Source organism: Perca fluviatilis, chromosome 5, assembly GCF_010015445.1.
Source record: "Perca fluviatilis chromosome 5, GENO_Pfluv_1.0, whole genome shotgun sequence".
NCBI classification, from domain to species: Eukaryota; Metazoa; Chordata; class Actinopteri; order Perciformes; family Percidae; genus Perca; species Perca fluviatilis.
This window is the reverse complement of record NC_053116.1, coordinates 27,682,601-27,825,284: the sequence shown is the minus strand read 5'-3', so window position 1 is coordinate 27,825,284 and position 142,684 is coordinate 27,682,601. Positions and strand designations below refer to the sequence as shown.

The 142,684-nt window shown below is 40.4% G+C and overlaps 4 protein-coding genes and 2 non-coding genes across 12 annotated transcripts in view; 3 read left to right on the top strand and 3 right to left on the bottom strand.

The window, feature by feature from the left end:
• Window positions 1-11,136, top strand: part of rhoab (ras homolog gene family, member Ab) — a 15,402-nt gene extending 4,266 nt beyond the window's left edge. Inside the window, exons 2-5 of the mRNA XM_039800791.1 lie at window positions 7,541-7,698; window positions 9,290-9,410; window positions 10,516-10,646; window positions 10,847-11,136. Of these exons, the coding sequence (XP_039656725.1) occupies window positions 7,543-7,698; window positions 9,290-9,410; window positions 10,516-10,646; window positions 10,847-11,020 (582 nt within the window). The 5' untranslated portion in view covers window positions 7,541-7,542 and the 3' untranslated portion in view covers window positions 11,021-11,136. The remainder of the gene's footprint in view (window positions 1-7,540; window positions 7,699-9,289; window positions 9,411-10,515; window positions 10,647-10,846) is intronic.
• A 10,022-nt stretch (window positions 11,137-21,158) lies between these two features.
• sema3h (sema domain, immunoglobulin domain (Ig), short basic domain, secreted, (semaphorin) 3H) lies at window positions 21,159-83,446 on the top strand. Of its 3 annotated transcripts, none has more exons than XM_039801752.1 (21): window positions 21,159-21,364; window positions 22,399-22,490; window positions 27,170-27,381; window positions 27,757-27,863; window positions 48,070-48,224; window positions 53,721-53,783; window positions 54,574-54,693; window positions 56,092-56,185; window positions 58,819-58,938; window positions 59,539-59,684; window positions 60,341-60,455; window positions 71,943-72,012; window positions 75,517-75,661; window positions 75,802-75,891; window positions 76,166-76,295; window positions 76,373-76,461; window positions 77,418-77,459; window positions 78,168-78,322; window positions 78,844-78,905; window positions 81,315-81,457; window positions 81,862-83,446. In XM_039801752.1, exons 3-21 carry the CDS (start codon window positions 27,317-27,319, stop codon window positions 82,333-82,335), a joined length of 2,385 nt encoding a protein of 794 aa, XP_039657686.1. In that variant the 5' UTR covers window positions 21,159-21,364; window positions 22,399-22,490; window positions 27,170-27,316; the 3' UTR covers window positions 82,336-83,446. The 3 variants fall into 3 exon arrangements, with proteins under 3 accessions (XP_039657686.1, XP_039657685.1, XP_039657684.1); XM_039801751.1 differs by having other exon boundaries at window positions 78,165-78,322; XM_039801750.1 differs by lacking the exon at window positions 22,399-22,490 and having other exon boundaries at window positions 78,165-78,322; window positions 81,862-82,335.
• On the bottom strand, window positions 32,721-32,793 carry trnar-ccu. Its single transcript has one exon. It is a non-coding gene; the product is annotated as a tRNA-Arg (tRNA).
• On the bottom strand, window positions 61,848-61,920 carry trnar-ccu. The gene has a single exon. It is a non-coding gene; the product is annotated as a tRNA-Arg (tRNA).
• An 8,312-nt stretch (window positions 83,447-91,758) lies between the features above and the next one.
• borcs6 (BLOC-1 related complex subunit 6) lies at window positions 91,759-100,773 on the top strand. Of its 3 annotated transcripts, none has more exons than XM_039800523.1 (7): window positions 91,759-91,838; window positions 92,892-93,517; window positions 93,952-94,138; window positions 94,374-94,556; window positions 97,376-97,539; window positions 97,679-97,762; window positions 98,092-100,773. In XM_039800523.1, the coding sequence occupies exons 2-7, from the start codon at window positions 92,903-92,905 to the stop codon at window positions 98,215-98,217; spliced, it is 1,359 nt and encodes a 452-aa protein (XP_039656457.1). In that variant the 5' UTR covers window positions 91,759-91,838; window positions 92,892-92,902; the 3' UTR covers window positions 98,218-100,773. The 3 variants fall into 3 exon arrangements, with proteins under 3 accessions (XP_039656457.1, XP_039656456.1, XP_039656458.1); XM_039800522.1 differs by having other exon boundaries at window positions 91,782-91,838; window positions 92,889-93,517; XM_039800524.1 differs by lacking the exon at window positions 91,759-91,838 and adding an exon at window positions 91,861-91,999.
• Window positions 100,774-100,821: 48 nt separating this feature from the next.
• si:dkey-72l14.3 (Glyco_hydro_56 domain-containing protein) lies at window positions 100,822-118,789 on the bottom strand. 3 transcript variants are annotated; one of them, XM_039800520.1, is made up of 8 exons: window positions 118,743-118,789; window positions 118,319-118,521; window positions 111,273-111,715; window positions 109,263-109,511; window positions 108,723-108,869; window positions 108,318-108,404; window positions 105,881-106,075; window positions 100,822-102,658 (listed from the first exon to the last, which is right to left on the bottom strand). In XM_039800520.1, the coding sequence occupies exons 2-8, from the start codon at window positions 118,497-118,499 to the stop codon at window positions 102,251-102,253; spliced, it is 1,710 nt and encodes a 569-aa protein (XP_039656454.1). In that variant the 5' UTR covers window positions 118,500-118,521; window positions 118,743-118,789; the 3' UTR covers window positions 100,822-102,250. The 3 variants fall into 3 exon arrangements, with proteins under 3 accessions (XP_039656454.1, XP_039656453.1, XP_039656455.1); XM_039800519.1 differs by having other exon boundaries at window positions 118,319-118,780; XM_039800521.1 differs by having other exon boundaries at window positions 100,830-102,658; window positions 111,273-111,932; window positions 118,319-118,779.
• Between the last annotated feature and the right edge of the window lie 23,895 nt (window positions 118,790-142,684).

Below are 142,684 nucleotides of genomic sequence, written 5' to 3'. Positions count from 1 at the left end.
TCCCCGTCTCTCCTTATCCGTTGTTTGTCTCTCTTAATTTCATCTCATGCAGTGTGTTTACATGCACAGCAGTAACCCCGGTTAGTGAAGAACCGGGTTATGTCAGTTCTCCCTGTATACATGAGCAGGGAAGAATAGGAAGAATGACAATAGGTGGCGCTCTGCCAACGCACAACTGGCCCTTCCTTCCGGTTGACCAATGTCAACATTACACGATCGGCCTTTTCAATTAGTAAAATTGAACAACTTAATGTTTCACTCACACATTCTTGTCACAGCGTAGGAACGCACGCCAGGCTACTGACAACTTTTTCGGCTGATTATAACCTCTGTAACCAGTGTCGGGTGGAATTAGCAAGCTAACTTTGTTAGTGAACTAACGTTAGCCAGCAGCTGCAGCGGGGGCCACTCTGCCCCTCCACTTTTTTGCAGAGACATTGTATGTTGTCATAGCAATGACAACAACAGATCATTTCTGGTTTCCGGGTTATGAGAACTCCAATTTTTAACCAGGGTACGGTGTTTATATGACGTTTGAGAAATCAGTGGTATTGCCGTAACCCGAATATAATCTGTTTTTTAAACTGCATGTAAACGCTCTGGTTAGCCAATGTGGAGGGGCGGAGCTTTGCACATGTAGCCTGGTCCTTATTACTTACCAAGATTATGTTGATAACATGCACTCAGTTTTTTGTTACTAATCCCATCAGCAAAGTCTGCATAACCAACCTTTTCTTTTATTGGCATTTCTCAAAATGTTTAATTTATTCACCCAAAGAAGACAGCTGTAGGACCTCAGCTGTAAAGTGGTTGTCTGCAGGCTGTAGTTGGTGTTCCAACTACTTTCACCACTTCACATACAAACCCCTTCTAAGCATGACAAGCCTGTTAAATGTTTTGGGCTAGCTATTTGCCAAAGTGCTTTGTAGATATCATTAACATGTTAGCAACAGCCCGAGATGATGTTGTGTTGGTGGTAGTTTCACATTGTTTGGCGCCATTTAGCTGCAGGCTCCAGCTCCAAGGAATAGTTAAGATTGTCACCCAGATTTTATATTCCCATGCATCAAAACATAAGTGTAATCCAACCCATTTTCATCCATTTTTGTATTATCTGATTTGTGATGTAATTTACATGTTCAGCTCATAGAACAGGTATGGGGTGATTCGGCCAAAAAAAATCCTTTTCCTGAAAGCCCATTTAAAGCAATACGACTAAATAAACCATGAAGGTAATTTGTGGCATGAAAGCAAGAGTATGTGTTTCCTCCATTATTTTTAACTAACTATGAATGACTGACATAGGTGGAGACAGTGGAGCAAGAATAATTCTAGACCCGGTGGACATGAAAGTGAACTGGCGTTATCCTCTCAAGCTAAAGACATTGTTAATAAAAAAAAAGTTACACAATGTCAGTTGTGTGGAAATGGTTCAAATCTTTCAAAAGCAGAACGGGAAAAACAACAAATCTTTTCAATCACCTCACGAGGTACCATCCCAGCGACCAAACGGAGACTATGAAAATGCGGACTCATGCTGGCCCGAGTCCACACGCGGCATGCAAGTTTGGTCCAAAGTAGTAACGTTAGTTTGTCCGCTGTTAACAGCGCTGGCATTAGCTGTACCAAAACAACAATCAATCGTATCATCTTTTGCGGCCATTGGCCCATATAAAAACATTCAAAGAAGAGCTTGTAAGTGTAGTCAGTTAGCTACCCACAAGCAGAGAATCGGTGTCAGATTATCCTGTCTCAGTTTTGCTCAGTCTAAAATTATGGACCTACCTGGCCTCTTTAATCAGAATCAGCTTTATTGGCCAGGTTTGCGTAGACAAACGAGGAATTTGACTCCGGGAATCTTTGCTCTCAAAGTACATCACTTAACATATTAATAATAAAACAGACCGTCTGGCCACTCTCCATTGACAAGTGTTAACTTCCTTGAAGGTGGGTACTCTGAAGTTTAAATCCATTGGATCTGCTCAGAGCCACTCTGGATCTGCCATAACCAATCGCTAACATTTGGTCGTGACGTATGTCATGCGCATGTGCAACAAGACGACACTATCGGCTTATATTTAGCATAAGCATCGCTAGTGCTAGCGTTAGCCTTTGCCAACTCCTTCACTACTAACGGAGCAAGCTGGAAAATCAAACTTTTCCCGAACCCCGTGGGGAGGAGGGCCACAACATCATGGCCACCAACACAACTCGGCAAAGATTGATCTTGCTCGGGCTTTAACTTCTGGATATTAGGCAGCGTTGCTACAACGGACCGCATCCGACCGTATCTTTCTCCGCCGCCAATACGGTACTACAACTTTTTTTTTTTTTTTTAAACTTTATTTCAAAAGATAATTTACAGAAATCAATGCAATATGTAAACAAATACAATACAGACATATGTGTAAATAATATATGAAAGTGAAAAAAGGAAGTAGTCTAAGCATAGGAAAATAAAGGAAACAAAAGGAGAGACTTTCAAGAATGTTAAAAATAAAAACAGGGTCATTTAAACAGAGGTCTGAGTAGATATCAGATATTAATATAGTTTTCTTATTGGATACCAACTTAAGAGACTCAAAGTACATGTCAAATTCAACTTGAAATAGTTTGAAGCACGGTGTTGAACTAGAAAATTTTGCCTTGTGGATATGGAACTTAAAACCTAATAAAATAAAGAGATTTACAATATTACACAACTTTCTATATTTACATTCAAAATAGGTAATGTTTCCTTTCAAGTGTGATTGTATGATTTGTTTTAGATACCATATAATCTTCAAAACTTTTCCAGAATGCAATACAGAATGAGCAACCATAAAAAAGAGGAGTTAACGACTCTTCTTCTGTTTTACAAAAACTACAATAGTTATCAACAGGCATGAATTTCGAGACAAATACATTTGTAGGGTATATATTATGTAATATTTTCAAATGTAATTCCCTAACTTTGTTCGTGATACAATATCTAAAGGGAACAAGCCACGCCCTGTGCCAGTTAACATTAGTAAAATGAGAATTCCAGAAAAATTTCCCACAGGGTCATACTTTCTTTCAGAAAGCATTTTCTAATGTGCTTATTAGTACAATTACTGCTCATAATATCCATAGCGTTTATATAAAGAGTAAAATTTAAAACCAGTAACTTAATTTTGTTTTTTATAACTTTTTATTAATTCTAATATGCCATTAGGTATAGATTTGAAAACTGTATTATATTCTTTGAACACGGTACTACAACTCAAACTAGCGCACATCATGACCTCAACGTCACCGTTCTCAGCCACTCCCTCTGTTCGCTGATTGGACCGCCAAATATTTGGCCGGAGAATATACCGCAAACCCAGACGGAGTACTGAAGGAAAATGAAAATTGAGCGGAAGTACGTAGGAGGGCAGAGACAGGCTAATGTCACCCTGCTCTTTTGAAACGAGAGTTCAGGCAGTTCAGACACAGCAGTCTACACTGCTAATGGAGATTTTGCTGTTGTCTTGTCTTTATAATTCCCCTGTTAAGTGTTTTCCAGCATCTTTTTGTTTGTTTTTTTGAGCTAAGAAAAAGGTTTTTTTTTTTTTATTTACTTATTTATTTTTATGAAAATGTATTGTCTGCTACTGTCATTGAAAGCCCAGCGGCTGCTTTGTATTACCGATTTCAAGACTCTGGTTGTCTGAGTTGCTCTTAAGGAATCATTTGTGGCGTTATTGACTTGCTTATAGGCACCTAGCCAGCATTTGTTAAAAGGAGGGCACATTGTCATTTACCCGGTTTACCCTCTGGTCAAACGTTTCAAGCATTGACCACACACGTAGCTCGAGGCTACAGCTGCCCCCATTTTTGTCTTTTCCTTTTTTCCAAGTCATGGAGGAAATGGTCTGATCTTATTTGACACTGCTGTCCTACTTGGAGATTCATTTACCAATTATAGACTGTTTGCAGCACCTCACAGTGCGTTAGTGCATTTTAGGGTCAGAATCTAATGGGACTGAGGGCAACAAAGGCTGTGATCCTGAAAATTCTATATTATTAGTAGGGATCAACCAATACCGTTTTTTTTTTTTTTTTTCAGTTACCGATACAGAGTATTGGTAGTTAATGAAACTGATAACCGATATTTGGAACCGATATGCATTTACAGAAAAACTAAATTATTATAATACATTATAAATGAAAACCGTAACCTTCTACAGTCCATGTAGCCTGTTAACCATTAGTACAAGTACTCTGATTAAAAAAAAATAAAAAGTAGCAATGACTCATAGTAAAAATACACATACAAGTATATGTCTTGCATTACAAATCTTGAGTTATTGTAACAAACAAAATTCTAAATTTGAACAAAATCTAAATAACTATTTCTGCCTTATTGCATTCAAAACTTAAATTTTGAAGCTGGTGTAGCTCATTTTAATTGACTTTAAGTCATAGTTTTAAGTGCAAGCAATATCATAATAAGCCTACCCCTTCAGGGTTTTTTTCTTAGTCATCTGGCTATAGGCCTAATGAACCAGCAAATGAAGTTATGGATGTTTGCTAAGGCTTATAAATTAGCTGTGAGACTCAACGTTCTTGCTGGCTACCGTTGCATATAACGTGCATCGCATGTAATGTGCAAACATTGTCTCATAAGTCCCTGTTGCACTGGAACCAATGTTTAAAGATTAAACTTTTAACTATCGCTCCACATAAACTTCTTTTAATGCTAATGATCTCGTTAACACTGCAAGCTAACATTGTCGCCACAGAAAAGTTCATTATTCAGGCTTTTTAAGTGATATAACTGGACAGACTTGTCATTATAGAAATAGATCAAAGGATTGGTCTGTTTTTGCAACTTCAGTGTGGAAATTATGTTTTTAACTTGGAAATTCCTGCAGCCTTACTTTTTTTTTTGAAGCTTAGCGCAACCAGCTCCACCGGAGCCTGAGACGCTTCTGCTCGAGGCTGCTGCATGTCAGCCTCAGATTTGATTGGCTAGATGGTATATGAGTAATAGCCAATCAGTGTTGTGGGCGGAACATTAAGTGAGACTCAGTGGTGAGTGAAACCGGAGCGAGAGACACAGAGCTGTAGCGGAGCCAAAGTAGCTCACTTTTTATTAATTAACTCTGTTATCTGTAAAATAAAACACTGATACTGATAATCTGCAAATTGCCAAATTTCGGCCACGATAATAATAATAATAATAATAATAATAATAATAATCGGCCAGGCCTACAATTGGACAATTGGTTGATCGCTACTAGAGAGCAATAATAGACAAGAAGCATACGAGTACTTGCGTTAGCTGAAAATGCCATTTGCATACAAACTGCTGATTGAACAAAAAATAAAACGAAGGCTAACGGCAAAAGTGACACAGGGAATTGAACCTCTAACCTGGACTGTGGTAGCGCCATGTTACAGCTCCAGAAATGCTGCATATCAAAACTGCAGCTCAGCTGATGAATTGAGAAAGAAGAGCAGAGGTGTCGGGGAGTTTGCTCTCTATCACGCCTCCAGCTGACTCACTGCTGGAGATAGCAGGGTAGAGAAAGGCGATTACACAGCACAGGGCTGCACTTTCTCGGATCAAGGAGGAAATGACCCAACAGTGATGTGATTAATTTACCCTCTTTACGCCGGGTCCAGTTGTCCTTGTGCCGTTAGTAAGCACACAGTAAATGTGCTTGTAAGCTGTCTGCAGCAGTGCCACCATGACAAATGAGGTGCGTTTGATACTTGGTGAATAAAATGTTTTGGATACAGTTCCTGTTCAAGTATGAAGGGAAATTGCCGTTTCCTGTTTTTTGTTGCGATCACATTCTGTTGTTTGTAAAATGTCACCATGAATCTTGTTATTATACACCAGCAAGAATTGAATAATTCTAAAGATGTTGATAGAAAATCAACATTTAAACCTAATTCCTGTGTTTGAGGCTAAGCTTGGATCACTCCATATTGAGAACTGTCATTTTACAGAAAGTCGCAGACTATAAAACACTCCTTTGCCCCAACTTCCCTTAACTCTGTTGGGCAAGCTCGTTCTCTCACACCCACACCGACACATGTGTTGGGTCTTCTACTGTCATGAATTACTGGTAGAGATGCACCGATAGACTGGTATTGGCCGGTTTTCACGAGCTCGGCCATGACCGGCGACCGGCAGGTCAGTCTGACATATGCCGATTTCATGCCGGTCAACGCTAATAAGTTGTACGAGTTACAGTTCTCAAGGACGCACGGACGCGACAGCACAGTCTCTTTTATGCTCAACTTTTCTGCCGTGTGTCGCGCGTACCCACGCTATTCTCGCACATTTAGGGAACCTCGTGAATTAACTTGCAACATGTCAGCGGTTTGGAAATTCTTCAGCGCGTGTGCAGAAGATAACAAGTTTGCAATATGCAACACCTGCAAAGAAAAAGTAGGGCGTGGAGGGACGACCGTAGTAATTTATATAGTTCTATTTTATAGTGATCCATTATCTGTTCAAAACATTTTCTATGTTCTGTGCAAAATGCTCTATTAAGGAAAAGATAGAAAATAAATATTTGCGTGTGCTGTAAAGTGGTTAGAAAAAATGAAATCGGTATCGGCTGGCCTAACTCAAAGAAAATCGGAATCGGCCTAGAAAGTTGTAATCGGTGCATCTCTAATTACTGGAACCTCGGCTACATTTTACTTCTTTGTAGCTGTTGTTGCGCTGTGCCGCATTTGACACCTTTCATGTTGACACCTGTATGTTGTGTAAGAACGGGACCGGAACGTAACAGGGACATACACAAAAACGTGCAGGGGCGCTGGTGCAATCTTAACACAGCACTATCTTCTGGCTGATACTGGCATACTTTATCATTATAAACCATGATAAGACAATTGATGATAGAACAGGGACAACAGCTCTGTCTCGACAAAATGGACGTGCTGTCACTCCCACCGGTCAGTCTATAGCCTAAAATGCAGCTAGCTTGCAGGATGTTTGTGTGATTTCAGTTTTTGATTTACACCTACTGTCCTCTGCCTTTTTGGCCAACAAGCCACTAAATATTAGGGGATTCCTGCTCTTGTCAGGCCACTTGTGCGATATTAAATAAGCCTGAAGGGTGGCAAGCCTTCCTTACTTTAACCAAAATCACAAATATGAAGACCATTACATGTCCGGCTTGGGTTTTCTTGTTTTCCATTAATCGTCTCACAACCCCCTGAGAGAACCTTGAACTGCTTTTTTTCTCCAGCCCTGTGGTTAAATGTGTCAAGTATAGTGTTGCATGGTGCACCTGCATGATGCAACACTACTCAACACATAGTCTTGCTTTCATGCCACATATATTGAACACAATTTTCATGTTTTCTTTAGTCTTAATCTATAAAATGGGCTGTCCTGGCATTTTTACACGGGATAGTTTGTTGTGTATTTCCCCCTAAGATCACAAATATTGATGGTTCTGAATAGTCAAATGCTCTGCTGTTAACAGTTGTACTTTTGATTCTTCTTAATGCTTTTCCCGTGGCTCCTTGATCATAACCTCCTCCTCCTCCCGGTGTGTTCCTCCAGGGATGGCAGCCATCCGTAAGAAGCTGGTGATAGTGGGGGATGGAGCTTGTGGAAAGACCTGCCTTCTGATTGTCTTCAGCAAGGACCAGTTCCCTGAGGTCTACGTCCCCACCGTGTTCGAGAACTACGTTGCTGACATAGAGGTGGATGGCAAACAGGTGAGACCATTGCAGTGAAACTGTCACTACTATCAGTCTTTCCCATTCCGTGTCATGTCAGAATGGCGCCTCGGGGTAAATGGATTGATCCACACCGCGGACGGCGAGAACTGTACTCCACCTCTTCAAGTGGGCTTGGGCACGGATCGTGTTCACGCTAATCAAACGAACTGGACTTTGAGGTTAAATAAATGTACTCTGATCTGGGCCCAGGTCCCTGATGTGAAACTGCGCTGTTCAATTTTCACATCTTCCCTCACATTGCAGCAGTCATCTGCTAAATCTGGTGTGTTTTTTACAGACTGCTTTCGTTTTGGGCTTAGTCACAGGCCTTCAAATCAATCAACAAAATATGTGTAGGTGTTTCTGTGTCTGTTTTATCTAAAATGCCGTCAATTGCTATGCTAACTCACGCTAACCAGGTGTTTTTGTAATTGATTTTATTTTATTTCATTTCTATGTGGATACAGATAGACGCATGATGATAGTGTTCATGCCTGATTTAGGTAGTGTTTTACCCCGAGGAACCAGGACATTGTAGGGTTAGGGCTCTGTTTAATACTTAAACATTTAATCAAAGTCCACTGTAACTCAGAAATTAGGAGGGATTCTCATCTGGGGGGGAGACTCCTCGTGACTTTCAAGTTCATGATGTATGTGTGCCACTGTGGATAACTGCAGCACCCGGCCCAACTCATCAGTCAAAACCCCACACGTCCTGACCTCATTTTTGGGTTAATGGGATTCTGGGACGTTGAGTCTTTGTTGGCTTGGTTTGGTTTGATTTCTAACCCTCTGTGCTGCCGAGGAAGACTCAGGCTACTTCTTGTCAAGTGTCGCACTTTTCCAAATGTCTCGATCTGGTTTCCTTTCCAGATTTTAGCTTTGCAGTCTGCTCGCGTAGAGAGGTTTTTACACGTCACGGTCACATTTTGTAGTGGCAGGGCTTACGGGCCGTGTCCCAGAGCGTTTAGTGATGAACAAATACAGAATTGGACTATTGCTAATTTGAACCTTGTATTAAATCACTCACACTTAGAAAAAGGGTCACGTGTGTCAGTTGATTTAAAAATATATCCTATATTTAATTTATAGAATAGGACTACAATTTATTTTTATTTTTTTGACAATTTTCCCAGCATTGCAGAGATCCTCCACCTAAAATGTAAAATTGTATTCTTTGCTTTCCTTCTTATATTCCTTTTTGATATTATGATGCACTGACTTCCTCTCGTGGAATAAGACAATAAATCTGTCCTTTTCTAGTTCCTGGTCAGGACGAGGTCGATTAGTTTTTTTTTTTTATCTCATTTATTTGCTGCCTTCACTGTGAAAGTTGTGCTGATCAGGATGGACATGGTGTATTAACTTTTCTCCCTCCCTTTTGTTCTTCCTCTTCTCTTTCTTGTTCCCCTTTACTCCACATTCCTTTGTCCTTCTTGTTTCCCGTTTTTTTTTTTTTTTTTTTTTTTTTTTTTTTTTTTTTTTTTTTTTTTTTTTTTTTTTTTTTTTTTTTTTTTTTTTTTTTGTGTGTGTGTGTGTGTGTGTGTGTGTGTGTGTGTGTGTGTGTGTGTGTGTGTGTGTGTGTCAGGTGGAGTTGGCTCTCTGGGATACTGCGGGTCAGGAAGACTATGACAGGCTTAGACCTCTCTCTTATCCAGACACTGACGTCATCCTCATGTGCTTCTCCATAGACAGCCCTGACAGCTTGGGTGAGTACAAATCTCTCTCTCTCTTATAAACACACACAGAGTGCTGTATTGTTTGGTTTATAACTGTCAAGGCATTATTTATGTGTGCAGCTTGGAGTCCAAAACATATTTCTCTAAAGGCACAATAAAGTATATTGTATTGTACACAGACGCACACCTACAAACAAATCATTTGCCATGCAGCCATGCTGTAAAACAACAAGTCATGCCTTTTCTGTCATCATGATTATGAGCAGCACTTCTGTGATCACATGGAAATGGATTTGCATAAAATAAGGTGATGAAAGTTACAGATAATGTAAGTGCTATACATGAATTGAATAGGATTAAATCAGAGGAAGTTACAATTATAATAAAACAAAGGCCTATCGTACTAAAGCTCGTAATTCCACATTGGTTTACATGACCATTCTTCAGACAACACCTCTCCATTTAAAGCAGTGTTTTTGCTGACCAAGTGGGAAAGATTTTTTTTTTTTTTTTTCCAACACTTGATGCTCAGTTGAGATATGGAGGCTTTTCTTTGTTTCTTCTCGTCTTCAGAAGCAGCATTATCTTTGCAGTGGCTCGCATTTTAAATTAAATTACTTAGTAAATGTCGGTCTAATCAAAATGCTGACGTCCTGTGATTTAACTCTGTTAAACTAATTTAAAGATAAGGGTATTTGCTGAGACATCAAATAGCTTTTATGCAAGGCTTTCCATTATCTGCTTTTTCAAAGTGTCAGTTTCAGTTGTAGCGAGAAGAAATGGTACCAGCCTTTCCTTTGAGTTTATTTTTGACAGTTTTTAGAATTTCCTGTTTTCTTAAGTGAGACCGACAACAAGAGTAATCACTTGACTATCACAGTGCAAGAATGGGTTTGGTGCCGTTTTTATAGTTCTGTCACTTTTTCCTTTTTTATTGAGCTGTGGTGGCCTCCCATTGTAGAACGTTTATCTCACAGCTGGAAAATGTTTAAATATAGTAAAGATTCATCACCTCTATTGTAATGGGCTCTGCATTCAATTTTAGTCTAACAACCAAAATTACCTCAGACACATAAACACATAAAATAAAATAGCCAATGATTATTGATCTATCCTGTCTTTTTTTCCTTCACAGAAAACATTCCAGAGAAGTGGACCCCAGAGGTCAAACACTTCTGTCCCAACGTTCCCATCATCCTGGTAGGAAACAAAAAAGACCTACGCAACGATGAGCACACGCGCCGAGAGCTGGCCAAGATGAAACAGGTACCCTAATTCTTCTTTTGGCTGGCTCAAATAGCTACTTAGACTTTTTTTCTTCTTTTTTGTAACAGATCTCTATTATTCTCTAGTATTTATAGAAGTACTTTATCTTTATTAGCTAGTATTTTCTAGACTTGTGAATATTCATGGTTACTGTGAATGTGTTCCTAATCCAAATTCTTGGTTTTCTCTTCATCCAATAGGAGCCAGTGAAGTCAGAGGAGGGCCGGGACATGGCTGGCCGGATTGCAGCTTTCGGTTACATGGAGTGCTCCGCTAAGACCAAGGACGGCGTGCGGGAGGTGTTTGAGATGGCCACCAGGGCGGCTCTGCAGGCCCGCCGCGGAAAGAAGAGCAATAAATGTGTAGTGCTGTAAAATGGCCGACATATTTGGACTGTTTTCACCCTGGGCTACAGTGCCCAGGAGCTAGGGCTCGGGAGGGACGGTGGGATTACTAGATGGGAGAGGGAGGGGGGGCGAAGAAAAGAGTGCAGTAAATGACTACTGCTGTAAAATGGCCGTTTGTTGGACTGAATTTACCCTGGGACTTGGGTTTGGGATGCTTTGTTGGGGGGGGGGTGACTACCGCTGTAAACCATTGGGCTCTTTTCCTGTGGGTTTTCTATAAATTTGGGAAATTTACACCAGCCAAACGCTGGTACATTTTGTCTTTTCAACAAGCCACTTACACTGATAAAGATCATTAGGAGATCCTGGTCCTTTATACAAATCTAGCTGACTGGTAACACTGATTAAGTTGCTGGTGAATTATTGGATGTTCCAGGCTGTTCAGTATGGACAACAAAAAAGGTTTAGTTTCCTGCCTAAATGACTTGACAGATGGATGGAGTGGTGGGGGGACAGACAGCACAGTCAATGAGTACCACTGTAAATGGCCACCAGTGGACTATTTATCCCCAGTAATATTTATCCCCTAGAAGTAGGAATGGGGCGGTGGGGAGTTGGACAGGTGGAGGGATGTGAAGCCTGAAGCCTGGGTGTGACCATGATGAGACTGTATACCAAACCAGTGCAAATTGTGCGGTGTTTATAGTTTTGCACATTCAGCCTACTTATGTGCTGTAGTTACCTGGGCCCCCAAGTAGACCAATCACCAGTAAACTATTATTCTCATGCTGCTCAAAATGGTGCTCGAAACAGGTTTAAGGTTGATTTAGCTTGCAGTTCAATTCAATAACAAAAACCAGACATTTTTGTTGTAAAATGAGGCATTCAGAAAAGTTGATCCTGATTGGGTTGTTGCAGCCACAGTATTCAACAAGTGGTCACATGCTCGGGTCTTATGTGTGGTATTATCAGAGCGGCATGGAGCTACATGCTCACATGTCCAGCTCCGTGTCGGTTAGTCTCACTGTGGCTAATCCTGTGCTCAAAGATTCCCGGAGACAAACACGTTGAGCTGTACTCTTACTGAGATGATCTGTTACAGCCATCTAATAGTGAGCGCTCTATTTTTTGAAGATAAGCTGCAGCTAAGTGCAGAGTTTGAATTGAAAGAAAATGCCCACAGCACTGGTTTTTAAATGTAAAAAACTATCATTGCCACCTGTATTCCAGTTGCTGCTCTAAATGTTGGTCATCTTACTATAGCAGTGTTGTAGCGGACAGCGTGAAGTTTACTTCCTTCCAGAGGAGCAGCATTGTGATACCGTCGGCATCAGGGCTGGACTAAAAGTACCCACGTGCTGGTGAATCTTTACTGAGGTTGGTCCGTCTACTCCGGGAGGCGATCAGCTGAAGGTTCTGAAACGTCAAGCGTTCGTCGGACTGACTCGGTGGAAGGGGGCAGGTGAATTGTGGTCCCACTGGATGACAAAGTTAGCGTCCTGCCCTGCATAGATACAACCAGAGTAAACTCTTGCCAATGCTCAGCTCCCATCCCTTCCTGCTCCACATAGCTGACTGCTGGTGCTCAACTTCCCCTGGTTTTAGACCAGGACAAAGAACAAGGAGAGGAGAGTATTGTGTTTACATGCACACCACTGACATCCTTATTTGGGATGAACAACTATTCGTTTTTTTTGTGTAGGCATGTATAAAAGTCAGATGTACAATAACCAGAACTAGTTAATGTTTGAGGGGGAAGGTGCCTGTGATATACCACATTATCCACCATATACATGTCTGCCTTTTACTGGTTAACTGTTGGTTTAACAGTTCATCTTAAAAAGACAAACATCACACACGTGACATGACCTTTTTGTACTGTGCATGGAAATGCCAGAATTGTCAGGTTGGCTAGCTTGATATATTTTGGGGGTAAAACATGCTGGTAATCAGTAGCTATCACGAGTGAGAATCAACTGCCTGCTGTCTGTTGGACATTTTTTCATTTTGGGGTATTTTTCATTTTTTGGAGGACTTTCCATTCTAACTAGGGTAAGGGTGGCCAGTCATATTTGGGATTTATCAGCCACCAGCCTCCCCTGACTCTTCTGTGTTTTTTTTTTTGTTTTTTTTTACTGGCAGATTCAGGCTCTCTTGACAAAGTTGAACCCTCCTGTTCTTCTTCCTGGCCTACAGGGAGCAGCCTGTTCCAGAAACTTGGTCTTGTGTTGTTGTTTTTATACTTAATGTTCTGCTTTAAAAAAAGAGAAAAAAAATCATAAATATGTTGTCTATCAGTATTTAAAATAGGAGGTGTAAGACTATGGGACTGCTTATGTGTCGTCGCTTTAGTTCATTCTTCTTTTGTGCTTTAACTGAATTTTTCTGATGATTAACAATTGGTTGTAACGACCCGTCAATCATCCCTGCCAAATGCTGTTGTTAGGCAGTCAGGAGAAAGGCTGGCCCCTCGGCTGCCTGTCTAGAGCATCGCCAGCTCTTTTTCTGTTCTTTGTTTTGAACACAAACTTGGCTTAAAAGACAAAAGGAAAAACAATGCAAGTTTCCTTATGTACACATTTTTATTTCTACTTTTTATTGTATTTTTAAATCCTAATTTTGGATGCTGAAGCAGTGACGTAAACAAAAGAACCGGAAAACCAAGCTGTATGCAAAGTCTGTAAATATAAAATGTGGGTTTGTTCATACTAGACTATACACGCGCACAGGACTGGAAACTATTTGTAAACTAGCTTTGGTTTGTGTAATAAATTACTTTCTATAACACCCAGCTCCTATTTATTGTGGTCTCGGGATTTGTGTATCCAGACTGAATGTGACACACAAGTCACATATAAACTGACAAATTATGGTAAAATGTAAATTATTTATGAAACAGTTGAGAGGAAGGAAAGAAACTTTTGGAACCACAAATGAAATACTTTTAAGTTTTCCATCAAGAATAATTAGTTGACTCAAGATGTTCAATTTGGATGAACTAAAATCCATATCTTGCTCTTGACCGTTGACTTGTCTGTGCAACAGACTGAAAAGTCCGACCACCTTAACACATCCATGCTGGACCCCTTCAATTATAATTTATTGTTATATAATAATTGTTAGTTATTTACTTTTTGGTATGAAGTTGGTGAGATTTGCGTGAACCAGCCACTATTAAAATGTGGATTTTTAGTCAAGCAACTGCATTTGAATTAGTGCTCTTCCCCAAACCTGAAAGCTACACCCCCAAATTTTTATCCCACCTCATTACTGAATAGTCACAGCGGAGTTTCAAAACAATGCATTAGTGATCATGGGTTCTGTTGGACACTATATACTAGTTGATCTGTGTTGCATGCAGTAGTGGTTTTTAAATCTTTGTGGTGCAGAGCCACAGATCATTGCAACAATAAAATCCCACCGCAGCCCCTTCTGATTGGACAAGACTCCCACGCAGAGCTTCAGCTGATCATAAACCAGGGTCGGCACACACAATGACACACTGAATGTCATCCCAACCCCTAACATCACTGAGTTTAAGAGCAAGTTTTTAAGATTTCAGCTACTAAGCATCACACCAACAGGCTTCTTTTAAGACTACTACTCCACAGTGTGGAGCTCCTCTCCACTTGTGCTAATGTAACTCTGTTTAAGTGTGCCAAATATACTATTAGTCTTTTCACAAAATTAAAATGAGGTAAACATATTGTACCTTGCCACAAATAAATGAAAATACAATGTGTATTCCAGTCATTGCAATATATGTAGTCTGATTTTATAAAAAAAAAAAAAAAAAAAACGGTACAATATAGGTAATTAGGATGATTGCTGGTTGAGGAGCAGAAAGAAACACCACATCACTCCGAGATGTGCCAGCAGCCTCACTCTGAGGCCCGTGCTGCAGAGAGAACGGAGTGTGTGGGATGCCGAGGTGAGGCAGTTTCAGCCTGTGTGGGATGAAGCTGGATGTTGTGGAGTGATAACGAGAAGGTGCGAGCGTGTGCACAGTGTGGAACCGCTCTGTGTAAGGCAGCGCTGAGGAGGAGTGGAAATCATATATATAAAATGGATGTACGAGCAGGATGGCGCTCACAAGGAGCATGCACTTACAGTAACCTCTTCATATAGAAACATATATATTTAGCCTCACATGCAGCATACATCGCGTTACATTTTTACAATTAATGTGGACCAAATAGTGTCAGCGATCTCTCCATGTCTGATTCTGTTTTGAGCTGGATGTGAACACTGAAATCATCGTTTGTTTAATGCTGCCAGAGCAATAAATGATCAGAGGCAACTGTCAATATGTTGGTGCTACTGTTAGCATGAAGGACAAGAGAACACAACAAGAGAGGAAGTAAAACAGCCAATTTCATAGGTATTCAGGGACATATATAACACCAAACCTCAAGACACTATGGCAAGGGTATTTCAAAGAGGGGAAAGCATATAGACACAAAAACACGTCTCTTACATTGTCACTGTGCAAGCATCAGCTGGTAGCAGCTAGTAATTTAGAACTGAATTTAAAAACTTAGTAGTAGCAGTAGTCTCTATAAAAGATCCAAGGATGAGGGTTGTGAGCCTTAGAACCTACATTTCCTACATTCCTGGCTTTCCTACTGTCATTCCTTCCATTGCATGCCGCTCAGATCACAGGTCGAACTCTAGTCTCGCTCCACATTATTACATCATAAAGATGCCCAGAGTGAACTACGGTTATACAGGAGACTTGTGTGCTATGGTTGGAGGAGGTGGAGGGATAAACCAGTATAGAAAATAGGAGGAAGGATAGTAGGAGGAGGCCTCCAATGATGGATTACAAGAGGTGTAGTAGGTGGATGAGAGAGGAGAGAGTCAGCTTGTCCCACTCTGAGTGAAAATGACTCCCTGCAAATGAGAAGAGAGCACTTTTTTACCCTTACTGTAAAACACTAGACCATCTGAGCCAGAGCACTGTTAGTCGCTAGTGGCCACTAAGCTGCATTTTACTGTATATTATTATAACCCTCAAGTGGATTCACAAGGAAATCTGCTGGATTGCTCTGCAGCACAAAACAGGGCATTGGCTCTCCAGAGCAAACACTTTTTTTCCCCCAATGGCAGATGAGTGTTGATGGAAAAGCAACTTTCACGTTCCAAAATATTTTTCTTCTTCAGTAAAGCCAAAGAGATAACAGCAAGCATGGTGGGAGAAGTATTCAGATCCTTTACTTAAGTAAAAGTAGCAATTCCACTACAAGTGCTGCATTCAGTACTCATTCTGTAAAAAAATGATTTTAACTCATTTACATACAAACTGTGTAGTTTAATCCACAGCAATGCATCACATTCTATATGATTATAATAACAGTATCTCACAAAAGTGAGTACACCCCTCACATTTTAGTAAATATTTCATTATATCTTTTAATGGGACAACACTGAATAAATGACACTTTGCTACAATGTAAAGTATTAAGTGTACAGCTTGTATAACAGTGTAAATGTGCTGTCCCCTCAAAATAACTCAACACACAGCCATTAATGTCTAAACCGCTGGCAACAAAAGTCAGTACACCCCTATGTTAAATTCCCATAGAGGCAGGCAGATTTTTATTTTTAAAGGCAAGTTATTTCATGGATCCAGGATACTATGCATCCTGATAAAGTTCCCTTGGCCTTTGGAATTAAAATAGCCCCACATCATCACATACCCTTCACCATACCTAGAGATTGGCATGGTTTTATGTCAGTTAGCCTAATAGCTGGTTTGATTTGCATTGAGAGATGATTTTATGGAAAGTACCCCATGCCAATCTCTAGGTTCCAAAGGCCAAGGGAACTTTATCAGGATGCATAGTATCCTGGATCCATGAAATAACTTGCCTTTAAAAATAAAAATCCGCCTGCCTCTATGGGAATTTAACATAGGGGTGTACTGACTTTTGTTGCCAGCGGTTTAGACATTAATGGCTGTATGTTGAGTTATTTTGAGGGGACAGCACATTTACACTGTTATACAAGCTGTACACTTAATACTTTACATTGTAGCAAAGTGTCATTTCTTCAGTGTTGTCCCATTAAAAGATATAATGAAATATTACTAAAATGTGAGGGGTGTACTCACTTTTTGAGATACTGTATGTAATGTCACTGTACTGTAAGAACCACTTTTCTCTAAGAAGTATTTTTTCCCCTGCTTGGTGATGATGCATTTTCAAGCTAATCCAAGTTTCTTTCTTTTTTTTAATAATTTATTTAGCTTCAGAAGTACAGTATGAGAACCCATAAAGGAACACATAATCCTTCAGTCTATCAGAAAAATGTTAATTCAAAATCACCATATATGGAGATACATGGTTTTCACTAGACAGGAAGGGTATGAAAATTGTAATCTGAAAAAGAAGTCTGATAAATGTAGTGGAGTAAACGTACAACAGACCTAATTGCCTCTGAGATGTAACTGAGTGGAATAATTGTATAGAGTTGCATAAAATAAAAGGAAGTAGGCTACCTTAAATTTGTACTCAGTACCAGCCTACATGAGAAAACGTAGTTACATGATACTGCTGGTGATGGGTGCGTTTCAGTGTTTTCATCTGATGAATGCTAGGCATGCTAGCTGAAACTGCCTTTATCCACGTGGCTACACTCTGACAAGGCTACACCCAAATGGTGTCACAACACGTCATAAATATGCTTCATACTAGCTACCTCTCTTTGTAGTTAATAGCACAAAGAATGTGCAGCCATGTTGGACACACAAACTCACCACTGGATTTGAATATGAGACTTTTAACATAAGAGGCAACTTGTTGAAACAAGTGGGTCAGTCTCAATCACAGCTATGGTTTTATGGTTATTCATGACTTATTAACAACGCCTAGTCTCTACTCTGTTAAGGGAAATGAAGGTGGCTCTTTAGAGAGAAATTCAGAACGAAACCAGAGTCAAAAGGGAAGGAAGGAAGTTCGTCACTGCCTACTCCACCCAAAACTGGTGGCCCGGCGACGCTGCCCCTGCTGCAACACTTGTAGAGGAATGAGCTGGAGAGAGACTGTTCCCTGTTTCTTTCTTTCTTTCTTTCTGTTTCTTTCTTTCTGTGTCTCCCTGCTTACTCGTCTGCCGGTCGGAGAGGAGTAGCACACATTGGAGCTGAACCGCCGGCTTTATATACCGGTCTATTTTTAGCCCCTCGCCGAGCCCAACTATTTTTAACCAATATGAGCTCATCGCCCGCCCGACTTGTCCAATGGGATAACAAGCAGAAGAAGGGGACCGTCCAATGGGTGGGAAGGAGATAGGAGAGGGGGCGGGTTACACAAGAGCCTATCATCTGCAGTGAAACAGGCAGCGAGCGAGGGAGGAAAACCATGAGGAAAACAGGAATGACCTCTCACTCTGCCGCTTTTACAGGGCACCACAAACCTAAGGAGTAAGGAGAGCCAGACTCCTTGCGATGTTCATACTAACTGAGGCTCCACTCACCTCAGCCATACACCACCTCAGCAATACAATGTTTTTTCTCATAGAGAGTTTGACTCTAAAAAGCTATGACGGGATACTAGGGCTTTCTGGTCATATTAAGAGAAATGAACATGTTCATGTTCTGGCTAGTAAATAATCACTTGTCATTTCAATAATAATACATAATTATTTTGTTAGCTTTCAACAACAGCAAACTGGCCTATCATATTCTGCCAAAGCTAAATCGAAGTCATTCCCTCTGTGTGTCTGTGCTTCACAGCTTACCTGCTCCCATTTCAGGGCTCTCCCATGGGTGACAAGTCTAGAGGCTCCTACAAATATGGCTATATTTGGCCTGAATTTGTAGGACATAATAATCATATGTTTGTGTTCTTCAATTTCCCCAAAAAAGTTTATACAAGTTGTTTAGATGATGCTAAAAAAAAAAAAATATTTCCTGGGGAGGCAAAGGTTCAGCCTTGCCTTTAAGGTGGATTAAGTCCAGAATTAATTTCCTATTTGTTTCAATCAAGGTCAAGCAAAATACATTCAACTTCCTGTCATGAAGAGATCTTCTTTCATGTAGGATTCAACCTCATTGAACTTTGACCTGTGGCATTGTGAGACCCAATAATGTCCAGCCAATTTCAGCGAGAGTTATGGATGACCCCTCAAACTGGAAGTAGTATAGTCCACACAGATCTGCTGTGTTTTAAACACAGTGTTTATTGTCATTTTCTTAGAACAACCCAACAGTAAAACATACAGTAACAATACAATTTAAGACAACACATATTCACATTACCCAGACACACATAGCCTACTCACACACACATACCCTCATCACCTTGCACCAATCTAAAGTAAAATATAAATAAAATAAAATAAATATTTTCCATCATCATCATCTACAATTTTCTTTCAGGTAGAGCCCACCTTTCCATCTTTAATTCTATTCATATATGGTTCCCAAAGTTTAGCAAAGTCTTTCCGCTTGCCCTTCTTTCAACCACAGTTATCCATCTTTCAAATAGACGATCTTTGGTGATGACTTTGGACTGACTGGTAGGACTGGCTACTCTGTCTGAGGTGTATTTTTTTTGTTATGACTTTGGAGTGGCTATGACAAGGATTGCCCCATGGTTGTGAGTCATGCATACACCCACCTATTCTGTTGTTTCCCAAAGTTTTATTTTTAGGTTGTCCGCACCGAAACACTACGCCCAGTGACCCATCTGTCTCTGTTCCTCTGGTGGGACAAGAGTTTATAGGCCAAACATTAAACCATAACACCGGCTTGCGTTTCCCACAGTTGACCGCAAGAATCACCTATTATTTAACTTCTCAGCCTTACTAAGATTACTCAACCGCAGTGCTAATGTTCATATTTCACTGTAGGTTCACTGCTGGCTACTGTTTTAGCACCAAGCGCGCTCCCGTGCAGCCGCGCCCCCACACAAAGGTTCCAACACATCATGACGGGAGCGCGCAAGACGGTCAGACCCACTCCCTCCAAACCCACTCCACCCTGTCATAAACTCCATCCCATCTGTTAAAGAATTTAAATCCAAACGACTCCCTGGAATTCAGTTTGATCGGCCAATATTAGAAATAATAATAATTAAAAAAAAAGTACTGAAATCAAACATCACAGCAAAAGGCATAAATTAAACGTGTCTAATTTATGGGGATGCTGCATCTCTATGTTATGTTATTGTAATACTTACCATATGAGATAAAAACATATCACAAAGTAAGATTAACTTGACTTCACTACTAAAACCTATAAACACATAGGCCTACATATCGAGTGTGGATTAAGGTGATTTGTCACTTAAGATAATTTCTTTCTTTTGAAACATCTGTGACAAGAAAATCATCTGTGTGCTGGGGCCCTAGCAAATCTTTATAACAAATTGAATATCATATAATGTCATATGTCATACATTATATTGTTTGGAATATTAGATGATGATAATACTGTACAAAAATCTAGCCTCTAAATGTCTTCCCCAACACCCATAATGGCTCAACGTCTGTCTTAAAATCTCAGTTTTGGCCTGTGTGATTCACAGCAGGTAGGAAGCCAAAAGAGCACATTAGGGCCAATAATGAATCCAAAGAAAAGCTGGTATCCAAAGTTTCATTTCAACAGGCCCTGTGATGTTAGTTTGATATTCTTTCCTCCGTTTCACCAGGGAAAAAAAGGAAAATAACCCCTTCTGGTCTCATGACAACTAAAAAGCATGTCCACAATCAACTGCTATTATTTTCTGAAGGCTTATATATTATTTTAAATGTCTTAAACATATTCAGGACCGTATGTATTGCATGTTTCCCCTCTTTTAGGTACAGTATACTGAATTTACACAATCATACACTGACCTCTAGTGATGCAATGCTGTCATTACATCGTAAGTGTATTTATAACAGTTGCTTCTCTTCTTCTGTGATGCTGCAACAGTTTTAGTTTTAGAGGTTTGATGTCTTGTTCACTTTTGGCGTGCAGAAAGACTTCTAACTTGAGCAAAAAGGACACATTTATACGGCTCATTTCATGTACGAACCAAGTCTCGTTAGAGGTTTAATTCTCCCAAAGATTCTCGCGGGAATTTGGTGTTCCTGAAACGCAAGATTCCCCAATCAGATCAAGCCGGTACGCGGCGGGAAGAAACGTAAGATGGCAGCACAGTCCTTACCTTACCCTCCTTCTTATATAGTGTCTATGGTCTTACCTATGTGGTGCTTTAATATAATACATCCATGGTGTGGTGTGAAGGAATCTATAATATTATGGGCGACCTGTAGCTTACCCAGTAGAGTGTGTGCCCCATGTACGCTGAGTCCTTAGCAGCGGCTGGGGGTTCGAGTCCGATCCACGGCCCTTTGCTCTCCCTCCCTTCATGTCTTCACATTTGGGTAAGCCTTTGTTAGATTTAGGCTATTTTTGGTAACCTAAATCTCTCTCACTGTGCACTTGTCTCACTATGACATTGAACAAACATGTTAAACAGAGGCCTGACGTCGTTACCACCTAATGTTACCCCAATAATGACTATTTCATATTTTATTTTAAAGTAATTGTTATTTATGTGGTGTAAGCTTGTAGTGTGTCTGTTAACTATGTATTAAAAAGGATAAACATGTTTAAGAACAAATAACGTTAATACTAGGCATACTTCAGCTGTTTCTTCATTGCTATCTGTCTGCAAAGGAGGCAAGTATGAAACAAGACCGGTCTAGTGTATTTTGAAGCCCTTACAGTAATATGACATTTTAAGTTGACCCAAGTTCACTTATAAATCCCATTGTAATGAGTGCCTGTTGTATAAAACTTACAAACCAGCCACCAGTAAAAAGCCACCAGTAAAAAAACCCTCACTTGTGTTTTGAGAAACGGCTGAATCCAGCTTTCATACCACTGACATAAACCATGACTATCATATACACTGTGAATTAGTGACATTAGGGTTCATATCAGCCTCAAAAAGGGGAAAAAAACTCATGTAACTAAAGATACAAAACAAGAGGATGACAAGAGCACTCTTTAGATGATGCATTCTCACTCAACCAACGAAGCGGGGAATGTGCATGAGTAAATGGATGTGTGTGTGTGTCTGTGGTTTGTAGAGAATAGCAGCGGTAAGATCTGAGACCAGTAATGATCCCAGCAGCCAGAGCTCACACGCTAATTGCCTAATTGACATCACTTGTCAGAGAGACATCAGAGGCTTTTTGTTCACCCTAGCTGGGAGGTTTTTAGTTGTATTAACAAGCTGACTGATCAGGTAAGGTTGGTGAAGAAGAACTTGTAATTATATTGTCTTCATGACCTGAGAATTTAAGAGGTCCTTGTAAGTCAGTTTTATGGCGAGAGCTTAAGGTGACATTGAGAGTGGTTAAACTGACAGCACTGTGCCTTTATGCCTGTCCTTTCCATCTTTTCTCCTCAGAGATGTGATGCACATGGTGACTTGAGCAACAGGAGCCCCTTTTGTTTTGTTGGCCATAGATCCAACTGCCTGAAAAAAATCTGCATGCAGAGGTAGTACTCTTGAGTGGCTGGTGATCTTTTCTAGGGATGTCACGAGAATCGATACTAACGATACCTTCCGGTTTAAATTACAAAACACAGACGATGCCCATTTTTTTGAAGCACCGTTAGCGACGATGCCAGTGTTAGCAGCATTGGTGCTGCGCCTCTTCCGGAACTGATGGGGGCAGTATACGCTTCAGAGTGTTCTAGTTGATACGTTCAGAAGAAGGAGGTCACAAAGAAGTGGCCAAAGTCTTTCTACTATACACGTTGTAAACAGCCGTGGCTCGCTTGCCTGCTCCTCCGGTAATGTTAGCCGTTAGCAGGGTTAGCATGGCGCCGTTAGCCGCGTTTAGCCAGGACCAGTCGGGATCACTTTACTGGCCGTGTCTCAATTGTTTTTGCGAGTAACCAACTCAGGTACTCTAGCTATATAATTCAACGTGAGTACACAAATGTTGAAATGACATAAAATGCCCGTCCCTCGTATCCTTGATAAATGAGCCTGAAGCTAATGCTTAGCTACCTGTTCAGGAGGAAATTAGCCAACTTGGCGTCCTTTTGGACTCTAAGCTGCTAATATTTACCCGGGGTTTGTAACGTCTCTGGTCACGCAACTGTTAGAAACACTGTTGTTGTTTTTGCACAGTACCTTTTGAAAAGATGCCTGGAAGTCTAGAAATGTGTCTGTGTTTTTACCGTGGAACCGAAATCGGCATCGAGAATCGTGTGATTTTGCTGGTATTGGCACCGACTACTGAATTTTTGGTATCGTGACACCCCTAATCTTTTCTGAAGTGAAAGTATCAAAGTAAAGAGCGCCACCTACAGGAACGTCATCAACAGAAAATAAGTAAACAAAGTCAGTAATATCTACACTGTTTGACTGAGAGGTGTTGCTGAGTAGCCTAGGTAGCTATTGGCAGGGCTCAATCCAAGGGGCGGGATAAACGGTTGACTTTCAAATTCCCTCTGCACGCAATAGGATAGCGCAACAACCAACCAGAGCAACGAAGAAGGTAGCGGAGCTAGTTGATAGATTAAACTTTTGCCCTATCCGGTTGGCAAAACTCCAAACACATCTTCCTTTTTTAAGAATGACTTCAGTGCCGTTCTTTGTTCTTTTCTCAAGGAAAGCTTCACTCCAAGTCTTCCAGAGTCGCGGCCAAAGCCGATTTCAAAGACCGCTCTTCGCCAGCAGCAGCAGCCATCTTCTTTGTTTTCAAGTAGCAGGGAATTCACCTGGAACCGTCGTAACTCTGCCGTCATTATGTTAAGCCCGCCCACCGACTGTATACACGATGTGATTGGCCTGACTAGAGTTTGGTTTTTCCAGCTCGCAAGCCAACAGAGAGTTACTAGACGACCTGGCTGCAAATTACATTTGCTGCTGCTAGGGTGCGTCTAGATTTCTAGGCTAGTTGCTGAGATCAGATCAGGCCACAATAGAAACCCCACAGCAATGAGAGTGGTAAGCAGTAACAATAATAAGAGTAATATTACCACTAATGGTAAATGGACTGCATTTATAAAATGCTTTTCTAGTCTTAGCAACCGCTCAAAGTGCTTTACACAACAGGCACCACTCACACACTATTGGACATACAAGGTGCCACCTGCTCACTAGATTAACTCACAGCCATAATAAAGTTCATGAAACTGAGCAAAAACTTGTCGTCTTTAGAGAATGATGGAGCCGTACTGAGCTGCAGAGAACAGTACTTTGCCCAATGATATGAACAACATAAACATTTAATGGTCATTATTAAAACATCATCACTGAAGGCGGGTTAGTCAGTCTGTAAACTACGAGGCGAGTTTTTCGTCTTCTTCTGTTGATTAATTAGATAACTTTAATTAACAGGCGGGTTTGACCCGATTTGCCCTCATCCAACTAAAAGCTGTATGAGGTTGTGTAAACACCAGGTAACAAGACTTCTGATCATGTAATTAAACTGCTGGGTCATATTTGAAAAAAAAAAATCTCTTCTAATTATACAGTAGCAAACAAGTGTGGAGAATAAATCATTTATTTACGAAACAGAAATCATTGGAGAGAGTATATACTTACTCATATACTTACTCATTTGCACTCAGCCTGAATTCATTATTCATCCCGGAGAATGAATAAATTGTCCCTGTTAGCCTGTGATTGAACTTGAAGCTGGTGAAAAATTCAGCCAGCGCTGCTGTACCCCAGTGAGCAGCTATCTAATGAAAATAACACAGCAAGAAGGAAGACACAGACTTTAATGATTGCATTTGGGTTGGGAGTGGAAACTGAGAAAATAATGAGAAAGAGGAAAGAGACTCAGGAAGAGACTTTGGTGCAGAGAAAGTGAAGAGGAAGGTTTGTTTTTGAATGGATTTTATGATCTTACTCATTACAAATACAAAAATAACACTAAACCCGGGTAACAAAAATGAAACCCCCCTTTTGGTTTAATTTATGACCCAATATAAATGTAAATATGGCACCGTTGCTGGGTCAAAATAACCACATGTTGGTATGGCTGAATAACCCGATGGAAACAATATAAACATTTGTTTTAAAAATGGGTCAAAATAAGACATTCTTTGCGCGTGATTGGTGATCCAGTGTTTTTTATGTTCATGGGTTGGTCGGGGCTATATTCATCCAGTACTGGGTACCACGATGTACCCAAATTGGGTTGAAAATCATCTTTATTTAGTGTTTACTTTCAATGCACTCCATTTAAACCTTTTAAAGCTCCTGCACACAGTCTGAGGTCCCGAGGTAGGAGCCTATTGGCAATACGAATGAATAAAGGGTGCTTAAAGGTCCAATGTGTGGGAATTTCTCCCATCTAGCGTTGAGATCATATATCGCAATCAACTCTCTCGCACTATGCAGTTCAAAGTACGTATTACTGCTACGGTAGCATTCACGCTTCAAAAAGCCGGTCTCTTGCTCTTTTCAATATCTTCAATATCTTTTTTCTGGGCGAAGAAGAAGACTCCTGTTGCTGAAATTTGGATTATGAATACGTGTGGTCCTCCATGTTTCCTTCTTCAAACTTGCCGGGCCGTGAAGCTACGATACCCATTAGCAGCATTAGCAGCACCTGTGAGTTTATCATGTGACAGCGAAAACACGAAAGGCGGAGCAGTATGTCCTGTATGTCCTTTACCGGCTAACGTATTAAAAGATGGCGTATGAATATGGAGCATCTACCCCAGTTCATGCGAATGCAAATGTAAAATTTCAAGCCAAAAGGAATACTTCATGAAAAAGGACAAATTTGTGAACGGGCAACACAGATTTTGATAATGAACAACTAAACACGTTACACACTGGACCTTTAAAATGTGATAATGGACACCTCAACTCTGATGTGCATATCTGAATATCTTATTTTAAACTGCTTCTGAAAACCCGCTTTCATTGAAAGCCTTTTTTATAATTAAATTTTAATTGGCTAATACGGCTAATCCTAATATGTGTGTATGCATATTCAGATTACTTTTCTTATTCTTGGATTTGCACTTTGTTTACTTTTCAATCATTTTTGCTAACTGATCATAATTTGTGCTATTCAGTTAGTTTATTGTGTCATTTTGCGCCTTTTGTAAAGCTCGGAGTAGTCACTGGTGTTGATAAGTGTTATACACTCAACTAAAGGATTATTAGGAACACCTGTTAAATTTCACGTTAATGAAATGATCTAATCAACCAATCACATGGCAGCTGCTTCAATGAATGTAGGGGTGTGGTCCAGGTCTAGACAATCTCCTGAACTCCAAACTGAATGTCAGAATGGGAAAGAAAGGTGATCTAAGCAACTTTGAGCGTGGCGTGGTTGTTGGTGCCAGACGGGCTGGTCTGAGTATTTGACAATCTGCTCAGTTACTGGGATTCTCACCCACAACCATTTCTAGGGTTTACAAAGAATGGTCTGAAACAGGAAAAACATCCAGGATGCTACAGTCCTGGGGGGCAAAAATGCCTTGTTGATGCTAGAGGTCAGAGGAGAATGGGCCGACTGATTCAAGCTGATAGAAGATCAACTTTGACTCAAATAACCACTCGTTACAACCGAGGTATGCAGCAAAGCATTTGTGAAGCCACAACACGCACAACCTTGAGGCGGATGGGCTACACCAGCAGAAGAGCCCACCGGGTACCACTCATCTCCACTAAAAATAGGAAAATGAGGCTACAATTTGCACGAGCGCACCAAAATTGGACAGCTGAAGACTGGAAAAATGTTGAATGGTCTGATGAGTCTCGATTTCTGTTGAGACATTCAGATGGTAGAGTCAGAATTTGGCGTAAACAGAATGAGAACAGGGATCTGTCATGCCTTGTTACCACTGGGCAGGCTGGTGGTGGTGGTGGTGTAATGGTGTGGGGGGGGGGGGATCCCTTTCAACTTCAGAACTACCTTAATTCTTTGTGTCACTGATTCAACAAGGTGCTGGAAGCATTCTTTAGAAATGTTGGCCCATATTGATAGGATAGAGTCAAACATGGTATTAGTATGGTGTTCCTAATAATCCTTTAGGTGAGTGTATATTATGAACAAAGTAAAGAAAGTAGGGGAGAGAAAAGGAGTAAGTGAGAGACTAAGTGCAAAAAAGGAAGTGAGAGACTGAGAAAATAAGAGTGAGAAAAATCAGAATAAAGATGAAAGCTGATTTGTCTCTCTCATTTCCACTCTAACTAGGTTTTCCCGGAGCAGTGAATGGGCGTGCATGCCTGCATTTGTGTGTGTGCAGGCTGGCCACAATGATCTGGGATCTTGATCCCTCCCAGAGAGAGAGAGAGAGGAGAGAGAGAGAGAGAGAGAGAGAGAGAGAGAGAGAGCAGTCACATGCGGAGAGGAGCTGGGACGAGAGACAGAACAGAAGAGAGTTGTCAAGCTGCGAGGAGGCAGCGGTGAGATGACTTAGTTTTTTCTTGGAATACATTTTCCCCTCCATCTCCGAAGCCCACACACACACTCAATCAAAAAATATAAACACACAAACACTCAGATGGTAAAGTGTGAGTGCTGCTGTTAGGAACAGTGAATAATTTTCAGGATCTGGACTTGCTCAAGACTGTTTGGATTCAGCATCTATGTGACTTGGACTTGTGTTTTTCACAGTACAACACTTTGGACTGAGAGTGTGTATCCCTGTGTGTGTTAGTGTGTGTTTAATGCAACACTGAGATTTTGACTGACACTGTGTTGGCACTTGTTACTGTAGTTGCCTGAATCTGTAGGCTTGGACTCGCACTTGGACTCAGTGTGTGTGTTGTGTGTGTAAGGAGGAGGATGTGTTCGTTTGTGACAGCGGTCCTGCTAGCCCACCTCGGGGCTACCTTAACGGGGGCATGGAGAGCATCTCAGCCAAGACTGCAGTTCACACACTCCGGTAAGAGGCTTTTTTTGTTTTCAGTGGTTCAAGTCTTTTTTTTTTTTTTTTGCTCTTACTGTCTAAGACATCTGTCTCGCTCTCATTCTCCACAAACAAATACACACATGCAGGTGACAGGAATTACACGCTTCTTCTCATTTTTCACTTTTCTGTCTTTCCTGTTCTATTACTGCCCACACACTGTTACGCGATATGTGGAGCTCAAATTATAGACTACCTTTCTGTCCCTCTTCGCGTTTTGTTTCTTTCCCACACTGTCTCACTTCCTCCATCTCCGTATTCACCTGCATCGATTTATCTTCCTCAAGTAGTCAAGTTTGGCTGTGAAAGCCTTGTCTTTAGCCCCCACCCACCTCACTTTCTCACACCATGAGGTCCGTTCAGAAGTGGCGTACTTTAAGTGCTCATTTTGTCTCTCCAACACACTCGCAATGTTAGAAATAGAGTTTCCCCCCTCTAGATTACATATTCAGCGTTTAGAAATGGTTACAGCATATAACAGTAGGGACAGCTAATGTAAGACACCTTACAGGGACACCTAACATTGTACTCAGCAAAGAAATCTTTGAGATCTGAAGACATGGTGGTGACACTGCTACATCAAAGTCAGATGGCATTAGAAACACAAGTCAGACAATCAGACAGGTTGTAAACAAGCTAATACTTGCAAGCCAAGCCAGATTATCTAAACTACTTTATTTGTAAGTAAACTGAATTGTGGCTCCCAAAAATGTTTTTTAATACACTGGAAAACTGTACAAACAAAAGTAGAGTGAGTCAAATTTGAAGTCCATCTATAATCTGTGGTGGATATTTACAAAGGACTGTTTGGATTATAGTTTTACCATCCACCTATCTTTTCTCTTCCAAAGTTTGCCTAAACTGGGAGTTTGTTTAAAACCTGTCTGATTGCCTTACTTGTCATGTTCCTTGCCCCATTGAACTTTTTTTTTTGCGATTTAGCATTTTTCCAGATCTCAGGAACTTGGTGAGTACAAGTCATCTTTAAAGACCTTTATTTACTGCGTTTTTGAAATATTGCCATTTTATTGCCTTTAGATTTATGTCCTGCAGAAATCCAGTCTTACGCCAACATCTTTGTAACAATTTACACCCAAAGACATCATTCCTGTCATTCTTGACAGGACAGGACCCCCCCGCAGGATTTTAAATCAAGTGTCTATGTCTGTTAGTTTTAATCATAGCTAAGAAATAATCATCTGATGGCAGAAGTCCAAGATCCAGATGACCAAATTAATGATTTCTCGGCCCTAGGCCGATCTGTCCTCCACAGTCAAATCCATGCAGAGGTTGCTGAAAACCCCCCGCAGAAAGACCGAACAGATCCTCCACAAAAATGGGAAAGGAAAGCCATTATTAAATGTTACTAAAATATGAAATTTCAGCTATGTTTTTAGCATATACAGTGGTGGAGAACTGAATTGTGCATTGGTATTCTGATGTATTTCATCCTCTTTTTCTCAGTGTGTCAGTCTTTTTCATCATGCACTTGTTAGTTGCCACTGTGCAGCACGTTGCATAAACACATGTTGAATCAACATGCCAGTGTTAAACAAGAGCACAGGCTCTCCTTTTAGTAGGTTTATGCATGGTTGAATTGGAGTCGACGGCTCCTTTTTAAATGGTGCACAATCTTCTAATAGTTGTTGCCATTAGTTTTAACCTTGCGGAAGCAGCCGTTGCGGGGTGGGGGGCGGGGGGTGGGGGGTTGCCTCACTGGAGAGTAGAAGACAATGTATATGAAGCTCTCTGAGATGTATGTAGTATCAGTCTGCTCCTCCAAACAGGATGGGATTTTGACCCATGTTGGGTGTTTTGTTGTTTAGGTATAACCAACATGATGTTTAAAAGTAATGAGAAAGCAAAGACCTGCATCTTCTAATTAAAAAAAAAAAGGATTTGGTGTTCAATCTTTTGCCCTCTCAGCCAATATTTACAGTGAAGCGTTTTTTTCAAATTAAAAGCTTCTTTGAGCTATCAAGGCCTTTAGTTACAGTGACATAAACTCCTCCCTTTGATCGTGTTTACCAGAGACACCGTAGAGTAAGAAACCAACTGATTACACATGCTTACATAAGCCGAAACACAAAGGGTCTGTGAAGAAGGCTAGATGTGATACGGCTGAAGTCGACAAATCATGACCTACAAAGTACAGACAGAGGGAAAAGGGAAACCTTGTTGGATTCTCCCAGGTGGGAATTTAGCTCTAATGAAATCTGAATGTGAAAATGTGAAAAGCTGTGTGTGTGTGTGTGTGTGTGTGTGTGTGTGTGTGTGTGTGTGTGTGTGTGTGTGTGCTTAAATAGAACCGTTTCAGTTCCAGGATATCTGCCCACTTCAGTCTTTGTTGTGTATTCTGCTCATGAATTATAACAACAGAGATTGTTTGACTGTGTCTTTTATAGCTACAGGGGCCAGTATGTTCATCTTTGGGAAGAGAACAAAAAGAAATATGTGATGTGTGTAGTAGGGATTGTGATGTCCCCCATCATGCCTGTGTGTGTGTGTGTCTCTCTCTCTCTCTCTCTCTCTCTTTGAGAGCTCCATGCTGTGGTCATTTCCCTTACCATAACCACTGAGGTTTTTTTAAAAGGGAGGAGTTTTTTTGGCGGGGAATCGCTGTAATTGAAAAAGATTTCAGCTCCACTTAAACACGTTGACTCTGAGGTTGTTTAACAGTTAAGAGACACTGTACATGTTGACTTTATTTCATCTGTTGAACTCATAGCTGACAACCACTGTAGAAAACAGCCGAAACAGACCAAAAAAACAGCAGCAAAATAATGATAGAATTATGCAAGAAAAACACATGACAAGGAGAGAACAGCTTCACAAGATGATAAAAAGAAAAAAAAACAGTATGAGAATCTACTAACCGAATGATATGGAGTATGTGCAGATTGAGATCAGTAATTCAATTAACCTGTTAACACACATTGTAATGTACAACATAAGACACATTATATGAAAAGAAAAAAGAAAGGAATATAAAGAAAAACAAAATGTGAAACTGCAGAGAAATGGCCGTTTAATACACAGTCAACACATCAATTTAGCAATCAAGGGTGTTAATCTGAAACAAAACTGTAGTAGTGGTTTTTCAAAGAGTGTGACCCTTTTTTAATGCGTGGTTTTGAAAGAAAACTTTGCACTGTACACCTCTGCAGACTAAAAACCTAATCATTTTGCTGATTTTCACATTTTAATTTCCTCTGCTGGTGGAGAGACTGCCCATCCACTGAGCTTTTGAAATATGTTCAAAACCACACTGGCGAAACTCTGAAAGCCATCAAGCTGAAAATGAGAGAAAGGTTTCACCTGCCAGCAGCAGGAAACTATTTTATTCAGCCTACCAGTCCCTGTCATACTAAAGCTGTGCCCCAAAAATGAGCAACATTCTGATTGTAATGGGGCTTGAAGTATGTATGTACTGCATATACTCTGGACAAAAATACAAAACTGTATATGTCTCACTCAGTAAGATGTGTGTGTGAAGTCAGTGAGCAGACTATATTCACTCAGTATTTCTTATTGATTGTACTAATGTCCAAGAATACAATGCACAACAGAAATGAAGGAGCTGCTTACAGCTGAAAAAAACTCAAAGAAACTTAATGGTGGTGTGAAAAATAGATGAGAAAACAGAAGGATCCCTGAAAACAGTTTTATACCTTTAGTAGCACTATAGAGCTGTTTTTCTATAAGTACATCCCTGTTTTGTTTATCTCAAGCACACGCACAACTACACATATACATGCGAGCGTTGCGTGACGTGACGCGATACACAGTCCTACCAATGGTGTCCACTGTGCCAGCAAAGGAGACTGCAGTATACATAGAATGTCTTCACAGTTGCCCCTGTTGCCAGTAAAATGCCATTAGCAGAGGATGGTTTTGATCCATCGACCTCTAGGTTATGGGTACAGCAGGCTTCCGCTGCGCCACTCTGCTGACAAGCACTCTAGATGGGACTTTCCACAATTGCTGGTTTAGGAGGCCAGTACCTTATCCATTAGGTCAGTGGGGCTTTGACCAGTTCTATTGACGAACAGTGAGTTCCACTACAATGCCAAACACTGGCTTTAGTCAACAATGGCCCCTGAGGTCACCGTGGCAGAAGTGGCAATAAAGAGATAAAGTAACACATAGTGGATGGTTACATTACAAACTATGAATATGTTTTAAGATATGTTTGAAAGACTTGGCCGTTTACCAGGCAGGGGGAGTCTAACAACGAGACTAGGTTGAAACCTAATATATGGCTGGACCATATGGTCAATGTGCTAAATTGTGGAAAAATCTTTACAAGCATAGTCTATAAAACCTCGGTTTACCTTAATACTGAGATGAGCTGAAGCAGGCATGCATGTCCTTAACTTCCTTCATGTCTTATCTGTAGTATGTTGTTGCAATCCTTGTGAGGCCGTCAAGATGTGGATTGGTGGGCCGGTTTCTCTGTCTCCTCTTGATAGTGTTCATGGTTGAGAATGTTGGCTCATGTGTATGTGTTCACAAAGAAGGACATCACTTTTTGTACAAAAGGTTTCAAAGTTGGAAAATCTGCTTCAGACACCAAAGTCTAAAAGTCAACACCTCTGACCACTCCTTAAACTTTGCTTCAAGGATATTGTGTTTCAGCAACTCTACGATTTCTCTTTACAGAGCAGGTGCAGGAACAATTATTCTAAATGCAGTATATAGTAGTTATTGTCGTCATTAAAATGGAGGTTAAAGTACATTGAACTTCTCTAAAGACTAGATTGTAGTTTCATTTTGTTGACCACTAGGTTACACACCCCCAGCATGCTTCCAATGAACTACTCCACTGTCAATCACCCCAGATGGGACTCGAACCCACAATCCCTGGCTTAGGAGGCCAGTGCCTTATCCATTAGGCCACTGGGGCTTAAATGCACATGAATTGACCAGTTCTCTTAACACGCAGTGAGTTCCACTCTACGACAACAATATGACAGGCACAAACATTGGCTTTCAATAACACAACAATGGCCCCCGATGCTACTGTGGCAGTAACAGAGACAACAAAAAATAGAGAAACCGAAAGAGGAGGAGACTGTAAAGCTGCAAAAGGTCGTGCTAAAGTGTTCATTTTGCACCAGTTAGGTTTTATTTATATTAATTCATAGCCGTATAAACTTACTTTCATTATTTATAAGTTATTTATAGTACAGCTTCTTATTCTATTCTAGTTATATGATAACATTGTTGCATTCATAATATCACTTTTGCCAGCAAGTATGTCCTTGTTTCATCTCATGTCATATTTAAGTACTTCATTCATGGTTCTGATGATGTTGCTTGTAGTAAATGTAGCTTCTTTCACATGAACATTCTCATAGCTGGATTGGAAAACTAAAGTTTAATAATTTCTTCTATACTAACTGTATAAACACAGTACATTTTGAGTAATTTTAGTATGTTGTATGTTGAGTATAGAATGGGACACAGCATGCATTTTTTTCCTTTCAGCTTTTGTGAACTTAAGTCTGGACAGGTGTTACAGTGGAGATGATACTGACATTCAGAGCTGTTAGTCTGACAGAGAGAGAGAGGTCCTTTCACTGTCTGAGAGATTTGTTCTGATTGGTGAAGTGTAATCAGACTGACTGACCAGACAGGTTCATGTGTCTGAAAAAAAATAAACAGCTTTAAATACTTAAATACATGCCTGATTACCTCTAAAACCCCCATCTCTCTCTTAATGACTAAATTATCCCAGTTATTCACTCAAACTTCATGTCGCCCTTATGCAGGAGTGGGCACACACACACACACACACACACACACACACACACACACACACACACACACACACACACACACACACACACACACACACACACACACACACACACACACACACACACACACACACACACACACACACACACACACGTAATGAGTCCATTATCCTAGCCATTCAGTGGATGGTAGTGTTATTTTCTTGATGGCAGTTAGAGATACCATCTCAGTACCACACACACACACACACACACACACACACACACACACACACACACACACACACACACACACACACATTTCACACATTAGCTGAAACATGTACACAACTATTGAACTAATCATATTAGTCTAATCACCTACTACTTTCCAGCACAAAGCTACTTTCAAAATTATAACACACACACACATGAGAATATATATACAGTAGATTCATGGTCACAATCACAGAATAAAGCTCCATAAATGCCTCAAAGGGAGTTTGAATGGTTTATGATTAAGTCAGTGTGAATCTATTTTCCCACATGGAGAATGTTTAATTCATACAGCATTCACTTAGTGAATTGGTTTACCGTAGACATTTAGTAATGTTAGTCAGTCACTGGAGAATTGAATCATATGAGTTTCTTTGGTATGAGTGGAGACATTGGCTTTGACCTTTGACCTCTATACTGCTGATTACTCGTGATGGTTGTGATTCAGGCGTTTAAACTTGTCCTGCTGTTTCCCAGTGTCTTTCTGGAGAAATGCCCAACTTATAATGTAAATGCAAATGAGTCCTTTTCAATTTCACGCTATTATCATGCAAATTGATTGGTTTTACTAAACACTAGATTAGTTCATCATTGTCCAGATGCATGTTTGCCCATGTGCATGTTTGTAAAATTCAATTTAGTTACTTTTTTAATTTTTATCTGTATGTTGTGACTTTATGAAGGACAAAGCCCATCATCCCCAGCGGCAGAGTCATAAACAGCTGCGTTCATACAAAACTAGACGAGCTGTCTGTTTTTAATAAAGTAGAAGGACGTTGTGTAGCTGTGTTGTCTGTGACAGAAACAAGCCTACAGAAACACGAAACAGCAGCTGTCCGCTGTCATGGCCACCATTAGACTCTATACACGCTAAGCCACATTCAAATGATTGCAGTTACAACTTTGATCCCCTTCACCGTACAGGGGATTGATCATTTATTCACTCATAGTTTTTCCGTGAATACATTTCAGCTGTTTTGATGAAATTTTAAAGGCTACGTAACAAATATCAACCTCATCGCAATGTTTTATTGCTTGTAAATCGTCAAAAGTATTTCCTTCTCTCCCCACTCACCCTTCGGCTCAGTGTGGAATTCCTTTGAATCTAAAGACGTTATCACTGTTCTGACTCATCATAGCCTCTCGGTTAGCTAGCCACGTGGTAGTAAACGGAACTTGCAAACTCTTAAACCTTGAAATATATCTTAGTGTATTTTTGAAGATCTATCTCAGAGAAACAGTAAATACAAATACAAAGCCTGTCTGGTTTTATTTTCCCACTGGACTGATTCAAAGAGCTTCTTATTTTCTTATTGTCTTGGCATCCTGCGCTTAGATGAAACTATAATCTTAGGTAAAAGCTCGAATTTTATTTGATCTGTTGTGTGTTTGTAAGTTTCTTCGTGGTGTTGAGGTTGTAAGTCAAGATGTAAGACCTGGTTCTCTGTGTATGTTGTACATCTTCCTCCACTTTCCACCAACCTCACCTTTCTCTTCTTTCTGTGTATTACTGTAATAAAGCACAAAAGCCTTCGGAGTGATATTAAAAATCAAGAGATATTTCATTATGCATTTATTCTTTCAGATCTGTTTCTATCTAGGCCAGTGCTTTCCGGGCTCAGGGCTGGGGATGTTGTTGAGATGTGGATTTCACTGGGACGGTTATCTGGCACAGAATCAGGCTATTCTCTATTATTAATTTTAATGGAGGCAGTCCCCAACGGTGGCGCTACATTGCTTGTCACTATTGGAGTCAAACGGCAGCTGTTTGCCCATCCCACACTTAAGAAAAAACACAAGTAGGGCAGCTATTTGCTCTTGAAGAAGACCTTATTTTGCAGGTTTTCTTGAATACTACAGTAATTTGACAAAATATAAAGTATTCTGTTAGCCAGGTTATGGAAAAGTATTTAGCCTCATCTGCTGATTTTTTTCTTCTGCTTTCCAGAATATTTGGAGGGCCTGATAAAATGTTCTCGTAACAAAACTTTAACTAAACTTATTAAGACAATAAAAAAAAACATGATTAAGGGGCTTGGTGCTTGAGGGTTTCCTCTTCTCTCTAGTCTGGACAGAGACAGTGAAGGGAGTCTAATTACACCCTTGCTTTGGCAACAACAGCCCCTGACAACAGTGGACATGCTGTAAATTTACCCTCGAGAGGTTTCTGGTGTTAATATCAGAGGTTATCTTTAGCCTGAAGCCTGTAATTAAGCAGTAAAAAACCCCACAAGCTTCATATTTCTTCTATTTCCCTTAAGTATTAATTTGCTCTAATCTGCCCTGCTCTCAATAAGCTAGAGCTGAGTTTCTCACCTCTATTACTGTGTGTCAGCATTTCTTTCCTATGTAACATTCAAGAGACATTTGAAAAGTTGTTACTCCTATTACTCAAGTGCTGTGCACAAGTGGCCAGGGGATAAACCTTTTTTTGTGAGCTAAGGCAAAACAAAATGTCATATTGGCTAGAAAAAGTTTCAGTAACCCTCACCTGGACGTTTTGGGTTGCTACTCTTTTCAGCTTTGTGCAGATGTATATTTCAAACTGCATTCCTTTCACTTTAGCTCCATTAGGGAACTTAATCCACAAAGACATACTTGACTGGTTGGCAAGCTGGAATCCAGAAGTAGATGGGATCAACAGTGCTAAGACCAACTCTAACCAGCAGTTTACCCCATTAGCTGTAGATTAGGATGGACTGGAGACGCAGGATATGAGGGCGTGTAGACTTGAAGTGGATACTCATAGGTTTATTCCCAAAGGAAATATCAAGCTCAGTTTTTCTACAATTGTGAAAGATTGTGAAGAATCTGACTGATTGAGTATAAGATAACTTTTATAAGAAAAAAGGCAGCTAGTAGACGTCACTCAAGCCTCGGCTTAGTGCTACATGTACACCAGCACTAAACATCTGATCTTTAACCCTCGGCGTTAGCGATTTGGCATTCCCAAGGTTGCGTAAACAAGAAGAAACCACAAGAATTGAGAATCAAATTCTTGTGGTTCCTGTCCGTTTTGTCAGTGATGGAAACATTAGACAAGTGCCACAAAAGGTTGGAAGTCAGACTTCCTTTTCCTGTTTAAATAGATGCAGGACTTATCAGAAAATAGTGAGGATGTACAGCAACAGATAGTGGTTGTTATCGTCTGCTGGCGGGGCTTTAAAGTAGGCATTCGTCATAAATTTGACCCTAAATATAAATCTGAAGTCACTGCAGAATCATGTCCATACATAACCTTCAGAGGAAGGCTACTTTATTTATAGGCGCCCATTTTTAAGATGTAGCGATATCATTATTGCCCATTTGCTGAAGCAAATGTCCGCGAAGTATACCGTCTAGCATGCTTTGATGTTGAGCCAAGAAGTAGAAAGCACAGACAATTTATAGACTGCAGTGCTTTTTCACTCTGATGGGTCATGCTGATGATTTTGTTCCACAGAGTACTCACTAGTCTGTGAGTGAACACAGTAGTGATTTTCTTGAGTATCTGTCACTAGGCCACTAAGGGTGCTTGTTCCTCTTGGGATAAGTCATCTTACGTACGGAGCATATATGAGTCCATTGGTAAGATGAACTAACACACCACTCTACTTTAAGGTTAAGGTTAGAGAAAGATTCATGGTTTAAGGAAATTGGCATTGACTGCTGGAAGGAGACAAGACGGTACCTGAGGCCGGTCTTTTCTCTTCATCTTTGTCATATGAGGAATAAGTACTGTGTGTTCAAAAACCCAAACCAAATAGACATTTTAGTATGAGAAAAAAAAGACTTGTTATAGCTGCTCATCAAAAACCTGAGCAAAGCATTTAGCCACCAACATTGTTCTGCACTGAGAATGAGACTGGGTGTAACTGTGTGAATGTGAAGCAGAGAAAACAATGAGTGTTCTCAGTGAACCTTCTCTTGGATAAATAAAGATGGAAAAAGAAAAAAGCAAACAGTGAATGGACTCTAATGTCTGTATGCAGCAACACGGCTACCCAGGCCGACAGTCTGATGATGATGAATAATCATAAGCGCAGAGATCGAAGGTCAAGCTGTCCACGTGGGTCTGGTCTGTCGGTGACACAGTCCAGACGTACTGCGTCTGTGTGTTTGGCTATAGTGTGTGTGTGTGTGTGTGTGTGTGTGTGTGTGTGTGTGTGTGTGTGTGTGTGTGTGTGTGTGTGTGTGTGTGTGTGTGTGTGTGTGTGTGTGCATGCGTGTGAATGTGTGAGATTTAAATCCATGTGGAACAGATAGAAGCAATGAGTAGAGAATTAGTTAATGTGCATGTAAATGATGATTAATTAATTTACATTTATGTTTTTATTTTTTTCCTAACCTAAGGACACGATGCCCAAAGGGATTAGAGAATAAATCTGGCAAATTGCAAGATGTATAAGACTACAAGATGTCAGCCTAATGTCTGAAGACGTGGGAAAATGAGCACTGTGAAATGCCAACTTCAACTTCATCTTTATTTGTGTCCCCGAAGGGCGATTAGGTGTGCAGCAATTGTAAACACATACAAGACACATAAATACATACAAGTTCTACACACAGTTCAACTGGAACACAACCGTAACAGTACGAGGACAAATAAATACTAGTTCAAGGTGCATGGATAGCAGCGTCAAAGTAACCTACATAGATTAGGAAAAGTGCATATCAGCCTACAAAGTTGAAACAATATAATCAACAATGTTCATCATCAACAACAACCTCAGCATCCATTACATTACATAACCAACCCCTTTTATCAACGTTTTTAACATCCTCAACACATAATCAACAGACTAGAATATACTGTATAACCAACCAAGGAATGAAGAAAGAAAGAAAAGAAAGTCATAGTGGTGGACAACTGATTCTGCATCCAGGACACTGCCACAGGTTTTGGATGCCATTGATTTTGACATTACTGATTCTTGAAATTAGTCTCTCTTGCCCGATCACCTTTACACATTATGAGAGTTGTGAGGGGCCACAATATCTGATTGATTCTGATGTGACAAGTCACGGCAGGCACCAAGAACATCTGATCTGGCATAGTGACCATCTCAAAAGACATGAATGTGGTGTCATCTTTGCATAAGAGAGGAAGACAGAGTGAGATTTAAAAACAGCTGCATGCATGTGTGTTAGAAATTATTTTGTGTGTGTGCACGTACTTCATGTCTCCACATGAGTGCCCATCTGTGTGCCTATAGGCTTTGTTCCCAGGCTTGTGCAGGCCTCCCGCTGTAATTGCACCAGTAATTGTAAGTGATAACCCCATTTCCACAGGAAACGTGCCCCGGTTTCCTCGCCCCCCCGCCACCATCATCCCCCCCTGGTGGCACAGCCAACAAAGTCCTCCCCCTGGGAACGTTGCACCAGACAGCTAATGTTCCCTGGAGCTTGGCGAGTAGATGAACAGACGGACAAAGACAGACACACAAACAGACACAGAAACAAATCTACACACGTGTGTAGCTTACTAACACACTCACATGGACGATGCTGTAGGCTGTGCGGGAATAATTGGATAAATCAATGATAAGTGTAGCATGCGTGTGCGTGTGTGTGCGTCAAAACGTTGTGTGTCTGGATGTAAAAACAAGGAGAACATGCAGTGATACACCAGGAAAATAACAAAGTTGGACTCCCATGAGTGAGAAAACGATTGAAAGACAGACTTGATTATTTCATCATCCTTTCTTTCATTTATTTCTTATATGTCACTCATATTTTACTGTGCCAGTGCAAACTCCTGCAAGGCTTATAGAACTATTCTTATATTTTACTTTATATGTGTTGCAAGTCTTGCACTCAGTTGGGAAGGTTTCCTCTAAAATGTGGTATTGCTCATAAACTGTGGAATGATCCAGCACTGCCGGCGTGCTAACCAAATTAACAAACATCCTACCTGTCAGCAGTATGCAGTTGTCATCTCAGCCCTGATGTGTTGCGATGCCAGCATGGAAACGGGTGCAGAAGTTCACTGTTTGCTTAATGGATACTTTCCTCCATTGTTTCTGTTGCTGTGACATCCCTGCACCTTTGGACAGCCTCATCTTGACAGTCACACCTGAGCTCAAAGCTGGTCATGCCCACCCACAAGCATATATCTCAAACATCACTGAAAAAGGTCTTTGCGGTGGAGCTCGGAGAGGGACACACAGGAACCTTTACCGACCACTAGTTATAATTCTCTTCTGAGATTGTTATTTCTGAGTAACAAACCTCTGGTTCATGTCACCTGTCAAGAATGTTTTTGAAAGTAGTTTGTTGATTTCTTATCGAAAAACAACCAACACTTCCCAACACATCTGAAATTGGCATAAACTCTTATTTCCAAAAGACAAATACTGTGACAAATTCTTAAAACAAGCACAAAAGCTTTGACAGTGACAGTTCTGTTAACGATAGGTACAGACAGAGCGTGGTGCTGCCATCTTTACCGTCCCGCCTGGCTGTCATGGGCTGTAACTTACGGAAGAAGTACGGACCTCATTGTATAAAAGAGTACACATTCGTTCAGTGACTATTTTATATTTGTGGCATCCCACAGCCAATAACTGTGTGAGAATCTCTGGCTTTACCTCTTTAGTACTGTTGCTATGGTTACCTGCAACCTAATATAGGTTGAACACTGACTGTTGACCAGAACCTGTGTACGTTTGAGGCATATGGCATCCAGTAGTATTTACCTGCATGTTGTATGAAGTCTTTAGCTGTCTTTCTGCATGTGTGGTGTGTTTGTTCATGAGAAACTCACCACACAAATGCATTGCTTTGTGTGTGTGTGTGTGTGTGTGTGTGTGTGTGTTTTTTGCAGGAATGTTCTTAGCTGTATCACACGCCACACATTTGCTCTAATCACATCGAAGTCCATCAGAGCTCCCATGACTAACAGCCTTTAATCTAATGTTCACCATGGATAAAAAATACCCACAACTAACACACGCAGACATACACACAAACACACACACACATACACACATACATATATATATATATATATATAAATGCAAAAACAATAAATAAACCAAAACAGACACTCACGGAGGCAAATAGGGACAAGCAGACACTTATACTACTACTATAAAGAAACAATTCACGCACAGACATTTCAATGTGTGTCTGTGTGTGTGCGTGCGTGCACGCACCAGTAGGATTATGTCTTAGCGTTTCTGTTCTTTTACGTCTTAACCTTTTACGTCTTTGATTCCCAGTGACAGGAGTCAAAGGCCAATTGGCTCAGATCAGAGGTCACGACCCTCGTTGACCCCCCTGTCAACTTGATGCTGATAAGAATGGCTGCACTCAGCAGGCGCGTGTGTGTGTGCACGCAAGTTTGTGTATGCGTTTGCAGAATGAGCAGATTGTGCTGCTTTTATTGAACATGCAACTCTTTTTGATAATATGTGTGTGGTACTTGGTGCTTGCAGATCACTGTGGTTCCAGAAAAAACATGGTTGTGAAATAGTTTTTTTACATTTTAACCACATCACTTCCTGTGCAGAGCTACAATTTAGCCCCATACTAACTAGTACCCAAAGTACTACTATCACCATATAAGATAATTGGCATTTCTAAACAGTCTAATAAGTAAAAGTTAAAACTCAATATTTTGCTATGAACTCATCATAAAGAGCTTTCAGAAGAAATTTAGAATTTAAGCTTTCAAGTTACATCTGTATCATGTATACTGGCAGGAACATGAAAGTCAGTAAATATTGTATTATTATGTTATTATATGGTCTCTGCCAAACTCAGTAAAATAACAAGCTACAGGATAGTTTAAGGATGCAACAATCAGTTCTGAAGAAATATTGCACAGAGAAGTAACTATATATTACCTAGCCTCTTCATAGAATGTAATTATAGTCAGTCACTCTTTACTTTGAAACCAGTTTTTCCCATAATATAAAGTGGCTTCTGATACTTTTCTGATATTCTTCTCTTTGTGCCACATGACAACTCACTATTTTGCTACTTTCAATGCAATTTGAAGGCATTTGGGTGGCTGAGAGTCATTTAAAAAAAAAAATCTATTTTAATTTAGAGTTTCTGAAAAGGCTGCAGAGTGGAGAACAGATTGCCTCTGGGTCGATGAAATCATCACAAACCGACACTGACGAATGCTGAACATTTCACTTACACTTTCACTGCGGCTTATAAAAGCATTTATTCAGAAGTAATTGTAGACTGTGAGGTGAATTAATTGGCCTTTACTGACTGTGTTTGGTTAGTAATGGCCGAAGATCTCATTTAGGTCTTCTTGACAGGTGTGTGTGTGTGTGTGTGTGTGTGTGTGTGTGTGTGTGTTAATATCCTGTTGAATGTTGGTACTGACAGATAGCCAGGCTGCGTGACACAGATGATGCTTGTTTTGCTTGATGTGTGTATGTGTGTGTGTATGTGTGTGTGTGTGTGTGTGTGTGTGTGTGTGCCCTTCCATTTACTAAATAGCTTTGATGTCTCGGAAAAACACTCCATTATTCCAAACTGCCCTCTGTGTTTTAGCCAAAGTGTTGATGAGTGGCGTTGGCCAAATCATTCATCTGTGTGAGTGTGTGTGTGTGTGTGTGTTTGTGTATGTGTGTGTGAGACATGGGAGGTGGGGGGTGTGGGGTGAGGAGGCAAGGCCAAGAGACACCCCTCGACACACCACACACATCCCGTCACAAATAATGTCGGCATGGTTGCTGTTTCCAAGGCAACTGTCCCAAGAGTATGGGTGGGGTGGGTGCAGCTGGCGTTTCTCGACTGAGTCAGGGGTGTGTGTGTGTGTGTGTGTGTGTGTGTGTGTGTGTGTGTGTGTGTGTGTGTGTGTGTGTGTGTGTGTGTGTGTGTGTGTGTGTGTGTGTGTGTGTGTGTGTGTGTGTGTGTGTGTGTGTGTGGTGGAGAAAAGAATGTGTGTTTTTTCATACTGAATAAGAGCCATTCATCATTGTGAGGTCAATATGGTAGACAAAAAATGTCCAAAAATGCTGTGTGTAAGATGGTGTGTGCAGGATAAAGAAGTTGTATCCAAACCGAAAGATTGTGTTGTGTGTTTGTGGAATCACCCCACACCCTCCATTTAAATTTGTTTCAGTCTTGAAATGAACATGTGCTGCTGACTAACCAATTGCACACACTATATATCTCTGCATATGTATCTATGTGTGTATGTGTGTGTGTGTGTGTGTGTGTTTACAAAGCCACTCTCAGTTCCCTCTTGCAGATCTGAGTGTCATCGTCTTTGCCATAATGCTGATTTAATGCACTCTAAAGTGAGGATGCGAGCTGGATTTCAGCCTGTCTGACCCAATAGGATCTTGTGATGGTAACAGAGGCTGAATGTCGCTGGTGTTTCCACTGCAGAGGTGGTTTCACATTCAATTAAGCTGAGCTGTTCCCTTTATATTGAATTAAGCAAGGTCACGTCGTTCTTGTGGCACACAGACTGTAATTCAGATAGATACCCTGTGAAGAGGGTGGCAGAAACGTCTCATATGGGCTTTTGAATTTCAGTAGTTTAACCCATGAAAACATTGTCGACTGACAATAAAAAAGGACATTGCCTTGCTCAGTTTTTTTAAAGTTGAAATGAATTATTTAGTCTTTTTTTGCAATTCAACATAATGTTTAGAAACAAGTAAAGGGTAGGCTGAGGGGGAAGAGGGTGCCGACATCTTGAGCAAACAAAGAAATCTTGAACAAAACAAACAGAAAAGTCACGATTCTATTGAATTAATTGTGCTGCACCCACTGGAATTATTGAAGCCAAAGTCAGTGTGAAGCAAAACAATATACCTCTCTGACTGTTTCTTGAATATTAACAAAGTACCCAGTGGCTAATAAGCCGAGATTTCCCACTGAGCTAAGGTATGGGTTTCTACTATCTGCCTTTATAGTGCAGAGCTTTCCTCTCCTACTGTGACTGTTTCTCTGTTTCACATTATCTCTCCATTTCCATTTCCATTTCCATTGAGTCATGCCTTCCTCTCTCTTTTTTCTCTCATTTCCTCTCTGCTCATCCATCTCTTGTGTTTTCTCCTGACTGTCAGCATGTTGTGGTTCCTCTCATTGCTGTCTCCAGCGTCAGTCTTTTTCTTCCTCCTTCTCTTCTTCCTCTTCGTCCTAATTTGACAGCCTTTTTTACTGCTTCCCTGAGTATCATTTTTTTTTGCCTCCCTCTCTGACGTTTTTCCTACTCCTCTGTTCTCTCACAGACGCTCTGTCTTCCCAGCTCTTTCCCTCACCCGTCATCCATCCAATCATCATTTCTCACCTTGTCATCATATCATTTTTCCTCTCACTTCTGCCTCTTTTTTCGTCTGCCTCTCTCATCCTTCTCCTCCTCCTCCTACTCAATCCACCTATCCATCCATCATTCCTCACTCTGTTATTACACTACAATTTTCCCTCACGCTTTCAGCTACTCTTCCCCTTCATCCTCCTTTCTCACTTGGTTCCACTTCCTCTTCAATCCACCCATATGTCCATCATTCCCCCCCAGCCCTGTCATCGCAACATGGTTTTTACAGGAGCTCTCTTTTCTACCCTCATCGAGCTTTCCTGCCCATTCCCAACCTGTCTTTTCCTATTCCTCCTCCTCCTGCTCATCCTTATCATCGTCCATCAATATTTATTAATTTCTTGCATCAACATTTCTTTCACACCGCTTTCTCCTTGTGCTCTCCTCCTCCCCCTCCTCTTCCCTTTTCTCCTCATCTGTCTGTCATCTTGTCATGTTTTGACATTTTTCCTATTCTCATCTCGTAACTGTCTTCACCCATCAGACTGTTTTCATTTTGTTGTCACTGTGCTGTCATTCCTACCATCCTCTATTCCACCTCCTCCTCTTTTTGACTTTATCCACCTTTGCTATTTTGCTATCTCACAATTACGTTGTGGTTTATGTGCAGAGTGAAAAATACAGATACAAAGTGTTCCGAAAACAAATCAGCAATACAGTACAATGATAGAGATTCAGCAGTTTTCTTTAGTCCAAAAGAATGGTGGACTTGCAATATTCGCTTCTGTCGGATCACATAATAATATAGCAGCCAGGAACCGTAAACAAAAGTCACATGGGCTCACAGCATGTTGCTTGTTAATTGGGGAGAGTTGTGAAAACCTGTCACCCGACCGTGTTAGACATTTTGAAGAATTTGGATCTGGTCCTAACAAATATAGACTCAAGTTCTTGTAAATGTTGTTAAGCATGATGGACTTTTCCACACTCTCTTTGTCTGGTGCTCATACCAGTTAAAAGTGCATGAGGAAATGGCCGAATATGAAGCCTGGAGTTTACAACTCGGTGGCATCTTTAGTTACCAGAGTGAGAAAATCCATATTTGTGGGACTGCGTGAAGCTGAAATGAGACGAACAAGCGGCACCTGCATTGCCTGTGTGTTAATAGCTTAAGATAGTCTTCATCAATCCTTGTATTTTATATCCAGTCTGTATTCATTTCATGGTCCTTGACAGCGGTCTTGTCTCATTTATTTCTTATTTCTATGTCTTTCGGATCGATCTCCAGCACCTCAGCAGTGTAACACTTCTCACCACGTATGCCAATCTCTCCTTTTTTCTGTTTTCCTTTTCTTCCTCTCAGTTTTCACTCCTCAACACATTTCATTCACCCTAGAAGTCTCTTCATCTTTTCATAACACTTCTCAAACCATTTTCTTTTTTCTAATACTATACCCGTGTGCCAACTAACGTGATATGTAGCGTATAAAGAACAGATATTGCAGAGTGTTGAAGGAATTCAGAGTCATTAATTACTTTTTTTCTTAGATCCCACATCTGCTTCAGTCAGCTGTAGTTTGGATAATCACCATGTGTTTGAGGCAAGGCTGTTTGGGCCAAATGTAGAGAAAAAGGGGCAGCCACAGGGATGTGTCAGCAGATTTATATTTTGATGGATAGCTTTGTGTTTGTTGGGTTGTAAATGTGGTGGGAAAAGCAGAGGTACTATGAGAAGAAGTTTTATCTTTGTTTTGTAAGCCTACAAGAGGATAGCGTTGGCTAATTACAATGTATTTTTCATTTCATCAGCTCAGAAGAAGTTGAACAGGTTTTAACTTGATCAGATTGCATTGAAATCTGACGGAGACAGATACATCAACAGCCATGTACAAACACAAAGCTACGAGTTAGCTTTCTATCGCAGGTTTACATTTCCTGTTGAGCCTTACAGAAATTGGTTGACACTGGTAGAAAATAAGGGAATTTCTGATACACACTATATATATATATATATATATATATATATATATATATATATATATAATTCATTGAGCTAGAGCTGCTAGGTTTGAATGAATGATTCTCAGTAAAGGTGCCCATGCTGGAAGATAACGCTGCCGTGCCCGTGATAATGTAAGGTATATTGACCAGATTATATTCTGTATGATCTTTGTGTCAGTACAGATTTAGCGGTTTGAGGAAACACGCTGTATGTTTGAGTGGTGTTAGCCATCACTGCAAAAGGAAGAAGCGAAGCACCACTTTAACGATACAAAACCATACACGATCTCGCTTTTAATAAGAGCAAGCTGAGTTTGCTGCCGCAGTGAAAGATGATTAATCATTAATAACTCCTTTAAATCTTCCCCTGAGTGAACCGATATTGTGTGCTAAAGCTACACTGAGCAATAATTTATGTTAATTACAAGCTGTATTATATTATCCCATATATGCCATTTCTCCTTAGGGTCTGGTTGGAAAATGCACTCCTCTCCCTCTTGTCCCTTTGCTATCATTTGGTATAAAGCATCGCAGAGTGGCCAGCTTGCTAGACAAGACTATGCTGTGTGCATTTTACTAACATTATGGGCCCAGCTTTCTGGGTTTTGAAGTTCAAACTGTGTTTCATAAGCTCTTTCTGCCTCTCACTGCTATTTAGAGCTGCCAATGTGTGAAGCCATGCCTGGTGCTGCTTTAAAGCCTATATGTTTATGCTTTTAGTTTTTATGAGCCGACGCCAAGTCCAATCCACTGAACACTTGGCAGTTAAAATATGAAAGTTAACACAAGACAGACGGACGTGCGGTGTTCTCATAGTTCTCATAGTTTACATGGCGCAACAGTGTAATCATTCAAAAAACATTTAAGGTGCACGCTCGTTATCTGTGCTTTCAGAATCGTTTAGTTATCGTGAAATCTGTCTGGAGATGTAGTTCAGGTACAGTGTGTCTGTGGGTAAGTGTGCATGTCTATGTTTGTTTATTCACAAAGATACATTCCTTCTAAGTTTTTTTGTTTTACCTGAGGTGTCCAGTGTGATAAGATTGACAATTGTGTATGTATGTGCATGTGATAGATACTGCAGGTGTGGGAAAGTGTGTCTTTGACCAACATGTCAGTTTATCTGATTGTTTGTCTGTTGAAAAAATAGTCCTCAAAAACTCTGACCATCGTGTCTGGGTTAGCTCAGTTGGTAGACCAGGTGCATATATGTAGAGTTGTATGCCTCGATGCAGAAGGTCCAGGGTTTGAATCTGACCTGTGATGGTTTTCCTGCATGTCTTCCCTCTCTCTCTCCCCTTTCATATCTAGCTGTCCTTTCCATTAAAGGCTGAAATGCCCAAAAATAAATCTTAAAAAAAAACTCTGATCATCTGAACTTACAAAAACAGAAATTTGCATTGGGTGTTGTGTGTATTTTAAATTTGTATCTTTATGTGTTTATTGTTGTTCTTCATACCCATGCCTGTGTGTAAACCAAATATCCCATTAGGAACATTAAAAACTTGACTCTACTCCCCCCTATAGAGCTTAAGTCAGGAGTCAATAAGCTTACTTTTACATAGCATAAAGAATAAAGAAGCCGCTAGCCTGGCTCTCATTACTCACAGTAAAACCACAACTTGTCATTTTAACATTCCGGTTTGCGTACGGATTAAAACCAACAAGATAGAAGATTTCATGAGCTTTAGAGGTGCTGGAAGGTGTTTTTTTGTAGAAAGCCAGGTTAGTTGTTTCATCCACTTCCTGTCTTTATGCTAAGCTAAGCTAATCAACTCCTGGCTTGAGTTACATAATGCACAGGTGGAATCCAGCTTCTCATCTTACTCTCTGCATGAAAGTGTATTACATGTTAATTTCTTCCCATGTACATTTACAAAACTGAACAAGCCGCGAGCCAATTTCTGCTGATTGTAATTCTTCATTTTGTCTTCCTCTTCTCTGCCAGAGCTGATCCAGAATGGCCGCCTGCTGACGCTGCCCCTGGTTGCTGGAGACCTGCACTCCCTGCAGCCTGACGAAGACAGGAGGCGTCTGTATGTGGCCATGAAAGATAACCTGCTGTCTACCAGTCTGGACGACATAACTCAGAACCCACGCAAGGTTAGAACCGGAAGAACACACACACACACACACACACACACACACACACACACACACACACACACACACACACACACACACGCACACACACACATTAACAGCTTAGCCCCTGTTTTCTGGTTTTTACCTTTAGTAACTCATATTAAAATGAATTAACTTCACACAGACCGTAACAGTTTTTTACCAGTAGAATTACAGTATCTCCCCCTGGCTCACCTTTCCACCTTGTTCTAACTCGGCCACTCCATTAAAGCTGCAGTGTTGTCATTGGAAATATGCACTTAATTTTGGTCTCATCACCATGTATTGTTTAGTTTATCCACTTATATTTGGAACTAAAGTATGTCAAAGGCCTAACAAGCCTGTGTTAGTTGTAGAACTTAAAGGGGCCCTTTTGAGTTTTCTTGTAAACAAACAAAAGTTATGTCAACGGTCCTTTATGTAATATATTTACTGTAATAAATCCAAAAGTGACCTCAATGCGTCATTAAGGAAACATGCTAAGTTAGGTAAGCATTATCTTCAGGCTAATTTATCACGGCTACAAGGGACAGGCATTTGATTGTCATTCCAAACCTTGTGTACTCACATTGAATTATATAGCTAGAGTACCCGAGTTGGTTACTCACAAAAACAATTGAGACACAGCCAGTAAAGTGATCCCGACTGGTCCTGGCTAACGCCGCCATGCTAACCCTGCTAAATGCTAGCTAACGTTACCAGAGGACCAGGCAAGCTGTTTACAACGTGTAGCCTGTTCAGCGGTCGGAGCCGACAACGGTGAGTTATTTTAAGCCAAGAGAGGGGGGCTGTAAATCGGGAAGAGAGAACCGTGAGTTTGCAGTGTGTTTGTTGCTGTAATTCTAAGCCAATAAAGTGTGTTCAGTCGGGTGGAGAGGACGGCAAGGTAGTGTTATTTTAGCGGTTCTCACCATAATTTAATAATTCAAGGACCCCCTTGAAAACGAGATGCTACATCTCAAGGGGTAATTCCTAATAAAAATGAATTTCATTAAATTCTAAGCAGTAAGTGTGTCTGTCCGTCGGGTGGAGAGGACAGCGAGGTTGTTGTGGTTTTAGCGGTTACTACCATAATTCTAAGCTGAAAAAGTGTGCCTGTCAGTTGGGTACAGAGCATCGCATGAACACAGGCTTTTATGACTGTCAATATAGTCAGCATCTAACGTTAGCGACTCCGCTGTGCTGTGAAGTAATGTCTGGCTGTGTGAGACAAGCGTCTAGCAACATTATTGTGGATGCTGCGGTCTCTTCGAGTCTGGGGAGAAGGGGAGGCGACTCTCTCCAGTATTTAGAATTTGTACAGCAGTAACTAATTTAAACACTTGCTGTCAGTATTATATATTGCACCTTTTACATTCAGTGTTACCAAAACATATTGGGTGTATCCTAGAGGTCTAACGAACATGTCGAGTGCATTTCCTTAGTGATATAACATTTGCAAAGCCGATTTTTAAGTATTTTAAATCCAGCTTAGTTTACATCATTAATAGCTTGCAGTCTTATTCTTCTCTGCTTTTGCATCTGCATCAGTGTGACACCATTGGCAGGACTGTGCAACACGTCATCTGTGCATGTGTGCGTGTGCATTGTGCGTGTGTAAGAGGTAAACAAAATGGAGACCCACTCAATGAAAAACAGCTCCATAGCACTACTAGAGGTCTAAAAAATATGTATATACAGTATGATATGTACTCTAAACTACTATTCGGACACCCTCAGTGAGGGAGAAAACTCCTTTGTTGCCTTATTTTTGTAACTTTCCAAATGGACAGATAGCAAGATAATGGGTTTCAGTCAGGCCACAAATTATTTTCTGCACATTTCTCACATTCCTACCTCCACCACTGTCCACGTTCATTGCCAAAAAGCAGAACTCTTGTTGGCGCTGGATAGCTATTATTTTTTTTAGCCTATTTATTTATTTATTTATTTATTATACCAGTGAGCGTCATGTTTTTGTGCAATTTCTGATGTAGTTGAATAATCAAGTCCTTTTTATATGTATATCAACATTTTAAATACGAGGATTTTCGCATAATATGGATAATATGAAGCTTACTGATATGAATCTTAAAACCCTGATGCAGACTCCTCTGCGCTGCCCTGTCTTGATTCTGCTGGTCAAGTTCCTGCCCGGACACATGTCACTCATGCTAATGGGGCTGTGGGATGCTTCACGTATCTAACATCAGTGCTATTCTTACACAAAGAAGCGCAAAGCAAGATTTGCAGCAGGCAACACACCAACTTTTAGGTGCACAGGAACATAGAAATCTGGGTTGAAAGAAAAACATTGACTATTAGATATAAATTACAGGGTTGCTAAAGTATATACAGTATAAAGTGGGTTTTCTTCGGCAGCTGTACTTTTTTAAATTGAGACAGACATAGTGACAGTTTGCCAACCAGTCTGTTTAAGTTCAGGGTCACAGCAAGGACAGCGACAATGTTGCCTTTTCATAACTCTGCCCTGCTGGATGAAATCAATACCTTCATCTGTCAGACGTACACGCACGCTATCAGGTAGGCAAGCAGACAAACAGACAGCAGTCAAGCTGGCCAGCCACCCACTCAGCCATGCAGTGAGCCAACAAAAGGATAGATAGTCATAGTCGACTCATAACTCAGCTCCGTGCTGGCAGTAAAGTAATATATTTGTACATACAGTATTTATAGTCTGTTATACGGTTCTAGCTCATGTGCAGTTCCTTCCCTTGTGGTGTTAAAACCACTCACAGTGCCATCTTCTCCACATTTCTGTTTATTTTCTCTGCTACTGACATCCAGAGCTTCTTATCAGTGCAGCTTGAGACCAAGTTATTCCTATTTTTTCTTTTCATGAGTTTAAACCTAACACATATGCGCAGTCTTACTGGCTCAGTGAAACTGATTTTGGCACAGAGAGATGGACACGTAAACAGTTCCTCCAGTCCATCACAGTTCAGGGCAGGGTGCCAAACGTGACACTGTTGCCTTCAGTCACATTTTCTTTGATCAGGCCAAAAAAACCTCAAGGCATTCCTTCTGTGTGAGTCCACAGCTGGCAACCCACATTACACAGAGGGTCACCAAGGGTTTGAGTGTGTTTGTGGCTTTCTGTTGCATATTTGTTCCTTACTCATTCTCACTACTTCTTTTGTTTCTATTTTGTTTCTTTCCTTTTCAGCACTGGTATTATCTGCCAAAGTACAGAAATGTGTAATTTCTCAACATAAATTTTTCCTTGTTTGATTTGTATTTTTTTTCCTTCCAGTGAATTCTATATTTTGCGTAAACCCAGTATGTTCCTGTATGTTTTTTAAACTGCCAGAGGTAAATTTACTTACCTGGTGAGAATCCTTTAGTGGTGGTCCATGTTCCTGTCAGTGTGTGGTATTTGGAGATAAGAGGGAACGTGGTCTCTAATCTAATCTGATCGTCTCGGCTCCGCACCAGGCTCTGCGGGAAGGACTACATCAGGGAACGATTACTGGACATCCAGAAGAAATTGTTTCCTGAAAGCACCATCATTTGTCATTAATCACTTTCGAAGAGTTGGTGTCACATTTTATAGATTGAAGCAAATTCAGACTCGTAGAGCCATAAAAAAAGAAAAGAAATCAGCAGCTGGAGAGTTTTCTGTTAGGGCCAACATCCATGCACGGATCATGTCTTATTTCTTTCACTACTAATGATGACACTTGGTCGATCAGAATTTTCATTTGGGTGATATTTTAGCACTTTTCATTTGAAAGGGATGTGAACTAAAACAAAAGTTAAATTCCTGCATTTTTCTTTTCACTCATCGTATCAATTCAATCTCTGCTTCACTGCTCTGAGGGAATGAGTCAGGGAAATATTTAGTTCAGTCATGTAGCTGCTAAATGACACAAAGCCGCACTTCTCTCTCTCGTTATCTTTGCCTTTATTATTTTGACATAAAAGCAGTGGAATAATCCCCATTTTGGAGTGTTTTTATTGTTATATACTGATTACGTTAAAAATAATCCGCTGGTGAAGTCATACATTTTCTGATTAGATAATTAGTCTTTTCTTGGGTGAACCCAGGTGAACCCTCTTACTGAAACTCAGGATGAACTAATCCATTTAAAAACACACACACACACACACACACACACACACACACACACACACACACACACACACACACACACACACACACACACACACACACACACACACACACACACACACACACACTCTCACTCACAACAAAACCTAAACAGACCCAAGCAAATACGACCTGATTCTTAAACAATCTAGGGATTTTATTCAGACATAGTGATGTACACAGTTTGGAAAAAAAAAGGTGGATAAAGACTTTCTCACGCCTTAACTAAATACTTATATCAGTTAACGTCTTCATATCGGACCCTGAGCCATACATTTGACAGGTTTCATTGCTTGCCCTTATTTCTGCATAGCAGGGGTTTTACTTACTTTTTCCTTTGCCATTAATTTTCTTATTTGGCAGTGATGCACATGGCAAAGAGCCGAAATACATTATAAAATATAAAGTATAATGAACTGGCCTGTGTGCTGGTTGACGATCAGAATAAGACATGAGGCGAGTATGTTGGCTTCTGTGTGGGCGAACTGTCTAACCAAAACAAATCGGACAACATTTTTGCTTTCTAGCCAGCCTGCTGTTCTTTTAACGTACTAGGCACACAATCTGATTCTTATTGTCCTGTCGTAGCCTATAAAACCCTTAACGTACATCAGACAGTCTAGAAACTTGTTGCAAACAAAAACAAATCTGTCATGACAGAAAACCAAGTTAGAAGAGCTGGAAGCTTGATGGGTCCTTAGATTTCCGTTTGGTTCTCTCAAACACGTTTAACTAGGATTTAAATAGCATCCTAACCATGGAGTCTTCAATACCGACACACTCACCATAGTTTACTGCTGTAACGAAACAATTGGCACAACTGGAACTGGTGTAATCACACAAATAATTATATTTGAAACAAATGTTTATGAATGACAAAATGAGTATTGTTTACATTAACAGGACATTTAGCCAGAGTTCACACCATTCATACCAACAGAGTTCACAATTCACACAACTAGAAAATAAACTGTTTGCTTTATCCAAACTAATGACAACAGTTGCATTACTGTGCACATGTGACTGTAGCTAAAGACACGGCAGTCACAGTTAAACGGTAAGACGGTCATCACTGCTGCTTTGACAGCTTGACTCATCATCAGGACCCAGCTGCGCTGCCAGTTGGTTTTTATTTTTCCTCCCTGAAGCTGACTCACAAGAGGTATTACAATCTCCCTCTTCTCCTCCTGCCTTTTTTCATGTATATTAGTCATGTTTTGTCGACTCTCCCTGCCTCTCTTCCTCGTCAAGCACCTGTCAGTGCCAAAAGCCTTTTATCTGGGATTTAGAGTGAGTAATAGAAGCAGTTTTTTAAATATTTTTCTCTTCCTCTTTGTTTTCTTTATCTCTCTCGCTCTCTGTAGCTGTACTGGCCAGCTAGTCCAGACCGTGTCCAAGAATGTCTCATGGCTGGGAAGGATCCAGAGGTGATTTTACACACACACACACATACACACACACTACTGTGTGTTACCATGAATGCAGGTGATTGGTTTTAAAGACACACAGGTAAGACAAATTTATTTACACAGAATTCTACACAGATATGGATCAGTGGCCTACAGGTCAGGTCATATCAGGTTTGATATCCTTTCTTCACTTCACACGCTGCAATGTTATACTGCCGCTGCACAACTGTCTAAAGAGTTCTGCAGCAATAAAGCAAGGCAGTTGCATGATAGATTACAATCTAGTGCGGAACTAAAGTTGACTGGATCTGATTCATTTGGGAACAATGAACAAACAACAGAGCTCTGATGCTGGCGAGGATATCAAGATGCAGGTTGGCTAGATTTATTAGGCAACAAAACGACATGTACAGGACAAAATGGACTGACTTTGACAGGGAAGAAAAGAAAAACAGGTGATGTTCATCTAGCAAACATATCTTACTTTCAAGTTCAGTGTAGCCAGAGCCTTCATGTCTTTTGTGCGTAAATACTCTGGCAGTTTGGGCAAAGTTTGCATTTTTAACATGCACAACAGATCCAAATGAGAAACATAAAGTTCATGTTTTTGATGATGTTATTTCAATAAAATTAAACTTGACTCCTTTTGTTATTACTTTTCCAATATTGTTACCTTGTGATAGAAATTCAACAGTTTGTGTTTGTGTGTGTGTGTGTGTGTGTGTGTGTGTATGTGTCTCCCTTCTCTCTCTCTCTCTCTCTCTCTCTCTCTCTCTCTCTCTCTCTCTCTCTCTCTCTCTCTGTCCAGTTGGAGTGTGCTAACTTCCTGCGAGTTCTGCAGCCTTTTAATCAGACTCACCTGTACGTTTGTGGCACTGGAGCCTTCAACCCCCGATGTGCTTTCATAGCTACCAGCGTCTTCCAACAGGTATTGCTGCAAGCACACATACACACACAAAAATCATTTTCTGTAACCAGCTAGAAAGTGGTCCCTTTGTCACAATGCCTGGAAGGGGAATAATAATCAAAGCTTATAAACTTAAATCATTTTTTATCAGGACATGCAGTATTTATGTCAAGTAGTTGGCATATTTAGAAGGCTACAACAATTAATTTCAGTGTGTCAGATACATATTTACAGTAATAAGCATTTAGGTAAATATAAATAAGTATCAGATCGGTATCAGCAGATATTCAATATTAAAGGACTCGGATCCGGATCAGGGCCACTGCAACTTCAAATATAATCATTATTGCAGGATTTTGCAGTGGATGTAATTTTCTTTTGTTAAAAACATGTAACCCCCATAATCCCCATCGCATCTGATGGTTGCTGTAACTCCTTAGTTAGCTAGCATGCAGGCTAATGTAAAGTTTTGCAGACATATGATCATACAATATAATATATATAAACAAAATTTAAATAACATAAAAAATATATAAGAAATTTACACTTTTCTTTTATAATGAAGGAACGCTGTTCTTGCCACCCACTTTCCTGTGTGTGTGTTCCAACTCCCTGTCCCAGCCCCTATACACAGGCCTATCAGCAGCTGAAATATCATATGTGTGGTGTCTGCCCCTATGCCCATATATATCTACCAGGGTTCATCCTGTGCCATCTGTCTATAATATATACAGTGTACCTTTTTTATTGACTCTAGGGGCTACCGGACACTGTCGATGTTTTAGTTGACATTTTTATGTCAAATATAATGTCAGTGTAATTCTAGACCCCACGAGTTCTTCATTCCACACTGATTCGTTGGTAATTTCTCATAATTTAGACACATGTGGGTTATCATTTTGTCAGAAATAGGTTAATGGTTTTACATTCCCTCAGTGTGTGTATATGTGTGTGTGTGTGTGTGTGAATGTGCGTGCGCGTGATTGTGCGTGTGTGAGAGGTTTTAACTGAATGTGGGATCTGAGACTGTGTGATTTTATGTGTGTGTGGATATATGCATTCCTGCATTCATATTTGTGTAAATTGTAATCCCATGAAAGGCTGTGTGAGATCAGAGAGGTTCAGACATGGTGCTTAGAGGAGCTGGTGGTGCTGACTAGTTTAAGACCGGACTTCACACATTTTAAAATCCCTCCACTTAGCCTGATTACCCTCAATTAGCCGCTCACTCTGTGCGTATGTGTGGTAGGCTGAAATAGTCTATCTGCTTATTTGTGCAGATGAATGATAGTATTTATGAATTATAGCATGAATCAAAGAGTCACAGCCTGTCAGTCTGCCCAAACTCTTGTATTCTTCTGTCTAGCTGATTTTCTCCCCCTCTCTCTGAGTTACTGCTGTCTCTGTTTTCTTTGCCAGTCGGAGCACCAGACTCTCTCCTACAGCCAGACAGAGTGTGGGAAAGGGAAATGTCCCTACGATCCGTTCCAGAAAACAGCCTCCGCTGTCGTTGGTAAGTTGAATTATAAGTTCTCATAGGAACAGCTATCACTTGTCTGTGAGGTTTTAGGTTGGTGTGGATGACCAGTTTTACCTGAGCAAAAGACAAATGAAACAAACAACTAAACAAAAAACATGGGTTTGTTGTTGCCACACACCTTCTGCAGAAACATCAGCACACTACTGACATTGTATATAATATTATGATTCATAATGGTTTATTTTGAAGCTGCCAGAGATTTTAGTTTTTTATAATATGGGTGCAGTAAAACATACTTACAGCGTGTCTACACACGAGATGTGTGTGAGCAGCATGCTAGCAAAGAGCAGCAGCTTTAAAGCGCCCATATTATGCTCATTTTCAGGTTCATAACTGTATTTTAAGATTGTACCAGAATAGGTTTACATGGTTTAATTTTCAAAAAACACCATATTTTTGTTGTACTGCACAGCTCTCTCTCACTGCTGCAGATGCTCTTTTCACCTGGTTTCTGTTTTAGCTACAGAGTGAGACCTCTTTTCATCTTCTTCTTCTGTACTATCTTTGATTGCACTCGCACATGCTCAGTAGCTCAGATGTAGATCATGTCAGCTAGCTAACTCTAGAGACAGTAAAAGAAAGCCTGTTTCTCCAACTTTGGTCAGTTACAAGGCAGGATTAGCTGGGAGACTTCTAAATGAGGGCACACATGTAAGTAGTTCTTTTGTAGATTATGGTGAACTTGTGTGTGTTGTAGCAGTGCTTTGCTATTGAGAACGACGTAGCATGCTAGCGTTAGCATTAGCGTTAGCATTAGCGTTAGCATTAGCGTTAGCATGCTAATGCTAACGGTTAGCATGCTAAAGAGCTAACGGTTGTGGTTAGCCAGCTCATTTCGGACTGTGACGTCACAGTCCGAGCCGATTTTGAACAGCTCACTAGGAGACTGAAGGCAGGACACATTCAGAAACCGTATCTCACTCAAAACAGCATGGATGGATTTTTTTCAAAGTTTGTATGTGTGTGGAAGCACCAGAGACACAAAAGAACACCCCAAATCACCAGAAAAAGTGTTTTTTTCATAATATGGGCACTTTAATGCTCCGTCTGTGTTTTCACAGGATGCGTTCAAACACAGTATTGAGTGTAGGAGTTTTGGCTGCATAAATTAGTTATAGTATGTTCTTCTTGTTCTCGATCCACTCTGCTTTCAATCACCTTCTTCTAATCACATTCAAGTATGATGTCTCTCTCTGTACTGCTCTGTACTACAAGGACACCTTTGTTTCCAGCACGGTTATCATCGTCAGTAAACTTTCGTAAGGAACAGTTAGCAGAGGATGGTTTCAATCCTTTGACTTCTGGGTTATGGGCCCCTGATGCATCTGCTGCGCCACTCTGCTGTGGGACCCAAAGTCCCTGGCTTTGGAGGCCAGTGCCTTATCCTTTAGGTCAGAGGTCTTCAACGTTTTTTAAGCCCAGGACCCCTTAACTGAAATAGAGACGGATCAGGGACCCCCTACTATTGTATAAAATGAAGTTGCATATTAATCTGGTCCTACAATAACTTTTAGGGCAGCCTAAAGCGTTTATAGATACCTTTTTTTGTTGTTGCATAGAATACTAAGCTATTCAAATAGCCTTAAAATTGTTGCCATGATTTTATAAATCATGTTTTAATGTTAAACACACATGTGGAACAGTCAATCCTTTGGGATGAACTGAATCTGTGGATGGCTACCTTAGTGACTAATAACATTATCGTCCAGTAAGTGGGGATTTATATTTGCTAATAATATGGAATCACGTTAAGACTTTTTAATCTTTGAAAAAACTTTCAAAAATTAACAATAATTTGGAGGCCCCCCTGCAGTGACTCTGAGAACCCCCTAGGGGTCCCGGAGCCCCTGTTGAAGATCCCTTAATAATACACATAAACATACAGGGAGCAAACATGGCGAAGCAAAGCACTGAAAACATGGGGAACATGGGACAAAAGCAGGGTTGTCGTGAATAGTGATAGTGCTCAGCAGTCATCTGCAGTACGCACTGTTTTCCTGAAATGTACAGTTTGTTTCTGAAATCCCCATTTTATGACAACAAATGGCTTTATTCTCCCTCTGTGCAGTATGTACTACAAGGACACCTTTGTTACCAGCAGGTTATTGTCCTAAGGAAAGTGGAGGTTATTTGAACTTCCTTAAAGAATAGAACGAAGAGGATGGTTTCAATACCTCCTCTGCTATCACTATGCCACTTTGTTGTAAATCACCCCTGATGGGACTTGAACCCCAAATCCCTGGCTTAGGAGGCCAATGCCTTATACATTAGGCCACTGGGGCCCCAAGCAGACAAGGAGACCAGTTTGGTTGGTGTGCAGTGAGTTCCACTACAAAGCAACAATATGTATGTGTGATATAATAACACAACAATGGCCCCATAAGTTCACCGTGGTACTGGGGGCCACCACCATGAGATGTCTTTAGAGTTGGCTTGGGCTGGAGACTACAAATATTTAACAGAAAGCCTGCATTACAGACTGGGGGCATGGCGTTTGCAAGACATGACAGGGTGATGTAACAAAAAGACGCCATCTGGTTGCATGAACTATTGTGAGAATATGTTGGAATAAATTAAATACCTAAACCTTTTGTTATTCTGTGTAGACGGAGAGCTGTATGCTGGGATCACCTCAGACTTCATGAGCCGGGACTCAGCCTTCTTCCGTAGTCTCGGCAGCCGTCATGTTATCCGCACTGAGCAGTACGACTCCACCTGGCTGCAGGGTAAGTGCAAAAAAATGTCAAAGAGAACCAGAACAAAAGTAAAAAAACGTCCACCATGGCAAATGACCTTGCAGTTAGTTAGTATGCTACCCAGGATGTCTATTGGTTGTCTTCTTTGTAAAGTGTGAGTCAGGGTGTGTTAGAACTAAAACACACTGGCACACTGCTAACACGCTAACAGTTCAGGTTTCGCTGGCTCTTTTCAAGCAAAGAACAGTCAGATTATCCAGTAATGATATATTATCAGCAACATTTAAATTCTTTATCAAACAACTACTCCTTCAATGCATATATGTGTATGTTTCTACATCTTTTTTTCTTTTTTTTAGTAAAGTGTTCTCTTTGGTGTCAAGTCATTAGATTGATATAAACCAATACATTTAACAATCATCGTTCTCTTAACTTCTTACTTTGTGAACTGAATGTCTTTTGCTCTCTAAAACCATGTCCTGCACGCCCGGTTGGTGTTTTATCAGGCCGGTGTGTCCACGTCTGCTGCTGATAACAACAAGATACATGTTGATTCTCTCTGCTGTTTGTAAACTCAGTTGTACCTGTCTGTCTGTCTGTCTCTCTCTCTCTCTCTCTCTCTCTCTCCAGATGCCCAGTTTGTGCGGGTAGCGCCACTGTCTGAAACTGATAACTCAGAGGACGATAAGGTCTACGTGTTCTTCACTGAGCGAGCTCAGGAGGCAGAAGGGGCTGCTGGGAAGGTGCTCTACTCCAGAGTGGCACGCGTGTGCAAGGTATGGAGTGTGTTTGTTGGAGAAAGATAGAGACCAGGTTTGTGTGTTTGTGTGCTTATATCAGAAACTGTCTGCATGTAGTTTATGTAAACATGTGTTTGCCTGAACAGGTAGAGTACGTACATGCTGATCAGTGCGTGTGTCTGCGCCTGCTCAGGTGTGTGTTTACGTAAAAAGCAGCTATGTGTGATTGAATGTTTCTGCCAGCTCGTATAGATATGCCTTCTGAAGTCTGTGTATAGGGCACTGTTTATGTTTGTTCCTATCACTGTGTATTCACTGTGTCTTCACTGTGTCTTCACTGTGATACACTGTGATACACTGTGATACACTGTGAAAGTTTGTGTTGTTTCCCTTGTTATGTCAATAAACATGCTTGACTGTGTTCGTGTGTTTGCATGAAGGTTTTTTTCTGCTTATGTTTGCTTTAAAATAAAATCATTTAAGTCATAGTCATTAAAAAATGTATATTCTTTAATCTTTATTTGGATCCCCATTAGCTTCCACAAGGTTCACATTGAATATTCTTAAAAATACAAATAAACCATTGTCATCTATGTTTTTGCATTCTTTGAATTTGAAGTAGATTGTGTTTATGAGGATAAGAGGGAATGATGAGTGATGATTAGAAATATTTTACTCTATTTTGTGTGTAGAATGACATTGGAGGCCAGAGGAGTTTAGTCAATAAGTGGAGTACCTTCCAGAAGGCTCGTATGGTGTGTTCAGTCCCAGGACCAGACGGCCTACAGACACACTTCGACCAGCTGCGTGAGTACACACAGGCATCGAATGGCAAAAGCATATTACATGCACAGTAAAACTAATCACATGAGACAGGCGTCAATCAATGGTCACATCAACAGCTGGAGCTTTGCCACTTAATGCTTCATAAAAGTGAGTTCAGATACTCAGCCAGTATGTGGGTGTTTGTGTTTATGAGCGTGATACACAAAGAGTTGGAAACTTTGGCTCAAATATTTTGAAATGACGAAGGAGATTTTGCAGAAATTTAGAAGTGCTCAACCACAGCTTCAGTGTGTGTGTGTGTGTGTGTGTGTGGGGCTCCACCGTTACCACGGTGATCAACAGCCCTGTCGGTCACCTTGGGTTCGTCTTCGTGCCTCAGCCTTGGTAACCACGGAAACTGGCCTCAACATTTAGTTCCTGTGGGTTTATTCATTATCAAGGACTCACTCCAGTGTCCTCTGGCTGGTTGTGTGTGTGTGTGTGTGTGTGTCTCCATAGGAGCAGGTCTATGTAGGTATGAGTCTTTCATGTGTATTTTGAGTGAATTAGGATGTTAGCCCTTTAGCTCTTTGTCTAAACTTGTAGCTGCAGATGGACAAGTCTGCAGCTACAGACACTGATTATCCGTGGTGATGAACACAATACTATTAATGTATGAAGGGCAATCACCTACCTTCAGAGTTGTGTAACATTTGAAAGGCCCTGCACACCCACACAGGCGTCTTCAGTTGCTGAGTGCTAGAGATTAAATGAGTTCACCAAGCTTCCGGTACACAGTAATAAAAAAAATGACTCTGCTCTGCCCTCTGAAAACCCCATTACTACACACATTGGAAGAGCAGTTAAAGACATGCAGGTGCACATGCTTGTTCACAAATAAATTGTGCTTTGTCTTTGGCATGATCTTTTTCTCTCGATTTAGGTTCAACCTATGTCACTGTGTCACGTTTTAAACGGGCCAACAACTGGGTGGACAGCGAATGCGCCTATGGTTCTTTTTATACTACATTATATATATATATATATATATATATATATATATATATATATATATATATATATATATATATATATATATATATATATATATATATATGTGTATATGTATATATATATATATATATATATATGTGTATATGTATACTACTTTGCTAGTGGACATATTCACATGTGTGGTTGGAGCACATGCGCATATTACGACTTTGCAGCTAAACTGATGTGGAAATAAGTTTACTTTATTAGAATTTTAAGATCCAATTGTTTTGGGAGCTTACAGGAGACTAAAACTAATTATGTATTTGTCTTCCCACTTTCAGTCAATGAAATTGTAAAACAAAGTAAGCAGCAGAGGGTTTTACATCATTGATCTCTAGGTTATCCATCCAGCACACTTTAACCACACCACTCTGCTGTCACCCCAGATGGGACTTGAACCCACAATCCCTGGCTTAGGAGGCCAGTGCCTTATCCATTAGGCCACTGGGGCTTTGGAATCAGTGCTTTACAATGCATTAGGTATGAATGCTTACAACTCTCCAGGACCTCATAGAGTAAAGCATAAATGTCACTTTTGCAGCAGTGCCATGAAAGCTTTAGCAGAGAATGATTTCAATCCATTGACCTCTGGGTTATTATAATAATAATAATGTATACTTTAGTTCCAATGTTTAACCTAACACGCTTCTGCTGCGCCACTCTGAAGATTCTCAGAGTAAACGACATGACATCCACGCACAGAATTACCATTTACGTGAACATATACAGTACATTAACACATACAGTAAATCATCTTTTTCTTTTTATATAGTCAACCCCTTATGCAGACACACATGCAACATTTGAATGCCCACACACAAATACAGCTTTTGAGCTGTTAGACACATACTTGAGCCTCAGTCTATGTACACAAGACAGTTCTGACTTGTCAGGAGCATAAACATTTCTACCAGGCATGCCTGCGGTCACGTTTTACACATCTGATAAGGGTGCATACAAAGTTGTTTGTGAATACACTTCAGCAGGACACACACACACAAAACCACAAACCCATATACAAGAGATTAACCCATCAGGTCAAGAATGCTGTCAGTGTTGTGTTTTGCCACGCTCCGCCACACAGAAACACTACAAATCCCATAACCCCTTGGCAGTCTGCGGGTCCCTCATAGCAGCAGAGCAGTAGATTCCACCTGGCTCTGTGTGTGTGTGTGTGTGTGTGTGTGTGTGTGTGTGTGTGTGTGTGTGTGTGTGTGTGTGTAAGTTAAAATTTGCTGAACATGTTGAGGGTGCTGAGTTAGCTGCATACAAATGACACAAATGTGAGTGTTTTTTTTATGTGTGTGTATTTGTGTAAAACACACAAAAAAGCAGCACTATTTAGGTTCAGCTCCTGTCTTAACAGCAGACAGGAGCTGAACCCAAATAGTGCTGTTTTTACAGGTGAAACGTATTCGATACCATGTGGGTCAAATCCATCCTAAAACTTTGTTTTTCTGTTCACACAATGGGTAGTGCAGTTGCTTCACAACTTGAAGGCCCTTGGTTCAAATCCTCTGGTTGGCTAGAGTCTTTCTATGTTGATATATATTTGGGTCTTACTGTAATACTTTACCCATGAGCCTTGGGCGCCGTTGCTAGAAGCCAGACAAATTCCAAATGATGTTGTGCTGTTGATAGTGAAGTCAGATCAGAAAGCATTGTCTTTTTCTAATGGGAATTTACAAACAGTGTATTGTGTGGTTAGATTTGGAGGACTTGTAATATTCTTTTAGTGTCTTTGTGTAGTTGTTGACTCACATATTTAAGATCTTTAACGCCCTCACGGTTGGCTTTGTTTTGAACAGAGCTTTTGGTCCGTGATCACCACATGGACTGACTCATGGCGGGTTTGCTTTGAGTTTATTGTTCAGTTGTTTTTTTGTCTAGAATTGTAGAGGTTCACTTTCATGAGGCTCACTGCAAATGTTGATTTCACTTATTGTGTGAAATGATACGTGAAGCCTTATTGAACCATAATTTTAAAAAACAACAACAGTAGATTGGAAGTGGTTCATGTTTAGTGTTTTCTTTCTAATGGAGGACAGACGTTCCTCCTGCTGCCCATTCAAGCTGAAAGAACTCAGGAGTCCAGCTTACAAGGAAGCAGATGCTCTGCTGTTTACTGCTATTGTCCCGGTTGTGGTTGTAGCTGTTGAAGAGGACAGTCATCCAATAAGTTTTTTTTCGAGCTCGAGACAGACAGCCCTCTGTGGCCGGACACACTGAGGTATTTTCATCTATTTTTGTCTGTGTGTGAGAGATTCAATGTTCCAGACATTTAACAGCACCCATATTCTTGTCACTACATCACCCGCTAATGCTGGAAGGGAATTGAAGGAGGGAGAGGAGCAAACAGGAAAGTATAGAGAATAGAGAGTATTTCTGTTTGGAAAGACTTTACTGGGGCAGTCTGGGACTTCACTGAGGGATAAGTGTTACACCAAGAGGTGGGGAGAAAGAAGAGGAAGAAAATGAAGTATGTTTTATAGCTTAAAGGATAAATATGACAAATGGAGGGAGGGAAGATGGAGCAAATGTGGACTGTCATCTTCACAACGCCTATGATAAGGTGAAGTCTGCCAAGGCCAGAAAGAAAGATTTTGGTGGATAAATTGAAAGACGTAGAAAGAAAAGAGGGAGCGGTGGGGATGAAGGAAGGCTGAAGAGACCGATAGACAGTAGCTATATTTACTCTTAGGCTGCTTGGATGCAAATATAGCCATGAATGAGTTTGTAAATACAGATGCAAATCTAATGAAAAATTTGTTTGAAATGCTACAACAAATAAACCAACCACAGTGTGCTTCAACATAGAAATTAAATTGTCTCAAAATGTCAGTTGGCATATTTTGAGTCAGAAAATTATATGAAGATTAGAAGTACAAATAAATTTTGCCGGTGAGTTGAGATAATTTCACCTGGCGCCAGTGCAAATTACTTTACTTTAAGCCTTTTGTGGAGTTTTATAGACACCATTCACTCATCCAAAGCAACGTTTGAACAGTTTTACTCTGCAATTAAAGCTTTTTTTGGGTTGCTTGTATCTTCTTGGGGTCAGTTTGTCTTTATTGGATAATAGAGAAATAAAACTTAAAAAGAGAGTGGAGGGGGAGATAATATCTCAGTCCATTTATGAACTGAGGAAAGTACAGTTACATGTATTACTGATCCACCAGGACGCCCAGTCCTGTCAGATTAACCTGACAAATGCATTTTCGCTATTTACTGCCTAATTACCTCATCAACAAAAACACTTTCTGTTGAAAGTGGGTATGAAACCATGTTTTGTGATATTGAAGAAAATTAATCATGTTTTGACACCTCCATTCAGCCTTTTTACTCCATCATAGCTTGTGTGAAAATACTTGAATGGAAGCCCAGTTTATCAGGAGGAGAAACAGAGGAGAAAGATAGAGAGGGAGAGGAGGGAGCAGGGGAGCTGCTGGCCAGAAGAAGAGGAGGGCTTAGAAAGAGGGTGAGAGAGAAAAGATGAAGTAGGACAAGTAAGAAGAGGGTAGAGGTTATAGCACAAGGTGTTGACCAGAGAGAAGGAGGAGGAGACGAGAAAAATAGAGGCAGAGGAAAGAAGATGAGGAGTAGAAACTGTTAACAAAACGTTATTGCTCTAACACTGTGAAAAAGAAGGTGGAGGGTGCGAGAGAGAGAGAGAGAGAGAGAGAGAGAGAGAGAGAGAGAGAGAGAGAGAGAGAGAGAGAGAGAGAGAGAGAGAGAGAGAGAGAGAGAGAGAATAGCTGATTAGGAAGAGGGTTGAAATACATTTGGCTTCAGGGTAGGAAAATTAAAGAAAGTGGATGATGAAGAAAGGACGGAAGGGAGGAGCTCTGTTCTAAAGAAGGATAAAAGATATTAAAGATATTGATCCTCGGGAAGAAACAAAAAAGGAAAAATGAAGAGAACATTTCAGATGTGGCTGTGTTTAAAGGTTATTTAAGACTTCTAAAGTGGATATTGCAGTAGCATTGGCAGATCTTGCCTCCATTCTGGTACAGCCTTCCCTCTGCCACCAGTTTCCTATTCCCCTTGAGCTACGGTGGCTTGAAAGTGACACAAGGGAAGTCACATTTTAACTATATAGAGAGGAATCGGATGGCTAATAAGTGCAGAAATCCAGATGAGAGGCCATGACCAAAGTACGTTTTGAATGTAAGAAAGTGTCCTCACTGATCGTTGGCAGATCTTATTTCTTACATCTCTCTAAAGTGTCCAGAAGAGGAGGAGAAGGACAAAACAGAGGGAAGAATCAGAGAGAAGGGAAGGTGATATTTATGTAGCAGGACATACTACAGCCCAGACAAAAGGCATTTTTCCTGAAAGGACATGGAAGGGTGAATGAGGTGAAGTGAAGCTAAAAGGGTGTTAGGGGCCAGTGGGAGGAAGACGGGAGGGAAGGAGTGGAATGGGGTTAATAGGGAAGGATGGAGCAGATCATGAGGAGAGGAGGGAGGGGAGAGAGGAGAAAACAACAAGGAGGAGATGTAGGGTTTCTTTAGGAGATGCAGTTGGCATGAGTTATTGATTTTGACACACTTTACAATGTCATAGTCATAGCCTACTTAATGTAAATGATTGGTTTAGCCAAGAGCCATATTAATGCTTTTTCTAATGGACTTAGTGAGCAAATTGATACATGATATGGTGATTATCTCATTTTTTTATTTTTTTTTTTTTTTTTTTTTTTTTTTGATTTGCTGGTCAATAACTCTGAACAATACTATCAATTGTATCCTGAGACAAAAGGTATCCAGACAATGACATTTGCCACCAAGTGAAAATGTCCTTCATTGCCACATTGGAAGAGTAGGCATCTTCCAAATGGATATCTCAGTCTGGACATAAATGTTAAAATTGAGAGATACATCAGGATAGGGATAACAGCAGTGGCTGGAGGGGGAGAAATGTGTCACAGAGAAAAAGGGTGCAGTGGCAGAAGGAATCGGGCCAATAGCCGAGGGGGTTAAAGAACCAGACAAGATGGAGGCAGGGCTATTATTGGCAAATTACTATAAGATGGCGTGGAGGAAATAAAGACAGGGAGTGTGGTCAGAAAGATGACAAAGGGAGGAGGTGGATGTTGGCATTCAGGGTGGCTGGGCAGAGAGGGAGGGAAAGAGGGAACAGCAGAGAAATGAGGAGGATAGGGGTGTGCGCCTGGGGGGCTATGGCCAGACAATTAGGAGGAGGAAGATAGAGGCAGAGGCTGCAGGTCTACAGGCTAGACAAGACTATCTTCCCTCAGGGGAACACAGCCGCTTTTTGTTTAGAGAAAAGACTCAAGAACAATCCTCCGGAGAAAATAGGCCAGACAGACAGATGGACGGGGAGATGGAGGGACGGAGAGATAGCGGGAGGGAGGGATGGAGACTGGGAGGGGCGGCGAAAGTGAGAAAAAAAGGGAATGAGAGACACCCAGAGGCATCCTGGGAAGTCCAGGTGGATTTGAGCGGAAAGTGACGAGGGATGATCACCTGATGAAAAGACAAAGAGACAGAAAGAAAAGACGAGAAGAAGATTCAGAGAAAAGAAGCACAGAACGATGTTGGAGAGAAACGAGATGTGGTTAAAAAGATCAGAGGAGAGAGAGAAAAAAGAAGGCATGAATATGTTTCCTGAAACCGTGACATGATTCAGATGAATTGTTTCACATATTTTAGAACTTAGAGTCTGCACACCTTCCTGCTTCAACTTGAAAAATGATCTGAAGTTCACCTAGACTCACATGGTCAGATAACTTTGCAGACAGAAGCAGATTGGCCTCATATATCCTGCACTCAGTGTTTGTGATGAATGTGTGCATGCTTTGCTTTCCCTCCCCCCATTAAAGATTAATGACATTAATGTCCCCACAGCTTAATAAATCAAACTTACGGTAGATGTAAGAAGCAAGGTGAAACGGCACTAAATCAGGTGTGATTTAAACTGTTGTCACGGAGAGATAAGAGTGAATTTGATGCCGAGCTGAGCTGTAAATAACTGAGACGTCTTCTTCAAAGTCTGAAAAAGAAAAATGTTGTTCTGGCTGCCTCTGACAAAGTTTAACTTTGTTTTCATTTGAAGCTCAATGCACAGGTGAGTGAGGTGCTGAGAAGAAAGAGACACTGACTAACTTTCAAGCACAAGTCAGGGATTCAGAGTTTTTCCCTCCAGGCTTTACCGAAGTTCGTGTTAAGTTTAAGCAGCACTTCAAATATTGAAATGAGCATGTTTACATTTACACGCTGTGTGGCCTCCTTTCTACCTGGCTTTAAAACATCTCGTTATACACAGTAAATTGAGATTTCTCTTTCCCTTGCCAGCGAATGATTACAGGTTTTTACTTTTGTTTTTGGAGTATTTTTAGCCAAGCTGGAGGCATGCATGTCAGTGTTGGTCCACTTTGTTCCAGAATGAAATTTCTCAACAATTATTAAATGGATTGGCATGACATTTGGTGCAAACATTAATGTCCCCCTCAGGATGATATGCAGTCACGTTGGTGATCCCTTAACTCTTTGCCTAGCACTACTAACAGGTCAAAATGTCACTTTGTCCATGACAAAAAAACGAATGATGTTCCTGTCAGCTTCAGTTTGTTTTTGGTGCAAATTAGCAAATGTTAGCATGCTAACACGCTGAACTAAGATGGAGGACGACAATGTACCTGCTGAACATCAGCATTGTCAGTGTGAGCAGGTAAGCATGCCGACATTAGCATTTAGCTCAAAGCACCACTGTGCCTAGTACATGCGTGTATTATTATACTATATTCTGGTGTTGGTTCAATATTTTATTCTTTCATGTTTTTGTGCTTCATGCTTTTTCTCATCTATAGATATCTTTTGGTTTTTATAAACATTATCACTGGGAGAGAGTAGAGGAAGTCGTACACATCAGGTTCAAAAGTAGTTTAGCAGACTTCAGTAACAGTCAGCACAAGAGCAGCAAACAGAAACCAGTCACTGTATTCTGTTTTCCACTGCTCTGTTTCCACCTCTCTCTGGTTTTAATTAGTTAAGTAGTTTTGAAATAAGACTTGGTTTGTAAAGGTTTATAGCCTGCCATTTTGTTATTCCTGCATTGTTCTGTTTACAATTGTGCAGCTAAAAAAAAAAAAAAAAAGGCTTCTCAACTCAACCTGTCAACCATTTAGGGAAAATATAAATTTCTGTATACTGTGTACTTAAAAAAAAAGGCCTGTTCTGGAGAATCCATTAAAGGGTCTTATTTATGCTAAAGTTACTTTAGCAATTACTGGAATGGTTTTATTTGATAGTTTTGTCTTGTTGTACGTTGCTCTGCATAAGGGCATCTGCTAAACATGTAACCTAGACATTTAACAAAACAAAAAAAACTCACTTCACTTTTCAACCACATCTAGCCCAACCTAACCTACGTGTCATCAGGACTCACATGGCTGTAATGCACTTCTGGGATATTAGTGTTCTTATGCTTTGAAAGTAAACACATCTGTCATACTTATGGGAGCTTAGGTCCCTGTTTACTGTATCTCTCTAAACTTGGCTGCATCTTTTTTTCTTGTTTCCTTGATCTTCACCTCTGCACATGAAGGTTTATTGACCATACCACAACTCAAACGTGTCCTGCAGACAAACTGCATCACCACTTTATCGGAAATGTGGCCAAATATGGCTCTGACCACCTCTGTAGATGTGATTTGGATAATTAGAGTTTGAGTGCATATTTGGGTGCACTTACAAATGGATTTTATTGGTTTCTTTTGCTCTATCAGAACCCATTCAGATCACCCGATAAACATGTTCCCACCAGGTTTAAAGGGAGACAGAAATGGCTTCCACCAGACTGGCTGTGTGACTTTAAAACTCAGCTCTGCAGGTTTAGATGTATATCTTCCGATGCGCTCCCTTTGAGTCTGGCTCATCCCTTCCTTGGAGAAAACGTTGAGGTGCTTTGGATGAAAGCATTCACCAAAGAGCATATATATCATCTGGAGTAATAAAGCAAAACTGCCATAAAAAAAACTTTAAGACAAGTAGAAGGCGAGAAAAAAGAAAATAGTTGAAGAGAGAGAGATTTTGAAGAGAGTTGAAGAGAGAGAGATGTGAGCATGAAAGAAAACTAGCTAGAAATGTAAAAAGAGGAGGAGAAGAGGAGGTTGGGGAAAAAAATGAGGAATGATTTACAGTATGAGTAAAATATGGTAAGGAGTGATAGAGGACAGGAACGAAAGTAAAGAGAGATAACGGCACACATAAGCTAAAGAAAACTTAAGAGTAAAGGAGTGATACATCAAATAAGGGATGGAGTGAGCAATGTGTACGCTGCAGGCTGCAGACTACCCATATTCCTCTCTGCTCTGCCCTAAGGGGGGGGTATGCGTGTCTATGCGTACAGTATCAGCGTGTGTTCGACTGTGGTCCCTGCAGTTTGGTGTGTGTGGGTGCATGCATGTGGCCACACATGCTTTCATTTCTCTTTGTTTGATGTGTATATGCTCCCCACTCCTTTACTGTGTGTGGCAGGTGTATGTGTGTGTGTGTGTGTGTGTGTGTGTGTGTGTGTGTGTGATGAGATTAGGCTTCCTGCAGGGCTGTAGTTCCATGGAGGCCATCTGAAGCAGCAGTAACGTCAGGAATGTGGGAACAGTGATACGCTTCGCTGTCTCCGTCACCACAACAACATCTCTGTCTCATCCAAACCTTGTTTTGAACATCCCTTTTCATCCTTTATTGCTGCAAAGGTTGCCACACTTTTTGTATCTCAACATCACCCTGACTACTCTATAAAAACCTTTTTATAGAGTTGCTAAGACTTTTAGTTAATAGTCCCACTGTAACTTCAGAGCCGAGTCATGTATTTATAGACTATCACAGTATGCCACCCAGAAAACAAAGGCTCTGTTCTCCATCGTTGTGATATGATAAAAACATTCCCAACTCTTATTGTTAGACAAAAGTGCAAAACAAAACAAAACCTGCGAAACAGTGAAAATCAAGGCCTCGTCTGTGCTGTGACAGCAGACAACTGAATAATACGTTGAGCAACACCAGAAATATGAGGACAAAAATGTTGAACATTTCAAGACCATGCATCAGTGTAAGGTTTTTTAAACACAAGAACGCACATCCAAAATTCATCACAATTTGTCAAAGTTGGACGAGTAGTGTCTGTGCTAAGGTTAAATGGCCTCAATTTGACCACTCAGGGTGTATTGTGAGGATGGCTGGATTTATGGACTGGTTTTGTGTTCACTGAACTGGAAGGAAAGGAGTTCGGCCTTTTCAAATTCAGAAACACTGCACACACCCCGTGGAGTTTTCTTGTAAAACAAATGCAGTTACATATACATGCTTGTTAGCGAGTTTGTAAATCAGAGACTTTTAAAAGGTATTTTTTTGATTTCTTGTTTTTTTTTTTAACCACAGGATATGGATTTTATGGAACAACAGTTTGCTTTATTTGTTACACATTATTGTGTTGTCAGGCACCTCTTTTTATCGTTTTAAATTTTTTTTTTTTTATGCAGATGTTTACAAGATACAAACAAAATGGGGACACACTCAGCAAAGCATTATTCCACAGTGCCACTCGTGGTCAAAAACTCAATTAAACTGTATGTGATTAATCTTTTATAGTGAATTAATTTTTTTCCAGTGTTGTAGCTAATTGATAGTGAATTATTTGTTTTCCAGAGTGTTGCTATTGTGTCACGTTAGTACATAGAGCTTTAATTAGTGTCACTCATCAAAGTTGCAACACAAAGATTTATTTTCTCTTTAAACTTTGTCAAGATTAGACATTTGGTATATGATATATCTTGTTATATATAAATATAAACATTGCCAAGGATCCAATCAGTGTAATTTCTCAAATGCCAGAACACCATTTAATAATCGATAATGCCAATGGTGTCTGAGACATCAGGTTCTAAAGACAGACAGATGGAGAGAGCAAAAAATCCTCACTCCACCTGATTGCGCTGTGTGAGGGGCCGCAGTCCGAGTGAGAAAAAATGTATGAAATGCTGTGATTGGCTGTGTTTCAAATGGAGAGTGAAGGCGTGGTGAACTGAGGCGTGGTGATAGTGTGTGTGTGTGTATGACAGCAGGTTTCGTTCTCCTGTGGCGGACTCTGCGTTCAGCTCTCCCACTGTGGCTGGTTATTAATGGCTACAGATTCATTACAAACAGCCAGTCAGCCATGCTGCCAGCACGCCCGACGATATTAGTCACACAGTCAGACTGATAGATGCGCGCACACACACACACACACACACACACACACACACACACACACACACACACACACACACACACACACACGCACACACACACACTCACACTCATTCACATGCAGGTGCAACATTAATCAAAATTTCTTCAGTAGTTCAGACACTGTTATGATTTTACTCTGGCTTAACTAATGTTTTGCTTCTTTTTATCCTTATGCTCCTTTTCCTGAACTCTCCCTCCTTTCCTTGTTCCCTCAATCCAGAAGACATCTTTATCCTCCAGGCGAAAGACAAAAAGAACCCTCTCATCTACGGCGTGTTTACCACCTCTAGGTATGTACTTCTGTAAGGCGGAACACAAGGGAATATACTACACTGACTTTAAATGGTATTTAGTAATCTGTGCACGCTTGTTTAAGAGTTGAAAGTGCCAGTATGATGGTGGGTGGGAGGCACTATGAGTGTTTTCAAATTCCACTGGGTGGAGAGTTTTCATTCCTACAGAGATTGTTTATAGTGAAAGAAAAATGCATTGAGTCATTGGTATTGATTAACAACCCCTGCAGATATATTTAGGCTCAGCTGATATGTGCTACAGTGCAGGACAGCAGAACCCTTATTTGTGTGTGAAATAAAGAACTCCAGAGTTCAGAAGAGTGGAAGAGAAGACAAGAGAAAGCATTTAACCCCCAACAGCTCCAGTTGAGCCTCAGGTGTAAATGGGATAAATGTATACTATATGATATCACTCATTGTTAAAAATCTTAAATTAAAATCAAACATTGATCGTGGTGGATGAAATTCTAGCTTCTTGGTTAAAGCTATATTACGCAACTTTGCACTTTGTTGGGCCCCAAGTGGCAGCATTAGCCTCCGTAGCTGTGTAAATGAAGTTTAAAGGAACTTTATTAGCTAAAAACCAATGCTTTGAATTAAACTGCAGCTGACAGTGGAGTTGATTGTGACGTTTTAGTTAATGATGATTCATGCTGAGAAGATTTCCCACCACTGACCTGACACCTATTCAATAATCCACAACAGACAGATGGAATTTATTTTAGGATAAATATTACTGCTCTATGAAAGGACTATTTAAAACATGCCATTTTGTATACAAAATAGTGAACCTGTTTTTTTTTTTTAATTTTACATGAAACTGGTGTATGTTACCATATGAAGAATTACAGTAGCTATAAAAGTTAGTAGTTAGAAAAAAAACCTTCTCGATAAGATAATAACGCAGTCGAGAGAGAATCTGTGACATGTGACGACACACTGTAACGTGTGACCCAGAGATGATGTCACATACTGTGAGATACAACGTGTTATTGTTGTGCACATGAACAATAAGGAGCCTTGAACTTGAACCTTGATAGACACAGGTCGCAGTGTCTTCCGTCACACTGTGACTCATTAATGAAACACATTCATTTGTGTTAACGAAATGGAGCTCATTTGAGCCTTCATCATCATATCAACATCATCATCAGTGCTCTGACTGTTTAACAGCAAGTTATTCATTTATTTTCCTTTCAATCAGAGTTTCTCACTGAGATCTCTTCTTGAGGAGGCTGCAGGAAACTTCAAGAACGAAAGATTTTGAAAAAAAACATGAAGACAAATTGCAAAATACAATTTGCATGGTCAAACCAGAACAACAAAACCCTGTGCAACTACAGACTTTATTAAAAACCATGTCAAAACATGGAAACTATGAAGCAGCACTGAAAATGGTTTGATTGGAGTCCATATGCTTTCTGTTACTATCTCCAAAATGGTAATTTGCCCGCATCTTGTTAAGAGACAGTCATAACAGTGTCTCCTTTGGAGACAGAGCAATGACACAAACATATAGAACTGCAAGACAGAAGACAGACAGACAGATGGATTGAAATAAAGTCTGGTACTCAAAAAAAGAGGCTCTCATTAAGACTGAAAGACAGGTAACAGGTGAATAGATACAATTATACTAAAAAATAGGCACCGGCTGAAATAAAGTAGCAGGGAATATAAAATGAGGAAAAGCCAGAACAAATGAATGAGTGAGCAAAGTAAAAATGCCTGCAGTTTCTCATTTCCTCCAAATTTACTGACGGCACCACATGCTCTGAGAATAACCCAGTTTCTGAGGCGGACGCCAGAGCTTTACAGCAGGGAGTTGCTCTGTTTCTGGGTTTTGGAAAGTGTCTGGAATCTCAGCGGGGAATGGACAGAAATCCAAAGCATCACCCAGGGTGGGGTCCCGACCACAGAACTGCAGTCTGCAGAAACGTCATTCATTGAATGGAAACTTCTCTTTCTGGTTCACTGATGATTGCACACACAGAGGTTTTTGTCCCCTGTGATGAAGTCAAGTGAGTGTAGGCTGTAGTGTAGGATCTGTCCTCTGTTATTTGCTTGTATCATTTAGTTTTTCACTGGATCATTACTTACTTTAATTGACAATCTACATGTATTACATGTAATATATATATATACTGTATATATATATTTATTTATTTTTTGTACATTGCTGTTTTGGAGAAGCGTGTGTTTATTTAATTTTTTTCATTCACTGATTTATATGTATGCTCATTTATTAACTTATTCATTCATACCATTCCTTTGTTTGTTTGGGAATTTCATCTGAGATACTATACATAACTGGTCCATTAATTACAAAATGTGAGGAATTGAAATTACACTGATTAGTAAGAATTTAGCAGCTATGCTTGAGCTCCTTCTGTCCACATGTTTGGATTCTCGCCCATCACACATGCTATCTAAGACCAGTGATAATATTTCTACAGAAAATGAAGCTGCTCGCTGCGAGGTTTCGTCGTTTTTTGATTAGTTTTCAGATTAGTTGAAGGGAACGGATAGGTTGTTTGTTTGTAAGTTTCTCCATATTGTTAGAAAAGTACATATATACTAGAAAACGTGGGAGAAATAGGCATCTCAATGTTGTTTGGCATCTTTAAATAAGCATATTCGAACATTGTTATGTGGGTTTCCTCTGTTAAGTCACTTTACATACAAATTCACCAAAAGTGGCAGGGTTTTAAGGTCATGTTAGACTCGCTTTGCCAGACCTTCCTGCTCGCGGTGCTGCAGAGGATTTCCAACACAAAGGAAGCCCAAGGCAACGGATATCCGGCCTAAATGAGCGAAATCGGAATTTCTATCGGCAACGGAGCAATCCCGAAAGTGGAAGGTCATGGATATAGACAAAGGTCATGTTGAAAGACTTTATCCTTTCTGAAGTGCCATTGAGCAACTAAAATCCATACCAGCTACAGAGACCTCTGACCTTTCTGAGAAGGGGCGAAAAGAAGCTTCCCTCCAGAGAAAATTAGACTAAACATACTGCGATGTGTCAGCCATCTGAGCTGAAGGAAACCATCCTAAAATATCACAACACTGTCTTTCTATCTGTTCTGTTTCTGGGCGGCTCTGCTTGTCAAACTCAACTGGAATCTGTAATTCAGATACACTTAGCCAAAATCTTAACCATGATCTTAACCACAGTGGATGGGATGTGTTGGGGTGGGGACTGATGTGCTGAAAGCAGCACATTCATCCAAGCTGGACTTTGGGTTGGACCACATTCAGTGAATTGATGCGTTCAAGCTGAAAAGCCACAATGACTCACAGCTCTTCATACAGTACATACAGTATATCACTTCATTATTTAATTTGCTGCTTTAAGACCATTGCAACTCGCTGAGTGAATTCATCAAAGACATACTCAGTGTATGTGTTTATTCATGTACGCTGGAGGAATAACAAATGGAAAGATTATATATGAGTTTGACTGTGATGAATGACAGTTCTCCTTTCTTTCTTGTCTATCCGCAGCGATATCCTGAATGGTTCAGCAGTGTGCGTTTACCGAATGGAGGATGTGGTTCGGGCTTTCAAGGGAAACTTCCTTCATAAGGAGGGGCCTCAGTATAAGTGGGCAGAGTTTACAGGCAAGGTGCCCTACCCGCGACCAGGAACTGTAAGTTACTCAAAACTCATTCAGGCAATTGTTTTTAAGTTGAACTACATCACACGTATTGAACAAATATTTCTCATTGTCTTCCAAACATTCTTATCCTTTTCTTTTTCTCTGTTTCTTTATTTATCTCTCTCTCTCAGTGTCCCAGCAGCACATATGGAAGTTACAGCTCGACCAGAGAGTATCCTGACGACGTCATCTTTTTCAGCAGGACTCACCCGCTGCTGCAGGTTCGGCTGATATTTCACCTTTTTTTTTAATTACACCAATCTGATTTAATTAGACAGTGGAATATTTTACAGAGGGGTCAAGCACACTCTATTTATTCCAATTCTAAAGCAAAATTAAGATATTAAATCAGCCGTCAGTCCTCACCAAAGGGACACCAGTCGCAACGCTTACGAAAATGATTTAACAAAAACACAATCAAATAAATGGCATTGTTCATTCACATGTAAAATCTAAATCTGAAAATGAAAACCCTAAACTGTCACAATGTTTTAGGAAAACGTGCTGCCGCTGGGAGAGCGCCCCCTCCTGGTCAGAGTGGGTGTTCACTACAAGTTCAGCAAACTGCTGGTGGACAGAGTGGAGGCCGTGGACGGCACCTACGACGTCCTGTTTATCGGCACAGGTAGAGTGTGTGCAGTGGATCTTTACTCCCAATGTGTATGTTGTATGTTGTTTCACAATAATGGTTTATTTCTGCAGACTCAGGCCTGGTGCTGAAGGCCATCCATCTGCCCAGAGAACACGGTCAGAGTCAGGAGGTCACTCTGGAGCAGCTGCAGGTCTTTCAGGTATTTTATTTATTATACACTTGAGTACTGTGCACTTTGCATACCAGCTAATTATTCTGCAAATGTATTAGTTGTTGTGTTTCAGATTTTTTTTAATGTATTTTATGCTGCCCTTCATGCAGCCTTTGGTGTCCACTGTCCATCCATTTCCTTTATTGTACGAAAATCAAACATCAGACTCTTCAAACCTGATCTGATCTTTTCTCATGATGTTCACTACTACAAAATACAAACCTACTGTTCATAAAATATGAAAATAATAGCTTGGAAACCAATAGCTACACATGAAATGTAGCAAATGCTTTTATCCAAGACTTGTTACTTACCAAGACTCAAAAATGTAGCATAAAATTCTACAGCTGCACATAGTTATCGTGTTAGACTGTAAAAAAAATATATTTTCCTGCAACCACAGTTCACAATATTCCCAGTTCAGCTCAATATTAATTCCACTGGAGGCTCAAATTCATGAAAAACTCTGTATTGACTCTTAAACTCTCTGATGTGGTTTAGATTTCTTTGTCTGAGGTCTGAGTTTGTTTTTTTCTGCTCTCTATTGTAAAGTATGTGCATTGTGAAACCCATTTGAAATGATATGGATGATTACCAGATTGAGATTAGCTCTCCTAATTATTTTAAAATGTTTAAAATAATTGTGGTTTGCAGCTGCTCCCAAAGCTGTTTAGACAAATGCCTTATTTTGTCAGTAGAAATAGTGTAAGTTGACCCTCTCTTTTATCTATCTATCTATCTATCTATCTATCTATTTATCTATCTATCTGTCTGTCTATCTGTCTATCTATCTATCTATCTATCTATCTATCTATCTATCTATCTATCTATCTATCTATTTATCTATCTATCTGTCTGTCTATCTGTCTGTGTATCTGAGTGCGACAGTTTCTTTTCTTGTTTGTCTCAATTTGAACTGGATTTCTTTTCTCTCTTCCTCACAGCACAAATCACCTGTGACAGCCATGACACTCTCAAAGAAAAAGGTAACAAATGAGAGACAGACAGAAACTCACTTTCAAACTTCCAAACTCCCCTACACACACACACGAACATGCACAACATCACACTTATCACTCATCTCTCCACCTTGTATCTCCAAAGACTTCATCACCAGTTGCTATGGTTACTCTACTTCAGTGGGTGCAGTAATGAAGAGATGCCACACATACATACACACACACACACATACACACACACACACACGCACACACACACACACAGAAATACACTTTGCATTATTAAAATAGTCTGGGTTTCATAAAATAAAAATAAAAGCTGGTGAACACACACATACACACGTCAAGATTATTAAAAGCAAGCATCACCATGTTTCTCCCTCTCTCTCACAGACACACACACATACACACACACACTCCCTGTGGTCACACAGTGACATTGTTACAGTGCGAGTTGGATGTATGACTCAGAGAGTGAAGATGTATCTGGTTTAGCTGTTGATTGTCAATGTATCACTGTTGTATGGGAGCAAACTAAATGTCCTCTTTCTCTCTTGGCTCTCCTTCATTTTTTACTCTCCTCCTTTCCTACTTCCATTCCTCCTTCCCTCTTCACCGACCATCCTTTACTCTGTCTCCTCCTTCCCCCTGTTGCCCATTGTTTTCTCCTCTATCTCTATATTTCATGCCCCTCTTCCTTTCCTCCTCCTCCTCCTCCTCCTCCTCCTCTAGCAGTGGTTGTTTGTGGGCTCCAGGGAGGGTGTGTCCCAGCTGGCCCTGTACCAGTGTGAGCTGTACGGCCAGGCCTGTGCTGAGTGCTGCCTGGCCAGGGACCCATACTGCACCTGGGACGGACACGCCTGCAGCCCCTTCATGCCCACCGTACGCAGGTAGAGACGACAAATTTGATCTGTTCATCCAAACAACATTTTTCTGGCTATGTAGCATATCTCACAAGTTAAAAAGATTCACTAAAGTCTGAATAGGAAAGGACAAACACATGGAATTGATCTTCTCAAATCAGATTTTAACCACATTTGTTGATAGTTTGAAATGTGGCTCAAATTACATTTGAACTAAAATGTTACTGATCGAATTGTAAGCATTCTTTCCACTTGACCAACACTTTTCCATTACAAAGTATGACAGATGGACATATTTACATGAAACTTGCAAATGAGGATGTTTTTGGTGACGCCCTGACCTCTCCTCTAGTGCCACCATCAGCCAACATTTCTACTGTGCACACATACAAATCCAATAATGTTAAGTGGATTAAACCTTATTATTACTATGTCTGTGTATTGTTCGTTAAGTCAAACACTTCCACACTACAGGGTGTAATAAACATTGCAACCTCTTGAGCGACTAGCAGGTTGTAAGTCTTTGTTTACTGTCTTTTTCTCTACAGAAGGAATGCTCGTCACTTAGGGGAGGATGAGGATCCGCTAACTCAGTGTGTCAGACAGGGAGGTGAGAAGCTAATTTACTGTAAAGTATTGGTTCATTCAGCAGTGCTTACAGACACAATTAACATGGTGTAACCTTTGGCGGGCAATTACTGTAACATTTTAATAATGCCTCCGCTACAATAAGATACATTTAGATGAAACTAGTTACAACATTCTAGTCAATTTGATGTACAATACAGGCCAAAAGTTTGGACACACCTTCTCATTCAATGCGTTTCCTTTATTTTCATGACTATTTACGTTGTAGATTCTCACTGAAGGCATCAAAACTATGAATGAACACGTGGAATTATGTACTTAACAAAAAAGTGTGAAATAACTGAAAACATGTCTTATATTCTAGTTTCTTCAAAGTAGCCACCCTTTGCTCGGATTACTGCTTTGCACACTCTTGGCATTCTCTTGATGAGCTTCAAGAGATAGTCCCCTGAAATGGTTTTCCAACAGTCTTGAAGGAGTTCCCAGAGATGCTTAGCACTTGCTGGCCCTTTTGCCTTCACTCTGCAGTCCAGCTCACCCCAAACCATCTCGATTGGGTTCAGGTCCGGTGACTGTGAAGGCCAGGTCATCTGGCGCAGCACTCCATCACTCTCCTTCTTGGTCAAATAGCCCTTACACAGCCTGGAGGTGTGTTTGGGGTCATTTTCCTGTTGAAAAATAAATTATGGTCCAACTAAAAGCAAACTGGATGGGATGGCATGTCGCTGCAGGATGCTGTGGTAGTATGCCTTCAAATTTGAATAAATCCTCAACAGTGTCACCAGCAAAGCACCCCCACACCATCACACTTCCTCCTCCATTCTTCACGGTGGGAACCAGGCATGTAGAATCCATCCGTTCACCTTTTCTGCATCGCACAAAGACACAGCGGTTGGAACCAAAGATCTCAAATTTGACTCATCAGACCAAAGCACAGATTTCCACTGGTCTAATGTCCATTCCTTGTGTTTCTTGTGCTACGTTTACACGTGGCCGGCTATTTTCATAAACAGACATTTCAACCTCTAGGTTTTCAGAAAAGTTCGTTTATATGTACCCATGTATATATGCCGTCAATGCAGTCAAGAGCGTGCCAAACCTGTAGGTGGCAGTGTAACGAGAAGCTCAAGCCCACGTTAGCCAATCAGAATCCCGACAATAGCAACAATAGCAACTAATCACGTCCTCTTTCTCTCTCTCAGCTGCCTAAACCTCCGTTTGTCTCAGTTTACATGCAAACGTGCAAACGAAGATTTCAAAAATCTCCACTTTGGCCGGAGTTTTTAGAAATAATCGTTTTCTGTGATAAAAACTGGGCTTTTGTGTAAATGAGAGGCCAAACTGCAGGAAAATATCTGCGTCTTCCCTTCGTGTAAACGGGGCCTTGGCCCAAACATATCTCTTCTGCTTGTTGCCTCTCCTTAGCAGTGGTTTTCTAGCAGCTATTTGACCATGAAGGCCTGATTCGCGCAGTCTCCTCTTAACAGTTGTTCTAGAGATGTGTCTGCTGCTAGAACTTTGTGTGGCATTCATCTGGTCTCTAATCTGAGCTGCTGTTAACTTGCGATTTCTGAGGCTGATGACTCGGATGAACATCCTCAGCAGCAGAGGTGACCCTTGGTCTTCCTTTCCTGGGGCGGTCCTCATGTGAGCCAGTTTCGTTGTAGCGCTTGATGGTTTTTGCGACTGCACTTTGGGACACATTCAAAGTTTTCGCAATTTTCCGGACTGACTGACCTTCATTTGTTAAAGTAATTATGGCCACTCGTTTCTCTTTACTTAGCTGATTGGTTCTTGCCCTAATATGAATTCTAACAGTTGTCCAATAGGGCTGTCGGCTGTGTATCAACCTGACTTCTGCACAACACAACTGATGGTCCCAACCCCATTAATAAGGGAAAAAATTCCACTAAGTAACCCTGACAAGGCACACCTGTGAATGAAAACCATTTCAGGTGACTACCTCATGAAGCTCATTGAGAGAACACCAAGGGTTTGCAGCGCTATCAAAAAAGCAAAGGGTGGCTACTTTGAGGAATCTAAAATATAAGACGTTTTCAGTTATTTCACACTTTTTTGTTAAGTACATAATTCATTCATTCAATGTGTTCATTCATAGATTTGATGCCTTCAGTGAGAATCTACAATGTAAATAGTCATGAAAATAAAGAAAACGCATTGAATGAGGTGTGTCCAAACTTTTGGCCTGTACTGTATATATCCCAAAATAACAAATATATGATTGAATATGTTACTGTCATCATCAATCAGCACAACATACAACACCCTCCATTCTTAGAACCTTGATCCAGATAAACTCTGAAATGAAAGAGACAGTTCTTGGGGAGCAAAAAATTTAAATTTAACAAAAAAAACTTTATTTATAATCAAAATGTGTAATCAGTCACATCTTTCCCTTGCTGACATTCAGCCGGGCTGCAGGTGGAGGCGGAGCAGAGGATGATGATGGTTGCCGAGGGCAACAGCACCTACCTGGAGTGTCTGCCACGATCCAGACACGCTGCTGTTACCTGGTACAAACAGGCTGGAGAGAACAGTCCGGAACTAAACCAGGTACACACACACACACACACACACACGTTTTATTGTAATCCTTTTGTTTGTTAAATAAAGAACATAAATACTGGAGGATATCAACTTTGCCCAACTCCTATTAAATTCTCTAAAGTTTCCAGTACCACCCATCTACTTCAATTTAAAATGCAGGTAGCACCCCTGTCTTCCAATACAGCGACTGCCAATAATTGCAAAGACAGAGCAGAGTACCTTACACGTGTATAACTTTGTTTTTTTGTTTTGACAGCAGTGTCATCCACAAGTCCCTCATCACTAATTTATGGACATTAGCCAGACTGCCAAAAACACAAATGCTCAGCATCTGATCTCTCTCTCTCTCTCTCTCTCTCTCTCTCTCTCTCTCTCTCTCTCTCTCTCTCTCTCTCTCTCTCTCCTTCCAGTTGGCAACAGGTGACCAGCTGGTAGTGATTGAGCGGGGCGTCCTGATTCGTCAAGCTGAGCTGTCTCACGCCGGCGTCTACCACTGCCAGGTGGAAGAGCACGGCTACCACTGGACCGCCGTCACTGTCCGCCTCGCCGTCTGGAGCCCCTCAGCCAATCGCCTCCTCGCTTCCTGGTCCACCTCGTCTTATCAGAGCGCAGGGACCCAGCCGTGGTACGAGGACGTGATGGCGCTGATTCACCCTGGAAACCTCGGCCAGCATTGCCGGGCGCTAGGTTACCGCCCCCCACGCAACCACCGTCGCCACAGTGACATCCTGGTGAAGCCGAACAAGGAGAAAGAGAAGGGGGAGAGGCACAAGCACGGGGGAGGAAGAGGAGGAGGAGGAGGAGGTGGAGGTGGTGGGGGAGGAAGAGCAGCGGGGAGGAAGAGCAGGAGCAAGCCGCAGCAAAGGGCACCGAGGAGCGCTTGAATGTGTCGCTGAACAGGAGGGCGGATTTTCAGTGACATAAACACACACACACACACACACACACACTTATGATAACATCCACACTAAGACACACACATGTACACACACTTAACTTATACACTGAGACACACACATACTGTATGTACAGAGACTTTGATATGCGCATGCACTTATCTACAAAAAAAAAAAGGAATCCTTTCATTATAGTGACAAACTTTCAAACTAAGCTACACACAAACAAACTGAAGTATGTACAGGAGGACAAAAGACTTGTGAATAAAAAGGAAAAAGTAGAACCTTAGGCTGCGTAGCATGTTGAATGAAGGATGAACCGCACACCCAGATCACTCAGTGTAACTGAGTCTGTGTTGTGACAAGGACATGGCAGAGCATGTTTTGGATTTGGAGCCTCTACAGAGAAGAAAAAATTCCAATAGTAGATATTCAGCATTTGAAAAATCATCCAACCCCTCTGAACTGAGTGCTGCTTTTAAGGACCATACTGGTGGCTTGATTATAAATCACATACACACTGCCAATTATTCTCCAAAGCAGATGTGTTTAGATTGATTTCGTACCTTCCAGGCAGATGCTGGTTTTTATTAAATTCTGTATGCTTTGAAAAGCATCTCACAGAAACATGAAAGACGCTTGAGATTTCGAATATGTTTCTCAAAGTTATGGTATTGCAGTTGCAAGCAGCATTTTCCAAACAAAATGTTTAAATGTTCTCTGTGATGTAGGTGTTTTTTGGAAAACAATAAGCAGTGATAGTTAATTAAAGGGTTTTGAGAAGGTAATTATTAACTGTAGGTTGTGAATATCAGTAAATAGCACTGTATTATAGTAGCAATGTATTATGCATCTTTTCCCCCGAAATGGAAATATACCAACAGTTCACTTTCAGGGAGAGTTCTACTGGTGTCTTCAGATAGGTGGGGTCTTACTGCGAAATGACTGACCGTGACCGCAAAGATGAAAGGCAGAGAAAAGCAGGGCGACAGCTTTGATGAGGTTACAGATCAACTTTCCCAGGACGTAGAAGCTGTACACACACACACACACACACACACACACAAAACCAACACACACATACACACACACACACACTGCAGGAGATGTGGCCATTATGTTCTCCTTAGCTTCACAAGTGTTAGCTTGTAAAGTTTGCAGACATATCTGGACGCAACAGAGAGCTTAGTATAGGTGCTGGAAAAAGTAAACAGGCAAAGTGGATCTGATGTGTTTTATAATGTCAGAAGAAATGCTCTATCCTATTCTGATTGTCTGGAGTCCCACATGAGTATAGTGTACAGATATAGGAAATATGATTATTGCTATGTAGGACAAAAGTAACATCTCAACATCCGCTCCAGTTTGAGCTACAAATTGTCATTTTTGCTCTGTAAGTTTCTGGTAAAAAAAATAAATGTTTAGCTGCTATTAGATGAGGCACAGTCAAGCCTTTCCAGTTACTTGTCTTAAAAAAGAACTTTTTCCTCCAGACATCTGTTTTAAATGGTTTTAATGAGTCTTAACCAGGGTCATTACTACCAGACATGTTTGGCCGAACACAGAGATATTTGAATTGGTCAAAATCATATTTCCAATGAAATTCAAGAGTCTCTCTATCTATTGGATAAAAATTTGTTTTTACTGTCACTGGTTACTGGTAATTAATTCAGCATACTGAACTGTGTAGAATATCAAGATGCTTTTTTTTTTCTTTTTTTTTTTTTTAATCAGTCGTGTTTGATACAAAATGGACAAGGAAACAGGTTTCGAAGAGGACCAAAGTATGAATTGAACTGGCAAGAGACTCTGTACAGAACATGCATGTTTTTTAACCCACGGCTCAGGACCCAAAATGGGCCCAACTAAAGAAGTAATATATTGCTGGTCTTGTAGCTCCAGATGATAATGACATCTGGCTGTAAATTTTGAAGCAGGCTCGATGTATAATAAAGAAGCATTATACAAAGATGGAACTTGAGAAAGTGCAAAAACAGGACTGGCGTCAAATGGAGTCTGGTGTGTGGAATTTGAGCGACTTCAGTGACTTTGCAGGGCTGTAAATTGTGATTTGTTCTTAATGTTAAAATGTTAAACGAACACAACTTGTTCCACCTCTATGTAACTTTCTTCCTAGTGGTATTTATTTGTTTAGTCTGGAGTGAAACTGCTTGTTTCAGAAGTTGCACATTTTTGGGGAAATGCATCAAGCTCCCAAATCAACCAATTCAACCAAAATGTCTCACAAACTGGACGCTTATTTAACATTTGTGTTGGTCTGTCTTTGTATGTATGTACTGTATGTTTGTGTGCCCACACATTCAAGCCTGCATGGTACTTGTTACCATCTGCTTCTGTTGATGCACCTTCCCACTCCCACCTGTAGAAATTCAGAGCAGTCCTGCCTGCAATCCTGGTCATTTTTAATTGAGAATCTGGCCCATCCCGCAGGCATTTAAAATTAAAAGTAACTACTTTGGCTTGGGGCAGCAAGATCAGAAATGTGATGGCTTTCTGTTTCTAGTTTATATATTTTTCCCACAATAATGAATTGAAAATTCGAATGAAACGAATCCTGAAACATCAGAACTCAGCCGGTGCTGTGCTGTAGTTTACAGAGAGAATGGAGAGGGAGAAGGAGAATGGCAAACAATTCTCACTAAATTAAAACTTTGCTTTATTTTGGATGGTTTACTTGAAGACGATGCATTTACATGCATGGTTTAGTTCAATTATAACAGCCTCTCATATTTTCATATATTTCATTTCGGTCCATAATAGCGATGCTGAGCACGCAATTCTGTCTATATTAGAGTAAAGACATCCCGTGCTGGGTCCTTAAACCTATATTGTGTCATTTTTTGAGTCAATTCTTAGCAAAAAACCTTGTTCTTTCACAAATATGTATTCCCCTACATGTGTAATTACTTCCACCAACTAATCAAAGTATTCTCGTAAGCGTAGAATCTGCCATTTAGAATCATTCAGAATACAGACAAGCGACTCGCTCGAATGACGGCAGCCATGTAGCGCCTCCATCTTTAAAATACATTAGCCAATGAGGGACAGACCTCTGCATTTCGCCCTCTTACACCTATTGGCACCGTGACAAATGCAAGGGGGAGATTACTCGCCAGGGAAGTTAAAAAGAGAATTAAAACGACAACACAACAGGCAAAGCAACAAGACCAAAGTTACTGTTGGAGTGGCTAGAACAGCTGCGTGTAAACGATGGAGAGAGCTAATTTTGGGTTCGGCCACCGTAGGAGGAAGGACTAGAAAGTAATATTCAGTTGGTTGTCATATACAATTTCACCGCTAGATGGGAGAAATTCTTACACAATGTAGCTTTAAGGATCCCAATCCCTTTGCACTGCTGGTTATATGACTGTCTGTACAGTATGCATCTGTGTGCGTGTTTGACATAAGTGGAATCACAGTGAGAGGAGCTGAAACGAAGGTTCAGAGACTAAGCCAGTAAATCTTCCAAATTGGGAAGTCAGCAATGGATCGGAGACACTTTTGATGCTGTAAGAAAAATAAACCAGACAGACTCAGAGCAGGGAGAGCCTGCAAAAAAAAATTAACATGGGCTTGGCTCCTTGGCTTCTTGGCTTCTTGGCTTTGGCCACATGAAAGAACTAACCAGTGCTGAGAGCTACTTCTGAATGTGTGTGTTTGAGTAAAGACAGAGAGAGTTTGTATGGGCGTGTATTGCTCTGAGTAACTGTTGAATGTTGAAAGTATCAGGAATAGTCACGTCTCAAAATGAACGGGTGTGTGGGTGAGTGTGAAGCTGGCAGTATGATTCAAATGAAATCAGGATCTGGTGTGTTCTCAGACTGCTGCCAAATATGTCATTTAGGACACGACAAGTGAACAGTAATTTATGTTAGCATTCAAACAAAATCGTATGAGTCGTAGCCACTGACATACTGTCTGTGAGTCTCATGGGGGCTGTTGAATACTAACAGAATCGTTATATTTTTGTTGTTATATCTTATCTCAACTCTTCCATTTTGCTTGTGAAAAAACGGCAACTTTGATTTCATATTTAACAGGCTCTGTCTCTGCTCTCAGAATTATGCATTAAATCCAGCAACCCATAGAATATGAAAATAATAAAGCTTTGGTCTGCGGCTTGTGGATATTGTGTGTATATGAGTGTGTAATGTGTGTGTCAGATTCAAACACCACAGTAAAGAGAAGTAGGCAGAACTTCTACGGGACATTTTGATGGTGTATCATTTTAAACAGTTAGTGTTTCCCTCTAAGACGCTGGTGCAGAGCTGCTCCTTGTTCATTACAACGACCTCGTGTTTCACTCTGTTTTGCTGTATTTACATCTCAGTGTCAATATATTCGTCTCTTGTGATTTTTCCAGAACGACTTCTTAGAATTAAACTTTCTTTGACTGGTTTCCTCTTTTGTGCGGAGACTTTGTTTTTCTTTTTGTAAATATGTATAAAGGTCTGCTTTCGAATGAGTATGTTTGTGTTTTGTGGTTAATTGTACCAATAACAAACAAAAAAAAACACAGATATACAGAAGATATAACAAGTGAAAACCATATTTGTGATTTGTTAGTTCTCCTACTTTTTAGCTCATACAAACGACACACCTTTAAAATCCCATTGGTTGGGGCAGCCTCTGGCTCGCCCAGTGGGAGTGTTCGACCCATGTTGGCTGGCCCTTTGGCCCTTTGCTGCGTCTCGTCCCCCATCTCTCTACCCCTTTCATATCTAGCCACTTTCAAATAAAAGGGAAAAAGCCCCCACAAAAGAATCTTAAAAAAAAAGAAAAGATCCCATTGGCTTATTTTAAAATTGTATTGGTATAAATTTGAAAACCCCTCAACAAACACCACTTTTTTTTTTATTTAAACCCTCTCCCAGCCTGTATTGAGACCCCCAAGGCTGCTTCTCTCTGTTCTTTAAAAAGCAACTTATTTCATTTAAATACATGTCTTTCAGCAGAGTAGACCAGCACACATATTCAACATACACACAAGCAGCTTTGGACACAAATCAGTGCAGTTATTTTACAAGGATTCATTCCATTCCAGCTATGTTATTTCTCAGACACACTGTCCATCACTGTCTTCACTATGAAACAGAAACATACCATACAACACCAAACCACCATCCATCTCTGCCAAAGTGACCCCATACAGTACTGTCTCATTTGATGTTTAACAACTGGTATGTTCTGATGAGCAGTCTTCTGGGTGAAAGATGCGTTCCCATCGAGCCACATACCCAACAAACCTTTACTTCCTTTACTGTTTCCAAACCCTTGTGGTAACGAAGGGGTCAGCAGTACTTCATTCTTATGATTGTAATGTTATGTATGCACGCTACTTTTGAAACTTGACAGGCTCTGGTCAACTATGTGCAACTGTGGCTTTACATCTATTTTACTGCTGAGCTTTACTTTGTAAGCATAATCATAGACAAGAATCTCCTTCAGGAAATGATTGGACTCATAGTGTTCCAGTCTGAGAAACAGGATATCACAGAAAAACAGAAAACCATGCATTTAAAATGAATTAGTGTATTGTATATACATTCATTCTTCATTGTATCCTACAAGTCTCTACTATCTACAAAGTACCAATGTGATACCATAATTATCTTGTATATACTTGTATTCATATTATACTGTAATATAGCCAAAGGGTAACACATAGCCTTGCAAACTAGACCCCTATTTCAATAAATATACTATTGGTGTCAATTTAAGCCATGATCTATACTCTCTGGTGGGGAATTTTTAGTTTTTCTTTCGGGAAGTGAGTAGTGGAACCATGTTCTAATTGCTGACTAGTCGCTATTCAACTTCAGATGCTCATCACAGATACTTCTAGACAGAAATATGTTGATGTTCTTGTGTGTACTGAGAAATGTGTAATTGAGAAATAAGGTTGACTTTTCATAATTGTCTGTACCTAGTGAGTAAGTAATGATCAAAATCCTTCAAAAGCACAAGGTCATCTTTTGTTTCTCTTCACCAACCTGACCACATGCAGTATCAGTCCTCAGCAGTACTAGCTCTAAAAAAAGAAACCAAAGAGGGTTTGGTTTCTTTTGGAGCTGCCACATGTTTTCTCGACTCTAGCGATGACAGTGTTGGTCGGTCATTTGGTACAGACATTCATAGTCTCCAGAGGAGGAATGTTAATGACATTGGTAATCCACTTCCTTTTTATCCAGCACCATCATCAGCCCAAAATTTGTCTTTGTATTTAGTGCAAGTAAGCAAAAGCATGCTAATACGCTTAACTAAGATAGCCTCATAAAGCTGCTGGCATAGCTGTATCACTTGACACAAGCAGAGTTATCACGGTGCACCAGAGTGAACAACAAACAGAGAACTCATGAATGATTTAAGTGACCGTTTTTTCACCTTTTTCATTTTTACAAAAGATGATCAAGGTCAAACTGGACAGATATTGTTTGATTTCCAAGCAGAATAAACCCTATCTACCTTATTACTAATCCTGCAGGGCCTGTCGCGAGGACAGCTGTGGTGGGTTTGGGTATAAATGTGACTGGGAACAGCAAAGCTAGTTTAACATTTCTACACCAATCTTACACCTTGTGAAGATGGCGAGGCGCTGACAGATTTGGAATAAAACCCAGTGGCCCTGGCATTGTCAGTGACGATTTCACAACTACCCACAGCCGCAATTTTAAAAGCTATCTCCAGACATGTATTCCTGTTACAAAATGATAGATTCACCTCACCAAACACCTGGACCTGCACCTGGAGTTGAACTTATCATTGCCAGGGGACTACCAAAAAAGGGGAAATTTATTACCAACATGATGCCAAGCTGTCAACAAAATGGATTTTACAGGCGTGGTTACTCAGAATAGAATTAAATGTATTTGCCATTTTCCATTCCCTCAAAGGACTTAAATAATAAAAACCTATAGCATGGTTGTAATATTCATCAAACAACACTTCAGTATAGGAAACAAGCCGAGCCGATTTTGGCATTTGCCACACAGAGTGACTCATCTACCCATTTGCCTTTTTTTCCCAGTGCTCAGTCGACCACAAAGTCTTCATTTCACCATTTTTGCTCATAAAAGTGCCTTTTAGGTGTAATAAGAGGTTTGTGCGCTTCACCGCCATATCCCTTTCAGTGAAGTTCTCATGCTGGAAGAAACTGTCTGCTCATGCTTAAGATTGAATTTTACAGCAAACTGCCTCTGACGGTTTTCTGTGAATCTCAGACTAATTCCACTGGACATTTAAATAGTTCATGGTTGCTGAATATGCACATATTAGACATCTCTATTTGATGATGTCCTTTCGTCTGACTTGTAACCACTAGATCTTCCGGTTGAGCATTCTTGATGAATACATTTTCTTCTACACCAGCAACGACAACCTTTCAAGAAGTCCTTGAAATTTCCTTTCAAAGCCCACCATTTCCCATGACATTAGGATAATAAAATGTAAATATCAAAAAATATTAATGCTGAAGATTGCCTTGGTTTAGAAAACACCTGTGGTAGCCTTCCTAGTGCTTACACCAAGTACATTTTGATAAAACCTTGAGCTTACTTAGTTTACCACTGATATATGTCACTTTGTTAGAAGAAAACTAATTCTGCTGAACTGCTGCTCCATAGCATTTCAAACAAAAAGATTGCATTGCAATTTACAGTGTGTGGCCCCTTCTTTTTGTGATATGCCCCTTTGTCAGCTGTTTGAGGGCAACTTCCTGGTAATGCGAGTTGATGAGGAGCATGTGAATGCAGCATTAGTTTTGGTCTCTGAGGATCTCATTTGAGGAGTAACAGGTTCACCTCAGGTCCGACCTGCCCCTGAACTGGGATACGATTAATATTTGCGATTTACGGGAATATGATTTACAGGCCCTCACTGTCATTTTGATTACCAGTGTGCAACATGCAGTCTCCAGATTTTATTATGGAAAAACCACATCTGTTTGAAGGCACGTGCTTTCAATTTGCTTTGTATGCCTCATTTCCCTAAATGTTGCCTTTCTTGTGGCAGTTACTTCTTCGTTAAAAAAGCTTCTCTGAGACAGTAATCACCTCACAAAGAAAATCTGGTGAAGGTCATAGTGGTTATTGAGTGTTCTATTGGGACACTCTGGAAACCATTGGCTTATTTCAGAAGTCTAATTGTCTTTAGGTAAATTCCTCAAGCTTTGATGTTTGGCACCAAAAGGAGAGGGAACGAATGGGATAAAACAGCCAAATCCCCACCGAGAGAGAGGGAGCAGCTGGCCTGGAAGGATGGGGTAGATTAGAAATTTTACAAGATCTTTAGATGTGGTGATAGTGTGGTTTTGAATCTTCTCTCCTCCACTGCAGCAGTGTTTGACATTTCTGACCACATTCAAGGGTTTAAAAGGCCACAGACACTGGCCTGGCTTCCACTGGGGAGGCAAAAATGCTGAACCTAGGCCTTCACATTATTTAAATAATTTCAAACACATTTCTTAAATTCAGCAATGGTTGATTAGGCAAAGCAAGAACAGCAGTTTTGCAGTTACAGTAATTTCAATGGACACAACTGTGTTGACATTCGCCCTGATTGTCCTTTTACAGAAAGGACATTTTAATGGACTGAAATTAGTAAGACACCTGTTTGTAAGACTATACTGTGAGCATGATGTCACAAGAAGGGACTGTATGTACATATCTCCAGGTTGTCTGATGAGAAGATGAACTATATACTTTTTACTATAATGCAAAGTGGCTGTTGAAGGCCAGTAACAGAAAATTACATAAGCACAATGTCAAAACAGGACACGCTGATTCTTGTATTGTATGACATGGCTGTAAAGGGTATACAAAAGATACAGCTGTGTTTTTATATCTTAGAGACATGTTAATTATTGAAGGTTAACAAGCATTCTTTTATATATATATTTTTTAACAATTTCACGTGTTGTTTGTTTTCTGCCCTCACCAGGAGGTCAGGCCATCAGGATTCTCTGCTGCTATACATTTTCATAATGAAATCACCAAGCAACTTGTATTTTTGGGGAAGTTATTGTCTTAGGGGCTGCTGTGCATGGTGTTTGTCTCCATCTGTGGGAGAACAGAGATACGTGCAGGATGAACCGTGATGGTGTTGATAGAGACAAATAAACTCACACTGACACAACATGCGGGAGTCAAGTGTTGCTACAGACTGTACAGTCATTGGGTGTTGTTCAGCATGAAGCAGCACTGCTCTGGAAATATACAGATCTGTTTTAAATACGAATTTACAACAATACAAATTTTTTTTTTGCTTATTTCAATAAATCTCGTACTCCACGATATACAGCTGTGTCAATAGAAAAGAGCTGCCATCATAACAATAAAAAAGAAGACTATTATTGTCTTGCTTGAAACAATTTTATTTTAGCAATGCGGAACTATTCTGTTGAGATTCGTGGGGAAGGGTTTTCCTATCGGACTCGGTTGCTGCTTACATTTTTCTGAACAGGAACTACAGTGGTGAGTGTTTTCTTCATTAAATTAAGCTTTGTAGCACTGTGGTATGACCTTATCAATAGATACGTTGATTTTACAATAAATTGCCCTTTGTCGAGTAACAGTGTGAGACAATAAAAGACGAGCTGTGAAAGCATTGTGATTTAAAGGCCTGGACAGCTAACGTAAGCCGTGCTGCGCTAACATTCAACAACATTATCGTTAACAGCGAGCTAGCTAGGCGGCTAATGGCAGCAATACATCAACTTCCTCAACGCTGACAGGCAGTCATTTATGACTTCTCCTTTCTTTGTTCCTGTTTGTCTGTTATGCAACGTAGTCCATGGACTTCCGTTCAACCTCCACGGGCGTTGTTTGTCTTAGGGAATGCAAGCTAGTGTTAACAGTTAGTTTAGTGTAAAAGCTAATACTAAGCTAAGAAAGCTAATATGACGTCATTTTACACTTAACTGAACATTGCAGCATTTAAGTGGAACAGCTGTCCCATACAACAGCTGCTGTTATGATGCAATAGTCTTGTCCACGATGAAAATATTAGGATACAAAGGCGTATAATGAGTCACAGTCTTCACTTTGACACACATAAGGTTAAGATCTCTGGATATCTGAGAATAAACCCGTGGCAATGTTGTGAACCAGTGAGCAGGACTGCTTTTTTATGCTTTTTTTTAACCTTTTATTTTGCATACATGTAATTTACTTGATCAAACATAAACACAATGGCTGGGTACTGAAACTCACAACTAATGAGTAATGAATGATGAAAACTGTCAGATAGTTCCTGATCAGACTATATTTTATTATAGTGAAGTCCTTTCTTTTACTGCTGATGCATCCAGTAAATAAAAAGGGGTTAAACATGTTTATATTCCCCAAAGAAAGGTATCGGTTGCAGATCAGATATCTTATTGACACTGGTCTGCTATGCTTAATGCCCAGCCCTAGATAGCAGTGGTACATTGTAAATCCCTTTTGACATATGGTAGAACACTCAAAATGAATTATAGATTAAATATGGATTTGAAAACCTCTTTCATTCTCTCCTTTCTCCAGCAGCAGGTGGAGGGATGAGTCTCTCCCCTGTGATTGGCACAGAAGTGCCAGAAACAGCTAACGGGGTTGTGACACCCATCTCTTCAGAGAACGGCCCTCACATTCCTGTCTCTGTGAAATATGGGGGGAGCAGAGTGCCCTGTCATAGGGAGACATCAGAGGAGAGGGCCCTTGGATACACAGAGAACCACGTAGATGTGGAAAACCGAGTTTACGATGGCGAAGGCCGCTTGGACACAGAGATGTGCAATAATGGGAGAACATCTAGTTTATCGTCACACAACTCTCATGTGACAGACCCCTCCCTTCCTGCTGCCACATGCACCGGAGACTCAGAAGACACAGAATCAGGCTCCAGAGACACAGACATTCATGAGGCCTCTAACACGGTTGAGCCTCCTGGTGCAGCTCTGCTTTGGGACCCAGCACAGCAAGCAAACTCCAAAGAGTCATCTCAGCGAGGAGGCCCTGCCACTACAGACAGGCAGCAGACCGATACAGAGACTGCAGATGGAGACACTGACAGCCGAGACGAGGAGGAAGATGGAGAGAAGGAGAAACAGGATGAGGAGGACGATGAGAAAAATGAAAAAAAGTGGATTAAACAGCGTGCAGGAGGGAGAACAGAGGTGAGTGCACTGTAGGATTAGATTAGATTAGAATCTTTATTAAACTATGTGTACCAGAGAGAGTGGAGTGCATCATGGGATTAAGAAAGAATAACAGTGAACAGATGAGCACAATCTGAACTAAGGTAAATGTTGTAGAGCCATCAGGACTAAATGCTGAGACTCCAGTGTGCTTACACGTTGACCAACTACAGCAGTACTGTAACATCAAAGTTGATAGTATTTTTTACAAATGGCTGAATTTGAGACTGAGACAAGAAGCTGTCCATTAAAGAGAAGTGATCTGATGGACTGTAAACTGCAAGAAAAATTTGTAGCTCTTGGGCTGGTTTCATAATGATTTGTCAGTGTGATTTAATAAGCAGTCATTTAACGTCTCTTCTTCATTTCCTCCTCTACTCCATTCTCTGTTCACCTCCTCACATACGTTTTAGTCTTCACGACACTACTCCTCCTCAGCTCCTGGTCCCAGCACCTCGTCCTCTTCCTCTCCTCCACCTCCACTTCTTCCCTCCGAGGACATCCTCTGCCCCCCCCACGTCATGGCCCAGGTCTGGGTACGCAACGTCCGGGGGATGCAGGACAGCAAGAGCCTGGATGAAATCAGCCAAGCGTGTGGAGGTAGATATCTGTCAAACAGGTTTTGAGTTTATGTTTACTGCAGTTTGGCTCAATCCTCAGCTCTTTACTTCTACTAAGAAGTACACATACAATGTATTTCAGTAAAGCAATAAATGAACAGAAAAATAGTGACAATTGTAATTTTATTAAGTAGGGCTTTGATCTTTAAATAAGTCAGTAATTACTGGGAATCATTTTCAGCTTTATTCAGCTGATGTTTGCGTATTGTTCACAGGTGGTTCAGGGGCCCGGGGAGGGGGCAGAGGTGGCCAGTCAGAGGGCAGACGGGCCACGATCTCCTCGGCTTTGGAGCTAGAGGGGACGGTCAGCCAAGAAGGTGACCTGACTCACTTCATCACCAAGAACCTGGAGCAGAAAATTAAGATGAGCTCCAAGCCCAGTCTGGACTGCAGTGACTGTGAGTATGGAGCTGAAGCAAAGATTTTATTTAAACAAATAAAGTGAATTTTCTTAATTTCATTCATAACTCAATTAGGAGAAGTGCTCCTTTTAGATTTCAACAGTGAACATAAATGTAGTCCTTAAGTGGAGATGATTCAGAACTCTGTGTGCGCACAGAGAAGTATTTTTGTTTGCATCAGAGTGGGAATGTATTTTATGTACAGTATATGAATGCGTTTACGTATTTGTGTGTTTTTGTTGTGTTGCATTTGACTTGTGCAGAAGAAATGTGTGCATACAGTGTATGTACCGATGCAGAGGATTGTGCGTAGTGCATCCATGTAGGTTGCTTTCATAACTGCGTTATATTTGAGGGTCAGGAAGCTCTAACTGATGAACTGTTTGTATTTTCCTCCTCTGCAGATGGAGGTGTAGGACATGGCATTTCTGCAGGTTAATAGCATTTTTACAGGCAGTGGTGCTGAAACTGCAGTGCAGGGTGTCTGACATGTGGTCAGATTCATCTTTCCCTGCAGAGGCTAACAGGCCCAGGCAGCCACTGCTCATCATTTATGCGTACATTTGCTCAAGTAGTAATGTGTGAATGGAGAATGGATGCACTATCTTAAGCAAATGAATTGCTGTGTCTGTTGTCCTATGATAAACCGAGTGATGCTTGCTTAAATCATGGTCACAATGCAGCAGCTTTGTCAAGTTACACTGGTCTGGGCAAATTGTACTTAATTTAGTGATTTAAGACTCATATGTTTTATTTTTTATTCATTTCATTTCACAATTTGTATTGATCATACAGTATCATCATCATCAACCTTTATTTGTAGCATAATTTAACTTGATTGATGTGGATATTTGCAGGAGTTTTTACACCAACCCCTTTCTTGGTTCATGATGGCATGCGAGAGCTCTGAAAACATGATTACATTTGATACAGTATATGTAAGTTTATCATTAAGGCTTCAGTTCATCATTATTATTTGATGTGCTGGCTGAATAGATTCAAGAATAAGGGAGAGGCAAATGTGAAACTAATACATAAGATATATTGGCATAAAAAAAAGAAGAAAAATGTTGCAACTAGTTTGACAGGTTATCTGGTGCCATGTTTGTACTCAAACAGTCTGAGTCTTTCTCCTGTTCTTCAGGTTTTAGTTTTAGACTGAGCTGGGTTGAGAACCACTGTTTGAGTAATGCTACATTATAATGATAGTTTTTAAAAGCAGCTCGTTGTTCTGTATAGTGCGGTACAATTTGAAGGACGTAAAAAGGTGGACTCTTGGTTAGAGAATCCTTCTGTCAGACACGTAAATCTCAGGTTTGTTCATTGAATTCCAACCAGCTTTATCGTTTTTAGAGTCCTCTCTTGGAGATTTTTAAGATCGAATAATTAAATTGTGACGAACACTCACTTTGCCCTTGCTCTCACCATCTTCCTACTTGTTCCTTGCCAGACTGATCTCAATAAGTGGCATATGTATGACACGCCAATTCGTATGCCATTTTGGCATGTTATCAAGACGCATAATTGCTTTTTAGCGTGTTTATCAACGCCGTTTGGCCTCCATTGACTTAGATTACCTTCCGATTGCATTTCAATTTATGCCAAGTTCTCCTGAAAAAAGAACTTCTGTTCATTTTTTTCCCAGCGAAATTTCACGTTTTTTAAACTAATGTATTTCCATGGGAAGCATGTTTCGTGATCACAGCACGATTCTCAATAAGAAGATGACGTAGCATTAAGAGCGATTACGGTAGCGAGTAGTATGAAAGCCCGAAAATCCGCATAGGGAGGTTGGTCGGGGTGGTGGATGGGTCAAACAACCAGGAGACCAGGGATCGTGTCCCGCGTGTCACGTTTCCTAAACCCAACTGTCCCGTTCTTCTTTTCCTAAACCCAACCCGTCCGCTGTACACGGCGTAGACATACATGCGGATAGCTCAAAATGCGTACAGATAACACGCCACTTGGCTTTAGAAAGTGGCATGTATGTTCACGCAAAGTCATGATGTCACGTTGTCCTTGCTGGTTAAATTAGCCTCAGTGTGCGTTTTAATGAGCGACAGAGATTCAACCCCACAGAAATGGAAACGGAATTTTCCAGGAGAAAGACACTGAACCGCTGCCCTACTCGCAGAGAAAAACCCTCTGGATTCGAGCGTCAGCTAAACTGGCCATTCAATTTAAACACAGGGACACAGTCAATAAGGCCTCTGTGGCAGCTCATTCCTTCTACCTGCTGATTCAATTAGGATGGATGACTCAGACGTTGTTTGGACTGGAGGGATTTATAACGGAGGTCCTGCTGCAGCCTGACAGGAATCATTTTCAGAGATGGAAACCTCCTTTTTTTTTTTTTTGGTCCACTAGCCACATAATTTTTCAAATTATGTTCTTTTTTTATTAAGTGCCATAATTTGTTAAAATTTATGCTGGCTGTCTTTTTGTAAGAGATTTTTTCAAATGGGGAATAGTTACTCTTGTGTATAATTTGTGTGTCGTTTTGGCTATTTTTTTCTTAAACGCAATTTCTTTGAGGTAGTCATTTTTAGCTTGCACACATGTGCCTGTTTGTGGTATAAAGAATTTTTTAGTCAGACAGAAAAGTAATCAACAGTTTTGACAATGAAATGAAGCAAAAATATTAATGTTTAAATCATTATTTGGGTGTTTTAATAAAATGGGTTCTTTGAATGTGGGAAGTATTTAAAAGGTTTTATAGATTATACTATTTATAGACTAATCAATGGAAAATAAACATTAGTTGCAGCCCTATCTGTGTATATTATCCATCTCATTTTATAATTATTTCTTACCAGCGGACTGTTCAGGTCCCATCTACAGAAGCCGGGGGTTGTCACGGAGACCAGCGGACATCCCTCCCATTGATCCTGCTGTTCTTTTGGATCTTCAGAGACACACCCAGGACGTGGCGCACAGTGTGGAGATGATGATGCGGAGCCTCAATGGAACCATCCAGAATGTGAGTCTGAAACTCTGTCAGTTCATGGTACTCAGTATGTACAGCTTCATTGTCTGTCACACTCACACACTGTATATTTCTCAGCCGTACCTGTTTGTGTTATTGTTTGATCTCTCTGTCCATCTTTCTATTCTTTCAGATGACAGCTCTGAGTGTGGGCTACATCCAGACCTACAGAGACTCAGTGGACAGCCTGGGAGAGTCTGTGGACATGAGTATAAAGGTGTGAGTGTGTGTGTGTCTGTGTCTGTCTGTCTGTCTGTCTTTCTTGATGGTAATTTTGTGAAATGTAGGAAATCAAAAAAATTTTAAAACGAAGAGTTATAAACTTTCACTACAAAACGGGTTACAGATTAATCATAGCTGATCCTGTACTTTCAGCCTGTCCCATTGAATTGTGCTGTCTTTTCTACATACTCTTGGACACATATATGACCTTTTGTTTGTTGGATATCCTATCATAATAATTAGATTTTTCATGAATAATGTATTTTACAACTTGTAAACTGAGGCTGAGGTGTGTATTAAAGCATTGTATTTTTGCTCCCACAGGGCATGTACACACTGATGGCTCGCTGCGAGGAGTTAGATCGTTCCATGCAGCCCATACACACCCTGGCTGCACAGATCCGTGACATCAAACGCACCCTGGACGCTCTGGAGACGATCTGCAAGTAAACCCCACCTCCAACATCAAGCACATCCTGAACGAGGCCGTCTGCAAGTAAGCCCACCTTTCTGCAGGTAGAACACACACTGCAGCGAAGATTAAGTGCACCTCTGGATTCCTGGAACCATTGCTACTAGGCATGCTGGATGATTGGCGCTCATAGTCCCTCCGCTTGTTCATCATTTGAAGATGACCATGTTTGTGTTATGAGAGTTCAACTGAATTGCGCTTGATTTGCTCTCGGGGCTGACCTTTCTCATCTTTTTTCATTTTTTTTTTTTTTTTTTTTTTTTTTTTTAAAGTAACCTAACTTCCTATAATGAAGTTGTCGTGAAACAAAATCTCACAAATTAACCCGTTTTGGAGACACTTGGTCAAGTGCCACACAAACACATGAGCACACACATGAAAACAGATCCTTGATGATGTGTGTGGGAAGATACCCTCTTTTTCAACTTTACAGTCTGCGGAGGCATAGTGTGTCATAATCCGTCCAGCCTGCTTTGTTCAGATTGCACTAACCTTTCCTCCCCACATGGGGGCGATGTTTCTCTCTCTGGCTCTCTTTTTGCTGATGAAGAGGCCGGTATGAACTGCTCAGAAGAAAGTGACTTTTGCACAGGAACAGAAAGTCTATTTTTTAATTTTATGCAGCAAAGAGGGGAGGGGAGCAGCGTGTCTGCCTGCCTGTCTGTCTTTTTTAATGTTTATTTATTTAGTTTTCTCATCATGCTTGCTTTTCCAAAACTGCTACTCTGTGTCAGTGGGAACTGACCGGTACAGCCAGATTTTTTCCCCACTGGTGGCCACTAAACAGCCCCACTGGAGCATTTGGAGATTAAGCTCAAATGTTGCTTGAGTTTACACTCAAGAGGCACTGTCAGAGGTAATGGAAGTGTTTTACCTTTTCTACTCAGATTCTCTCAGACTGTTAATCAATTAACTGGCAACCTTTTAAATCACAGATCTGCTTCTCTAATTTAAAGCTACTACTAGCCACGTGTCCTAAAACCTCACCTTCCTCCTCTGTGTCAATGCAGTCCAAGATGTTTTGGAGCACATAACTATACAATAAAATATCTTGTGTAGCCTTCACAGTGGCTTTAAATATTTGAAAAGCTTTAGGTCCTGATTTGACTTTTAAATGTCATCAAAAGTAAAAACACTCCATGCAAGACTGATACATTTAGCCAACCTAAAACATTTTCTCAAGTCATTGAAAATCTAATTTAATTTCCAGGCATCCGAGTAGCTAACAGACTGCTCAGTGTCATTAATTGGGTTGTGTAATTTCAGTTTTGATTCAGCCAATTTAAAGAAATGGTCTAATTTATTAGAATAGCTCAGTTGCAAAACACATTTTGAATCCATTTACAGTAATAGCAGCCAATGTTCAACCATAACAATACATTTTAGGTTTTGGCGGTGGATACCTTTATTTGGAACATAACTCTGCATTTATTCTGCACTGACTTCATTCGCATCTGATTCTTGGGGGGAGGGGGGGATCCTGTAAATTAAATTCAAATCTGTTATGGCATGCTTCTGATTGTACACAAAGAAACAACAGTTAAATTTCTGTGCAGCATGTCCGAGCTTTTGTTTTCTTCAACATTGAAAAGATTGGACACAAAGTTTGGAGGATTAAATCTAGGAAACATCGCTGGAGTCGGGACAAAGGCTTCTTTTTTGAAAGAAAGCATGTGAACTAACGTGGACGCATATCACGTTTCATTGAAGTGAGTATTTATTAATTTACTCGATGATAAAAGCCACTGAAAGACTACAGTGTGGCTAGGCTTAGTTACTTTACCAACCTAAAGCCATTTTCTCTCATGGAGCATTATACTTGATTAAGTGAAGAGACTGTGGTACGTCTGTCATTGCACTGGTGGGTAGCCTTGTTGTAAATTATTGTACGCGTACTAGATTTACCAACTTGTACGTTTACCTATTACTGATAGCAGCCAACATGTCATTTGGTGGATTTTGGGATGTTTCACCTACAAAACGTTATCCGAGCAATACTGCAAGCAAATAATTACACATTTTAATCTTGGCTCTGCATTGTTGAACTGTCTCTACATGCGGCTCTGCACCTGTTAATGTGTTTTCACCTCTATGGGAAAAGATCATGTTATTGGCTTCACAAAAAGCTCAGATAGCATTCTGTGTAAAATCTGCTCTTTGTCTCCTTGTCACTTTCAACCTTGTTGGCAAAGGTTTGTTAAAATTGTCGGGAAGAACATTAAAGAGGAAGGGGAGCATCTTTAAAAAGCTTACATTAAAGGATATAATTATACTGGTTATCTTGATTATGCTGACGTTTACTCAAACATGTCCGTGGCTATAAAGATATAAATGCTCTTTTGCAGATGAAGGTAAATGTCCAGAGTGGACCTTTTGGCAGTCTTGGTAGATTTTTGAGGAGCAAAAGAATCCTTGAGATGGGAGGAAATGTCACTGTTAATAATATAAATGTATTAAATTCATTTTCTGTTGTACAATCAGATGCACCTGTGTAGATATGATCTCTTTCTGTAACTAAAAAAATGATTTAGATACCCTTTGTCTTGAGTGTATATTTTAATGAAAAATAAATTTACATGAGCTGCAAAAACAAAGTTTCTGTCTTTTATTTATTTATTTTTTTGCAGCATACTGCCTCAAGGAGCACTGAAGGGTGTAGATGGGAAAGAAGCAGATATAAACAACAATGACTTAACAAAAATGATAGACATATATGCAGGTTGCCTGTTATGGACTGAAGTTCTGTGATTTCTGAATTTAAAGGTATGTCCTTTGAATGAACAGATACTGCATTTATTTATTTACATTTTAACCACAATAATAGTTGAAGGAGCTTTACTTGCATATTGGTGAGACTAATGGGCCTTTTTTCACAACAGGAAAAGCGCCGGTGTTACTAATAACATTAACCATGGCTCTGTTTTAGTGTCCTAGTAAGCTGTGACAGTGAGCTAACATGCACAATACCAGGACCCTGAAACTGAAGAAGCTAAATGGAGTTTAGCCATCATTCATTTTATTATTTACACCTGTGCTTTTCTTTCTGTTGACTATAGCATGGTTTTACCAGAACTCAGGCAGAGGATGCTAGAGAGCTGAAGTTCAGCAGATGGGTCTTTTGAACTGAAGACATTAGTATCATTTGTGATGGAGTCCACAATGTAATGGATGTTTTTGACAATATGCAACATTTGAAGGCCAAAGTTGACATATATTCCCTTTTGTCTGAAATTTCATTTAGATATTATGATTCTCAACTAACTACTGAAAAAAATTACCAAATACATATGTCTCAGACCTTTCTGCTGCCACCCCAATACAATAAAGGTGAATGGAATTCTATCTGTGGTGCTCATTGAAAAATTACAGCAACATATCTTTCCAAAAAACATGTTCCAGTTACCTTGGATAATGTACACACCTCACTGTCAACATTTTTCATTGGATCTACTTACTACTGAAAAAATAATCTTTGTGAAATCTGTTGACAGCATGTTTTATGTTTGTTTCCTTTCTTTTTCTTTTTTTGGTAAGATGGCCCTTTAACCCAACACATCTACTTAACAGAAAGAAAAACTACAATAAGTACAATAGGCCTTCAATTTACAAAATAATTTCCACATAACAAAAGACTGACAAAGTAAATGTAAAAACATAATGTGCAAAGACAAAAAAAACTTCAGTGCAGGTTTCACATGTATCTGTGGCTGATTTGACATGACAATAAGTCTAGTCTATCTAGTTTGTCACATCTCCTTTCTCTTAAACGTTTTAAATACAGCCTGTAGAATCTGAAAAAAAGTGACAAGTGTGTGTATGACTACTGTCTCTTGGCACATTCAGTGATAGGTTTGGAGTTTCGAACTCTTGAGAGCTGTCCTTTTTTTCTCTACAAAGCAGCACGCCTGCAGCTAGCAGGGATTCAGTGTCTTGCTCAAGGGCACTTCAGGAGGGCTCATATTGCAGTTGTAGCCCAGACCTTCCAGGTGAAGAGGCTGGTTTGTTCACATTTTAAGGTTCCAAGCATAGACTTCCAGCCACCAGCAACAGTAGAACAGTCAGGTTTGGGGCACTCAGTGGCTTGTTTCCACCGTCTGTAGTTACTTCCAGTAAAGGCGTTGGACTTCCAGTACCTGGTGAACTGCTTCCTCTTAACTCAATCACAGAGGCACCTTTTGTTCTAAAAGCTGTTGTAGAAGCTATCGTTGAAGTGGTTGTAGTCCCGATTACATCTCCAGCATTCTCTTTTACTGTACCCGCAACAGACGCTCCGTCTTGGGGGGACTGCTGGTCCGAGACATCCCCGTCTGCAGTTTTGTACCACTGGCACTGGAAGTCCTTCTTCCAGATCTCAGCTGGGTCTGGTTCAGCGGGTTTAGTGTTTGTGTCTGGCTGATCTGTGGCTTTTGCTGCCTCTGCCTGAGATGTTAGATAGAAAATGCTGTTAACATTGGCACACATTGCTGCTATAATTTTCATAGGGAACAGTGAAACATTTTATAACATCAGTCACATAGTGTTATAGAAACATATTCATACTTTATATTGTGTTGTACTTCTTTTGACAACTGAACGTTACCGAAATCCCATGCAGAGATTTCCAAAAAGTGAAGAGTGTTAGCAGACAGCACAATGTTCCTGTGTTCAGTGCTCCAGCTGGTCTTTCTCTACTCACAGCTACTGTTTCCCTCTTTGCTTTCTTCCTGTCTAAACACAGACAAATCTCAGACTCCCTGCTGTGGTCTTTGTTATCTTTATCAGTTGTGACTCAAAACAAGTTGCTCTGTTTCCAACTTTCCACACAGAAAGAACATAAGTTGAGAACTTTGTGTCTCTTTTTACAGGTGCTGTTCACCATGTGTACCCAGGCTTTTGTAAACAAACCCTTAAAAAAAAAAAAAAAAAAAAAAAAAAAAAAAAAAATATTTTTTTTTTTTATTTTCTTTCCTTTTCCCCCCCCATTGTGCTAGCATCTCATATCACCATTGTGTGTTTGGGTGTACTATACACCCAATTTTTTATTGGGAGCCATATCTATATTCCTGGTGTCCTATGTTCTTGATATAAACTATCATCCACCATCAGGTTATTAAATTCAGACAGTAGCCACTTTAAATAGGATCATATCAGCAGCTTACATGATAGTATGCAACAATACCTATTTATTAGTTTATGTTTTCTATTGTACTGCTATATGACATTTTGGATGTTGACATGGCACCGATTGAACCAATCTACAGTGCAGTCACAGTCATTTGTGTAATTAAATAGTATTTTTTTGACCTGCAACTTATCTTATAGAGAGAGGAACTAGATATGGTACATAGATGCGTGAGCAGATGGATAGCATTGAAGTCATAGCCTACAGAAGAACTTATTGGGAGAACAGTCAGGCCTAACTAAATTCCCCCATGCAGCTTTGATGTGTCTAAAAGCTAACATTACAGTAACTTTTGTTCAACGGAGGAGAACCGGAAGAGAATATGTCGCTTTTTACTTGTTAACATCTTGGTTTCTTGACTGGTTGTTGACATAAGTGTAGTTCTAATAAAGTAATAAAAGACGTGAGTGCGAAGATTTTGCATTCACATTGCTTTAATTCATTACTTAGTGTGTTCAACAATTTAGTGCCGCTGACAGATAGACAGAAACTTTTCCTTGTAGTGCGAAAACTGGGAATCTTAAAATTTGACTTTCCCCTCAAGTCATAGCCCCCCTCTCTTTCAGAAAATATTTTCTGTATGTTGCCAGGCAATAAATTGTTTCTCGCTTTGAAAATGACTACACCTTTCTGAAATTCAACTAGGTCAAGTAATTTTAATGCTTTAGACTGTAAAAATAGTGAATTGGTGTGTTCCAAATATCCAGTGTTATGAATTATTCGTATTGCTCTTTTTTTAAGTATAATTAACGATTTCAATGAATTTTGATATGTGTTACCCCAAACCTCTACACAGTAATTTAAATACTGTAACACCATTGAACAATACAAAATGTGAAGTGTTTTGTTGTCTAAACTGTACTTTGCTTTAGCCAAAACTGCAATACTTCTAGACAGTTTTGCTTGGATATGTTTTAAATGAGGTTTCCAGCAAATCTTGTCATCTATAATCACTCCAAGAAATGTCATTTCATATACTCTTTCTATATTAACACCCTCTATCTGTAACTGTACATGATTGATTAATTTATGATTACCAAATATCATGAATTTGGTTTTACTCACATTTAATGATAGCTTATTCATATCAAACCACTGTTTTATTTTTCTGAATTCTGAAGTGATTATGTACAAGAGTTGCTGTAAATTCTGACCAGAAACAAAAATGTTTGTGTCGTCTGCAAATAATACAAATTTCAGTAATTCGGATACTTTACATATATCATTTATATAAAGGATAAATCATTTTGGTCCCAATACTGACCCCTGGGGGACACCACACGCAATGTCCAAACATTTGGATGTATAATCTCCCAACTTCACAAATTGTTGCCTGTCTTTTAAATAACTGCTTAACCACTTCAACACTATCCCCGTGTCATGATTAATTGTGTCAAATGCTTTTTTCAAATCAATAAATACTCCCACTCCATATTTCTTTTTGTATGTGGAATTTGTGATTTCTTCAATGAGATCAATTAAAGCTAGTGATGTTGACCTGTTTTTTTCTGAATCCATATTGACTATCAGTAAGTAATTTGAATTTGTCTAATCTGTCATTGAAGAGTTTTTCAAGAATCTTTGAAAATTGTGGCAGTAGAGAGACCGGCCTGTAATTTGTGAAGTGGTGTTTATCTCCAGTTTTATACAAAGGTATGACTTTTGCGGTTTTCATTTTAGTTAGAAATTTACCAGCTTGGAATGACAAATTAAAAATATGAGTTAATGGTTTAGAGATTTTTACTCTTTTTCTTTTACTATCTTGATATCTATTTAGTTACAATCAGTGGATGCTTTAGTTTTGCATTCATTAACAATTATTTATTTTTCTTCTACAGCTTTAAGAAACATTGAGCATTGATTTCTTTCAATAAGATCATTGTATCTGTTATCAGTTATCTGCGGAATAGGAATTTTTTCAGCTAAATCTGGTCCAACAGTTGCAAAATTATTTATTAAAATTAATGACTTATTGGTTTCAATATTGCAGAGAATATAAAACCCTTTGTAAGGTATCGTTAATGTATCATATTAAGAGGATATTAAGATGGGGTACATAGGAAACTGGGAACATGATACACCATTTATTGCATACACCTAGCTAAAATCAGCCTCTAAAATGACCATAACCTTGAATCAACACCTCTCTAAAGCAACAACTGAACATTATATTCTTCATGAATTTGAGATTTATTAGTTGTGTTAGACTGCAGTAGTTTTAGCTTGGTGTAGCTAATTAACTGGAAACTGAAAAATGTCCATCCGTCATAAGACTCTTTTAGGTCATCACACCAAGCACAGAAATAGTCTGGTTTATATCTAACAACAGGTCTCTGTCAACATCTATTTATGGCTTATTGTAAGAGTGGGCATCAAGCTTGTGCACGGGATTAAAGATAACTGCAATACAATACATAGGCAGGGCTTATACATCTAGCACGGCTAAATCTTGAAATCTACTTAAAATGACATTATCTCACCTTTTCAGTCACCTTCTCCACCACTTCGGATGGGGGTGGGAGGTGGAGGTATGCAGAGCTTTCTGAATTTTGACGGACGCATCTGCCCTTTCCCTGGCACAAAGAGGCTGAGCAGAGTCGAGTTGCCGTGGTTACGTTGATGGAGTAGGGCCCCAAGACCTTACGGACGAACTCTGCCAGGTCCTGACACTCTCTCTGGGAAATAGACAGGTTGTATGTATGTCTTTTTTTTTTATTACAAAGCAGGTCAAAGTGCTATATAAATACTGTGAAAGTATCAAAACACTCAGTCCACAGAGGAATACACACATCCCATCTTTAAATGAGCCGTCAGGACTTTTGTACAGTTGTGACAACTATACTATATACAGTGGGGCAAAAAAGTATTTAGTCAGCCACCAATTATGCAAGTTCTCCCACTTAAAAAGATGAGAGAGGCCTGTGATTTTCATCATAGGTACACTTCAACTATGAGAGACAAAATGAGAAAAAAAAATCCAGAAAATCACATTGTAGGATTTTTAATTAATTAATTGGTAAATTCCTCGGTAAAATAAGTATTTGGTCACCTACAAACAAACAAGATTTCTGGCTCTCACAGACCTGTAACTTCTTCTTTAAGAGGCTCCTCTGTCCTCCACTCGTTACCTCTATTAATGGCACCAACTTGTTATCAGTATAAACGACACCTGTCCACAACCTCAAACAGTCACACTCCAAACTCCACTATGGCCAAGACCAAAGAGCTGTCAAAGAACACCAGAAACAAAATTGTAGACCTGCACCAGGCTGGGAAGACTGAATCTGCAATAGGTAAGCAGCTTGGTGTGAAGAAATCAACTGTGGGAGCAATCATTTGAAAATGGAAGACATACAAGACCACTGATAATCTCCCTCGATCTGGGGGTCCACGCAAGATCTCACCCTGTGGGGTCAAAATGATCACAAGAACGGTGAGCAAAAATCCCAGAACCACACGGGGGGACCTAGTGAATGACCTGCAGAGAGCTGGGACCAAAGTAACAAAGGCTACCATCAGTAACACACTACGCCGCCAGGGACTCAAATCCTGCAGTGCCAGACGTGTCCCCCTGCTTAAGCCAGTACATGTCCAGGCCCGTCTGAAGTTTGCTAGAGAGCATTTGGATGATCCAGAAGAGGATTGGGAGAATGTCATATGGTCAGATGAAACCAAAATAGAACTTTTTGGTAAAAACTCAACTCGTCGTGTTTGGAGGAGAAAGAATGCCGAGTTGCATCCAAAGAACACCATACCTACTGTGAAGCATGGGGGTGGAAACATCATGCTTTGGGGCTTTTTCTGTTTTTCTGCAAAGGGACCAGGACGACTGATCCGTATAAAGGAAAGAATGAATGGGGCCATGTATCGTGAGATTTTGAGTGAAAACCTCCTTCCATCAGCAACGGCATAAAAGATAAAACGTGGCTAGGTCTTTCAGCATTACAATGATCCCAAACACACCGCCCTGGCAACGAAGGAGTGGCTTCGTAAGAAGCATTTCAAGGTCCTGGAGTGGCCTAGCAGGTCTCCAGATCTCAACCCCATATAAAATCTTTGGAGGGAGTTGAAAGTCCGTATTGCCCAGCGACAGCCCCAAAACATCACTGCTCTAGAGGAGATCTGCATGGAGGAATGGGCCAAAATACCAGCAACAGTGTGTGAAAACCTTGTGAAGACTTACAGAAAACGTTTGACCTCTGTCATTGCCAACAAAGGGTATATAACAAAGTATTGAGATGAACTTTTGTTATTGACCAAATAATAAAACCATAATTTGCAAATAAATTCATTAAAAATCCCCCAAATTTTTTTTACTCATTTTGTCTCTGATAGTTGAAGTATACCTATGATGAAAATTACAGGCCTCTCTCATCTTTTTAAGTGGGAGAACTTGCACAATTGGTGGCTGACTAAATACTTTTTTGCCCCACTGTAAAGGTAGAAAAAGCTGTTACAGTCCTTCCCTGGCTGCAATAACGGTGCAGAGACTCGAGAGCGCAGATGCAGAAGACCCTAAATGCTGAACAATCAGAGCAGACTGGGCTTTTTCGGTAGAGGATCTTAAAGAGGCTGTCCCTAAAACGGAGTGCTTCAGACAGAGGGTGGATACAGGTATGTTCAAAAAGACAGTATGATAAACATAATGTGTTTTTTGAAAATTAAAGCATGTAAACATGTTCTAGTAGAAACCCAAAAGATGAGCATGAACCTGAAAAGGAGCATAATATGGGACCTTAAAGACATATCAAGATGCACATCTTGTGTTAAAGAAAATATTTGCCAACACAAGGCATCTTTGTAAAAGTGTGTTTTTATAAACTGAAATCCTGGGGGGAAAAATATCACGTTTATAAATATCAGTGGATAAACGTGCACGTGGGTGTATGCACTTTATGTAAATGTATAGTTGTATACCTCTGTCTTAGTCTCACTTCTCTCCCAGATGACAACTCCGGCTGTTCCCATGGCAGCACTTTCTCCTATGGTGGTGACCAGGTCTGCCTGTTAACAAGAAATTATACAAATAAACTATAAAAGCACACTCTTTTTCAACTGCTCTCTTTGTACTTATTAGTATGATACAGTATACACACCATTACACTTCATAATGAGGCCTCTGTTTATTTCACCCTAAATCCAAAAACACCTTTCAGCTTTCTTATTATTCTCTTTTCCAAGCAAAACTGTGTGACTTTAGAACCAGGGAATAATAAGTGCTATGAAACAACATGAATCTACTTCCGTCCTTCCTCTCCATTTGTTCTGCTTTATCATTGATCCGTGTACAGGGTGCTCGAATACCAGACGTTAATATCTCACCTGTGACAGGAAAGTGTTTGTTGAGGCGTAGACACTCTTGACCAATGGGAATACAGGAAGATCAAATGCAGTCCCAGTCAGAGATGATACTCGTAGTGATTCTCTGATTTGACTGGACAAATAAAGCCTGGCTCCCGAGGTCCCACTCTATAAACAAGGGGACAGATTGACAGATTTGTACCTATAAACCACTCAGTTTTCGGTGTTACAGTCGGAGCTTTCGCTCTGTAGTTGACAATATGTTGTTAACTGCTCAGGGGAAAAGCTTGAGTTAGACAGTAGTTTAGTTTTTAACAGCTTTTTGTGGCTTTGATCTCTCTTTCCTCCTTGTATCCAGCCAAGTGTAAGAACTTACATGGACGTAGGCTTTAAAAGATTTGTTTCTGTTTAAGTTACAATTAGGTTTTCTTTGTATATAGTTTATTTCTCTTAATTATTATAGCATGTTTAGTTTAACTGCCAGCATGAGTTTAAACTGTCTTAACCCAAAACAAAAATGTAAAAAGATACACAAAAGAACAACACAGTGTTGTTACCCACCTGCAGCTTCTCCAGGGTGAGGAGAGGGTAGAGGGCGGAGCATCGTTTCCATAGCCACAGAAGCTCATCGTTAAGGGCCATTTCCGTAGCAGGGCACTGGCCGGTGAAATTGGCTAATATAGTTTGGGCAGGATCGCCGTTGTAGCAGCTGGGGTAAGGGGAGACGCCCCATAATGCTTTGGGCCTTAACCTTTTGACCTCCCGTAGAGTTTCCACCATTACTGACTGGGCTGTTGCCTCGAAGTCCACCTGTGACAAGATCAGTACATCCTCTTTCAGTTTCATTTACCGTGAGATGATAGAAATTTATCAATTGTTTGTTGAAGATCTTGCCACACAGTTTCTACTGACGTAGATATCATTTATTAATTTAATAGCTCTGTTCAATGTTGCAAATCAGTGAGCAGTACGGCTTTATGAAAAGGGATAGTTCGACACTTTGGGAAATACACTTAATTCTTAATTGTTTACTTGTAGAGTTAGTTGAGAAGATCGATACCACTCTCATGTCTTTTCATTAAATATGAAGCTGGAGACGGGACTGTTATCTTAGATTAGCATCTGTGAAGCTCACTAATTAACACGCCACATCTCATTTGTGTAAAAGCGACACTATGGTTATGTTGCAGACTATTTCATGTCAGTTTTGAGAGTCTCCATCAGTTGCCTGGCAACATCAGGGTGAATACAAGACTCCTTTGTATGGATTAAACAAACATATGACATGCTAATTAGAAATTTTGGTTACCTTTAGACAGAGCATCCAGTCTTTATGCTAAGCCAAGCTAATCGGCCGCTGGCAGTAGCTTCATATCTAGCGTACAGGCATTGGAGTGGTGTTGGTCTTATCTCAAAATATTTGCAAAAATACAAAGAAGCAGGGTGACCTCTAGCTAACCTGGTAGAGTGCGCACCACTCTGCTCCTTGTTATCTCCTTTACTGTTATTCTTTCATTACCGTACATTACATTATGCAAGTTTGCCAGATCGGGTAGTTGATCTGTAGTTCGAATGAACTGGACAATGTAATATAATGGACAATTCCGCTTCCAACCTGTAGGGGGACCGAAGTGGGAAAAGTTCTCTAGTGTTGCTTTAAAGAGAAGAGTGCGAAGAAGCGTATTTCCCAAAATGTCAACCTACTACTTTAATTCACAGGATAAACCAAAACCAGACATTACCATCTGGTTTACTACTTTAAACATTTCTCAACTAAATTTCCCACAAATTATATGTTATATCTATTGTGATACTGTTACTTCTAATTTAGCATAAAATGGTCCTGTCAAACCACAAATCAACAGCATTTGTCTATCTGGCTTTCTTATCACACATTTTCCAATTGAGCTTTATTTACATTGACTATGAGCTTTTTGTTTGCATGCAGGAGATCACAGTCACTTACCCTGTTAACAAAACTTCACGTTTACAAAACCTTTCCAAATGGACGGAATACAACTGGACAGAATTAAAGTAAAATAGTTTTTACCCTTTATGTTATGACACCATGTTTCTGCTGAGTAATCAAATACCTACTTTATCAGGGTGAGTCATCAATTCATACTGCAACTCTTCTTCCTGCTGTTCCCTACTCGCCTGCCCCATTTTTCCTCCTCCCATTTGTTCTTTTGGTACCTTTTTGAAAGGTTCTCACATCATAACATCAGAATAAAATATCATTGCCAACATAATATCGATAGTGATATGCCATGGTACACTGGATATTTGCATCAAAGATTTTCTTTTTACTAAAGAAGAAACACTTTTGGAACTTTTTTTTTCCCATTGGCATTTTGGCATCTTTCCACCATCTGCAACTACTTTGAAAATGTCCTCTCCACTTCCACCCATGATTCCCCAACCTCTCCCTTATCACTCTTTTCTTTTCATGTTCCCTTATCTTCCATCTTTCTTGCAAACCTGTTTTCTGCCTAGTCCCTTTCTTCCATAGCTGTCCACTCTTTCTATCACCTACCTTTTTTATTACCTCTTTCCCTGAACTTTCCTCACCTGTGACCACTTCTCCACCTCCTCAGGGGTCCAGTGAGGAAAGAAAGTCTTCAGCAGGTTTCTCGATGCCTCCAGATACATCGCCTGCCTTTCTCTGTTCCTTGACCACTGGGGGACCCACTCTGCATAGCGCAGCACCCCCAGCCCAAGGTACCTTGGGGCAGGTAAAACTGCCTCCAAGTCCTGCTGTGTCTTTTGGAGGTGGTTGTCCAGCCGTGTGTGCTGTGGTAGCCCCCCATTGACCGGTGTGTCCTTGTCTATAAAATAAGGGTAGTTCCCCAGTGTGTCCTCATAAAAGACGGCCACGCGGCCCTCCCGTTCCATCCCAAAGGATCTTGGATCTGGCCGACCGGAGCAGGAGGAGTCAGGGATGCCCCAGAAGATTATAAAAGGCTGTCCAGACAGGAGAGGGGGGCAAGCTGGTTGGAGTGGACCAGCAATACCTAGGTCAGCAAATGCAGCAAGCAGGAGAAAGAAGGGCAGTAAAATTGGAGGCTGGACTTGAAGGAAGGCTGATGAAAAAGTGTGAGTCCTGAGAGTGTAAAGTTTTGGTTTCGGTTCTGGCTTTGGGTCTGGACTCGACCGTGGCTCGGTCCACGCCATTGGAGCGGCCACCTTTCAGGCTGTCACCCCTTCAGGCTCTCACAGCCAATCATGTTCCTGTAAAACACACAGCAGAAGTCTAACCTTCTTCAGTCTGTACTGTGATATGTTCATGGTCAAATAATAAGCACCAAGCAATGAAGGTCAGAAGAATTATTCCCCTGCATCATTTGTTGCTGCTGATGACATTTAACAAAACTAAGATTAAGTGATCGGCACCTACAAATCACAAAATTACATATTTTATCCTGACTAACCGTGATATCTTGAAAGATCGCCACAAACAAAAGCCTCATGATTGTCTGTTTTTCTTACCTACAAGAAAGATCTCCTGATATTTGCTTCTATCTACTCTTTATTGAGCTGCACGCTATTTTGTAATCTCAGTCGTATTTGAATGGCTTAAAATACTCCATGAAACGTTTCTTATCTTCTCTACCAACTGTCATCTCCCCCTTTTTAAGTGGGTGTAGTCAAATATGTGACAGATTATAGATTTCTCATGGGGTCCCTCAGTCACACATGTCATGAAGAAAGCTGGTGTAGTTGATTTTTTTTATACACTCAGTGATACAGGATACAGGAGACACTCAGTCAGAGTGTGGAGAATCCTCTGGATCACAAATTTGAAAATCTTCATTTTGAAGAAAAACCTGAGATTAAACATCTCAGTGTCCACCAGACGCTATTGTTATAGACTAGGTCTGTCAATCGTTTAAAATATTTAATTGCGATTAATCGCATGATTGTCCATAGTTAACTCACGATTAATCGCAAATTAATCACACTTTTTTTTTAATCTGTTTTAAATGTACATTAACCCTTGTGTTGTCCTTCGGGTCCCAGTGACCCGAAGGACAACACAAGGATTATGTACTTCTGTTTACTTTGTTGAGAATTGCTCTCTAAACAAGGGTTAATACAGCACCTTAGTTCTTGTTTGTACAGCATTTTGGTCAGCTTAAACTGTTTAAATGTGTTCTAGAAATAAACTTTACTTACTTACTTTACAAGAAACAGGGTTTAGAGAGCAATTCTCAACAAAGTAAACGGAAGTACATACTCCTTGTGTTGTCCTTCAGGTCACTGGGACCCGAAGGACAACACAAGGGTTAAAAGGGATATTTTCAACATGGGAGCGGAGAAATATGCTTGCTTTATGCAAATGTTCATTATTATTGCAACAATAATACTGTCTACAATATTCTCTAGGACAACCTCAAAGGTACTGTATGCTGTAACTAATCCTGCTGTATCCGTTTCACACATAAAGAGACACAAATCTACTGACATCTACAGGTAAGTGATACAATTGAGACAGCTTAGTTTTGGAACTACAGTTTCCAAAATTTACGGGCTGGGGATTGAAACAAGAAGTATACTGTAATGTTGCCATGGATTCAGTAAGGTACACTTTGGGCTGAAATCTGAGCCCCATTTTGTTTAGCCTGTATTTGTTGAGAGTTTGGCAAATTGGAACCATTACAAATATGCCAAATTAGCTATTAGCAGTTCCTGGTTGCAGTGTACCCATGGAGGTACAGACAAAATGATTCTAGGACAAGGTCTGGAGCTATAGGGAACTTATTTTTTTTCCTATGATTTCTAAGTGGATTTATGCATGTTTATTCACAAAGAGATAATGAAATCCACGGGAAGTCTAAATCACACGGAATGTGAAAATATGTGTATCATGTCTGTGTTTACATTTGACTTTGTCACTGCCACTGCTGCTGCAACGGTTGACCATGTTGGTAAGTGGGCCAAACTACAATAACTGACTTCCTGTTGTTTTAAGACCACCGGCATGCACCTGTCCCTTTCATCTCACACCGTATCTTTGTCCCATCTCTCTCCCTCTGCGTCCCCATACAGCTCCTCTGTGCCTTCCAGTTTGAAAACCTCTGGTTTAGATTATCTGAGACTCTGAATGAACACTATCATACTTAAAGATATTCCCTCATTTGGTGTTTAATTGGTTGCAAAGGTCATAGTATATGATTCACATTGTTTTTATATACATCAAACTATTCAGTTAACCCTAGTGCCCTGTTTGGAAGTGGCATGTTATGCTTCTTCACTCATTTATTCAGGTTTTCCCTTTTGCATACATTTTGTCAACTTTATGTTATTAGGTTTTTTGGTTTGATTACAGTCATACTGAACACCACTGTATCATATTGTGTCCCATTCCCCTGGAGGTGACAAAGGGCTGTAGCATTTCCATGTTCTCCAGCTTTTTTTTTTTCTTTACCAGGAACTTTTTTGGTGAAAAAGGTCTGGCAGTTGCTTGTTAGCAGGGGAAACACTTCTCTACAGCGCAGATAGCTGCATGCTCTCTAACAAGCCATTAAAAACGGAAATGTAACACTATGTGACAAATGTCTGTTGGAGACAAAGAGCAACTCAAAATGCCATGGGATTCTTGTAACAATAAATATACTACGTGCAAACGAATACACAAGGAGGGGGAAGAAGATAATATATCAGAACTCCTTAAAGTCTTGGCACACCCTCACAGGTGTTTGTTTTTTTTACTAGTCTGGCTGATTAGACCTCTAGTCCGGTGGTGCTAAGGAAATTGTGTGATGTCACCAAACTCCATGGACCAATAAGAAACGTAAGGGTGTCCTGCAAGAGAGTGAGGGATTTGTCAGTCAAGTCCCGTCTGTACTCGCCCACACAGTCCTGAGAAGAGGTTTAATCAGGCTAAAGTTAAAACACCCATGTGGGTGCGCAGGGCCAATCAATCTTTAGGTTAGATTTTAGATTTCATTTTAGCATTCAACAACTTTAACGGAAATGTTTAACATATTCAAAGAAGAAAATAACCTTTTCAACATAAACATTCACATTTTATTATTTAAGTAACCCTTTTTTGTAAATGTTCAAAATTGTAAATTGAAGGTTACAGTAATCCATCAGCTCTCCACCTCAGTCCAGTTCGAGCATTTAACTTAAGTTCTTATCCACACAGACTTGTGAAGAACAGGTGAATAAGCTCCCAGATCACCAACATTATATAAGCCTATAATACTAAGGAGGTCAAAGTTCACAGAATGCAGCGTCCTGCTAGCATCCCAGCGTTTCTAAATCGATCACGTAAGAAACGAAATGAGGGGAGAATGCATTCACAATTGTTTCAATCATTCCAAATCTGTAGAATATGAAGTAAGTCGATTTAGTTAGGCTTTATAATTGTATTTCTGTTTGTCATTGTCCTAAAGGTGATTTAGAGACTCACTTTTATTGTCCACTTAATTAAGATTATTATTTTACGGTCATAACCTCAAACTATTAAAATAGCTGCAGTCTCCTCATAAGTAATCCCTCAGTCAGTGCTGGTAGTGTGAATGGTAAACGTGATAGCTGTCTGTTCAGACAAAGCTTCTGGTCTTTGTTTACTCCTCTGTCTGGGCCGAGGCTGATCCTGAGCCCACCGCCTCCGCAGCTCAAAGCAAACACCTTCAACCTTAATAGTTATACTCTCTGGAGTGTGTCAGTTTATATATTAGGCTACACAGTAGTTCAGAGGTTCACTTTTGACAATGAATTCATTATAAATCTTTAAACATATCAATAATTAATGTCATTATTATGGTATGTCCTTATGCCAAGAAGAAATCAATGAGCATATGAATCCAGCATTTTAAATGTTTAGGTACGGTATTTTCATTTTCTAATGTGTTCATTTTTATCTCACAGTTCATTTGTCTGCTCCTCTCCCATGAAAGCCCCCATGCTGTGCCAACACAAGGAAAGGAAAAGCTGTTATTTATCTGGTACTCTGATTTGATTCTGTCAATCATCAAATAATCTGATTTTGAGAAAAATATCCTTTACAACAATAAATCCCTGCTCATTATGTTAAATTAGATATTGCGATCTTGGTCGAAAACTTGCAGCACTGGCTGCTATCTCTGACATTAACTACCAAACATTGGCCACAGTGCAGACCAACAGGTTCTTCTTCTGTTATGTATTTAGTGGATGCTATATAACACAATACAATGCAATGCTGTGTGTTATTTTAAACCTTTCAGGAAAAATAATAGGGGAACAGTTTGGTGATCACTGATCGTTGTTTAGGTACATTAAACCACGTTAAGCGTTTTAGAATTTCCCGGGAACAGTGTCATGTTTTCTCTTTAAAATATGGAGCCTTTAAAGAAAGGAGCAGATTCTCCGTATTGGTGGTAAATTACTGGTATTCTACTTTGCCATATTCTCTGGCCGCGCTGTTTGTGATGGTACTCAATGAACCGAGAGGAAACGCCGGTAGGATCCGATCAGGACGTGAAATCAGCTGAGATTAGGACGATATTTGCGTCACTCCAATCTAATGCCCAGAAAAGAACCAGTGCAGCCATGCTCCAGCAAGTCAACATAGAGTAGGCCTACATCGGTTTAAGTGTTATAGTACATTTGACAAGTAATAGACGAGTAGTCCTCACAGCCTCATGCTTCAGTCTGACGGAGTTATTTATTTGACGCAGCAGTCTTCCTGAGCAGTGTGTGTAGACTATATTTTAGTGTGTGTTCACGTTAACTGCATTGTTGGACGTAGTTAGGAAGGTTATTGTTGCTTCTGTTTGCTCACACAGATGAGTCTAAGGATGAAGATGTCAGTGAAGGACTGTCAGGTCTTAATTTATCCTTGTCCATCACTTTGGTTCTCAGCATGGTACCATAAACAGTGAGCGTTAGATTTCCACCAATTTAAAAAAGATCTTTTTTCCCAACTGTAAACCCCCAGCCATGGTCTTGATTTTAAGGGCATATTATAATGCTATGAAAGTCATAATACTGAATACATCTCAAAAGGTGATTTCTGTAATAGTGTCACTGTTTCTACATTTCTTCTGGCTTTTTACTCTGTCACATACTATAAAGTCTTTTGCATATCAGCCAACATATACTGTACACCCATTCATTCACACCTTTGATAAATCAGATATGCCAATAATTTCTCCAAGTTTCCAACAATTTCAGAAGTACATAACTCAAATGAATAATTGAATAAGATGTGTTGACGTAGTCGTGTACATCTTTGTATTAATGATGAAATATGTTCAAAGTTTTCATGTCAACAATGTTCAGGAGTTTATCCACTGACACTACTGAGAGCGTGTTAGTTACACTTCAACTCACTTAAAATATTTGTTAAATATGAACCACACTATCAGTAACTATGTAATGACAATTATAATATTTTATGACATTTTTTAAAATTGCAGCAATCTTTAGTTCTTGATTTTTAAGACGTTAACGTCTTGTTCTTTTAGGACAACCGATTTTATGTTAATTATTTTATGATTTGTAGTTATTTCAAAACCGTGAACTATAACAACAACTATAACAACACAGGCAGTGAGTTAGTGTAGCAAGTCAGTCCAGTGATGTACAGTACAGTTATTTAGCTCCAATTAAACAACAAACTTCTTGCCTTTATATTTGAGGGGAAGTGTTTAAAAATCTTCATTTGCTTAACCCTAGTTTCATTTATAGCCATGCCGATTGTTTGGAACTACAGGTGCAATTTAGCTGTTGAGCTAACCCCGGCACATTTACATTGATGTCGTTAAAGGTCAGTGTTGATTAATGTGCACTGACCCCTGAAAATAAATAAACAAACAAATATGCAGACATTTTAAAACATCTGCAGTTGTGTCCACTCCAATGCCATGGAGGTCAATGGAATGTGTGTGTGTGTGTGTGTGTGGGGGGGGGTCACAGTCAACAGTTATAATTTTTGTACTGAGCATTCAAAATAAAGAATACATTCTACTTACCTTTTTACCTAACTTTTGTTCCTCAGATGTAACCACTAATCCAGCTATTCATTTAGGATTTTCTTTACATTTTAAATAGTATAAAGCTTCTATTCAGAATTTAAGAAAGCTTCTGTTTTTCTTTTTGATAGACACACAATCATTTCTTAATGCCGCTGATTAAAGAACAAAACATAAAGATTTGTGGCTCCCCAAAAATACAAACCAAAATAATTTTTACTTCCCTCACAAGCCTGGCTCCAGACCTCTGAATGGCTGCCCACACCTCAGATACTTGTATTCAGTGATTCAAACAGAATAATGACTTAAAACAAAATAGTAATTCAGTTTAATTATGAGGCTCGTTCCTGACCAGCTGTCATGAATAAAACAATAAGATTGCATTTGATATAATTGAAAAGATCTGTGTTGTCTGTATAGCCCAACATCTAATTCAATTGTGAATGTATTTGTGTTTAAAATTGGCATTTTATTTGTCATTTCTTTAGCACTTGTTTTTTTATTTAGTTTTTTTCTAAACCACTGACTATTTGCAACTATAGAAATTGCATCTTTATTGCGATACAATTTCAATGAAATTGATCAAAAATAATGCTAAAATTAGATAAATGCTATAATGTCTACCGTCATATCAAGTCAAGACAAACTTACCAAGGCCAGGGTTGTTCCTGCATTTACTCCTCACAGTCTGGACATACTCTGAGTTATTGCTCCTGACAACGCAATATTTTATTCCTCTTTCTTCTGTTTTATTTGTTACTCTTCCAGATATAAAAAACAAGGAATCCTGCTGGATATGTGAGGGCATGGATAAGCTGTACATGTATAACATGCAGCAAAAAGAAGCCTGACATCTGAGAGACGGAGATAGAGAAAGAGAGGGAGAGAGGGAGGGAGGGAGGGAGATAAAGAGACAGGAATAGACAAGAGAATTAAAAAGAGAGTGTCAGGAGGGGAAGAGGGGAGGGAAATGAAGAAGGAAAAGACAGAAAAGAGGTAAAAAAGAAAAAAGAGTTAAAGGGGGAGTTGAGAGTCTGACCAGGAGATAGAATGACGGGTGGGCAGGTGACCTCACCTTCACAGCCAGGCTAAGCTTCCTTACTGACAGAAGGTAAGCAGGGTCAGTGTCGACCACGCCAACTCACATGACCAATGACAGTGATTGTAATCCCATAATCCTCTGCTCTACCGCTACCACTCTTGGCGAAACAAACACCCGAGCTGTGATTACACCTGTCCTCCTCTTCTTTTTACTTCCTCACTCTTTACTTCTTCTTTATCTTTTTCAATTCTCCATCTACAGCTGATCCGACCTCTTCAGTTTTTCTACACACAAACTTCTGTTTTTTATCATCAACTTTTATCTACCTCATCTTCTACTACACACCTACTTTTTTTTTCTCTTTATTTCCCCGTAGCCTAACAAATTCAGCTCGTCCTCATCCAGAAAACAACCATAGGTCGATTACGCAAGCAGCTTAGGACGACCGACAATGACATTTCTTGCCAGGCGGCGACCTCTTGTGGCTGTAGTAATTATGCGAGAGCAAACGAGTAAGCGAGGTGACAAAGTTCAGGTTGGAGTGGTGGATAGTCAAACAAACACACGACTTTTCACTCAGGAGACCAGGGTTCGTGTCCCATGTGAAACCAGAAGTCAATCATCACCACTTACATATACGTACATTATGTGTACAATGCAATATACATTGCATTGTGGGACTGTTGGCAAAAAGTAGTGTACGTGCCAAGGACACGGTACTATCCACAAATGGTCAAATGCGGTTTTATATGATGGTTTGCCCAAATCACATTTGACTGAATACATTTATGTATAGACCCCTGAGTTCATGATAAGCCATGAAAAATATTTTAATGTTTTCCAGGAAAAGAAAAGAGGGATTTTGTTGTAAAACTACCCAAAAAATATTTTTTGTTGACATATAATTGGTATTTAAAGACAACTGAATAATTGAAACAGGGGCACAGGATTGGAATTTGGAGAATATGTTTTTATTTTGCCATTTGTAAAGTTAGGTTAAGCTGACATTATTGTTGTTCTTTTGTTACTTCTGTCATGCATGTAGCTTACTATCACTCAGGATAATGAATGTGGCAGTGTTAATGGAGGACTGGGCTGATCTTACATATTTTACATGAGCTATATTTTGTGTTGGAGACGTAAACCTACACAAAATGTAAAAAATGCAGCTCCACCATGTCTGGCTTTTGTCCAACAAATCACATATTGATATTCTCCCTCTACCAGCCTCATTTCTGCCTATATTCTATTCCTCACTACATCATCTTTACCTTCATTGTTTTCGTCTTTTTTTCCTTTTGCCTCTTATATTTCCATCCCAGTGCTTTATTTAGGCTCCATACCGTTCGCATTCCATCTCTCTCTTCTAAGTTACCTGCCATTTTTTCCATTAGAGCTGTCACTGCACACAATAGCTAATAACCTGGTCGAAGAATCACACCTGTGCTCTCATGCTCTTTCTATAAATTCCCCTTTTTTTCTCCTTTGCTTCGCTGCTGGTCTTTTCTTTAAATTTTTACCCTGCTACCAGTTTCTGATTCTCTTGGTGCTGCACCTAGCATTATTTTTTTGTTTGTTAAAAAGTAAGACCATTCTTTTCTGCAGCACATTCATTAAAATGTGGTTTATACAATTCAAAATGCAATATAAAGGCTGGCAGTTCTCTTTGTGATGGACTCACTTGTTTATATCAACATACATATCAACATGAATATGGCAATGATTTATTACACTTAAAATGTTGCATATACAATCTTTTATATATAAGCATCATTTATATGTTCCCTGTGCGTGTCGATTGTGCTTATTGATGTGTGTGGAGTTCAGTGCATTCCTCACTGTATCTGCATCTAGCTAATGTTCATTTTCTAACCTTTTATTTTATTCCCACTGAGGTTTCTTGCACCCAAAATACATGCATTGCACCACAGGGAATTCTGGATAAAAGCATCCAACACGTGCCGAGTTGCAGACTGTACATGCATTCTGCGTGCATTCTGCGAATTTCTGTTGTGCCTGTGTCCTTGCATGTTTTCCAGTTCTTCAGTCATTGTATACAGTGTGTCTCCTCTGTATGCATCAGTGTTTTTGAATTTGTTGCACTGCACTCCATATATATTGCATTTATCACTTTTCTTATCATTGGGCATCTGGTTTATTTGCAGTTATATCTGTTTCTATGTAAAATAACAACATTAGATGAGTGTAAGTGTAAACAACAAGCTACATATTCCCACATCTGGAAGCTGCCCAGTCAAACTGCAGTCTGGTCTTTTGCCCACTGAGCAGCTCCACTGGAGCAGTTGGAGGTTAGCAACAGTAACTAGGGAGGCACATTCATCCTGTCAGTCCTTACATTAAAAAGGCACATTTGAAATTTGTATACATAACCGTATAGTACGTGATTTTCTGCCGCTAGGGGTCTCCATAGGGGTTTCCCAATCGAAACACAGACTGTTGATGACGTTGTTTAGTTGGGAGATGTAATCTTCATTGTAAACCACCATTGCCAATGAAAATATATCTATTCACGGACGAGTTAATGTATTGAAGTTTTATTCATGTTAGGTTTAGCTTATAATTGTGGTGTTAGCTGATGGTTAGCGAGCAAGCAAGCTAACATTACCCAGCAACTAAAACCACAATATCACAATATTTCACATGTCACTTTTTTCAGCACTGAGCAGAGCCGGCATGTGTGTATGCGTATGGAGCGTGTAGTAGAGCAAGTGAAAGAGCGACGGAGATTAGCTTTGGAGCGAATACCGACTAGAGGCATAGTGTGTCTCCCCAGTGCTTTCTGACCATGGTTGGAAAGCTGTAGCATGAAAAGTTAACCCTCTCCTTGGTTTCATGTTGTTAATGGAGAAGGAGAACTCGTAAATGAGTAGGGGGAAATGTTGTCTCGCTTTGCCAGACCCTCCTCCAAAGCGCGCTAGAGGAGAGTCTGGCTACTCCACATAGCATTCGGGGATGGAAGGAAAACGTGCTCTGGTTTATTGGCATTTCTTTAAACCAATCACAATCGTCTTGGGTGGTGCTAAGCACCGGAGAAAAGGTGCCACTGCAAAATAGGCTCGGAAGGAACTTGTTTTGGTGGAACGTGTAAGTTTAAAAGTTGTTTTAGTCATGCAACAGAAAACTCAGATTGGACAGATCTCGCTAGCTGTCTGAATTTACCTTGCAGAGATCTGAGAAAAGTCCTCATAAATCGACCAGAGTTTAAAATGCCAACAAAAAGGAAGCCCAAGAGAACAGATATCTGGTCTAAATGAGTGAAATCATTGAATAGCTGGTCTAAAGTATGAATACCTCTGTCGCTCCAGTGCTTACAAGCAAAGTATAAGTGTACATTGTGCCATATTGGGGTATTCACGTGCCATTTATTGGTGTAGCGCAGGTGCTCCTCCACCTGTTTAAAGTTGGCCAATGTGTTGGTGATAATGGGGCCATAGGTTAGCATACACTTTTTTGGACAAACACCTGCAAAGGCCAGATCTTGTAGTCTTAGACTTCCAATGAGGTTTTGCTCTATTCCTCTCCATGGAACTGTAGATGAGGGGTCCATCCACACTCTGATGGCCTGTAGCTGAAAGGCCTTGTGATACATTTTAAAGTTGGGGAGGGCCAGGCCTCCAGTGTTTATGTTACGTTACGGTAGAGTATTTTTGCATAGGTCGTTTACAGCGTTCTAAGCGGAGTGAGAAAAAAAAAGCATAATTCAAAAAGGAATTTATTTAAGTTCAACACGAGGCAAACAGTGATAGAGCAAGCTTTGCTAAAACAGTCATAAATATATAAAATAATTTATTTTACATTGCACAGTAAAACAAGGTCAGAGCCTAAAAACACAAAACAGGGGTATACATAAATTAGCGCAGTGTTCGTTTGTTGATGAAAAGTGCCCATCTCTATGGGCGAGGTTAAAGTTTGTAAAATGATAGGTCCTAATATGTCAAAGTACTGTAGTAGAAGTTCTGATAGAATTCCATCCAACCCCGGCATTTTTTAACGCTGATTTAAGTCCCTCTAATGTTATGGGTTGACCCAGTTCTTCTGCCTCCTCTGGGTCAAGAAGAGGCAGATTTAGCTCTTTTAGGAACTCCTGGCGCTGTGTCAGATCTGATCTCGGTCCGTGCGGATGATGTTGATAGTAGCTCTGGACTCGCTTTCTTTTAATTTCAGAGCCAGTAATTTGCTTGGTTTGCAACCATTAAAATAATAATTTTGCCTCACTCTGTGCATTATGAATTCAGACTGCTCTAGAGATTTACAACGTTCTTCCAACTCCGCAATCCTTGTCTCTCTTTTTCTCTTCAAAATGACCGCAAAGGAAGATGTGAAATCTTTAATAAATCCTTTAGTTGCTTGCCAAATGAATGCCGGGTCCGAAACTGAGTCAGTATCGATTGATATAAACTCAGCCATGTCATAGACTTATAAATGAAGTGAGAGGACGGCTGAAGCAGTTGTTCTCTGTGTCAGATATCGCCGCAGGTGGGATTACATTGTTGTTAGTAGTTTAAAGCCCTCACGCGATGTAGACGCCAAGTAGAACTTGTAGCCTAATAGTTATTGTGTTGTTGTATTTGTACGTTTTATGGATGCATGATGTTGAAACAAGGGGGCAGAAAATACAACTGAGGGGGCAAAGCCCCCTTTTGCCCCCTCGTGGCGCTCAGTGCGTGTAAGGCTACAGTGTAGGGTCCGGTTTAGGGTCCGTATCGACATATACCTACATACGTACCCACAGCGTCGATTTAACGCAGGACCATAAATTCGCCTTTACTGTGTCTATGTCCCTGAGGCTGTTGTCCGCTCTCATCCCGAAGAAGTCTCTTATCAGATGGACGTGAGGGAGTGAGGCAGACAGACTGAGGTGCGCTAGCTGGCTAACTTAGCATTGATTAGTCAACTACCCATACAGCTGACGTTACATGCCAAATGTAATCCTGGGTTAGCCCAGCGCTGCAAACGTGACACACTGTGTTAATCGTGGTTCTGTGACATTGTATGATTTACAATTACAATCTCTCTCACATCTGGAACAGTTCCCTCCTCCTTCAAAGTTGCCGCCATTACACCTATACTCAAAAAACCTGGCTTGGATCCTGACAACCCCAACAATTTCCGGCCCATTTCTAACCTACCTTTCCTATCAAAAATCCTGGAACGCTCTGTTGCCTCTCAACTAAAACATCACCTTCTTTCCAATCAGCTCTACGAAACCTTTCAGTCTGGATTCCGCTCTCAACACTCTACTGAAACTGCACTACTCAAAGTAACAAATGACCTCCTGCTTGCTTCTGACTCTGGTTCCCTCTCTATTCTCATCCTACTTGACCTCTCTGCCGCTTTCGACACCATTGACCACTCCATCCTTCTACAACATCTAAAAAATCTGGGCATCTCTGGTTCAGCGCTCTCCTGGTTCACCTCCTACCTCACCAACAGATCTCAATTCAAATCCATCAACAACTGTACGTCCCATACCATACCGGTCAATCACGGAGTCCCTCAAGGTTCAGTGCTAGGTCCTCTTCTGTTTATCCTGTATATGCTTCCCCTTGGACTTATCATTCAAAATCACGGACTCAAATTCCACAGTTACGCAGACGACACACAACTATACCTCAGCACTAGATCCATCACTCCTGCCACAGTATCAACCATCACAAAATGCCTCTCTGCAATAAAAACCTGGATGACTGCCAATTTCCTTAAACTCAACTACAACAAATCTGAAATCATCATCATTGGTCCAAAATCACTACTCGCCTCCTCCCAAGATTTCGCTCTCTCCATCGCTGGACATACAGTCAACACCTCACTCCAGATCCGAAATCTTGGTATCATTTTTGACCCCACACTCACTTTTAAGCCCCATATCCGTCATATCACCAAAACTGCCTTTTTCCACCTACGTAACATTGCTCGTCTTCGCCCCACCCTCTCGACATCTGCCGCTGAAACTCTCATCCATGCATTCATTACATCAAGACTTGACTGCTGCAACAGCCTCCTATATGGTCTCCCTTCATCTGTCTTACAAAAACTGCAATACGTTCAAAACTCTGCTGCTCGCCTCCTCACCCACACCGGTTCAAGACAACACATCACCCCTGTCCTTCAACAGCTTCACTGGCTCCCTGTACAACAGCGCATCCATTACAAAGTTCTTCTCATCACCTACAAAGCTCTCAATAATCTGGCCCCTCCATACCTCACAGACCTCTTACAGCACCATCGCCCCTCCAGATGCCTTCGCTCAGCAGACTTAAACCTCCTCAAACCCATCACCAAATCAACCCACCGAACTTTGGGGGACCGAGCCTTTGCAATAGCTGCCCCCACCCTCTGGAACTCACTCCCCATCCACATCAGAAACTCGGACTCACTGAACACCTATAAAAAACTGCTCAAAACTCACTTGTTTCAATTGGCCTATCCATAATTTACTTATCTTGTTTGTTTGTTTGTTTGTTTGTTTGTTTGTTTCTTTCTTTCTTTTGTTTGTAAAGCGTCTTTGAGTTCCATGTAAAGCGCTATATAAAACTTATGTATTATTATTATTATTATTATTATTACAATTACTCTCTAACACATCATCTGTTGTTTCCAAGATTCCCTGTGTTTTGATGGGCGTTAGAGCAACTAGAGGGGTAAAAGGTTACATGACACTATTGACAGGTGACCAAATGACATGCTCTGTGTTATTGAATAAAACGACTCTAAGATTCCTCTGGGTTTGAACATTGTTGAAAACACAATGTGCTGTAAGTACTCAACTAAACAAAATATATAACATAGGTAAAGTCGTTTTTAGACATTTTAATGCAGAAATATTACATATATCTTTAATTATTTTTTGTGAGCATAACACATTTGTGTGATTTTATGCAAATCGTTACGTGTGAGTGTTATATAGTGCCTTTTATGTTGTATGTTTGTTTTAGGTCCATCTGACTCTTTAATTGCCAGTCTATTGCATGTTTATCCCTCTTGGTACTGCTCTGATTACGTTGTGTGCTGCAGGTAGAGGTGTTTTTTCTTGTACAGCAAGTTGTACCTGTGACATATTGGCATGAGGAGGTCTTCTGCCCTCTTCAAGGGGGGGCAGATGGCACTCAAAGTACAGGGATTATACAAGGTTGACCACATCAGGTTAAACACACATGGACCATCATAGACACATAAACACAGCTGCACGCCAGTCAGATTATATGTATTCAATACCCTCAGGTCATCCGCTTTGATCTGAGGCTGTGTTTCCCTGTAAGGAAGATCAGCAAGGGGATGATAATGATGATGATGTTGATCTCAAAAGCCGGTGTATACGGATAGAAATAGGACAAACTGGCAGCAGATAAGGAGGCGGGAAGCAGATAAGAAAGGAGGAGGAAGATAAGGAACTAGGGAGAAGGATTTGCAGGTTTTAGTAACATATAACTCAATTCACATATTGCCGGATGATGACATATATTGCCGGATGATGACACGTCAGTGTTTGGGATCATATCCTGATGTTTAATTCCAGTTATTACTGTTTAATACTAACAGATGCCTCTGTTAATGCTGCTGACCTGCAACCTGCTCACCAAGACCTACGGTATGTGGCATTTGGTTACTCTTGAAGCTGGACTTGTGCATGTAGATTGAGAAAATGGAAATTATGTCATAATGTTTACTTCCCAGCCCATCCCAGAGTGAACATTATCCAGCGTCATGAAAACACGCTCATTGACTGTGACCTGCTTCCTAAACAGTGTTGTCTGCCACAGTTTATGTACATCAAAGTCTTACTGAAAACTGCTAGCTTGTTAACTAATTTGTATTTTGTACACATTATTTTAACCTGACTCCCCTAGATGGATTGCTTCGCATTTGCTCGGCATATCCATCTGGGAACTTTCCGCTGGAGAACTTTAGGGAAGGGGCGAAATTACTGGTTAGCTGATTGGATAAACCATCTGTCTATCACCCCCTATGTTGGTGATAGATGGGTCAACTCAACCAATCAGATCAAACTCTTGCCGAAACCAGTCGGGAGTAGAGCAAAAACAACATTTTCCTCAGAGAAAAGCCTCCAGTGCCGTTTTTTGCTCTTCTTTCAATGAAGGAATATTTTCTAATTCGGATAAAACTTGCACGATAGCTACGCTCATCTCATCCGTGGAAGCTGCCATGTTGTTTAGACTAAACAGTCGCTTCTCGTTGCGTCACACCTAAACCTGCCTCAAAACCAACGCTGATCGGTTGTTGGCGAACGGCTCCAAATTTTGTCAATGTCAAGATGCCAGACTGATCTGCGAGTAGAAAACTGGAGCTTGCGAGATCAGGACGGTCTCACGAGGCTAACATTATTTACCCTTTTTACACATTTTCTATGTTTTGAAAATGCAGCCACCTCTTTAATTGTGAGATATTCTGGTCTGCATGTAGCCCTGATTCAGGGTATTACCATTGTGGATCATAAATCCTTCGTATCCCAGTGGATGGCTGTCGGGGGGGAACCTGAACATTTCAGTCAATTAGGCATTCATAAAATATGAAGAGATTGTTGACCCTCCCCTATATTCTCGTCAAAGTTCTTCTGGTGAGTTGTAGTAGTTGGTGAAATCCTATATGTTGGAATTGGCATAAAGTATTCAAACAGCATTTACAGAAATTGTTGAGATAATTGAGTTATCTTAAGAAAACCTCAGCCTTTGGAAACTGGATCACTTACAGTAGGGCAGGAGGCAACCCCAAAGCATTGTGTAATGTGTCATCATTTTGAATGATTTTCACACATTCATTACAGTTACTCACTTCGAAATTGGCAAGCTTATCAGTGCAACCACAGACTGAGTGTGTTCAATGACGGACCTCAATTCTTGGCTCGGCCATTATTGGATGTTGGCTCAGCACTTTCCTTCCTACAGTATTTGAAATAAGACGCAGACTGCATGTCGTAGAGGACATTCTCTCTTGACCATTTTATTATGCACACATTATTATGCAGAACTAACAGTAAAGACACACATGGCACAACTCCCCCTAAATGTGATTTATGTCTGTCGACATTTAGGTGTAGTCGTATGGAGTGATCCGGTTGCATGAGAGCTCCCTCTGATGGCCAGAGAGAGAGAGAGAGAGAGAGAGAGAAGGACAGAGGGAGCAAATGAAAGATTAGGGACACACAAACACACACCAGAGTGAGCGGTATTACAGTTTGGCTGACGTTGCGGCTCTGAACTAAAAGATTTGCAGTGTGAAAGCACCTCTATTGTGCTTTTTAGTGTGACAGTATCCAGTAGGAATGTGAAGCTAACTGGTCTTTTTTTATACACAATAGATACCATCGAGTTCAGCGGGGACACCAGCCGCAGAGTTTAGAGCTGACGTACAAAAAAAAACGAGAAAAGAAACTGCAGCTTGTGTGTTGTAGTCTCAAACTAGCAAGAAAAAACTCCCAACTTGTACCGACAACAGTTAAATGGCAACATCAACAAAAAATCAGTTGCAGATAATTTTGTAAGGAAACATGTTACTTTTTTTATGTCTCATTTGAGACAAGATGCAATCTGTGTGTGTGTGCATGTGTGTGTGTGTAGTGGGTTTCTACAGGGTAGTTAGAGAGAAAAAGCTCTTGACACTGTTTGAACTGGTCTGTTAATCCTCAGCTCTTCAGGTGGTTTGTCCCCATGGAAGCAGTGTGTGTATTTCAGTGTGTGTGTGTGTGTGTGTTTAGGGGAAAGAGGTCAATAACCACAGAGAAGTGGGGATGGTGGTTAGTGTGTGTGTGTATGTGCGTGTGTGCGCGCCCGTGCATATGTGTGTCCCTGTCACGGAGGTATGGCTGCTGTGGAGCTGAATGACAATGGAGGCGGATGTGGACACGACAGGAAACTGGAACACGGCTCTTCAAAAAGAAAGAAGGAACCGAAAGAAAGGAAGGAAAGAGGAATAAAGAAAATGAGGGAAAGATTGCAATTGAGGAAGGAGATTGTTGTGTTACAGCAAGAAGGAGGAAGGAGAAAAGTAGAAGTGAAAGAAAAAAGAGGAAGAAAGGAGGAAGAGAATGGAGGAAAGAAAAAGCCGTTGAGGTACATTGACTCAGTTGGAGGAGGGAAAGCAAGATGGAGGGAGGGAACAGAGGAGGAGTCTGTGAAACGTTCTTTGATCTCTGTCTCGTTTAAGGGGAAAAAGGAAAGGAATTACAATGGGTGTGGGTGTGGGTGTGGGTGTGGGTGCGCGCCCATCCAACAGGCCTCCATCCTGGTTTGTCAAATCCTCGACAGAAGTAAAGTGAGGAGTTGAGTGTGTGTGTTCTTACATGTAATGTACTGTATGTGTGTGTACTTATAAGTGTGTGTATGTGTGTTGAGGCCTAGGCGGATGTTTTCTGAGCTCAGCAGCCGTGTCGGGGTAAGGACAGAGAGAGAGAGAGAGAGAGGTAGGTAGGTGTAAAAGGGAAAAAGAGGGTAGAAAAAAACCGTGTCCCAGGAATTTACAAATGAAAAGAGAAGGTTTTTCTCTTAATGCGATTAAATTTTTCCATTTCACCGCTTCCCCGGCCGACAGTTTCAGCTCTTTAGAAGCACAGAGCCGCAACGCAACGCTGTCTTCAAGACGGGGTGGCGGGGGGTGAGGAGGAGGGGGGAAGGGAGCTGGCAGGGGGTAAACAGGAGGGAGGCTGGCAGAAATTCTACATTTCGTAAACCACTTTGGCAGTGTTTCGTCTGGTTAACAGTCGTGCCAGTGCAGCGATTCAAGCTGAGTAATTAAATTGAGAAAGTGACAGACGGAGAGAGACATAGACAGAAAGAGAGGAAAAAATGCAAAAGGATTAACGCTGGATAGGCCGAGCATGTTTAGGGTAAAATGTGAAGGGGTTCATTTCAACTTTAGACTGTTCACATCATCATTAAACCAGGCGAGGATAATGCAATTTCAACTTGAGGAATTTCCTTTGGTTTAGTTTATTTGATATAGTCAGAAAAGTGACACTGTCACAGATACACTTTAGCTTTTATGTTAAGGATAACAAATACATTTTCTGACATGTTTCTACTCTGATCTTTAATACTACAGCTAGCTGGCAACCACCAAACATACAGCTGAGGTTGACGGGAGTCTCACTAGATTTGAAGGTATTTTGACAATAACCAAATTACTAGACAAATTAAATCTTTGATGATGAAAAGTCAGAGGATCACCAAAGTGATTACAATTCATCCTGAGGGGGGACGACATGAATATTTCTACCACATTTCATGGTAATCCATTCAATAGTTGTTGAGATATTTTAATCAAAACCAAAAATGTCCACCTTATGGTGGCGATAGAAGAAAAGTCAGGAGATCACCAACGTCAGTAGGATTCATCCTCTGGGGATCATGAATAGCTGTGCAATATGTCATGGTAATCCATCGAAAAGTTGCTGACATATTTCTGTTTGGACTAAAGACCAACAGACCAACTAACTAACATGACTAAACTGTTGTAAAATGTGCTTCATGCGTATTTGCTGCTGCTGTGGCAGCATTGTAGTGTTTCCATACATCACTGCTCGGTTGGGTTTCACAGAAGATGGACTGTATTGGTTTTTTACTCCTGCTGATAGGCAGCAAACAGGCTGTTGCAAAATGTTATCTACCACACATCCCACTGGAAAAATATTTTCCTGTTGAAAACACCTGCTTGTATTTGTGTAACTAGGCCTAAACAAACTAAGTACACACATTCTATAATGTGAACTGATCCACAGGGATTGTGACCAAAGACGACAAACTGTCTGTGGTAGTGATTACACCAAGATGACACCCAACGAGGCGTCATATGAAAAGAAGTTTCCACTTGGATCATTATTTGAAAATCTTAACCATTCTGAAGAATTGTTAATTGGCTGCTGCATGGCCTTTACCGTGTGCACACCACAGATCTAAGACACTTTACGATGAGATGAGCTGTCTGAAATGAACTTCTTCAAATTCAATAACTCCAAACACAAAAAGGCTGTTTCAGAGAGAGAAAGAAGAAGAGACAAGCTGAAGAGAGAAATACTAGTTCCGACAGCAGCTGATGCGTGAGATTTGTGAGAAGCGGTTCGGCTTTTAAGAAACAAGCACTTAAAGATGGAGGCCAGAGATACACCATCTGTGTGTTTCATGGAGAGGCTCAGCAGCAGCAGACAGAAACCAGACACGACACTACTGTCTGACAGATGCTGCTTGCTGGCAGCACTTTAATGTAATTTGTTGAAGTGATCTTATATTGACGTATGCTGAGTGGATGACAAATTTAAGAAGGGGACCATGGGACAGTTTGTGTCTGTCTCCCTAACTAACTTACAGGGAAGTTTTTCATTAACGGTAGCCACATTCTCATGTTCTTTTTAGCAGGTAGCAATATAAAGTACAAAGTGGTTTCCTCCACAGTGAAATAAACAATTTTAAGCTCCACTCACAGTATGAATGAAGCCTGGGCAGTGCTCAGCGCCAAAGTGCCTGTTTGGCCAGTCTCTCTTCCTCTGCCACTATTTGCAGTTTTGGCCCTTCTCTGTCAGACCGAAACCACTTATATGTGAACAATACAACAGTCTTATATGTGGTTTGAAGCACCCAAAAGCTGTCTGCTTTGAGTGCATTCACGTCACACCCTAATGTAGGCCTACACACTAAGCACTGAGCAATTCCTTAAATGAACTTCCCCACTCTTGTAACACAAAGATAGCCTGCCAGAGCTTCCTGTATTTGGTCCGAAAGTCCAAACCATCCAAAAATGCTTTCGCACTAGAAACGAAGCGGACCTTGGTTCGGCTTGATCCAGACTCAGACTACCTCTTTTGGTTTGGTCCGGACCGTGGTCTGGGGGATGTTTCGCACCTGTAATTTTGGTTCGGATTAAACTGAAAAGTCTGAAACTCTGGACCAAACGAGGTAGGTGTGAAAGCCCCTTTAAAGTGAACCGAACTTTACTTCACCCATTTTTGGTCCGCGCCAGAGTTCGAAAGACCTTTCACACCACCCCAAACAAACCGGACTATACGACGAAACGCTCCAGGGTTCAGTTAAAACTGCTCAGGTTTGAAAGCAGCATTGTACACCTGACGTTCATTTGTTTGCTATAGGAACCGGTGTTACAATAACACAGTAATAGAAGATTAATGGCTGTGGTTTGAAAGCAGGGCTATACAACCTTCCTAAATATATAAAATATACTCTTCATTCTCAACATCAAATAGTTGCTATTTGCTGTATGCACCATATGATGACTGATCTGTTTCCTGCTGTGTGTTAGTGAGTAATTACAGGCTACAGTCAACCGATCCTATGCCTCAATTTGAAAGAAAAGAGAGACAGTTTGGACAGATATGAAGATAAAAAATAGTTGGAACCCACTTGTTTGTGAGTAAACAGAAAAGATTCAAACATTAAGAAGAGTCATTTTCATCTTTGTGTAGAAGCAGCAAATGTTGTCTGAGACTTTGGCAACGCTCAAATGCATTGTTGCTCTTTAATGTTTAGCCCAATTCTGTAATTACAACAGTCCGGTTTGGTGCCAGAATGTGGATTAGCACTCACCATGCCAGTCAGTGTAAGTGCCCACACTTTGGCCTTTGTAGTATTACACGGCAGCCATCTTAGCTCCAAAGTCCTGCTTTGTGGGTGTTGCTCAGTAACTTGTGTCTCTGTGCCAGCTGGCTGGCTGAAAAGCCACACATCTAACCATGGAGATGTTAAGGAGGAAACTGCAGTGTGTCTGCAGCCAAAGCTTGTTGAGTCCAGAGAGCACGATGCACCAGACCTGGCTGAGTCCAGCAGTGTTTTAGAGGGGCAAATTGGTCTCTGTGCTTCCTCTAAAATAGATTTCTCCCTGTACATTAGTTAAAACGGCAGTGGAAAATCATAGCTACAGCTCTTGTAGCTGTATTGGAAATTTAAAAAGTTATCAAGAGTAAGACAAACACTCACGTCCCATAACATTTAACTCTTCTACCTGCTTATGTCAATCCTGGCCTCGAACTGAATGACCAATTATCAAGATTGTACTCAGGATTAGGATCAAGAGTTTGCACCAATCTGTTTTTAAAGCTTTCTGGCTCACCATCAGACAATCCACACAGTGTCGGACCTTTCCCTGATCACACAACAATTAAATGTTCATATACAGAGTTAAAATCCTTGTTTAAATCCTGCTCACCTCTGTCTCTCTCTAACACATTTCCTGAAAATCTTACACTTTCTCCAACAGTTGGTTAAAAAAAATCCATTTTATCTCTCATAATGCAGCTGAGGACAAGTTGTGTGTGACAAAAGTGAAACAAACAGCAATATGTCCTTGCAATATAGCATTACTTTTGTTTGGCTAAAGTGTTGATAGAAATGTATTATTATAATGCTGTTTTTCAAAGCAAGGCACAGCTTTCAGATCTTTACTTTTTTGAGTGATTCGTGGAGCTCAAATGCATAACAGACGGGTCATTACCTCCTTAAGACAAACCTCACTTTGTGCTATTGTTATTATGTGCAGCAGTATATTTCAGACAGAACAGAAAACCTCACAATTGCATTTAAATTACAAGGTCGCTTTTTTGTATCATTTGTTATTCTCTGGCCCCCCCGAGGCTTTCCCATGCCCACTTTTTTGGCATCTCTGTGCACCAGAGTGTAACAGCCAGCCATCCAGCCATCCAGCCAATGAACCAGGAAGCCAGCGATCCCGCCTGCCAGCTCTCTCCTCTCAGGCCGACGGACACTAGAGGAATGGGCTCTGCTTCTGAAAGCTAATGGTTCATGCACCCTCCCAGGGCTGAAAATGGACTGGAATTTTGTTTACCTCAAACACACCAGGCCGCTGCACAGGGAAAAAGATCCAAATACAGAAACTCCAGTCTGAGACTGATTTTCTAAAATCGAGAGACATGCTGAGGTAAACCCATCTCATTGATACCTTCAGATAAAATGTAATTTATTGGATTTTTTACAGACGAAACAAACCAATCAAGTGTGACAGCTTGATAATAGATACAAATCTAACTCTGGGCACACAGTGTTGGTTTTGTCATCAACGACTTAGCCAAACATTCTGAAAATGAAAATCCCATTAAATGAACACAGCCAACAGTGGAGTAGTTTTGGTGCTGCAAAATCTGAACAGGATCATTAAGAAATCTGCACTGATGTATATTTATATATATATATATATATACGTATATAGATGTATATCTTTTTAGTACCATGTGTGTACTGCTGAAAGGGGAATGTGCTTGGCGCCCTTAAGTAACATGAACATTTTTTAATTGAATTAAATCACTGTCCTCTGTAACATTGAAGTATTTTCTTGTTTTTCTATGTTTCTTTGATGATAGAAAAGGGCCCTGGAGGAGTCATCTTGGCGCTACAAATGACATTTGACTAAAATTTCTGATTTGCCTTTTATTTCAAAGAATGTGGACATCCATCTTCACGTGTTTACTGCTTAACAATATCTGTTACAGACGACAGGCGGTTTGACCCTACAAACACAAAAAAGCTGGCAGAGGGGCCAATCTCGGCGCCACAAGAGACATTAGATTTGAGTTCCTTGTTCAAAATGTAATTGAAGGAGTGGCATTACACGCCAACTGGGACATTGAGTCATTCAGAAAGACTGTTGATGTCTATGTTGAAACCTTTCAGTGTTTATCATGCACTGTGGCCCGAGGTATTCACAGATGGGGCCTGACGTGCCATTGAGAGACCAGATCAAGACTGAATAGAGTGACAATAAAGGTGAAGTGGGAGGTCCATTCAGGTCCATTCAGGTCTATTCAAAGGATTCACAACACACAACACACAACACACACACACAAGGGTTTGAGTTTGATGATGAATGCTGTCACAAAGGTCAAAGGTTGTAGGTAGGGCCACAGAGGCGCGTGTCAGACCGGGGTCAATGTCATGATCAAGAGTGTTCAAGTTTATGTGCAACTTTGTTGTCAGTGAAGGTATAAAGAATATTAACATTAATGAGAAATAGTCTTGTTTAAGACTTTATGTACATGGCAGAAAGGAAAAGGAAAAGACATTAAACTATAATTTGGGCTTTAGGGGTTAGGATTCACCACACAGTACAAATGGATCCCCAATTTGCTGCTCTTTAAGGTTTTGTTGTTTTCATTGTCAGTGCCTTTTAACATGGTCATACTAGTGATGAAATCTAGCAAAGTCCCAGACAAAAACAATGTGAGAATGCTTTGATGCAAATTGAGCTATATCTCTCTTATTGCATTGAAAATTGTGGCTTTTAATAGGTTAACAAGAAATGGCCATTATATTAAGCAATGATGATTTCTGCACTGAAATAAATTTCATCAAGAAATTGGGGGAGAAAAAAACTAATTTCTAGCACTCACTAAAGCAGCCAACAGTTAAACTGTTCACTTGGTAACACAATTTCTTCCCGAGGTGGAAGTGAACGAACAATGCAACACTTACTGGAGTAGAAATGCCTCCTGAATGTTCAGTCAGCGCTGTTAAGGGCTGCAGGTTGAGTACTAGTAGTACTCTGGCTGGCTTAACCGGGAATGCTGGGTATTGTCAGTGACCTTCAAAGTACCTCAGACCTACATGAGACTCTGGGGAACCTGCTCCACTCCCCCTGTTCATGTGCATGTATGACTTTTCACAAAGCCTTTTTAATAGGTTTGCTTTGCCCCTTGGTCATGAAACCTGTCAATGTAGACAAACCTATTTTTCAGATTAGATGTACAGTAATGGCTACAGTATGGAAGAAAGAGCCGATGTTCTCCATGTTTTTGAACAGGTCAGCTGCTGTTGTCACTGTGACTTCCTAGTTCTATAGACACTAAATGTGTATACATGACAATGCTAGCAGCCCCATGAAAGCTGTAGTGATCATTACACACCACGAAACAACTAGCAGGATGAGTGGGAAATGGAGAAATTACCTTGTTATAGAAAAAAATATAGAAAAAGTTTCCAATTTTCCAGAGGCCTGGTTATGTTGTTACCTAATTCCGAAAGGTTTACCCTCTGTATGATGGCTATTTTAGGACATCTTAGACTTAGCTTGTCAGGCTTATCTCTACATTGTCAAATGTAACAGGCTATGTTCAGTGGATCCAGGGGCTTTAGAGCAGGTGTACCGGTAATTATTACACGGCTTTGTTGAATAATTAATTCTGATTGGTCAATAACGGCATTCTACTGTCTGTTATTTTTGAATAACAGACCGCTTCTGATCATTGACTATGGAGGACCATTTTTAAATCAAAACAATTATTTTTTAATGCATAAAATCATTTTAAAATCAATCTTTGCATCAAATTATTGATTTCTTTAGTAAGTAGTTGTGTTCAGGGTGATTCAAGACCCCTCCGCCTCTGTAATAATAATGTCCCACTCGCTCTACATTATTCCTTACGTAGAACCAGTGGTGCGCTGGTTACAATAGGATACACATTAAAAAGAAACAACAGTCACAGGCATCCAAACACAAGTGCAGTGTGGTGTGGCAAGTTTGTGGCGTGTCTGCATGTCATGGTAACCATGTGAATCGCAGTTGAAACCTAAATGTAGTTGAAAGACGCTGGGAAAATAGTGAGTGAATTTCTTGCTTGAACTTCTGATTTTGTGCTCAGGTGAGCATGTCTGAAGGCGGAGACGTCTGTGTGTGTGCGTGTGTGCGTGAGTGTGTGTGTGTCTGTGTGTGTGTGTCTGTGCTACTGTAAAACACCATTTGCAAAAAGATTTGGATGTTTTTTGATGCAGAAATGGCAGCACAGCAGTGCATGTTGGTTAACTTACTCTCCTTGCTGTGTTAAACACACACACAAACATACCAGGTGCCTGCATGCGGTAGCTTCAGTTGAGTCACAGTTGTCTTGTCACCCCTCCTTGCTATGAACCTATTTGACCCAGCCACACACATCTACACAAACAAAACACAACACACACCAGATGCAAACATGTATTTGTATCCCCAAAAGGAAGTAAAAAAAGATTAAATAACACAGTCAATGCCTCTTTTTCATTTTTTGACACTAAAAACACACACCTCTTTTCTTACGTCCTGAAGTGTAGACATTCACACCCCTCGGCGACTCTGACAACAAGGCTCATCTGTCATCACGCACACACATATACACAAATACAACAGAGGGGGAGAAAATAATGACCAAGCGTGTGTGTGTGAGAGAGAGAGAGAGAGAGAGTGCGTGTGTGTGTGTGTGTGTGTGTGCGTGTGTGTGTGAGAGAGAGAGAGCGCGTGTGTGAGCGCGTGTGTGCAAACAGCATGCACATTCCTGGAGCCACTGACCCGGGCTCTGTGGGTAACCATGACGACCACTGCTTCACCATGGAGACGACCGTTACTCCCTTTTACTCGCCCTCCTCTCCTCCTCCTCTCTTGCTCCCCACACTGTTCCCTGTTCTCCTCCCTCGGTGTCTCTCCATTCACCAATGATGCCAGTTGATCCTAAAAACACCAGCCAGGTGTACTCTCCATCACTCTGTTGCTCTCACTGTGCATCTCTCCTTGTCTCCCTCCTCATGTATTTCTATTTTCTCTCATGTTCCTTTCGTTTCCTCTCCTATCGATTCAGCGTGTTTTATGCACACAAATAAATCACAATAACTGTGACCACTAAGATTAGAAAAATTGTTTGATTAAAGGATAAGACTGGCGATATTATACATATATTGTTCTTATGTCATCAAATCCAACGAAAAGCTAAAACTAACAATGAATTGATCCTACTGTACTAACAAGTATTGTCTGTAGCTGAAGCCTGATCTAACGTATCTCTCTGAGCTCCATTTTTATGATTAAAATCACATCAATGCGCCTCACTGTTGCACTGGGTGTTCCTTCATTAACATGAACACAAACACTGTAGTTTATATTGAGTTGATCTCACGTACACCTCCTCTTGCTGCATACATACTAAAATGTGTATTAATCTGCCGTTGAAAATAGTCCCCAACAAATGCACTTTTTAATTCTGTTTGAGTAATGTATGTTTGAGGAAATAGTTCAAGCTTTTTAAGAGACTTTCACTACAGTGTATATTTGTGACCTATTTTCAAAGATTTATGTTTTAGTAGTTAATAGGCTTGGCTGAATGCATAGAGAGGGTTTGGAACGTTGGAAAGGGTTGGGTGATTTGTTGACAATAAAAGAAACAGAGTGTAGGCTAACGCTAGCCTTATTCTTTCAGGTGTTTAAATGGTTTACATACTAACCAAACTCCTCAATAAGCTGGGTTTAATCCAATTCAAATATATTATTGGTTACACAGAACCTTTTCTTCTCTTTTCCCTTTTAACACCGACAAAAGAAAAAGATCTGACACTGTGCGAGTCCAGCTTTCTTATTTTTGTTCAGCAGAGTGAGTCAACAGGTTTTTCCACCAATGATCACAGCTGACATCTTTCGGGTGAATCTACAGCTTCTTAAACAGTGTGTGTAGGCTGTTTTTCATGATGTAGGCCCAGTTCATGATTTAGGTCGTGAGATTTGTCTTATTTGGAGATGTTAGATGATGTGATAAATCATTTGTTCTCTTTGTATTAAGCTGCAGTCACACCACCAAGTGACGTTTACTCATCCACACAAAATAGGTGGGGGCTGAATGCTTGATGACGACGGCTGGTTGCTGAACTGCTGTAGGTGAGATAAACGCTAGCTGTCTCTGGGTCTGAACTGATTGCTTTTCCTGTGACACATGGCCCAAGTTTCCAACCAAAATCTATGAGTTTATGAGATGGCCTGATAACTGACAAACGACACTATGAGCACTGCCTCTGTGACAGAGGCAAGTATCAAGCACATTGCTAAAGGGCATTTTGTGGATTTCGTCTGTTACTACTTTGCCTGCGCATGTACACAACCAGTCCACCCACACTTAGCTGTCACTACATCTTGAATCACTACTTCCTGGCCTCTACACATTAATGTGACTGATCTGATTTTTGTGGGCGGTAATGTCTGACCTTTTACTCAGTGACGTTTCAGACAGGATGTCCTGGAGGTACGTTATAGCGCAGACAGGGCAGACTGTCGAGGGTGGCTCATAAACGTATACAGTAGTTATCTGCAGAATTCATCCTTAGCGAATGTTATATTAATGGGGAGTAAGAGAAGTCTTTCCTTAGCTGTACTCTGAATTGAATTGATAAGAAGAGTGATGAGCTGCTTCTTTGTGTGTGTGCAGAGAACAGCTTCTCTCTTCACCTGCTGTTTGCTGTGCTTTCAAAATGTCATTTTTTTTGAAATTTAGAAAGGCAGGCTCATTTTAAGATTGATGACGATGAATCTTTGAAATCTTATTAAGGAAACTGAATGGATTTTGCAGGCCTCGGGGTCAGAAAACTTGCACTACTAATAAAACACCACATAAAAAAAAACAACTCCAGATCGAAGAAAACCCTGCAAATGTGAAATGTGAGCAGCGACCTTTTTTTCACCTGCTAAAGGCAGACTCAACAGCTCTTTATTAAACCTGCTGTTGCCCTTATTGTTCTGTTACTTTGCAATTAATGTTGCAGCTATTAACATACGTCAATAAAATATGTCAACAGTGAGTTCACAGTCATAGAGGATTTATTGCGTCTAATAAAAACGTAGACGTAAATCCATTTGGACAGTGTAGTGTTCAGCTTTTACCGACACGCTGAGTTGATATCTGCTCACGTTGACACCTTTATTATGGCATGATGTGGATATGACACTGAATGTGTCAATAAGCCTGGGAAGTATCAGCAAGGGTCAGTGGTTCAAGGCCAGTACCATGTTGTAACAACACCACAAGTGTGATCTCAGCCCACTTCTTCTGTCTCATCTGATTTTTCTGCTTCTTTTTCTGACTCTTATACTATTCTTAATCTCTCTAAGTCTCTGAATACATTTTTAACTCAAATATATGTCTTTTGATGTGTGTCTCAGTGGACAGTTTACATTTTTTGTTTACGAAAACAAGACTGTGAATGTTTGGGGATATTGATTGACAGGTGTCTCAGCCTATGCATATCACACTCAGCCTTGGAAGTTGGTGCTTGCTTGTGGCTCCGCTCCATTGCCCAAATGATAGATTTTCTGTCCCCTAACATTTGACCCAAACTCCAGGCTTAAAAAATGTCCCATCATCAGAAACTTTACCAATGCTCCGTTCTCTTCAAATCTGTGGCTGCTTTTTGTAACTATCCAACTCTCATGGCTCTTGTCAAGTGTGTTTGTACTGTATGATTATTTTTTACATACAATCACATTATTATCCAAATCTGACCCTGTATCACAGAAAATGCAGTGTAGAGGCTGTTAGAAGCTTGGCATTTTGTAACTGATGTTGTTGTTGATGAATTCATAGGGTAATTATAAAATAAATAGGGTAATGATTTATTGATGATAAGAAGCACCACTGAAAAACAAAAGTCAAAGGAGATGTCAACCACAACCTGTAATCAAAATAGCTAATTTTTAGGCCAAACAATCAAACTAATTTGTGACGTGAGGTGAAATTGTGCCTCTGCTTCTGTCTGAACAGTGTTAGATTTCTTCCTCATTCTGTCTCACTTAAACTGAGTCTTTAATAAAGCAGAAACACCATATAAAACAAAACGTCAAATATCTTTATATAGTACAGGTGAAATTTGAGGCAGCCCACGCTGCCTCCATTCATGTTATTGCAGAGCGGTGGCATCATGCACCAACAAAGGTGACACCACAGGTACTTAAGTCTTCCGTTGCTGTTTTTTTTCTTTTTCTTCCTCCTGTCTTTCTATTTCATCTCATCACCTCCACTCCCCCTCTACATTCATCTTCCCTGTCTGTTCATCTGAACCCTTTCGCTCCTCATCACCTCCTTTTTTCATCTCCTGTCAAATGATCTCTGAGACCGGTTTGATCCCCAGACCAACTCCCTCCTCCATCCCTCCTGTCGATCTTTCAGTCTCTCTCTATTCCTCAATGTCTTCCTTTTTTCTCACTCTCTCTCATTCTTATGCTCATCAGCAGGCTGCGTTTTTGTCAGTCTTTCTCAGTGTCTGTCTTTTTTTTTCTTTTCTTTTACTGTTCTCTTGTCACCTTACATGTCTTCTAACCTCTATTTCCCTATTGTCCATTCCCACCTTTTCTCCATTTCTCTCCCATTGATTTTCTGTGACATTACCAGTCTCTCTTTTTTCCCTTCTTTGACCCTTCCATTTTTCTGTCTCTCATCCTCTTCATATTCTGCATTTCCATCTGACTTTCTCCACTACGTTGAACTTTTCTGCCTCTCATCAGAGGCGACAGAAATTTGGCTTCCAAACATTGCTGGCGGAAAAAAAAACACAAAGGCCATGAGGGTTTATCACATGACATGTCAGAATTTTCCAAATGCTCAGTTTTTCCTGCCCAAAGTATAACCAGTATTGTCATATTTAACCACCTGTGAATATTATCGCTGTTGTTAAAATGAGTCTGCGTTGTTGTGTACGTCTTCAAGTCCGCATCGTCTGACTTTTCTTATACGACCTTCCCACCATTTCTGTCTGATAGCTTGGAATTCTCTCCCTCACTCTCCCCTTCTTTTTAATGCCAGCACTATTTCTTTACCTCTCATCTATCATTTCCTTTTGTCTCTCTCTTATTGTCTCCTGTCATTACCTTACCAGTCTTTCTCTCCACTCTTCTGTCAGTTTTTCTTTAAGGCTCTTTGACCCTCTTTTCTCTCACACTCTGTTCCTTTTCTCCTCGCTCCCTCCTCATTGACATTTCGCTCTCTGTCAACGGCTCTTTCTTTCATTCCCTGGATCTCTCTACCACCACTCGCTTTCCTTGCCCCCCATCACACACAAACACACACACACACACACACACACACACACACACACACACACACACACACACACACACACACACACACACACACTCTCTCTCTCTCTCTCTCTCTCTCTCTCTCTCTTTCCTCATTCATATTCCACCTGTGTCAGTCTCCTTGAAGTTGTCTGAGGGAATCAAATCCACCTTCAAATTCATCTTTTTATTCTTCTTATTCCCTCTCTGACTCAAGGTCTTATTCTTTTCTATAATCTTCTCTGTCTTGTGTGTTTGGGTTAGTAAGTACAGTAATGGTTGATGCAGATTTACTTGAGATTTTGTTGTTTACACTGATGCAAAAATGCAAAAAAATACTCACATAATTACTGTTTATAAAGCACAATCAGTAGAGGTACATTACATACATACATACATACATACATTGACATACAATTGCATTGTCTGAATTACTCCTGAATACATCTCCCTAAAAGCAGAAGATAAAACAGACAAGGACAAGTTGAAATGTAAGGGGAAAAAAAGAAAAGAAAAACAGGATGAAATAAAGAGGAGAATCCTGTCTAGTCTCTCTGTAGAGGACAGTCAAGGATGCTTGCAGCTTTAAAGAGTAAGAGTGTTATTTGATTATTTTCTTTTTTTCCATTAGGAAGCACTGTTACACACTTCTGTTGCCAGTAAAGAGGCTAAACAACATTTAAAGTGGAGTGAGAGGTAGCCTTCTGACCTTGAATAGTCTTGGCTTTTCAATGTGATATGATTTTTGAAAGGGCAATGGAAAGATTTTATAAAATAATCTAAGAGCCAAGGTCCACTAATGAGCTTTTACAGCTTTCAACTATATATCACTGTCTTCATCAGCCAGTAAAGATAGCTCACAACAGGTTGTACAGCATAACCACTGTCTCTCACTACGTCACCAAAGTTCCTCATTCAGGTCAAGTGATGAAACCTGAGCCGGCTCCGATCACTAAATAAAGACTGTGTGACATGTGGTGGAAATCTCCAAAAGCTCATTAATGGAGCCAACATTATTTTCTGCGATGAATAATTGATTTCCACGCTCAAAGCAATAGACTTTTTTATGCTTGTTTGCACCAAGCAGCAGAAATGAAGCCAAAATGCCAAAAATGCCAAAAACACTGCAGTTCCTCTAACCCACAGGTGTC

Coding starts and splice junctions, on each gene's coding strand:
- sema3h (XM_039801751.1), top strand. CDS start 27,317: ATGCGGAGAGGAGCTGGGACGAGAGACAGAACAGAAGAGAGTTGTCAA. Junction 27,382..27,756: donor CAAGCTGCGAGGAGGCAGCG/GTGAGATGACTT, acceptor TGTGTGTGTAAG/GAGGAGGATGTGTTCGTTTG. Junction 48,225..53,720: donor TAACTCAGAACCCACGCAAG/GTTAGAACCGGA, acceptor CGCTCTCTGTAG/CTGTACTGGCCAGCTAGTCC.
- borcs6 (XM_039800523.1), top strand. CDS start 92,903: ATGAGTCTCTCCCCTGTGATTGGCACAGAAGTGCCAGAAACAGCTAAC. Junction 94,557..97,375: donor CAGTCTGGACTGCAGTGACT/GTGAGTATGGAG, acceptor ATTTCTTACCAG/CGGACTGTTCAGGTCCCATC. Junction 97,763..98,091: donor CTGTGGACATGAGTATAAAG/GTGTGAGTGTGT, acceptor TTGCTCCCACAG/GGCATGTACACACTGATGGC.
- si:dkey-72l14.3 (XM_039800520.1), bottom strand. CDS start 118,499: ATGTTATACATGTACAGCTTATCCATGCCCTCACATATCCAGCAGGAT. Junction 108,870..109,262: donor TCACCCTGGAGAAGCTGCAG/GTGGGTAACAAC, acceptor CCTTGTTTATAG/AGTGGGACCTCGGGAGCCAG. Junction 108,405..108,722: donor CAAACACTTTCCTGTCACAG/GTGAGATATTAA, acceptor TCTTGTTAACAG/GCAGACCTGGTCACCACCAT.